Consider the following 143,604-nt stretch of genomic DNA (forward strand, 5'->3'; position numbering starts at 1 on the left):
TCTGCGAGCCCCTGCCAAAGGAAGTGAGGCAGGTGGCTTCCAGGAGCAGGGCCTTCTCTGCTGTGGCACTCCAGCTGTGAAATGAGCTCCCTAAGGAGGTTCGTTTGGCACCTACATTATATGCTTTTAGACGCCTTTTTATTCTCCCAGCATTTTAACAGTCTATAAATACATTTTAACATGGTGTTTTAAATTTGTAATTTTGCATTGCTGCTGTTTTGATCTGGTTGAGTTTTTATATTGTATTTTATATTATGGTTTTATACTGTTGTTTTATACTTTGAAAGTTTTTAATTTTTGTGAAACGCCCAGGGAGCTCCGGCTATTGGGCGGTATAGAAATGAAATAAATAAATAAAAAATAAATAAATGTACTGGACTTCAACTCCCAGAAGCCACCTGATGGCATAGCCAATGGTCAGGAGCACTGGCCTAAAAAATAAAGACGCCAGTCCTCATGGTTCTGAATAAAGGTGGATTTAAACAGAAATACAGGATGCTCTCTTATACAGAGTCAGGGTATTGATTCCTCTCCAGGGATTTAGACGGGAATTTTCCTCAGCCCTTGGGGAGCCTGGGATTTTCTGCTTCAAATGCCGAGGCGCTCAACCACCGACTGTTTAAGAACTGGGTGTGATGCGATCCAAATGATCAGACCCTGAATCCTCCCAGAAGCAGAGATTTTAAACTTCTGGCGGAGAACCCACGCTTGCCTGTTACCGCAAAGGCTTGCAAGAATCCACAAAAGCATCTGCCATAAGCCGCCTTGCCAAAAGATGGGGTTTCAACAGCACTTTGCAGCTGCAAATAAAACTTTGGTCCTGGCCAGGGCCAGTAACTGGGCTCTCTCACCCCTTGACAGAACCTGCCGCTGGCATCTACTCAGGCCTGCTGACATCCTAATTATTTTTTTCCTCTTCCTTCCCCATCGCTTTATCCTTGCGTGTCGTGTCTTTTTAGTTTGTAAAGCTGTGGGGGAGAGGGCAGGAATTGAACTTTTCTTTCTTTCTTTTACTAACTGATCATAAGCCACTCCGGAAGCTTATGTGTGTGTGGAGTTGGGTTAAAAAATACCTTAAATAAATGATTTCCCCACAATTCCCCCAAACAATGCTACCTCGGGGACACTGTAGGAAATTCAGGGGTCCTCCTCCGTGAGCCCCTGCCCAAGGAAGAGAGGCGGGTGGCTACTAGGAAGAGGGCCTTCTCTGTTGTGGCACCCCGGCTGTGGAATGAGCTCCCTAGCTCCTACGTTGTACTTTTCCGGGCGCCAGGTGAAGACCTTTTTATCTCCCCAGTGTTTTAGCATTTGACCATCCCAGTCTTTTAACGCTGCTGCTTTAAATCTGTATTCTAAATCTCCGCCTTGCTGCTCGGTTTTATTCCGGCCATGCTTTTAAATTGTGGCTTTATATTGTGGTTTTAACCTTCCGTATTTTACACCGTAACTTATGGTTTTAATTTGTGCGGACCACTCAGAGGGCTTTGGCTATTCGGCAGAACAGAAATGAAACAAGTAAGCTAAAAAGAAAATAACAAATTCGAACGGCAAGTAAACACAGCCGCCAGGCATGGATCTGGAAAATGTCGCAGTTGCTGCCAGGAACAGAGGAGGGGACCCATCAGAGGGGACTTAACCCAGGGGCCCCCTTAATCCTGGCTCTGGCTCTGTCCTCCTACACCCATGCCACTGGTGGGCTGCAGACCTCCAGTGGGGTCTGGGTGACGTGCCTCTACCACCAAGAGCGTTTTGACTCAAGCCGCTCGTGAGTGTGGAATGCCACAGATTTAACCCACAGGTCCTGCTCTAGATGACATCTTGAGTCTTTGCAAGGCAAATATGGGTAGGTATACAATACGGGAGTCCATTTAGAAAGCTAATGGTCAGGCACACAGGTTTCAGTCCAGGGGAAGGGGGGTTCAGGCTAAGGCAAGAAGGGTCAAGACAGAAGCATAGATGAAAATATGATTAGGCAGTCAGATGCATCATCACACAGTCCAGAAGCAGGGTTCAGAAATAGGTCAGGAACACAGAGCATCAATTGCAGAGCAAGGCGAGGAAGCAGGGACAGGAACTGCTACTGGCCCCTCTCATGTTACCAGTGGGAGCTGATATAACTACAGCCCCACCCAGAGCTCAGCTGCATCACATTAGAGGCTTGTCAGAAGTTCTTCTCCTGACTCATGAGTAGTCCTCTTCAGTACGCAAACACTCCTTTGCCTGGTCCCCATCCTAGAATCATAGAATAATAGAGTTGGAAAGGAAAGGAAAGGAACCTCTCGTGCAAGCACTGAGTCATTACTGACTCTTGGAGGGACGCCAGCTTTCGCTGATGTTTTCTTGGCAGGGCTTATAGCGGGGTGGTTTGCCGTTGCCTTCCCCGGACGTTATTACCTTTCCCCCAGCTAACTGGGTACTCATTTTACCAACCTCGGGAGGATGGAAGGCTGAGTCGACCCGAGCCGGCTGCCTGAAGCCAGCTTCCGCTGGGATCGAACTCAGGCCGTGGGGAGAGTGTAGAGTTGGGAGGGGCCTAAAAGGCCATCGAGTCCAACCCCCTGCTCAATGCAGGAATCCACCCTAAAGCAACCCTGACAGATGGCTGTCCAGCTGCTTCTTGAAGTAGGGTGACCATATGAAAAGGAGGACAGGGCTCCTGTATCTTTAACAGTTGCATAGAAAGGAGAATTTCAGCATGTGTCATTTGTATATATGGAGAACCTGGGGAAATTCCCTCTTCATCATAACAGTTAAAGGTGCAGGAGCTATACTAGAGTGACCAGATTTAAAAGAGGGCAGGGCGCCTGCAGCTTTAACTGCTGCGATGAAGAGGAAATTTCACCAGGTTCTTCATATATACAAATGACACCTGCTGAAAATCCCTTTTTAATACAACTGTTAAAGATAGAGGAGCCCTGTCCTCCTTTTCATATGGTCACCCTATCTTGAAGGCCTCTAGTGTGGGAGAGCCCACAACCTCCCTAGGTAACTGATTCTATTGTTGTACTGCTCTAACAGTCAGGAAGTTTTTCCTGCTGTCCAGCCGGAATCTGGCTTCCTGTCACTTGAGCCCGTTATTCCATGTCCTGCACTCTGGGAGGATCGAGAAGAGATCCTGGCCCTCCTCTGAGTGACAACCTTTTAAGTATTTGAAGAGTGCTATCAGGTCTCCCCTCATTCTTCCATCCCCAAAGAAGCCAGACCCTGGGATTTCTTTCTGCTGGGTGAAGCAGGGCGCACATACTGGACAATGGCCTTTTCCCAGTACCGCTTGGACCAAAAGACACGATACCCTCTTTCCTCCCCCCTTTTACAGTGAATATTAACAAAACAGAACAAAACGGTTAATTGGGGAAAAGAATGACAACAACAAAAACTTTGCATATATAGGAATATCATCATTTTTTCCCATCACGTATACCAGTCATTTTTTTTTTAAAAAAAGGCAGAGAGTTATGCATAGGTTTCAATAAAAGCAGACCACATGGCCATGTATTTATCCGCTTGCAAGTTGCGCCTGTATAACACCCGTTGAAACGTTGCTAACGTGAAGCCCTGAATCCATTGCAGTATGGGCGGTGAGCATTTGCCCTTCCAACATGGCAACGTAAGTCTTTTAGCTGTTGTAAAAGGACTCTGAAAATCCATTTGCGCTGACCGTGTGTTAAGTTCCAAGAAGCCGGTAGGTACTTTAGGAGGACGTGCACATCGTTCCATATTAAAGACTGTTCCAGTACAAAGTTTATCTTTATTAGAAACTCCTCCCGAAAGGAGTGGGCATTGCCAAAACATATGAATTAAAGAAGCATTAAATGCATTACATCTCTAACACTTATGTATGTTAGAAAGACCCTTACTGAAAAGGCGTTGTGGAGTCCAATAAAACAGAAACAATTTTTTTTTTTTGCTGAATATGACGTAGCCTAAGATCCATAGAAGCTTGAAGGGGTTCAGAGCAGAGGCCGCAGTGCTGGGGATTTGGGGACTGTGGGTTCATCCACGCCCTGCCCCGAGCTGGTGGTCCTGTGACCTCTTTATTTGCATCCACCCCGCAGCATCGAAAGCCTCTTTTCATTAGCCGGGAGCCATTGCAGCAAACGGTTTGTTTCTGGGAACAGGTTGGGCCTGATAAAACTAAATCGATTCTAGCACCCTCTCCCGGCGCTGTTCCGACACCGCAGCCATCTGGAGGCCCTAAAGAAACTGGGAATAAAAAGGAAACGGCCCTGCTGCGTCATGTTGGATCTTCAAAGGGAGTAGGCAGAGTTGTTTCAGCTGGGGGCGGGGGAAATTCAGAACAGGGCCTGCACATGGATTTATCCAAGATGAAATGGCTCCCTCTCCAAAGCCCCCAAACAAGTCTATTTGTGCAAGCGTCTGCCACGGTCCGGTTTTAAACGACTCCATAGACACACAGATGCCGGTTTTAATCTGTGGGGTTTCGTAGTTTTGGTGCTGACGCCCTGGGACGTCAGGCCATTTGGTCGTTCCGTGCCACGGGTGCGCCCGTCTTATTTCCTTGCAAACAGATGGGGAGGTGGCGTCTCTGTTTCTGAGCCAGACTACGGCAGATGCCAGAAGGCTCTTTCTCTCTCTCTCTCCACCCCTCCTCTCTCTGTGTATGGAGATTGCGCTAACCCATTGCTGTGGGTGGAATGCCTTCCCAAGGGCCCCTTCTGTCATGCGTTTCAGCAGGGCCCCCTTTTCAGTGGGTTGACGCGGAGTCCAAGAGCGCATCACGCGGTTGGCGCAAGGTCAGTGGGCTACAAAGCGTGCAGGGCTTGCCTGGTTCCAGCAGGGACTAGAATCATAGAGTAGTAGAGTTGGAAGGGGTCTTTAAGGCCATCAAGTCCAACCCCCTGCTCAGTGCAGGAATCCACCCTAAAGCATCCCTGACAGATGGTTGTCCAGCTGCCTCTTGAAGGCCTCTAGTGTGGGAGAGCCCACAACCTCCGTAGATAACTGGTTCCCCTGTCGTACCGCTCTAACAGTCAGGAAGTTTTTCCTGCTGTCCAGCTGGAATCTGGCTTCCTGTAACTTCAGCCCATGATTCTGTGTCCTGCGCTCTGGGAGGATCGAGAAGAGATCCCGGCCCTCCTCTGTGGGACAACCTTTTAAGTAGTTGAAGAGTGCTATCCTGTCTCCCCTCAACCTTCTCTTCTCCAGGCTAAACATGCCCAATTCTTTCAGTCTCTCTTCATAGGGCTTTGTTTCCAGACCCCTGATCATCCTGGTTGCCCTCCTCTGAACACGCTCCAGCTTGTCTGCGCCCTTCTTGAAGTGTGGTGCCCAGAACTGGACGCAATACTCAAGATAAGGCCGAATAGAGGGGAACCAGTACCTCGTGTGATTTGGAAGCTCTACTTCTATTAATGCAGCCCAAAACAGCATTTGCTTTTTTTTGCAGCCACATCACGCTGTTGGCTCATATTCAGCTTGTGATCTACAACAATGCCAAGATCCTTCTCGTTCGTAGTATTGCTGAGCCAAGTATCCCTTTCTATTTGTGACGTGGTTCTTAAAGGCATAGGGAAACACGCAGATGCATTTTTTAAGAGGTGGAGGTCTGGCTCAGGCCCGGCGCAAGTTCAGGGGAGATGCTCCATCAAGAATGCGGGGGTTGTCGTTTTGGGTTGGTGGGAGAGCAGAAAAAGGCACTGGAAACTGAGGATTTCATCTGCACCCCCCTTCTCCTTTGGTTTTAGTGATGTGTACAGGCTGAGGTGAAGTAATCAAGATGTAGTCCCTAGCCCAGGTGGAGATGGCCTCAAGGCCGAACCTAGGCAGACCCCAGATCCCAACATCCACAGAGAACTGCCAAAAGCTTTCCTGGGGAGTCCCCCGAGGATGCAGAAAACAGGGCCTGATTTATGGCTGGCCCCATTCCTCTTCCCCCCAAAATGATAGGCACTCAACCACCCACGTTTGACGTTAGAAGGAGTGACGGTTGATCAAAGCTGGGGAGGCTGTTGAGGTGGATTCCCTTCTCTTTAGCTGGCTCCTGGCTTGAGGAGACCCACAGCCGTGCCAGGGAGCCGTCACCAGCGTAAGAGTGGATCTATGGCACTCCAGGGAGGCCCCTCTTGCACCAGTGCTCTGCATGTGAACAGAGGCCACGGTAAACAGCGGTGCTCCAATAGCCTCCAGGGCGCCCCTCAGAGGGGGTCCGGTTTCATGGAACGATGAATCCGCTCCGGGTTTCAGTCAGAACCAGTTAGCACTCCAAAGGAGCTACCAAGGTGCCGAACCCTCTTTCCCAAATAGATTCAGGCCCCTCGGAGAGCTCTTTGAGAATCCTGACTGGCTCTGACTGAAACCCGGAGCGGATTCCCTGCCACACTGATGCTGGAGCCACCAGCATGCCCCAGAGCATTATGGGAAATGAAGCGGGCAGCTCTGAGACCCAGCTGTCCAGTCAGGTGGCAGCAGTGGGATATGCCGGCATGCCCTCGCCGTTGCGCAAGGATGCCGTTGTTATCGAGTGCGACCCTTGGGATAATACCCGGTAGACAAATGCCAAATTTGACCTTGACTGAGACGGGGACTCCACCCACTGTGTCACTTTATTACAATAAAAAGATGCAATTTCTTCTTGCTGTTTTTAATCATAAAAAAAAAGAGAGAATTATTCTTTTTTCTTCCGATTAAAATTGAGGGGACGTTTACTCTGGGCCACCTTGGTGTGAAAAGGATCTCTTTCGGAGAGAGGCCTCCATACTGGTTTGAAACTCTCCAGGCGGGATGGAAAACCTGTGCTTTCCTTGGGTCAAGAAATACACCCCTTGGGGTGGAGGTGGGGCGGGGCAAGTGAAGGGCAGAAATTCGGTGGGAATGGAAGACTTCCCTCGGCTTGGAGGTGCTGGCGTTTGAGGAGAACAGAACAGCACCGTCTGTCTCCCTGTTGGAAGCCAGCTTGGAAGTTCATTTGGGTTTTTTAGGTGCCATCCTGCGTTGGCTAGACATGGCCTTGTAACCGCGGGAGACCCGGGGTACCGAATCGATCACGTGGTGCTTCATGTTCTCTCGGCCCTTGCTCCAGAGGGAGATGAAGACGAAGCAAATGGCCACGGAGCACAGGAAGGGCACGATACCGAGGGCTAGGATTCCCACCAAAGTCCCAGTGTCCACCAGGAATGGGCGGTGGGCCTGCGTCTCGTTGAGAAAGTCAGGGCCGTCGCCGATGAAGGAGTCATTGAAGACCGCTTCGGAGACCTGGAGGTTGGCCGCCATGGTGTCGTTGCCCGCCACGTTGCTGGCCACGCAACGGTACAGCCCGCTGTCTTCAGGCAAGGCGTACTGGATTCTCAGCGTGCCGTCAGGAAGGACCATGATCCGGCCCTTGCGGCTGGCGTCCAAGGTCTGGTTTTGAGGCGACACCCAGAAAACTATGGGCGGAGGGTCTCCGTCGCTCCTGCAAGTGAAATTTGCCTGGCTGCCTTCCTCGACGCTCACTCCCTGCGGAGATTTGTCCTCAATCGTTGGCTTCCGACAGGTGAAGTGGCCCGGTGGGACGTCTGAGAATTTATGGAAAACTTTCCCTGCTCTTGTGGAGTTGGTAGCACAGATGGGCGGCTGGGCCTCAAAATTCAACCTCCTTCTCCTCCGAATTATCCATAGGAGGCGGCAGTCGCAAGCCAAGGGGTTTCTGTCCAGTCGGAGGACTTCCAGATTCCCCACAGAGTGGAAGACGCCTTCCTCAAGAGTCCGCAAGTCATTGCCCGTGACGTTGAGGACACGGAAGTGGAGGAGACCTCGAAAGGCTTCGGCCTGGATTGTGGACAGCCGGCCGCCTGTGAGGTGGAACTCCCGGAGGCGGGAGAGCTCAACCAACTTCCGACCACGGATCACGGAGATCGGGTTGGAAGAGAGATCGAGGACCCGGAGATGAGCCAAGTGCTTGATGGCTTTGTAAGGAATGTCATGGAGGTTGCATCTGGTGATGGACAAGGAAGTGAGGTTCAAGCCGGAGAGGCTGAGAGGCTCCAGTGTCCTCAAGAAAGGCCACCGGTGGATCTCCAGAACCTTCAGGTGATGGAGTTTCCTGAAGGAGTGGTTGGGAATGATGCTGACGTTCAAGACCTTGAGGTGGAGTTCTACAAGTTGGTGGAGGTGGGAGAGGGCTTCTGTTGGGATGTTGGTCAAGTTGCACTTCTCCAGCGTCAGCTGTTGGAGGTGGTGGAGGCCGCTGAACGCTTGGCCCGAAATGAAGACCAGGTGGTTCTCCCCTGTCTCCAGCCTCCGGAGATTGGACAGGTCCTTGAAGGAGCGGTCGAGGAAGAGGAGGATCTGGTTGGTGCTGATGTCCAGGACAGAGAGGTTGGGCAGCTCCATGAAGACACCCTCTGGCACCATCTTCAACCTGTTCCCCTTCAGCCGGAGGGTCATCAACTTCTGCAGCCGGTTGAAGGCCCCGTGTTCGATGTTGGAGATGACGTTATGGCTCAGGTCCAGCTCTTTAAGGGCCTCGAGGCGGGTGAACATGCCCTGGCGCAACGTGCGGAGAGAGTTCCGGCTCAGGTCCAGGAACTCGGAATCGGGTGGGATCCTGCCCGGCACAGTCGTCAGGTTGCGGCTGTTGCAAAAGACCACTTTCTCCTGGTCTGGGCATTGGCATTTCGAAGGGCAGCTCCATCCAGATCCCATCAGGAGGGCCGCTGGGAGAAGGAAGAGGAGGGACGTCCGCCAACTCGACCAGGAGAAGGGAGAACCCAGCAAGCTTCTGTCTGCCATCTTGCTTATTTGCGGAAAGTGACAGAAAACAACATCATGAGAGCTTTGCAATGAAAAGGAGGGAATTAAACAAGAGCGAAGAGAGACCCCTCGATTGAGGGTGGACCACTGATGGCCCAATGGACGTTTCGGCTTAAAGCTCCCATCATTCCTCTCCATCGTCTATGCTGGTTAAGGCTTATGGGAGTTGTAGGCCCAAACTCCCAGAGGGCCACAAATTGCCCAAATCCTGCCCTAGACGCCGCGCAGCCAAAAGTGGGTCCAGATGGGTCATGGCAAAGCTGTTGCGGCCTCGTTGGGCAATTTTGAAAGTGGGTCTCGTGTTGCAGGTTGGGAGACCGAGGTGGGTCTCGGGACAGGACCAGTTGAAGACCACTGCCCTAGATCATCTGCAAAAGAAGGTTCCCCTCTGATGATAGCGGTGGTAGTTTTGGAAGGCCTGCCGCCATCTTGTTTGTAACGGCGGTAGATTGCTCATGAAGGCGGCGCTTCCATTTAGCTGTCACGGCCACCGTAGCTCACCTTTGACGCAATTTGGCCGTGTTAGCGCTACGGAACATGAAACCGGCCAAACTGAGCTTGTTTTGAAGCTAAATGTGACCCTTTTAGTATCCCAAAAAGGCCATTTGAGTGTATGTGTGAGAGAGATTTCAGTGGATAAGATTCACAGCAAAATATCAATGTTTAGCAGTTGATCGGGTGGCTTTGGGAAGGCCGGGTGAAAGATGGGATTACCTCAGACTGTTTTGCCTATGGCTACAATTCCAGAAGCACAGTCTTAGAATAGTAGAATTGGAAGGGGCCTACAAGGCCATCAAGTCCAACCCCCTGCTCAAGGCAGGAATCCACCCTAAAGCATCCCTGACAGATGGTTGTCCAGCTGCCTCTTGAAGGCCTCTAGTGTGGGAGAGCCCACCACTTCCCTAGGTAACTAGTTCCATTGTCGTACTGCTCTAACAGTCAGGAAGTTTTTCCTGATGTCTTATGTGTGTTTAGACAGGGAAAAAAACTTCAACTCCCAGAATCCCCCACTGGGGAATGCTAGGAGCTGTAGGACTTTTTCCTGTCAAAACCTGCATAGGATTGGATCCTAAGCACCTTAACTTGGGAGTAAGTCCCAATGAACTTTCCATTATTAAAAGCCTTTTCTGGATGTAACCCCACTACGTTGGTATTAATTCATTTAAGGGATGGGTCCTCCCATATCACTGAAAGGGTCTCTAAGTTTCTTACGACCTCAATGCAAATGAGAAAAATAACGTTGCAATCCTCCAGAGAGGATTCACCAAGCTGTATTTTGTTTTTATGTCACTTATTACTTATCCCTTGTATGTTTTATATTGATTTTGCAGCTCTGCGACCGTAAGAAATACTAAATTGATTGATTGAGACACGGGACTTTCCGCTGAGGAAACATGGAACGTATTGCATGGCGGTTTCCCACAAACCTCCCCATCAAAACGAATCGTCTAACCTTGCAGCTGTAAAATGGGTTTAAACCAAATGCATGCAGAGAACGGGGTTGGGCAGCTTGGGCCCCTGTTTGGTGCCGGAGCCCTTGGGAAATGGCGGCGAGGGACTCCACCCTTCGCTCAGCCGCAACAGCGTTGCCGTAAGCTGAGAGTCTGAGGGTTGGTTCGCCTCCCTCCCCTGGGCTTTTCTCCAAAAGGGGAAAATGCCGGGATACTTACCCAACGCAGAGCCGGAAAACTCTCCTTCAACGGGGCCTAACGTTTTGCTCTGGTTACGCCATCCGAGGTCACCTGGCGTCTGCTTATACAACTTTGCTTTACACCCTTTCCTGCGGAGAAAGGAAACACACACCCCACACACGCACACACTTTACTTCAGGTGACACCTAATTGGCGGTGAATCATCATTTATGTAATTACATCCTCATTAAAGGTGGCATTTAACTTGGCTAACCCTTTGGGAGGGAACCGGAGGCCTGGACTGGACCCGGTACATAGCCGCGAAGCGCCCAACCCTTTTAATAGCCCGAAGCGAAATCAAAGCGGAAGGCTGTGACTTTATGCAATCTGTAGTGGAGGGCGGGGGGGGGGGGGAAGCAGGGACGCCTGCTTAATTCTTTCCCTGAGCTGTTTTACCACTCAAAATCTGGCCCGTTCGGGGTCCCAATGTTGCCACGCGCCCTTCCCCTTGATCCCAGATTCTGTGCCGCTTCACCACATTTTACCCGCCCCCCCTTCTAAATGGTTGATTTTTTATTTATTTTAAAAAAATATGTTTATTTATTTATTTACAATATTTATATACCGCTCCCCATTCAGGATTTCGGAGCGGTGGACGTGATAAAACAGATTGACAGCAGAACAAAACCACATGAAAAGGACATTTTTTTAAAAAATAAAATAAACGAAGTGCAAAATAAACTGGTTGTTAGCTTCCTGGAACAACGAAGCATCCAGGAGGCGCTGGAAGGAATGCAAAGTTTAAAGTTGGCACCTGCCTGGCCTCCAGAGGCAGGGAATCAGGGTTCCCCATCGGCTGTGGCCCACTTCCACTTAAAAAAAGTTGGGGTAATTGCCTGACTTTTTTTGAAGCAGAGTTTCGGGAGTTTGCCCCTTCAGTATGCATCATATAGATGACCTGCCGCCACTCCGAATCCACTCCGGGGCAAACCCCTCATTAAGACAGGGTCCTAGTGCTCCAGGGTTTTGGAAAACCTTAGGCAAGCTGCCCTCAGTGAGCCTCCCTCCTCAGCGAGTCCACCTTCTCACCGCCATTTTCACCAGCTGCTCTGGCTTGCCCTCCTCTTCTTCGTCATGGCTCCCACTTGCTTGCTTGGTAGGGTGTGGGCCCTCAACCACGGCCCAAACGTGCCTACCCTTGACACCATCCCAGGACACATCACACAAGTGCCCAACGTTTGGAAATGAAAAGGTGAGCGGTGAATGGATCTGTTCCCCTTTTGGAACAAAGCCACGCAGTTCACCAATCCAAAATTTAGGGAGAAATGCATTTGAAGAGAAATCTAGAAGCATTCCTATTTTATCTAGAAAGCAAGAAGCATTCCTAGATTAAAGGGAGGTAAGGGAAGACATGATAGAACTGTGCAAAACAATACCCGGTGGGGAGAATGTGGACAGGGAGACATTTTTCTCCCTCCCTCAAAATACCAGAACCCCATGAAGCGGATGGCTGGGAGAGACAGGATGGATGAAAGGATCACACAGTGCAGAGTTAAGCTGTGGAACTCACTCCCACAAGATGTAGTGATGGCCACCAATTCGGATGGCTTGAAAAGGGGGTTGGCTACATCCCTGGAGGAGAAGGCTTTCCATGGCGACGAGCCCTGTGTGCTACCTCCAAGATTTGAGGGAGTAAGCCTATATACGTCAGTTGCCGTGGAACATGGGCAGGAGGTTGCTATTGCACTCCTGTCCTGCTTGGGAGCTGGTTGTGTGTGCACAGAGTGCTGGACTCGATGGACTCTTGGTCTGATCCAGAAAATCTCTTCTTATAGAATCATAGAATAGCAGAGTTGGAAGGGACCTACAAGGCCATCCAGTCCAACCCTCTGCTCAATGCAGGAATCCACCCTAAAGCATCCCTGACAGATGGTTGTCCAGCTGCCTCTTGAAGGCCTCTAGTGTGGGAGAGCCCACAACCTCCCTAGGTAGCTGATTCCACCGTCGCACTGCTCTAACAGTCAGGAAGTTTTTTCCTGATGTCCAGCCGGAATCTGGCTTCCTTTAACTTGAGCCCGTTATTCCGTGTCCTGCACTCTGGGAGGATTGAGAAGAGATCCTGGCCCTCCTCTGTGTGACAACCTTTTAAGTATTTGAAGAGTGCTCTCATGTCTCCCCTCAATCTTCTCTTCTCCAGGCTAAACATGCCCAGTTCTTTCAGTCTCTCTTCATAGGGCTTTGTTTCCAGACCTCTGATCACCCTGGTTGCCCTCCTCTGAACACGCTCCAGCTTGTCTGCGTCCTTATCCCTGCCAGGAATGCAGACCCCACACCAGCCTTTAAGTTATAGAGTTACGGCTCAGAAAGGGGACGTACGAACTGACCTGAAGCAGAGATCCCAGGCAGTCACCATTTTCTGCCCCTTTCTAGCTCTTGTAGGAGAACTACCCAGTTTTCTTTCTCTGGCTCTGGAACACAGGTAAAGAAATGGCTCAGTTAGTTCAGGCTGTTTGTGGAAGCAAAGATCTAAACAACAGGTAAAGAAGCGTTACTCAGGCGCAACGGACCTCAGAGGCGGTGTCTCTCTGAGCGAAAAGCCTTTGCCTTATTTCCTAACTGCAACGTGGATTTGTGACTCTGAAGCAAGGGAAAGACCTCTGCACACGGTCAGGCGCACTCTCTACTACTGTTTCACATTTTGCTCGGGTGGGGTTTAAGCATCTCAACAAATATACCCCGGGGGGAAGGTATCAGGGTTCTGTAAGACCCAGAGGAACAGCCAGGACTTAAGAGATGGTTATATGACATAATCATTCATATCACAGAGAATATGAAAAAAAAATCCCTAGCAGAGAAATAACAACCCAGAGAAGCGTGGCTGATTTATTGCTTAGGAATTCTCCTCCAGATTAAGGCAATTGGACTAAGAGTTCTGAGTCCAGATCCATTTATCAAGTATGTCAGTGTCTACACCGGATGTACAGACGCAGAACTCTCAGTCCAAATGGCTTTAATCTGGAGTAGAGTTCCTTATCTGGAGTAGAGTTCCATGACTTTTTTTTAGGGATGTGCACGGACCCCCCCCCGATCCTCTTCGCGCCCGATCCGCAAATTGCGGATCAGGCCCGCTCCGCCCCACCTCGATCTGCCTAGGATCCACTCCGCTGTGGAGCTCCGGCTCTGAATCGGAGCTCCGCAGCGGCGGGGAGTGGCACCAGGTAAGGCCCCCCTCCCTCCTCCCCCTTACCTGTGTCCGTCCCAGCCCAGCCCAGCTTCACTAGAGCCCGCGGCTCAACCAGGAACCGTAGGCCCCGATTGCGGCCTTCACTTCCTGGTTGAGCCGCGGGCTCTAGTGAAGGTGGCGACAGGCCGCGACGGATGCAGGTAAGACCCCCCTCCCCCTTGCCCCCTTACCTGGCTCTGACGCCGTCGCTGCATGGCCAAGTAACCCCCCCTTACCTTTTTTGTGGAGCTCCAGATCGAGGCGAAGGATCCGCCTTCACCTCGATCTGCTCCGCAATGCTCCGCTGCTCCCCCGATCCTCTTCTGCTTCTCCGGTCCGAGGAGAAGCGGAGCACATCCCTACTTTTTTTCTCTCTTAAGGAAAAGTCTCTCTCTCTCTCTCTCTCTCTTTCTCTCTCTCTCTTTCTTTCAGGCAATTCTGTATTTGTAATTAAATTGGAGGAAATGATTAATACACCTCAATTAAAACAAGAACCCCAAATTGTGACTGATTCAGTCTTTTCTTCGATCCAATTATCCGAGAAGCAAAATGCTTTCCACAAGTATAGGAACGGGAATCCACCCGCCTTTTCCCAGAAGGCCATGTGCTGACCTCTGATCATGACCATAGCAGGAACGGATGTGGTTGTGCGGAATTGGATGGTCAAAGGGCCCACAGATTCCAGTTCTTCAGTGGCGCCCGGTCAGTTTTCTGACCCACAAGCTTAATGCTTACTTGCTGTGGAGAGAGAAGGAATAATAATAATAATAATAATAATAATAATAATAATAATAATACAAAAAAGAAAACCACATGTACCTCATTGACATAGCAATCAATCAATCAATCAATCAAGTGTATTACGGTAAAATAACCAGCATAGACATAGCAATACCTAATAACAAAAATATTTTAGGAAAGGAAGAGGAGAAGACAGAAAAATATACACCACTGGCCATAGAAGTTAAAGAACTCTGGCAACAGGGAAAGGTCACAATTATCCAGTTAGTCACATCAGTCACTGGCATTGCATCAAAAAACTACACAGAAAACCTTCAGGAACTGCGCCTTCCAAAATACATCCACACCAATATCCAGAAGCAGTGTGGTGTCGTGGTTAGAGTACTGGGCTGAGTCTCAGTAGATCCGGGTTCTAGTCCCCCCCCTCCACTAGGTCATGAGGCTCACTGGGTGACTTTGGGCCCGTCACTGACTCTCAGCTTAACCTCCCTCGCAGGGTTGTCGTGAGGCTAAAATGGAAAGGAGAAGGATTATCTAAGCTGCTTTGGGTTCCTTGAAGGAAAGGCATGATATAAATATAACCAACCAACCAATAAATAAGATATCCCTCAGCTGAGAATTATCTGTCCCCTGGGACAGAAGCACAGCTCCCAGAATCCCCTGTTGTCAGGTTAAACCAGAGGAGATTTGTAATGCAGATTGGTCCATAGATTTCTTTATGGTCATCACGTTGCTGTCCAGCTCCATCGGCCAGGCATATAATTTCTTCTAAGTGTTCCCTTGGCGTGGCTCCAGGAGATGCATTAAAAAAAAAAATAGAGGCAAGAGAGGATTTAGAAGCAAACTGGAAACAGGACAGAAGCGCAGGGAGGCGGAGGTGCAATTGGAACAGGACGCAGCAATTTGGAGCGGGACACAGAGTCTCCGGCACTTGATGTTGTTGCTAGGGCTGTGCTCCGCTCTGTTTCGGATCCCCGAATCCGAAGCGGAGCGGGCCGATCCGGACCTCCTAAATCCGGTTCCGGAGCGGATCGAGGGAGGCCCGGATCGACCTGAAGCAGTTCGGAACGGTCCGAATCGATTAGGACTGTTCCGAAGCTTCCGAGCCAGGTAAGTGGGGAGGGGGGTTTACCTGGCTCCCCCGTCTGCTGCCACAGTCCGTGCGGTGATGTCAGCGGAGCCAGGTAAGGAGGGAGGGGGCTTACCTGGCTCCCCTGTCTGCCGCAGTCCGTGTGGCGGTGGATGGTGGAGCCAGGTAAGGGGGGCTTATTCGGACGTAATTTTGTCCCTTCTTCCCCACTTACCTGCCTCCGAGCAGGTAAGTGGGGAAGGGGGTGCAAAATGGCATCCGAATATCGATCCGGACCTCTGGATCTCGTTCCAGATCCTGTTCCGGAGCAGGTCAGGGGGACGTCCGGATCGACCCAAACTGGTTTGGGCCCGATCCGGAGGGTCCGGATCAGGATCCAAAGCGGTTTGGGGGGTGCGTGCACAGCCTTAGTTGTTGCTGCAAGAAAAGGCCCAGGGTGCTGAGCGGTGCTCAGTCCTGCTCTTCTCTCCAGAAGAAGGACAGGGGGGTCAAGATGATACATCAGCATCATAAGAGATGTAGGTTACAACCCTATACATGTTTAGACATACTGGCTGGGGAATGCTTTAGGGTGGATTCCTGCGATGGCCTTGTAGGCCCCTTCCAACTCTGCTATTCTATGATTCTATGCTAGGAGTTTAGAACGTTATTTTTCGTCTAAACGTGCATAGGATTGCACCCTTAAGGAATGACTTACCAAAGCATACGTTTCCGTGGATCAACGGTCGAGATGTTGGATGATGGAGTGTGGACTCTAGTGCACAAAAACCGAGGGTATAATAAATCTATTCGCCTTTCATAGAATAGCAGAGTTGGAAGGGGCCTACAAGGCCATCGAGTCCAACCCCCTGCTCAAGGCAGGAATCCACCCTAAAGCATCCCTGACAGATGGTTGTCCAGCTGCCTCTTGAAGGCCTCTAGTGTGGGAGAGCCCACAACCTCACCAGGCAACTGGTTCCATTGTCATACCGCTCTAACAGTCAGGCGTCCCAAGACGTGGCTGTAAGATGGGCAAATGTAGTCCCAGAAACCTTCTCTGAAACGTCGGAGTCAGGGAATTTGCAACAAGGTCCGAGGTTCTTGAATTGAGCTGTGAGCTTTGGTGCTTTGGCACCGCTGTTCTCATCTTAAAAGGGAGATTTAATTAGCTTAATGCAATCGCATTGGGCACGCACACGCGATGTGACTGCAGAATTGGGAGATGCCGGGAAGCTCAGAACAGACGATGCCTGCCAAACAATCTCCGAATGGCCCCTGTTTTTCTGGCCTGCTGTCCCATACCAGCAAAGTTACCGGCATGCAAGGTGAATTTGAATGGGGATGCAGAGAGATGGGCAACGCTGAGTCGTGTCCCCCCTCCCCCCCCAAAAAAGTAATGAAATAATGCATCTGAAATTCTCCACATCCAAATTTCTCCCTGGGTTTTGGAGATCCAAATTACCCGGATTTGTTCCCAAAGTATTTATTTATTTTATTTATTTAAAACATTTATATCCCGCCCTATATCATTAAGATCTCAGGGCGGCGTACAGATAAAAGCATATATAAAACAGTAAATGTACACAGCTAAAAACAAATTAAACCATAAACCAATATATATATATATAGTAAAAGCAGTAAAACAATTAAAACAGTTAAAACCACGTGCCATCTTAGTGAATTTAACCATTCAAAGCTTTGTTAAAAAGGCGTGTTTTCACTTGGCGCCGGAATAAAATCAGCGTTGGTGCCAGTCGGGCCTCCAAGGGGAGGGCATTCCACAGTCGGGGTGCCACCACAGAGAAGGCCCTCTCCCTTGTCCCACCATAGCGTAGGTGGGATGCGGAGAAGGGATCTCAAGTCTCGGGCAGGCATATATAGGGAGAGGCGCTCCCTCAAGTATTGGGGTCCCAAACCGTTTAGGGCTTTAAACGTCATTACCAGCATCTTGAATTCCGATCAGAAGCGTATAGGCAGCCAGTGCAGTTCCTTTAAGACCAGTGTTATGTGGCCTCAGTAGAGCTACTGAGCCGTGTGGAAGAAGCCGTGGAAAGAACTCCACAGGATTCAAGACCTCACTGAGCAACCAGGATTCCAGTTGTCTTGGAAAAAGGCCTAGGATGGTTGGCGAAACACTGCGTAAAAAAGAATGGTGACCTGCCAAGATCGTTCCCAGAATCTCAGGAGTAGGTCAACTCTCGCTCGGTCCTACTTGTGAAGGCATCTGACCTGTCCTGACTTCTGGATGAGGGCTGAAAGTCTAGTGGTAGGGCAGGGTCACCAATTGTAAAGCTGCTCAGCCCAGCCAGGCCTGCAGCAACCTCAAATCGTGCTGTGCTTCCTTGTTGGACATCTCCCCTGTTATCCTGGCTGTGCTTCCTTGCTGCATATCTCCCCTGTTATCCTGGCTGTGCTTCCTTGCTGCATATCTCCCCTGTTATCCTGGCTGTGCTTCCTTGCTGGATATCTCCCCCGTTATCCTGGCTGTGCTTCCTTGTTGGATATCTCTCCTGTTATCTTGGCTGTGCTTCCTTGTTGGATATCTCCCCCGTTATCCTGGCTGTGCTTCCTAGTTGGATATCTCCCCCGTTATCCTGGCTGTGCTTCCTTGCTGGATATCTCCCCTTTTATCCTTGCTGGATATCTCCCCTGTTATCCTGGCTGTGCTTTCTTGCTGGATATCTCCCGTTATCCTGTCTGTGTTTCCTTGTTGGATATCTCCCCTGTTATCCTGGCTGTGCTTCCTTGCTGCATATCTCCCCTGTTATCCTGGCTGTGCTTCCTTGCTGGATATCTCCCCCGTTATCCTGGCTGTGCTTCCTTGTTGGATATCTCTCCTGTTATCTTGGCTGTGCTTCCTTGTTGGATATCTCCCCCGTTATCCTGGCTGTGCTTCCTAGTTGGATATCTCCCCCGTTATCCTGGCTGTGCTTCCTTGCTGGATATCTCCCCTTTTATCCTTGCTGGATATCTCCCCTGTTATCCTGGCTGTGCTTTCTTGCTGGATATCTCCCGTTATCCTGTCTGTGTTTCCTTGTTGGATATCTCCCCTGTTATCCTGGCTGTGCTTCCTTGCTGGATATCTCCCCTTTTATCCTTGTTGGATATCTCCCCTGTTATCCTGGCTGTGCTTCCTTGCTGGATATCTCCCGTTATCCTGTCTGTGTTTCCTTGTTGGATATCTCCCCTGTTATCCTGGCTGTGCTTCCTTGCTGGATATCTCCCCTTTTATCCTTGTTGGATATCTCTCCTGTTATCTTGGCTGTGCTTCCTTGTTGGATATCTCCCCCGTTATCCTGGCTGTGCTTCCTAGTTGGATATCTCCCCCGTTATCCTGGCTGTGCTTCCTTGCTGGATATCTCCCCTTTTATCCTTGCTGGATATCTCCCCTGTTATCCTGGCTGTGCTTCCTTGCTGGATATCTCCCGTTATCCTGTCTGTGTTTCCTTGTTGGATATCTCCCCTGTTATCCTGGCTGTGCTTCCTTGCTGGATATCTCCCCTGTTATCCAGGCTGTGCTTCCTTGCTGGACAGCTCCCCTCTACGCTGAATCTGCTGGACAGCTCCTCCGAAAGCAAGGATTTGAGCCGCATCTCAGGGGCGACCAGAACAAGCCGGTGGGCTGTTGATTGTGGGAGATGATGGACAGGGAAGGTCCTTAGATGTTTGCTCACGACTCCAATCCCTTATGGTGGCTGCACCCTACCGGGTTTAAAAGTGTCTCTGCCCAAAGTTACGAGTCCTCTCAGTGTGCAATGAAATTAGCCTCGTTCAATTTGTCGCCTCATTCACTGGAAGGGGGCGGGGGTATTTTCACCATTTCTGTGTGGGATGGAGTGAGGTAAAAATCCGTGAAAAGCTTATGGGAGGACTTAACGCACGTGGCCTTTTAAAGACCCATCCAAACACCCCCCACCAGTGATCTTTTTCTCTTTTTCTTTTAAAGCTCCAATCACATGGTTGATGGCCAGGGTTCCACACAGATTCAACCAATTCTCCACTGCTGTTTTCCCCTCCCAGAATGCCCCAGACATTGTGTAGTATCGGTGCATTCTGGGGGAAAAATGGCGACCACCACGACAACCGCCATTTTCTCCTCCCAGAATGTCCCAGATATAACACAGTTACAGGGTATTCTGGGGGTGGGGAAATGGTCCCCGGCAAAATCACCACTATTCCCACCTCCCAGAATGGCCCAGACATTGCGTAGCATCGTTGTATTCGGGGGGGGGGGGGAAATGGCGAACACCACGACAACTGCCATTTTCTCCTCACAGAATGTCTTGATATAACATAGTTACAGGGAATTCTGGGGAGGAAAGAGTCACCTCCACAGTTACCACTGTCCCTGCCTCCCAGAATGGCCCAGATATAGCAGCTGAGTTTTTATTTCAAAGGATCACTGTGGTCAACATTGGTTGGTAACATTTTCTGTCCTTTGACTCCTTTTGCAGATGTTAGTTCTTTCAATCTATCTCTCTCTTTGTGTGCGTGTGAGTGAGTGAGAGAGATATGTCTATTTCAAGTTGAATGGTCTCCCTTGAGAAACCTTTGGCTCAGTCATATCACAAGCCTCCTCAAAGCCCGGCCAACAAAAGACAAGGCAGATTGTCCTCAGGAGAGATGCAACAACCTATGTGTAGGGACCCTAAAAGAGTTTTTAAGGTGGGGTAAAGACAGCTGGGCTTGACGAATCCAAGGCTGGAGTTAAAATCGCAGGAAGAAACATTAACAATCTCAGATATGCAGATGACACCACTTTGATGGCTGAAAGCGAGGAGGAGCTGAGGAGCCTTATGACAAAGGTGAAAGAAGAAAGTGCAAAAGCCGGGTTGCAGTTAAACCTCAAAAAAACCAAGATTATGGCAACCAGCTCGATTGATAACTGGCAAATAGAGGGAGAAAACGTGGAGGCAGTGACAGACTTTGTAGTTCTGGGCGCAAAGATTACTGCAGACGCTGACTGCAGCCAGGAAATCAGAAGACGTTTACTTCTCGGGAGGAGAGCAATGACAAATCTTGATAAAATAGTTAAGAGCAGAGACACCACACTGACAACAAAGGTCCGCATAGTTAAAGCAATGGTATTCCCCGTAGTAACCTACGGCTGCGAGAGCTGGACCATAAGGAAGGCTGAGTGAAGGAAGATAGATGCTTTTGAACTGTGGTGTTGGAGGAAAATTCTGAGAGTGCCTTGGACTGCAAGAAGATCAAACCAGTCCATACTCCAGGAAATCAAGCCAGACTGCTCACTTGAGGGAAGGGTATTAAAGGCAAAACTGAAGTACTTTGGCCACATAATGAGAAGACAGGACACCCTGGAGAAGAGGCTGATGCTAGGGAAAGTGGAAGGCAAAAGGAAGAGGGGCCGACCAAGGGCAAGATGGATGGATGATATTCTGGAGGGGACAGACTTGACCTTGGGGGAGCTAGAGGTGGCGACGGCCGACAGAAGGTTCTGGCGTGGGCTGGTCCATGAAGTCACGAAGAGTCGGAAGTGACTGAACGAATAAACAACAAAAAGACAGTTCAAAGTGGTCCAACATTAAATAAAAGGGGGAAAAAAGAACCAGCACACTGGATCAAACTGAAAGGGTCCATTTAGTCTAGCCTTCTGCTCCCAGAATGACAAACCAGCCGCCTCTTGTGACGCCCACAAGCAGAACTTGAGTGCCGTAGCAGCCTTGAGCTCATGCTTCCCCAGTATACTGCCTCTGACACATCATGACTACTAGCCATTGACAGCCTTCATAAATTGGTCTAACCGCCTTTTAAAGCCATCCAAGTTGGTGACCGTTCCCGCTCCATCTTCTGGTAGCAAATCCTATATTTTAACTCTGTGCTGTGTGAAGGAGTCCTTCCGCTTATCTGTCCCGAATCTCCCACCAATCAGTTTCGTTCGTCCTGGGTTTTTGCATTAGAAAAGAGGGCAAAACATTTCTCCAGATCTGGGAAGAAACTTTTTTTTTAAAAAAAATAATAATAATGGGGAAGGTGATGGAATGAGGTTTAACTTAATGCTGCCTGCTCTAGATTTATTTATTTATTTTAAAAAAGAACACAAGCATTTGCGGAAGAGAATGATGCTTAAAAACTCATCTCAAATGTCATGAAAACCTTCCCACGAAGACTGGAATCAACTGAGGCTTGCCAGAAACAGCTAATGAATGAGAGAGAAATACCGTAGGTTTGTAACGCCCTTCAGATGGAAATACGTTTGTCAGAGATGGACATGAAATCCGCTGAGTGGATCAGCGTGTGGGCTTCCGTTTGTGATGAGAGTCAAGGATCACAGTTAATTCTCTTTAAAATAATAATGCTTCTCTCTCTCTCTCTCTCTCTCTCTCTCTCTCTCTCTCTCTCTCTCACACACACACACACACACACACACACACACACACACACACACACCCCTCTGTCTGTCTCCCTCTATCAGGCACCTTTTTGAAAAAGGAAGAAAAAAAACCCTGAGCTGTCTCTAAAGCACTGTGTACTTTGCTTTAGTTACATTTATCCCTTACTTCTCCTCCCTCAAGGGACTCTCTGGGAGTATTGAATGCTAGATTGGGTGCTCCATGGGGGACAGGGACCTATCCTGCTGTTACTCAGTAAAGCACCCTTGCGAGACAGATGGTGCAATGTTATATCAAACAGCGGCATCAATGCATATGTTGCTTGGTGTGTGTGTGTGTGTGAGAGAGAGAGAGAGAGAGAGACAGAGAGAAGTTTTATCCTCCCGAAAGAACGCTCCCCCACCCAATTTTGGTACATTACTTTCCCGCGTTGAATTGAATGAACAGATTGAAATGGATTGAATTGAAACTGAATGGATTTCAGGGGTTGAAGAGGATAGATGGAAAAGCCGGGAAGGGTTGAGAATCTTGGGCACAGAGGCAAAATCTTCCCCTTGACCCTTTTCCCTTCAAATCTTTCCTGGAGGCGAAGACTATCCATGGCTGCTAGCCCTGATGGTTGGGTGCGATCTCCAGTATTGCTGGGGAACATGGGCGGGAGGGTGCTGTTGCACCATGTTCTGCTTTGGTGGTCCCTGGCCGAGGGCTGGTTGGCCACTGTGTGAACAGAGTGCTAGACTAGATGGACCCTTGGTCTGATCCAGCAGGGCTCTTCTGATGCTTTTATGATGATTATCATAGTCCATCAGGTCTATACAGGAGGAGCTGATATTTCAGGCAACCTTGTCCTAAGATGCTTTAGGGCGGATTCCTGCATTGAGCAGGGGGTTGGACTAGATGGCCTTGTAGGCCCCTTCCAACTCTGCTATTCTATGATTCTATGATCCAGCATGGCCCTTCTTATGTTCTCATTCTCCATCCCTCACTTCCCATCCATGCTGCTTCTACCGAAGTAGCCTCAAGTTCTCCTTGTCTCTTTCTGTGCACTGAAATACTGTTTCCAAAGCTTTTCGTCTTCAGAAGCATGTTTTTTTTTTAAACACACACACACTTGAAATTAAACACAGAACTGTACAGGTTCCCCCTAATTCTTGTACTCCATCTGCCCCCAGGTGTAACTATTAGGGTGTACGAGCATAAAAATAAGTCGCTCCACGCTGCTGTGAAAATCGCTGTTCCTGGCTTGCTGCGTAGTGGGAAGGAGCCCCCCGCAACCCCCCCCCCGGTTTATTCTAAGCTCTCTTCCACCAATAATAACCTACACACTTTTTACGCCTCCTTCAAAGGACTTTTCAAGCTGAAACAGGGGGGGCAGGAAAGAGGGAAGATGAAATGAAAGAGAGAAAGAGGAAGGAAATAAAACGGAGACGCCTTATGAAAAAAATGGCGAGTAACTGAAAGCTCTAATATAAGGTTATAAAGACTGAAACAGTACTCTTATTTTTCTATTTCTTTTTATATTCTCCTCCTCCCATCTGTCACCATGTATTACTTTTTTTAAAAAAGAAACAACCACTCATTAAACGCTAAAACACCCAGCTGCAGAAAAACTTGCATTTCCATTTTATGCATATTCTCTCCCCTGCAGCTTAGGATAAACTGAAGAGGCAACCTGAGCGCAAGGCACATGCAGGGAAGCAACGGGGAAACTCTTCTCCACTGTGTATGTCTCAGGAGCTATGGCTCCCATCACAACCGATAGGGACCGGAGTAGGTTGATGGGAAACGGACTAAAAGGAACAGGAACTCACGCAAAGGCACAGTTTCTGGTACGGCAGATCATGCAGAGAGACACTTTGGAGTCTTGAAATAAATTTGTTTCAATCCCCCACATCCACTGCCTTGGGAGCATATGAAGAATCCCTGCTGGATCTGATAAGGAAGTCTCATCTAGCTCAACATAGCCCAATAGGAATCCCCAAGTAGGTCATGAGTGCAACCCGTTGTCCCCAGTACACTGCCTCTGATACTGGAGGTAATATATAGCCCTCATGATTGAAAGCCTGGCTCATTTGCTGTTAAAAACGTCTGTATTCATGTTTTAGGTTCTTATAAATCAGAGGGATTGGCTTGGGAGAATGCAACTGTGGCCACAGCTAGACTTAAGGTTTATCCTGGGATCATCCAGGGTTCACCCCTGCCTGAGCACTGGATCCCCTGTGTGTCACCTAGATGAACAGGTTTGACCCCTGGACGATCCAGGGATAAACCTTAGGTCTAGCTATGGCCTATGTGTCCATAATACTGTGTGTGTGTGTGTGTGTGTGTAGGGGCACCAAAAGGCCATCAAGTCCAACCCCCTCCTCTCTCAAATCAACCCATGCAGTTGTGGCTGCAGCATATCAGTAAGAGGTATGCTGTTGGTCTTGACCTCATGCAACTCAGCCAAAACTTTTGCTGCAGCAGAGATGCGGGGTTGGCAGCAGCAGTCACTCCAAGCTAGAGAAAGGGACAAATCTGTTCCCCCCACTAATGGGGGGTACGGACATGCTAATGGCAAGAAACCCCTTCCCCTGGAGATTTTAAGGGATGCCACCCGCTCCAGTCAAGACATCCTATAGGAACCGCCGCACCTTGTGGTTGTGAGCCGGTATGTTAATGATGTATCGGACCTCGTACTTCCTTGGGGTCTAGGCCAGAACTGACTGCCAAGAAGACTCATTCGATTCTAGCATCATGGAGAGAGATTTCCTTCCCTCCAGTCTCATGGTCCACACTCTCTCTGGGGCCCCCTTAACCCTACCTGGGAACGAGGGCGCCCTTTTACAGGTGGTCCGCCGCTGAATTTCGTCTCTTCCTCCAAAAGTAACGCAAGATTCTAGCCGTGATGCTTCTGAATCAAGGGCTGGTGGAAGCGGCAAGACAGCAAGTGCTCTTACACTGAGTCAGACCAGCTGTCTCCGTTGTCAGCTTCGACGGCACAGAGCGGCGCCTACCTGAAGATGCCAAGGACTGAACCCGGGTCCGCCAGCGTGCAGAACGGGGGCTGTACCACCAAGCTAACGACCCGCCTCTCCCATCCCGCCTCGTAGAAAAAGCCACCTTCGATTCGAAAAGACGATTGGTCCTGCCGCCTCTTTTTTCCGCTTATTCCGCCTGGGGGTGGCTTTCCCGGGGATTTCCCAGTCTTACCGAAGAGTCTCCTTCTCTTTCTCTCTCCCCCCCCTCCAATCTGGAGATGCCCAGGATCGAAGACTGGTCCTCTCCCGATTCACAGTTAATCCTTTTGCAAGCCTGAATCGTCCTGGCTTCACCCTTAAGCCTCGAGTTTAATAAATAATAATAATAATAGTAATAATAATAATAATAATAATAATAATAATAATAATAATAATAATACAAAAGCACAACCCTTCCTCCCTAGAATCAGTACCTTTGTGAAGGATCGGGGAAACCTCACCCCACCCACCTTAAAGAGGGCACGCGGATAAGAAGTATCGCAGAGAACGAAACCCAGCGCTTACCTGGAGTGTGCGGGAGACAGAAAAGGCTTCCGGGCGACTCTGGTGACAGAGCTGTTTGGAATGATGTCTAATTTGTGCCTCTCTGTCTCTCTCTCTCTCTCTCTTTCTCTCTCTCTCTCTGCCAGCCACGTGGATGTCATTTTGCCAAGGGAACGTTCCATGCCTGAGTTTTTGTCATATTTTTTTTTTCTTGGTCGAAAGCCACTCTGTACACACAGCCGCGAGGGAGCAAATGGTTGATTATTGCAAGCAGAAGCAACTGAAGATGCTTCAGTACGAAAGGTTCGCTTGGACCAAGGGGGTACAGACCAGACCAGAGTTTTTTGACTGGGGGGGGGGGTGAGCAAAGGGACACTGCCCCTCCTGCCCCCGGAGAAGCCTGCAATCGCTCCGCAAGGGGTTCAGAAGATCCGTGCTCCGTCCGCGTCCTCTTCAGTGGCGTTGTCAGGTGAGGACTCCAGGGCAATTGTCCGGGAACCCACTCCGCAGGAGGGGCTTGAAGGCAGGGCTAGCGTAACACATTATGAAGTAAGAGAATAGGCAATATTACCAACCCAAAGAGCTCCTCACCTCACCGTGGGAAGGCCGTGAAGTCCAGGCCGGCCCGGCCCAAGCCATTTTGCTGCCTGAGGCCAAGGCCAAGATGGCGACCCCTTCCATGTACTGGACGGGCCTTCAACACTGCCCCCTGGGGCAGTGTCCTCTACCACACCTGAAGGAACCCAGCTAAATGAGTCATCAGATGCAGGCCAGGGGTGCAGAGACTTCTCCTGCAACCTCCGCCTGCCACCTCCCAGCATTTGCCGCCTGAGGCCACCGCCTCACACAGCCTTATGGTAGAGCCGACCCTGAGTCTAAAACCACCCACCTGCACGCACAGGGGGTGTAGGAAGCTGCCTATATATCAGCCCCTTGGACCATCTTGCTCACTATGACATCTGCCACCCCCTGAGGCTTCAGAGAGTTTTCTTTCCCCAGTCATACATGGAGACGCCAGAGATCGAGCGTGGGCCATTCGGCGTCCAAATCAGGTGCTCATTTCCAGTGAGCCAACCCCGCTGCAAGACATAGAAAGCGGCCTTCTAGCCAGCTGGCTCTCTGTCTAGCTCCATCTGGTTTCCACCGGCCAACTTCTCCAACTTGGGGGCCTTCAGAATCGTTGGCTTTAGAGCTCTTGTTCTTCAGAACCTAGGTTTTTCTCCGTCTCCTGCTACTTGATCCTTTTTAGCTGGTGGTGCCTTGGATGGAAGCTGGGACTCTTGGCATGCATTGGGGCAAAATCCAGTGATTTGGGTTCCCCCAATTTGGCCACGCCCCTTTCCCCAAATGACTGCTTGTTTGGCCATCGCCTTGCTCTTGTACCATCCTTTCCTCCGTTCTAAAAGGCCCAACTCTCTCTCCGGAGCCTTTAGCGACTGGCAGAAAGAGCTGAAAATGAAAAAAAAAAAAAAAGCTTTCAGTTTGGGGATTTTGCCTTTGGCCACGCCCATGAGCAGCACGGGGCAGCCTTGAGCATCTCCAAAAGGGAATTAGGTCCTTGGGACAGAAAGAAGTTCAGCGTTCGCAAAACCGCTGGAGGCATGCCTGTGAACGTGAGCTCTAACGAACAGAGAGGCCAGAGACCGAAAGAGAAAATAAAGAGAGTCGTATTAATATGCACCATCATTTAATTAAATTAAAAAGTAGCCTAAAATACTCCTGTTGTACACATTTCAAAGGAGGATTGCCCTAAACTTGCTGTTCCCCCCCTTAAAATTAAACATTTTGAAACAGATATTTACACGACAAAAAAACAAAACCTATTTAAATATTTCAAACAGATTCCTGCCCCCCCCAAACAACAAGAAAAAATAACGAATAGCAACAAAACCAAGGTTTCTTTCCTTAAAAGATGAAGAATGGAACAGAGAAAGAAAGACGACAAGCTAAAGAAAACTTCCAGGGTAAATGCGGCTGGTCTGGGCGCTACAACGTCTCTTTTTGCAGTCTCAAAAGCAGACGGTTTATCCCAACACTGGAAAGCAATTGGTAGAGTAGCCAAAAGTAACCGGTACTTCGGATTTCTGACGTTTAAACACTCGCAGAGTTTAAAAACCAAGGATCTCCAGGTTTTTGTCTGGCTCCGCCCATAATATCTCAGTTTCTCTTCTGGATCCGCCCCTCCAGATTCAAGCTCCTCCTCTTGATCCAGAACATTCCGTCCCAGCTCCGCCCCATTCCCTGGCTCCTCCCAGGAATTTCAACTCTCTGAAACTAAATTTTGCAAGCCTAGCCGTCCGTGCCCCGCCGGCCCAAACTGGAAAACTACGTTTGGCTTAGTAGGTCACTACTTTGCCCTGACCCAAAAATTGGGGGTTCAAGCACCAAAATAGGTTATGGAGACTTTTGGCGCCATTACCAGGAGAGGCATGGGTGGGTATTGGGTTGCCTGAATATTAGTTAAATGCAGATTGTCTCTTGATTCTGTTTGAAAGTTTTAAAGCTGCTTTATGATGGGGAAAATTTGGGGGGATGTCAGGACCACACATGGAACCACTGAAACCATTGATGAGGAACCTTGGGATAGCAGTCCAGATCCGACCCACAAGAGGCGTAATTCTTCCCTTATCGCTGCCTAAAACCACTTGGGGATTGTGTCGGTCCCTGAATTGATTGCCGGTAACCCAATAACGTATGGAGGTCATAGGTGTGCGCAAGGGGTGTGCTTGATGTGTCCAGGCACACCCTAATGACTAGGGTGACCATATTTTGGAAACCAAAAAGGAGGACAACATGGTCGCCATGTTAAAATTATTTTTAAAAAATAATTTTAAAACCTCAAACTTTTTAAAAAAATCCTAAAAATCAATGGTTGGACAGATCTGTTTCAAATTTGGCATCGCTAAAGTCCTTGTTAAGAGCAATCATGGTGCTGTTTCATCTTTTTATCTTTAAAAAAATATATATATTTTAAAAATTAAATCCTCAAATTTTAAAAAATTCCTAAAAATCAATGGATGAACAGATCCGTTTCAAATTTGGTATGGCTAAAGCTCTACCTAAAAGCTTTCATGGTGCCAACTTTCATCTCTTTATCTTTAAAAATGACGATTTTAAAAATAATAATGTTAAAACCTTAATTTTTAAAAGAATCCTCAAAAATCAATGGATGAACGGATCTGTTTCAAATGTGGTATGACTAAAGCCCTTCCTAAGAGCTACCATCGTGCCAAGTTTCATGACTTTATCTTAAAAAAATGATGGAGTTATAAGCATTTTTGTTAATTCCCATTAGAGCTGCTCTTTGGGAAAAAATCCGGATTTCCCCTCCCACTCCTGGATTTGTCATCAAAAACCCGGGCAAATCCGGTCATATGGTCACCCTACTAAAGTCTTGATCAATAAGCACCGAATTAAGGGGGCCATTGAGTAGGGATCCAGAGGGGGATCCAGACACAGTGGGAATGGTTCTCTGTTGCTCTACGGCAGCTCTGCTCCTGGCAGCAGGGGTGAAAAAAGGAATCTCTCTGCCGTGAACCACACCCCCTCAGTCACTAGGCCTCTGCTGGCGCTTATGATACTAACAACTGAGTAATCAATAAAGGTTCACCATTAAAAAAATAATTCCCTGGGTGCACACCCTAATAAATGTGCTGGGCACGCCTACAGTGGAGGTTTTAGCACAAATAGGAAGGTGGCACACTTTCTACGAGGATCAGCTACACATATGCGCACCATGCGCTAGCTGGTACCTCTTTTTTTCCTGGGTGTTTCTCCAAACTCATCCCCTTTAACACTGCAACATTAAGCCGCTTCCACATGCGGGAAGCCGCTGCCTGAATGCAATCTCTGAGCTCCGTTGTTTAGGGGTACACTCCCACTATCTCCAAGCATGCATCCCAAAATGTTCCACACCAAAGGGATGCTTCGGCACACATTGCTTAGAAGGACGTTCATCGGACGTCGTCGAGACCGGCCGCCGTTTCCAGCCGAGCGTAGACGCGGCGATGAAACCCGGGTTTTGTTTTCCTGTGTGGAATGGCCCCAATGTTGCTTTGAGATCTGGGAGATCTTGCAGGCCGTTGGCCTGTCTGAAACTGGGTTGGACGCATCTTTTGCTGCAGCCAAGATGGCGTCCTCAGGTGCAGAAAAGTAAAATGGCGTCCTTGTTTACAGATGGAGTTCAGGTCCAGGATGATGGTCTTTTAATTTAGACTAGACTGGGAAGTGGAGGATGGACGTACAACCTCCACCATCGCCTACCGCCCCTCTCTTTTCTACTTTTACAGGGTTCAGAGCCTCATATCTGTTGCTTGCTGTTAGGCCGAACGTGGCTTGCTGTTGCCTAGCAATGGAAACCATGCTTCTCCCTTCCCTGAGCAAAATGGCGCCTCACTGGAAGCCGCAAGTGGGGTGGCTACCTTGCATTACACAAAGTTTAATACGACGCTAAGCTGTTGTGAAGCCCAAATCACGCGTTATGTTCCAAACCATTCTCCGAAATCACGCAGTCCGGATAAGGCCGTACAAACCGAATTCCAGCGCAGTGCAAAAACGTTCTTGGAGAAGAACTACTCTGAGCTTTATAATCTATTAAAACAATAACTAAAAACGAGGTCCTGTGAAGGCCCCTCCTTGGGTAACCATTAATGGTGGTGGTGGTGGGAGAACAGACTGGTGTGCTAGTTCTGTAGCCAGTTTGCTAAGGTGACCCTATGGAAAGGAGGATTGGGCTCCTATATCTTTCACAGTTGTATTGAAAAGGGAATTTCAGCAGGTGTCCTTTATATGTACGCAGCACCTGGTGAAATCCCCTCTTCATCACAACAGTTAAAGCTGCAGGAGCCCTGCCATCTTGATCAGATACAAAAAAGGGCAGGGCTCCTGCAGCTTTAACTGCTGTGATGAAGAGGGGATTTCACCAGGTGCTGCATGCATTGAAAAGACACTTGCTGAAATCCCCTTTTCTATGCAATAATGGTCACCCTATGGTTTTGCCCAGTCTAGCAATCTTATCTGTCGCTCGGATGCACGTACACAGGCACGCCAGCCCATAATAAGCCTTCCCTGTTCACTTTTCAAGGGAGAGGGCGGCGTGTCAGATGCACTGGGACTCACACCTGTCATTCCCTCCCCAACGAAGTGAACAAAGAAGAACGAGACTTGCCTTCGTGAGGTGAAAAGGTGCAGGCAAAGCATTATGGGAAAAAGATTGCCCATTCAGAACCAGCTTGCTGTAAGCTAATGAGCCCTCGAAAGTGGGTTGCCATTGGGGTGGAGGGGAACTTTCCGCTTCCAAAGAACTCTTGAGTTACATTCAATAAAATAGCTTTGTGCCCCAAAAATAGTGCTATCAATGACCATCTCTCTCTCCCACTCTCACACACAAATATATGCCAAGGATAGAATTTCTCTTTTTCAAAAATAGCCTCCACGTTACCATGACGTCGGTTGCAACAGAGCTTGAAAAACGAAATTCTGAAAAGTTGGGAACAAATCCCAAGACAATAAACGGAACTAAGGCTGCCCGTTCCATGTTCGCGAGAGAATCTACGGGAAACCGTCGCTGGGCTCCATTTCGACTCTTGCTTTTAACCAATGAGCGGAGTTACTGAATTTGTAAAAAACACATGATGTTAAATCTTGTTCCCGATAATTTAGAAAATTTCTATACCATTCTTTTTATATGTATCCCCCCCACTGCAGCCCAAGATATTACATCACCATAAACAGGCCTGCAACACTTAGCTGATTATCCAATTAGATTAAACTATTTTGATCCATTAAAAAATAAATAAATCCTACCCCTGATTAAATTATACAGATTTTTTTTAGAATACAAACATGAGGTGCCTTCTTAGAACGAAATTGAGAACACAAGACTTCTACCAGTCAAATATTCTTACTTGGGAGTTAATCATTATAATAGCAAAACCGTCCATAATGTATGGCCACAATGGACTTAGAAAAATAAGCGTATGGTCTAATGTTAGTCCTACATCATCAGAGCGAATGTGTTAATTCATATGAACGTTTATGGATTTCGTCAAATTTTAAAATGTTTAGATAAATATGTGACTCTGTGTGTGCACGATGTGCTTGTATGCTTGCATGTACATGGTTTTTTTTATACTCTGCATAATGTATATTTTTAATGGCTTCAGCGACTGGGCAGTACAGAAATGTAATGAATGAATGGAGATTTAATCTATTGATTCAGAATCATGGGATTTAGTGAGTTGAATTTCTTTAAACGGAGAGATATCAGCCGTAAAGAAAGATACAATAAAACATCCTTCTCCAAACTGGTTGCTCTCCAGGTGTGGACTTCAAGTCCCATCGGCCCCAACCAGGATGGCAAAGGAATTCTGGGCATTGTAGTCCAAAACATGCAGAGGGTATCAGGGTGGGGAAGGCATAATCAAAGGTGTCCTTGCATCTCTCGCTGGTGGTGGAAGGAGGAAATTCTCACCCACAGCACCCTAAGAAGGAGGGAGATGTATAATTCTCACATGGAGAGAGAGAGATAATTCTCACATTTCACCTCTGCCAACTGCAATTCCCAAGTGACTTTGGCTCAGTTCAGACAACACGTTAAGTCAACGCGGTGTGAAAACTCCACTCAACAGTTGAGTTTTAGGAGGTACGCCCCACACAACATGTTCTAACTCCACCGTTGTGTGACTGTGGGCTACTGCGGAGTTGAGTAAAATCCATTATGATGTTTGGTTGACAGTTCCTCCACCGAGTCTCCTCCCCTGGTCTTTCTGATGGTATCCCATCAGCCATTGCTGCAAAAAAACCACAATACTGGCAGCTCTCCTAGAGCGGCGCTCGCTCCTTTCACCGCTCTTGCCAGGGAACTCTGTAGCCAGTGGGAAAAGTCAACTCAACGGAAAACTCCACGGAGCCCTCCACACAACCGTTGTGCAAGAGCTTTCCTTTGCACAGCATGGATAGTCGGTGTGGAGCGTTTTCCAACCCCCTCCCCACAAAACCCTCCACTGTAGGGTGGTTTTCTCCTGCCAGACAACACATTTCTCAACGGTGGTGTAAAAAACTCCGCTGTGGGGTTCTGAAACCACCGTCGAGAAACGTGTTTTCTGAACTGAGCCTTTGTGCGTGTCGGGAGAGGCCGTGGCAGTTCAATCAATCTAAGATCGATATAGGTTCAGAATTCATGGCTTCCGGGGACGAAGAAGGAATAGGAGGTTGTGTGGGCGAGAAAGGTAGAGAAAAATATCACGGTCGGTTTGTTCAATTCAAGCCATCACCCCCCCCCCTTCTTCCTAACTGCACACACTTGATCTCCAGCCATGTCAAATATTTCCGATGCGTAAGCAGAGCGGTTCCTCAACGTTCTACAGAAGACAGTTCTTCCCCTGTGCTGTTCGCAAGGTCACATCATGACAACCATCAGCACTGATTTCAGAAGATGGGTGTAAACCAGGATTGGGCAGACTTCAAGCTTGGGGGATCCACTCCATATATTTTTTTTTAATTAGAACTCCGAAATCCACCAACCCCAGCCATGAGCACAACAAGGCCCAGGTGGCCGGCCATGCGCCTAGATTTAAGGGCCAGGGTGTCTTGGACACATGCTCAACCCAACGATTTGTCATCAGGACCAGAACATCCATCCCAAAGGCCACAACCTTCTTTTTCAGCAACCTGCTTTACGACGGGCACGCCGATTGCTGCTATCTGGAGTCAGAAACTCTTGCTGACCTGCTGCAAATCATCTAGACACCTACCGGCGCACTTTGATCCACCTCAGCCGACCCCTGTGTAAACAGTTTCATATGGATCCATGCCAGGAATTTCCCTGGGCACACAAGAAGCCGCTGAAGAGAGTTGGATAAATATTATTGTACAATACTTCTCTCTCTGTGTGTGTCTATTAAAATAGTTTTTGTGGTTATAATTTTTTTAAAAACGCTTAAAAGCAAAAACAAAGCGAAAATCAACAGGGTTTGGGGTGGGATTTCTGGTTAGTTGCTGGTTATTAGAATCTAGCTTGAGAAGTTGGCCTGCAGTTGTTTTAGACACCGGGAACAGGGAAAGGAGAAAAAAAGACAGAGAAATGAAGATAGCAACTCCTTCGTTATCAAATACAGAAGCAGATACTGAAAAATAGAGATCTATCTTATAGAACCACATTTGTCCACAATATATATATAATATTATTTCTTAAAAACTTGGTTTCAAGGGGGGGGGGAAACAGCTTGGTTGAGTCTCATGCCTTTAGACAGCAAAATGAGGTATTTCTGGGCTATCCGATTCGGCCATTATCGGCCACGGCGTTGTAACGTGGGCAGCGAATTGGAATCCGTTCCTCCGATGAGACCACGTCATGGCGAAAGCGTCTTCCTTGCAGAAGCACCGTTTGTCCTCAAGACCCTCCGACGCATTCAGACTTGGCGCTTCAACGGGCGGCGAACCTCCGAGTGTTGTCCGAATGTTTCCCGAGCGCTTCGTGAACCTTTGCGGATCCTCTGCAACCCAACCTGGGGCGAGGCAGGGCAGCCATGGGCCCACTCCACTTTTCTTTAGGGGAGACGCGACAGGTTTGAGGTTGCGTACCACAATTGGTGTCAGCGGTGGGATAAGCACAAGAGCCAGTCCTCCACGCCCCGTCCTGCTGCTCCTCAATGCACTTTCCGAGCGGGAATGCACGAGGGTGGACTCTTTAATTTTGGCCTCGGTGTTCTACCGCCCTTCCCGCTCTGGCGTCAGATCCCAGAGGGGAAGTTGGAGAAAAGCAGAGCGCAGCAAGGGACCTCTGGATGCAGTCCTCGCCTCGCTGGGACGGGGGGACCTTACTCCCCTGTTGCTCCCTGGAGTGGGTCGCAGTCTGAACAGAAGAGCTCTTTGTAGAGCGGAGGAAAGACGGCGTGGACAATGATGGGATACATTTGACGGAAAGAACGGAGCTTCTCCATGTGCTGGTAACACAAATTCCGAAGTTTGCCCTTGGGGGGCAGCTGTCAGACACGAAAAGGAAGAGAGAGAGAAATCAAGTTGCGATCGCCCTCGAGGTTCTGGCATTCTTTCGTCCAAAGCAACGCGCCAGGTCTTGAAAGGAAATTTCCAAGGTGCGCCGATGCGCAGGCAACGGGTGATTCTGTCACATTCAATTTTGCTCAGTTTCTCATTCCGCCGCCCCCCCCCCATCCTCCCCTGCTAAGTTCATCCTATCCCATTCTGGCATCGGAGATGGCAGATTCTGGGTTTCGTTTTCATTTTTTTTTCCAGCCTGCGTGAACATCCGTATTTATTTTTGTGCACATTTCCCCCAAATATACATGTTTTGGTGGGGGCTATGCATGGTTTCAAAGGTACGTGTTCTGTGCCTGCACTTTTTCAAAAGCCCACTTGTCCACGTGTGAGCCTGCGTGTGCACCCGCATGTACGCAGGAGCGCACGGAAGGGATGTGTGATTATATATATGTGTGTGTGTGTGTGCACATGAAGATTCATGTTCACGCAGCCTCCAGTCCAACCAGCTTCACATGGGGCCCTTGTGGACAAAACGGTGTGTACCCGAGCCCTGTAGGATTCTAACGTTCAAGTACACACAGGCTCCTTTCAGAAGACACCTTAAACCATGGCTTTAACCATGATGGTTAAGCCGGAAAGCCAGGCCGTGTTCAGAAGAAACCTTAAACCACGGCTTTAACCACAGTGGTTAAGCCAGAAAGCCAGGCCATGTTCAGAAGACACCTATGGCTTTAACCACGGTGAATAAGGCTTTTTGCTTTATTCACCATGGTTAAAGCTGTGTTTTAAGGCGTCTTCTGAACACAGCCTGGCTTCCTGGCTTAACCACCATGGTTAAAGCCATGGTTTTAGGTGTCTTCTGAACAGGACCCACTGTCCCAGGTAGCTCACTAAGCTGTCCCCGTCCCCTCGCTCACAGCCCTCAACTGATGCCCACCTTAGCCAAGATGCCTTCGCGGTGGTTTTTCCGTAACATGTGCTTGAAGGCTAGTTCCAGGTTGGTTTGCAGCCGCTCCACCTTGCTTTTCTCCTGCAACCAGGGGCGATCTGCAAGGGAGAACAAGGAACTGAAAAGAACCATTTGCAACCCGTGACATTTTCACCCTTGCCAACGTGACAACGTGACTTTTTTTACCCTTGCCATTCACCTGGGGCCATAAAAATCATAGAATCATAGAATAGCAGAGTTGGAAGGGGCCTACAAGGCCATCGAGTCCAATCCCCTGCTCAATGCAGGAATCCACCCTAAAGCATCCCTGACAGATGGCTGTCCAGCTGCCTCTTGAAGGCCTCGAGTGTGGGAGAGCCCACAACCTCCCTAGGTAACTCGTTCCATTGTCGTACTGCTCTAACTGTCAGGAAGTTTTTCCTGATGTCCAGCTGGAATCTGGCTTCCTTTATCTTGAGCCCGTTATTCCAGGTCCTGCACTCTGGGAGGATCGAGAAGAGATCCTGGCCCTCCTCTGTGTGACAACCTTTTAAGTCTTTGAAGAGTGCTATCATGTCTCCCCTCAATCTTTTCTTCTCCAGGCTAAACAGGCCCAGTTCTTTCAGTCTCTCCTCCTAGGGCTTTGTTTCCAGACCCCTGATCATCCTGGTTGCCCTCCTCTGAACACACTCCAGCTTGTCTGCGTCCTTCTTGAATTGTGGAGCCCAGAACTGGACGCAGTACTCAAGATGAGGCCTAGAGTATTGTGTCCAGTTCTGGCCTCCTTAAAGTAATGCAGCAACCTTCCCTAGATCTCTTCTTAAGCCAAGGGTGTCTGGCCCTATAGAATTCGGGTCCTTCTCCTGGCCCCCTGATATCTGTATCAATACATACTGCCTGTTTTGGTGATTGAATGAAAGCTGTTCCAGCATGCTTTTTGGGGGGTGGGGTTGAGTAGTGGGAGATGTGTTGGGTTTTGTTTTTGTTTTAAAAAAACTTAAAATAAAACTATTTCAATCGGCTATAAGGACACACACTGAAATTGAAAAATGGATTTTTTTTTTAAAAAAATGATGTTTGTTTTAAAATGCCAGTGCAAAGGGAACACTTTAACACCTGGTGCCAAAAAGAATGCAACTTTGGCGACAGGTGAGGGTATTACTAAGTCGAGGTGCCACCACGGAGAAGATCCTGTCTTTTCGTAGATGTTAAATGTACTTCTCTTGCGGAAGGAGTGCCGAGAAGCCTTCCTCATGTGATCTTAATGCAGGCTGGTATTTTTCATTTACAGTTTCACTGAATATGTGTAAGAGTGGGGTTATAAGAGTTTGTTGGCATAGCACAGAGAAAGAAGCTTTGAGGGGTGGGATCCTTAGAATGGGATTAAGTAGATGTACAAGTGATAAGGGTAATGCTTTAATAGTTAGAGAGCAAGTAGGAATACACACCTAAAACAGTGTATCAAGAGTTAGATGCCTTGGTGTAGATAAGGTCTGATAAAATATGATTTGGAAATATAATTTGTTATTGCTCCAAGACATTAATCGTAAGAACTTGTACCAACTGTATGCATTCCTCTTAAAGAAACTAGGCGAAAAGTCCGGGGTGTTAGAAAGGTAGAGTTGTGGTTTAGAAAATCCGGAAGAACAGAGACGTAAACCAGACAGCTGACCACATGAAAAGCAGAAGTGATGTCCAGTTTTGAGCTAAACATTATACTGTATTTCTTCTATTCTAAGACGCGCTTTCCCCCGCCGCATGTAAACATCTCTAAAAACGGGGCGCGTCTTAGAATCGCGGGTGCGTTTATTATTTCTTAGAATCAAAGCCTTTTTTTCTGTTGGTGGTACTGAAATTAGTGTGCGTCTTAGAATCGAAGAAATACGATAGGTCAGAAGGGATGGAACACTCTGGGAAGAAGAGGATGACCTAAATTGATGACGTGGACCAATAGACTTAGATATTTTAGAGTAAATTAATATGTATTAGGAGGGAGGTCTTTGTCTTTGAGAAGGGTATTTAAGTCTGAACACAGAGGAGTAAGATGCAGAATTTGTGAGTATACAGATATTTTGCTTTCTTCTCTCAAACGATCAAGACTTAAGCTGACTTTTTCAGCACTGGTTTGAGCCTAGTTGCTAGGCCTAAGACCATGGTTTTTCTTGAGCAGGGGGAAGAGTCCAAGAGAAGGCCAGTGTGGTGTAGTGGCTAAAGCGTTGGACTGGGAGTTGGGAGATCCGGGTTCTAATCCCCTCTCAGCCGTGGAAACCCACTTGGGTGACTTTGGGCCAGTCACGGACTCATAGCCCAACCTACCTCACAGGGTTGTTGTTGTGAGGATAAAATGGAAAGGAGGATTATGTTCCTTGCCTTCCTTGGAGGAAAAAAGGTGGGATATAAATGCAATAATAAATTTTAAAAAATGAAAAATAAAATATATACTGGTGTTGTCATTGGGGGTGTGATTGTCTGTGTTTGTCTTAGCAAAGACCTTGTTCTCCAGAAAATAGCCAGACTTGTGAGTATATTCTTTTAATTTGCTTTGCAGAATGGAGGTTCATGTATGGGTTTAACTTCCTTAAATTGTTTTAATAAATGTTTTAAAGGTATAACATTAGAACATCAGAAGAGCCCTGCTGGATCAGACAAAGGGTCTATCTAGTCCAGGACTCTGTTCACACAGTGGCCAGGCAGCCGTCGGCCAGGGACCAACAAGGCAGGACATGGTGCAACAGCACCCTCCCGCCCATGTTCCCCAGCAACTGGTGCACACAGGCTTCCTGCCTTGAATACTGGAGGTAGCACACAACCAACAGGGCTGGAAGCTATGGATAGCCTTCACCTCCAGGAATTTATCCAACCCCCTTTTAAAGCCGTCCAAATTGGGGGCCATCACTACATCTTGTGGTAGCGAGTTCCATAATTTAACTCTGCGCTGTGTGAAGAAGTCCTTCCTTTTATTTGTCCTGGATCTCTCACCAATCAGCTTCATAGGATGACCCCATTGGGTTCTAATATCTTGAGTTTGTGAGTCTGAGTAAAAATTAATCATTGTGTGTGTGTGTGTGTGGGGTCTATCTCTGGTTCTTCCTTTCACCTACGAGTTGGGAATTTAAAAAGTATTGATGGAAGGTACTGCTGGAACTCATGCTTCCAGGCAACCTATGTTCCGAACCTTTTAAAAATGAAGTTCACCTGAAAAATCCCCTACAAAAGACAGGCGTCCTCCTTCCCCACCCCCAGAAACCCTTTCCAGCATTGCACAGTTATAATGCTCCATTCAATGCTGTTCTTTCTTACTCGAGTTAATGAGCACCAGCGCCGTGAACAGGGCAATCTCATTCTCGGAAAAGTGGAGCGAACACAGGCTCTGTGCGAAGTCGAAGATGGAGTTGATCAGTTCGTTGCAGCCTGGGAAATGAACGAGAAAACCCCCTCCAAATCAGCGACAAAGCAGATCACTAGGGTCAGATTTCAGAAACCCGGGGAATGGGGGGGGGGGGGCGCACGTGGAGAATATTCACATGGTAAATAAATGTGCCTTGCCCGGCCCTCTCCAGAAAATCATCACAACCTGCTTGCTTTTCCAGAGACAGGGCACTTACAATGCGTCCCTTTGCAGCCAACGCCTTCCTTGTTGGGGTACGGCACCCACAAAATGCTCCCGGTGGACGGGTCCGGGTAGGGCAAATTTGGTACATTTGAATAAAAACGCAAACTGGACAAATTTCTCCCCCATTCCTAATCATAAAAACATAAGAAGGGCCCTAATGCTGGATCAGACCAAGGGTCCGTCTAGTCCAGCACTCTGTTCACACAGTGGCCAACCAGCCATCGGCCAGGGATAAACAAGCAGGACATGGTGCAACAGCACCCTCCCGCCCATGTTCCCCAGCAACTGGGCCACACAGGCTTACTGCCTCGGATACTGGAGATAGCACACAACCATCAGGGCTAGTAGCCATGGATAGCCTCCTCCTCCAGGAATTTATCCAAGCCCTTTTAAAGCCACCCAGATTGGTGGCCATCACTACATCTTGTGGTAGTGAGTTCCATAATTTAACTCTGCGTTTTGTGAAGAAGTACTTGCCCTTCATGGACAAGATGGCTCTTGGGTTAGCTGGACCCTGGATTTTCCTTCCATGTTTTCATGTTGTTCCCCCGGCCTACTCCAACCACAACCTACTCTCCAAGATGGATTTCCCTTTTTCTCCACCCTCCTTTCGACCTCAGGGCCAATCAGCAGACAAATATTGTCCCGAGACGATCCTCATTCACGTACCGAGGGATTTGAAGAGCTCCGGCCCAGCGTATTTGCCCTCGAAGAAGACCGTCCGGTTCTCGGAATTGAAGGCACGGCACATCCTCACTAACACCACTTCCATGGCACCTAAGAGGTCGGAGGAAGGAAGAAAGGAATGAAAAAGAAAACCCCCAAATGTTTTAAAAAATGAACCTAAATAGGAAGAGAACACAGAGATTCCTTCAAAACCCTCTTAAAAATGAGAGTGGAGCCCAAACGGGGAACCCCGTTGATGGCGGGCAAGTTGGGTGGTCATTTCCTGGGAGGCGGAGATAAAAGGTGATGACGGCGTTCCTTTCGGCAGTCACCCAAATTCACCCCTTCAGCTGTTTTGGACTACAAAACCCATCATCCTTGACCATTGGGCCATGCTGGTGGGGACTGATTGGAATTGTAGCCCAAAATTTCTGGAGCCTAACTGGTTTGTTCCCTCCCCACAAGCCGAAATGAGATTTTCTGAAACAGTCAACATATAGACTGGAAGGTCTTTGTGGGCAGGGAACTCTACTCTCTTCTCTCTCTCTCTGAGCTTATCTTCCACCGAAAATCGCTTCCTACGTGGATGAGGCCCAGTGGTGCGGCAATCATAGAATCATAGAATAGCAGAGTTGGAAGGGGCCTAAAGGCCATCGAGTCCAACCCCCTGCTCAATGCAGGAATCCACCCTAAAGCATCCCTGACAGATGGTTGTCCAGCTGCCTCTTGAAGGCCTCTAGTGTGGGAGACCCCACAACCTCACCAGGCAACTGATTCCATTGTTGTACTGCTCTAACAGTCAGGAAGTTCTCTTCTCTAACATCAGAAGTGCCCTGATGCTGGATCAGACCAAGGGTCCATCTAGTCCAGCACTCTGTTCACACAGTGGCCAACCAGCCATCGGCCAGGGATGGACAAGCAGGACAGGGTGCAACAGCACCTTCCTGCCCATGTTCCCCAGCAACTGGTGCACACAGGCTTACTGCCTCGAATACTGGAGATAGCACACAACCATCAGGGCTAGTAGCCATGGACAGCCTTCGCCTCCAGGAATTTACCCAACCTCCTTTTGAAGCCATCCAAATGGGTGGCCATCACTACATGTTGTGGTCGTGAGTTCCACAATTTATCTCTGCGCTGTGCGAAGAAGGACTTCCTTTTATTTGTCCTGGATCTCCCACCCTTCAGCTTCATGGGACGACCCCTTTGGGTTCTAGTATTTTGAGAGAGGGAGAAAAAGGTCTCCCTTTCCACATTCTCCATACCATGCCTAATTTTGTCCACCTCTATCATGTCTCCCCATAGCCTCCTTTTTTCCAAGCTAAACTATCCCGGTTGATGCAACCTTCCCTCGTAGGGGAGATGCTCCAGTCCCTTAATCATTTGGGTTGCCCCTTTCTGCCCTTTTTCCAGCTCTATAATATCCATTTTTTTAGGTGTGGCGACCAGAACTGTACACAGTATTCTAAGTGTGGTCGCCCCATAGATTTGTATAAAGGCAGTACGATACTGGCCGTTTTATCCTCAATTCCTTTTCTTATCATGCCTAACATGGAGTTTGCCTTCTTTACAGCGGCCGCACGCTGGGCGGGCATTTTCATCGAGCTTTTCCACCACAACCCCGAGATCTCTTTCTTGTTCGGTCAGCGCCAGCTCAGATTCCATCCGGTTATACTTGAGGTTATACGACTCAGATCCCATTAGGTTATACCGTTTGTGTCAAATTCATCCAGTGCAAGTGAGATCAGGCGTTATAAATTTAGGAAGCCACTTTCACGGAGATATCGGGACTAAAACGATGGCACTGTAGGAAGAATACGAGTGGCCAGAATTATCCGGAAACGAGCGCCGCTTTTACCAGCTTTGAGGAGCACAATCTGATCGTTTTGGCATAGGTCCATGAAGCCGCCCATCCGCTTGGCAAACTCCACCACGTACTGGATGGCTTCGGTGATGCGGCACGCACAACGTTCCCACATCTCTTCCACGGACTGGCCGACAGAAAGAGAGAGAGAGGGGGGGGGGGAGAAAGAGGGAAGGGCGGTTAGAGAAGCAGCTGTTTGACGCTGAATCAGACCGTCGGTTCATCTTGGAACCTCGGAACCTGCTTTCTGCAGAATCAGAATCTTGGTCCGTCCATCCAAGTGTTCTTGGCTCTGAACGGCAGCAACGGCTCTCCAAGGATTCAGGCAGGATTGTTCCTGCAGAAGCGGAATCCCCTCTGCAAGATGTCAAGGCACCTCACCTTTTTCTGGTAGCTTCCAACTTCCTCCCTGGCGAATGTTTGCCACCTCAGGAGCTGGAGGTCCTCCAAACGCAGCTGACAGGTCTCCCGATAGGATTTGAGGACATTCTGCGTGAGGTGTTCTGGGGAAGGCAACGAGGAAATGGGTCATGAGACAGCAGGGCTTCCGCTCGCAAGAGAAGCCGAGAACTGAACTGCCAGCTCTCTGCCTTCCCTGTCCTTCTACTATTGCACCACAGAAAGAAGAGTGGGCGTGTGCAAAATTCAAGACTCATTTGTTACCATTGTTTCAAGACAGGGAACTGGACATAGATCAACTTTCGGCATCCAAAGCAAGTCTTCTATAGCTCTTTCCCCCGTTAGCGTGTGGCAGAAGGAGCCTCTCCAATTGGCAGCTGAATATCATAGAATCATAGAATAGCAGAGTTGGAAGGGGCCTAAAGGCCATCCAGTCCAGCCCCCTGCTCAATACAGGAATCCACCTTCAAGCATCCCTGACAGATGGCTGTCCAGCTGCCTCTTGAAGGCCTCTAGTGTGGGAGAGCCCACCACCTCCCTAGGTCACTGGTTCCATCGTCGTACTGCTCTAACAGTCAGGAAGTTTTTCCTGATCATAGAATCGTAGAATAGTAGAGTTGGAAGGGTCCTATAAGGCCATCAAGTCCAACCCCCTGCTCAATGCAGGAATCCACCCTAAAGCATCCCTGAAAGATGGTTGTCCAGCTGCCTCTTGAATGCCTCTAGTGTGGGAGAGCCCACCACCTCCCTAGGTCACTGGTTCCATTGTCGTACTGCTCTAACACTCAGGAAGTTTTTCCTGATGTCCAGCTGGAATCTGGCTTCCTGTCACTTGAGGCTGCCGGCGGGGAGGGAGCATTTTCCCAGAAGGCCCCTCAAAATGCCGCCACGTGATAATGCAGCGTCACACAGAGGGCCTTCTGGGGAGAAAGGACAGCCACTGCCGAAAGAGAAGACCGCTATGTCGCCGGGACAAAATTTGCCAATCTGATAGGGTCTCCCAAACCGTAGACCTTTTCCCCGTTTTGCTGGCCGCGGATGGTAAAAACGTAAAACTCCGCACAAAACCCAAAATAAAATAAAAAAAAAACAGCGGCAGAATTAAGCCAACAGCAGCGCAGTACGATTTAAAAAGCACGAACGGAGTGATTTGAAAACCAAACCAAACCCACACGTGCTAAAGAGCATGGTGGAATAAACAAGTCTTTCCCCAGCCTGAAAAAGACCGTAATCAAGGTGGCCAGAATTGCCGTTTCGCCGACTTGAAGCTAATGAATTCTTAGCCCGGCAAAAGGGAATTCCCGTAGAAGGAAGGTGACGGATAATTAAAAGGAGTTTTGAATTTACTATCTCCAGCCTCACGGCTTATCCTCGTACATGGCGACCCTTAGTGACCGTATATCTGAGGAAGTAGCACGAAACGGGACGCTTATCCGGATTCCTGTTATAGAAATAATTCCGTCTATGGTAATAATTGCATTGTCATAAAAATAATTCAGCCTATCGTAACGACATCAATGTAGGGATGTTAAAAACAGTATTTCTGTTATCCATGTAATGTTTGGGAAGTCATATTGACTCCTTATTCTGTGTTGGTTGATTGAACCGTTTTATAATTGACGTTACTATTAGAGCTGTGATCCGCTTCTCTTCGGGTTGGAGAAGCAATAGCGAGGCGGCCTGATTCGCCACTGGAAAAGGCAGAGGCGAAGAGAGTCCCCCCCCCCCCCCCCGCGGATCGAGGCAAAGAGGATCGCCTCAATCTGGCGCTGCTACCGCCGCTGCAATCCCTGTGGCGACGATGACGGAGCCAGGTAAGGGGGCAGGGAGGAGAGAGGCTTACCTGTGTCCATCGCGGTCCATCGTGGGCTTCAATTGAGGCCCTGGTTGAAGCTGGAAGTGAAGAGGCTTCAAGCCAGGGCCTCAATTGAAGCCCGCGACGACAAACACAGGTAAGGGGGCGGGGTGGGCGTTGGCTTACCTGGCGGAGCGGGGGATGGGTGGAACGGCCCGAAGAGGATCGGGCCTGATCTGGAAGTTCCAGATCGGGCCATGAAGCGGATTGGGGGGTCTGTGCACAGCCCTAGTTACTATTCTGTTTGATTGAACTGCCTTACAATTGTCGTTATTATATAAAATAAGTCACTGTTTTGAAAATTGTTACGAATGTGGTCAGATGCAACTGTTACGCGGTTGTGTGCCTAGGGGCACGCCTTACCATCCACAACCAGAGTGCCACCCCTGAAAAGGCCCTGTCTTTGGTGGCCACCTGCTTCATCTTATTCGGCAGGGGCAATCAGGGGCCCTTAACACATTCACAGCCTGGAGGGGGGGAGTGCATCTCTGTGCCACTCACCGATCTCCGTCAGAGAAGAGTTTGGCGACTCCAAGAGGCTGGTGAAGCTAGGGGTGGTGTAGAAGTCGAGGCTCTGGCTGCCGACTTGCTTTGCCCCGTTGGCGTCCGGGTGCGAGAGTTCTGGCGACGCCTGCATCTCCAGGGAATAATAGCCACTCTTGCCTTCCATCTTGATGCGCTCCGGGCTGTAACCCTTGGAGAACGGGGCCCGTAGATCCTCCCCCAGAAGGCTCTGGGACTTGGCGAAGCCGTTGGAGTAGGCCAAGGCGGCCGTCTCGTCCGGGGACTGGCTGAGGCGGGCCTGCCCGTTCAAGAGGACGGTGGAACAGGCCGAGGCCTCCAGGAGGTCCGATGGGGGAGCCAGCTTCAATTGCCCGTTGGCCACCCCCAAGGAGTAGGCCGGAGCCTCGCCGCCGTGCTGCTGCTGCTGCAGCTGCTTCTGAACTTCGGCGTGGAGGCTGTCCCGCTGCTTCTTGGACATTCGGCCAAATTTGACCGCTGGGAAGAGAAATACATTCAACCAATGATTCTCTGGACAATTGCTAGGAAGTTGTATGCATTTCTTACAAATCCATGTATAGGGTGACCCTATGGAAAGGAGGACAGGGCTCCTGTCCCTTTAACAGTTGCGTAGAAAAGGGAATTTCAGCAGGTGTTAGTTCTATGCATGCAGCACCTGGTGAAAGTCCCTCTTCATCACAGCAGTTAAAGCTGCAAGAGCCCTGCCTTTTTATGTATCTGGTCAAGAGAGCAGGGCTCCTGTAGCTTTAACTGTTGTGATGAAGAGGGACTTTCACCAGGTGCTGCATGCATAGAAATAACACTTGCTGAAATTCCCTTTTCTATGCAACTGTTAGAGACAGGAGCCCTGTCCTCTTTTCCATAGGGTCACCCTATACATGGATTCTTAAGAAATGCATACAACTTTCTAGTAAATATTCATGAGTTTCAACAACAGTGGACCAAATATCCAAATAAGAATCCATTTGAAAGTGGCACCTATCCTCCACCCATTCAAATATTGAAAGCTTTGGAAAGTCCTTAATCCATTGGGTTATGGGAGGTGAGTATTTATCCTTCCAGTGTTGTACCATCAGTCAGAGAACCCATTTATGCTGTTTGTTAATTTCCAGGGAGCAGGTAAATAATTTAAAAGAGCTTGTACATCAGTGAATGTTAAAGACTGTTCCGGTACTACATTTATCGGTGTAATAACCTTTCACATGGTCACCCTATCCATGCATGTATATTAAAAAATGGGAACCCATTTACGCTATTTCTTTATTTCCATGGGGCAGGTAAATAATTTAAAAGAGCTTGTACATCATTGAATACTAAAGACTGTTCCGGTACTAAATTTATCGGTGTAATAACCTCCTCCCAAAGAGAAACAACTAGGGGGCATTGCCAATACATTTGTTCAAAAGAAGCTTTAGCCGTACTGCACCACCAGCAATTGGCCAAATTCAACAACAGAGGCAGCTGAAGGTCCACAGGTGTGACAGGTAGACACCAAAGCAGCGATCCCGTGTTCCGGCCTTTTGCGGTGGCGCCCACAGCACGGTCTCCAATTCCCAAATCTGGCCCCAAGATCTGGGGAACCCTGAACTACCGAGTTTCTTCCCCCACCTGAAAAATCATTTCGGGCCAGTCCGGGAGGGGTTTGGCAGAGGAGCGAGGGCGGAAAACGAGGGCTTCTCCAGAAAACGGAGCGATCTTTTGTTGCGTGGGCCTTACCGTCTCGGGACATGCCGAGGCTGAGGCATTTCTGCAGCCGGCAGTACTGGCACCGGTTCCGGCTGGTGCGGTCTATCTGGCAGTTCTGTTGCCGGGTGCAAGAGTACGTCACATTCCCTTGCTGGCTTCGACGAAAGAACCCCTGGAACGGGAGAACGGGAGGGTCAAAGTGCAGGCGGGACGACGACACCGACACACAGGAAAGAGGGTTCCTCCGGGCCTAAACCCACCTTGGGTCTGCGAGGCCGGATTGCAGCTCAATGGTCTTGCACGGTAGCCCGTGGGCAGGGTGCGCGTGCGTGTGGGGCGTGATGAACCCCCTGGTTTTGCCAACTCCCTGGGAGTGCTGAAACACCTCCCTGTAAAAGTACGGTGCGTGGTGGGGTTCGAAGTGAAAATGGACATTCCAATACTAGAATATTAAACCTGTCCTGGTAGCGAAATTCCTCTCCTAAGGTTTAGTTACTCGCAGTAAGAGCTTTAAGCTAAGATTTGCGGGACTTTTGGGGGTGTTTTGACCTCACTACCATTTGCCTTCAGGCCTGTTAACCCCTGGAATGAGGCTCCCAAGGGATTTGGCGTCTGGTCTTTAGAAGGGAGAGAGAATGATGTTAAGTTGATGGCACGGCTGTCATAGAATCATAGAACAGCAGAGTTGCAAGGGACCTAGAAGGCCATCAAGTCCAGGCAGGAATCCACCTTCGAGCATCCCTGACACGGGGTTGTCCTCTTGAATGCCTCTAGTGTGGGAGAGCCCACAACCTCCCCAGGTAACCGGTTCCATTGTCGTACTGCTCTAACAGTCAGGAAGTTTTTCCTGACGTCCAGCCGGAATCTGGCTTCCTGTCACTTGAGCCCGTTATTCCGTGTCCTGCACTCTGGGAGGATCAAGAAGAGATCCTGGCCCTCCTCTGTGTGACAACCTTTCAAGTCTTTGAAGAGTGCTCTCATGTCTCCCCTCAATCTTCTCTTCCCCAGGCTAAACAGGCCCAGTTCTTTCAGTGTCTCCTCATAGGGCTTTGTTTCCAGACCCCTGATCATCCTGGTTGCCCTCCTCTGAACACGCTCCAGCTTGTCTGCGTCCTTCTTGAATTGTGGAGCCCAGAACTGGACGCAATACTCTAGATGAGGCCTAACCAGGGCCGAATAGAGAGGAACCAGTACCTCACATGATTTGGAAGCTATACTTCTATTAATGCAGCCCAAAATAGCATTTGCCTTTCTTGCAGCCACATCGCACCATTGGCTCATACTCAGCTTGCGATCTACAACAATTCCAAGATCCTTCTCATTTGTAGCATTGCTGATCCAAGTATCCCCCATCGTGTAACGGTGCATTTACAAGAGGGAACTGGTGGCAAGCTCAAAGCGATTTGAGGAGTCGACCTTTACTCACCTTGCAGCCTTCACAAGTGATGACCCCATAGTGAATGCCCGACGACTTGTCTCCACAGATTTTGCAAGGGATCACCTCTATCTGGGCTATGGTGAGAGAGGAAAAAGAGTTGACCGGATCAGCGAGAGACAACATTACCGCATTCAGCTTTGCCCCTCAGACCTCCTCTTGTTTTGTGGTACAATTCATTAAAAGCACATAAGTTTTATTATTCATCAGTCGGACTTACATTTGTTACTCGTATTTTTTTAACCAGCTCTTTTTTATTATTTGCGGACAGGATTGATTTTTGGGCGGACTTGGTTGTTGGCTACCATTTTTTAAATCAAGAACACCCCGACAACAGAGTCATTTTGGAGAACCTACGGGTAAATGGCACCAACGGAAACCATTTCCTCTCCTCCCACCAAATCCCCCAGAGCGATGCGATGGTTGGGGGGTATTCTGGGGAAAAAATGGCAGCCAAAATCAGGTCTCCTGCTTGCGGTGCCGTAAAGAAGTACGCCTGCTCCTTCCTCGGGTGGGAGTTTCAAAATGCATATCCGTTTTCCACCTCAATGTATTCTTTCTGACGAAATGTAAATTGAACTGGATGTCCTCCGTGCCCCCCCCCCCAGGTGCAAAGGGGGTACCGTCACAATTTCATACCCGGCACTTTTAAACCCATTTTGGTCACGATGGATTCGAACGCAGCACCGACGCAGGACAGGTGAGCATTGACAATGAAAACCAGAGGTATGTTCCACCCTTGTACTCAAAAGGACTTTCACGGGGGAGAGGGGAATATGAGTGGCCATTTTGTTGGACCTCATCTACACCAAGCAGGATATTGCAGTATGAAAGCGGTATATAAAAGGCAGGAGCCACACTGCTGCTTTATAGCGGTATTGAAGTGCACTGACAACTGTTGGGGCCCACTGACACATACCATATACCACTTTAATGCCACTTTCATAGTGTTATATCATAGAATCATAGAATAGCAGAGTTGTAAGGGGCCTACAAGGCCATCGAGTCCGACCCCCTGCTCAATGCAGGAATCCACCCTAAAGCATCCCTGACAGATGCTTGTCCAGCTGCCTCTTGAAGGCCTCTAGTGTGGGAGAGCCCACAACCTTCCTAGGTAACTGATTCCATTGTCGCATTGCTCTAACAGTCAGGAAGTTTTTCCTGATGTCCAGCTGGAATCTGGCTTCCTTTAACTTGAGCCTGTTATTCCGTCTCCTGCACTCTGGGAGGATCGAGAAGAGATCCTGGCCCTCCTCTGTGTGACAACCTTTTAAATATTTGAAGAGTGCTATCATGTCTCCCCTCAATCTTCTCTTCTCCAGGCTAAACATGCCCAGTTCTTTCAGTCTCTCTTCCTAGGGCTTTGTTTCCAGACCCCTGATCATCCTGGTTGCCCTCCTCTGAACACACTCCAGCTTGTCTGCGTCCTTGAATTGTGGAGCCCAGAACTGGACACAATACTCTAGATGAGGCCTAACCTGGGCCGAATAGAGAGGAACCAGTACCTCCTGTGATTTGGAAGCTCTACTTCTATTAATGCAGCCCAAAATAGCATTGGCCTTTCTTGCAGCCATTTCGCACTGTTGGCTCATAGTCAGCTTGGGATCTACAACAATTCCAAGATCCTTCTCGTTTGTAGTATTGCTTGAAATATCCTGCTTGGTGAAGATGGGTCATGGGCTCCAACAGTTATTAGTGCACTTCAGTACCACAATAAAGCACTAGCGTAGATCCTGCAGTGCACTTCAATACCACAATAAAGCAGTCGTGCGGCTCCTGCCTTTTATGTACCGCTTTCATACTGCTTTCATAGTGGAATATCCTGCTTGGTGTAGTTGAGCCCCCGGCCTGTGTGTGTGTAGATCAGATGACCGTGGCTGGCTAGGCACACGGACAGGGCCTTCTGTTTTGAACCTGAACTTCGTTTCGGAGAGTATTAGCAGCCATGACTCAGCCTCCACAGTTGGTAGGCTCTGGGCCAAAATCAGCCCTTCCCAAAGGATGCTATCTCCCTATGGCTATTGCCAAATGATAGATAAAACAGATGGAGAAAACAGGGAACGCTCTGTGGGAGCAAACCTATTCCCTCAGCCACATTACCAGCAAGGGTTGAGTTATTGGCCCGTTTCCCTTTTTGCCATTTTTCCGGCCCTTTGGGAACACTAGTTGCCCACCAGAGATTTAGATTCCTCTTAGGGACCAGCATGAGGTGCAATGCGGACTTCAGTCCACTAGGGGGCACCCTTGCACTGCTCTCACTTCCAGCTCGCGGAATACGGACGAATTTCGGGTCGCTACGCGAATTGGTGAAATGTGCCCCCATTTGCATCCCCGAATGAGACCAGGATCGGATTTTCCGGTGTAAATACTTGCACAATGTTCCCGGATTTGTGATTGCGCTTGGAAAATGCATTGGTTTTTTTTTTTTTTTTTTTTTTTAAGTGCATGTTGAAATGTGAATTTCTTTAAAATAATTAAGGAGTGAACATGGGCGTGTGTGTGTGGGGGGGAGTGTGCATTTTTCTTTCGTGTGGTACCTTTGTGTGTTTCCTTCGAGGCGAGAAAAAGAAAACCTGAGAAATTCTCTTAGGAAAAGGGCTTTGGGGGAAAAATTTGGCTCAAACTGGTCCATTGCAATGCAAAAATAAATAAAATAAAAACCAGAGTGGATTTGATTTAAATAAATTTGGTTTAAAATCATGGTTTAAATCACGATTTAAATCACTGCTTAGAAAGACTCGATTTAATCATGTGACCCCCGCCTCTAAGCGCACTCTATTCATTGAATTTTTTGAAACTTAGCACTCAAGAGGTAAAGGGTTGCTTCTGTGTACATAGATTTGCAAAGGCACAATGGGATTATGATCTCTGCAGACAAAAATTCACAGTTTTGAGAACTGTAAAACCAAGCATCTGTGATAATATCTTCTAGATAGAAAAATTGCCCAATCATCTTACAGAAACCTCTGGAAGAGCATGACATGGTGAATGGATTCATGGAATCCATTTACCCCCAAATTTAAACATGGCATGAATTATACAGCCTCATGCTACGTAATTAAAAACGAATCCTTATTTCATGAGGAATAAAGATTTGGATTATAATGTATCTTAAATAGAAAACTCCCTTTAGATAGATTTTTCCTCCAAAAACATTTTATTAAAAAAAAAAATCCGATTTAAATAAAAAAAAATCCGACTTTTTTTTTTAAAAAAAATCATTGATTTTTATCCACCCTGATAAAAACACTTGTTTCTGAAGCACTGCTCCCATATGTAATGAGGAGAACCTACATCTTACCACAAAGAGATGAGAAAACAACTATTATTATTATTATTATTATTATTATTATTATTATTATTATTATTATTATTATCCTTTCCTCACAACAATGCTTTTGAGGTAGTCCAGAATGAGAGATAGGGAATAGCTTTGTGCTGAGCAAAGATTCGAACCCAGACTATTAACTCTTTCCTGGCTGACTCCACCTTTGTGGGAGAAGATCCTCGAGCATTAGGACCATAGTGGCTTGTACCTCTCCTTCGGAGCTATGAATGTTTAACTCCTGGACTGAAGATTTCCTTAAACAATGCCATACAGAAAACAACCACAGCAACACCTCAAAAGGCAGCTTTGCAAGAGCTGAGCAACTCAGGTTGAAACAGAGCGCCTTGCCAGGATTCGGTTGCCCTGCTGTTCAGCAAAGTTCGAGAGGAAACTGTGGATGAAGCCAACTTGCAGAAGGAGATGAGTTCTTGCAAAGAGCTCTGGTTCGGGTCTTCACTGCTCAGCTTCTGTTTCTTTCAACAGGAAGCAAGTAGCACAGCAGAGGGGAAACCATGGATGAAGGTGTCAGGAGAGGCAACAGCCAACTTTGCCGGAGCTGAACTGCTAAGACCACAGCAGACCTCCGGGCAACGGCCGAGCTCCACGGCACTTCCTCCCAAACAATCGCATTTGGCTGTTAAGCGAAGGAAGAGACGGCGTTGCAAAGAGGCACGTTGCTAGAATTGTTATTATTGTTAGCAATCAAAAGTATCGTTCGATCACCACGCCAGCTTTCAGCCTTTAGATGCTCAGGGTAGCGTAAAGAAGTGAAACACATGGCAACCATTACCCAGGGGACCTTCTCTTCTGCTGCTCCCAGACTGTGGAAGAGCCTGACGGAGGAGACGCGTCAACTTAACAGTCTTTTAAAAACAGTCTTTTAAAACTATCAAGACTGATCTCTTCCGGCAGGCCTATCCAGTGGAATTTTAGGATGCTTTTAATATGCTTTTAGGATGTTTTTAGGATGATTTTCAAAGAGTCATAGAATAGTAGAGTTGGAAGGGGCCTACAAGGCCATCGAGTCCAACCCCCTGCTCAGTGCAGGAATCCACCCTAAAGCATCCCTGACAGATGGTTGTCCAGCTGCCTTTTGAATTTCGGAGACATTCAGATTTATGCTGCTTATATATTAAGGCAGCCTTACCCACCCACCCTGGCCTGGTATCCCACAGGTATGATGGACCCCAACCACCATTCACCCCAACCCACATAGCGATGGCTATGGGAATTCGAGGGCGCCAGATTGGAGAAAGGCTGGGTAAGACCTTCTGGAGCACGGATGTTGAACCTCTTTCAGCTAAATTCAGTTTGGGAGAAGATTTCAGCCACCGAAATCCCAGCAAAGGCAGAGCCGAAATCCCAGCAAAATCCCAGAAGGCTGGATTTAGCCTGCAGGCCTGACGTCCAACACCCCTGATTTAAATGCTCCACTTTTGTAAGGGAGTCTGGCAAGAGCTGAGACTAATGGTTACAGCAGGGCTCCTGGGTCCTCAGCCAGGCCTTCTATCAGAAATGTGGATCCTTGTAGTTGCAAGTTGTTGTTTTTAAAAATATTGCAACTCGGCCTCTTGAAAGATGAGCTGTAAACCCTGTGGACAAGAGTGCCTCTAGGCGTGTGCAGAAAGCACTTCCCTCCCGACCCAGCTAAATAGCCATTGCCTGCTCCCACACCTTGTCTGGGGGACGGGGTGGGGTGGAAGCATCGTGAATCAAGAGGCAGCTGTTTTGAGAAAGAGCGGTCCCCCTTGCCCTGCTAGAAACGTTGTTCTATGCCTCGAGAGCCGGGGAAGATCCATCACGCTAAGGCCACCTCTCGAGAGAAGTAAACCGCAAGAAGGGGGGGACAGGAAAGGGGGCGGCGTCATCACTCTGCAGGTGGCCGTGACAAGGAGAGACGCGGAGCCCCCAAGACAGACAGTGAAGTGGAAGAGAATTGAAATACCCAGCTTCCCCGTGGTGGAGAAAGAGGCCCGCTTGATCAGTCCGATGGGCCCATTAATCCCAACATCCCGGTGACCACCGAGGCTAGAACACAGTAGTCCCCCTAGTCAAAGGTCGACTTCCTCTGCATACAGAGGTAGGATCCAGTGATCAAGGCCAGGAGCTACGGAAGGCCTCTCCTCCTCGTGACATTTTTTTTTCCTGGCAGTTTTCACGCAGGATTAGCCCACGCAAAGGACAACTTCCCCCTCGCCTCCCACGGTCTTCATAGAATCATAGAATAGCAGAGTTGGAAGGGGCCTACAAGGCCATCGAGTCCAACCCCCTGCTCAATGCAGGAATCCACCCTAAAGCATCCCTGACAGATGCTTGTCCAGCTGCCTCTTGAATGCCTCTGGCGTGGGAGAGCCCACCACCTCCCTAGGTAACTGATTCCATTGTCGTACTGCTCTAACAGACAGGAAGTTTTTCCTGATGTCCAGCTGGAATCTAGCTTCCTTTAACTTGAGCCCGTTATTCCGTGTCCTGCACTCTGGGAAGATCGAGAAGCGATCCTGGCCCTCCTCTGTGTGACAACCTTTTAAGTATTTGAAGAGTGCTCTCATGTCTCCCCTCAATCTTCTCTTCTCCAGGCTAAACATGCCCAGTTCTTTCAGTCTCTCCTCATAGGGCTTTGTTTCCAGACCCCTGATCCTCCTGGTTGCCCTCCTCTGAACACGCTCCAGCTTGTCTGCGTCCTCCTTGAATTGTGGAGCCCAGAACTGGACGCAATACTCTAGATGAAGCCTAACCAGGGCCGAATAGAGAGGAACCAGTATCTCACGCGATTTGGAAGCTATACTTCTATTAGTGCAGCTCAAAATAGCATTGGCCTTTCTTGCAGCCATATCACACTGTTGGCTCATATTCCGCTTGCGATCTACAACAATTCCAAGATCCTTCTCGTTTGTAGTATTGCTGAGCCAAGTATCCCCCATCTTGTAACTGTGCATTTGGTTTCTATTCCCTAAATGTAGAACTTGGCATTTATCCCTATTAAATTTCATCCTGTTGTTTTCAGCCCAGCGCTCCAGCCTATCAAGATCACTTTGAAGTTTGTTTCTGTCTTCCAGGGTATTAGCTATCCCACCCAATTTTGTGTCATCTGCAAATCTGATAAGCGTTCCCTGCACCTCCTCATCCAAATCATTAATAAAAATGTTGAAGAGCACTGGGCCCAGGACTTCTCCCAACCGGGCACCTTCCAGATGTTGTTGGACCACAACGCCCTAATGTTCCTGACCACTGGTCAGGCTGGCTGGGGCTGATGGCAGCTGAAGTCCGAAATATCTGGAGGGTGCGCCAGGTTGCGGAAAGCTGACCGAGTGCCAAGCAGATCCGCTGAACGACCCCAAGTTGTAACATTACGGGAGGGGAGAATCCTTACCTCACCTTCTCCAAATGTTCCCCGCTCCCTGCTCTCCTCTTGCAGCAACCCGTCTACAGGTTACGCATCCCCCCCTCCCAAATTTGCAGAGGAAGACACAAGCACCCATTTCACATTCCCTTGCAAGTGGGTTACCGTCTCTTCGCCCACCCTGCGGAGTTGTCAGGACGACAAGAACCGGACGGAAGCATCGATTTTACTCATGAAATCGGAGGAGTTCAAGGCGGCACCATTCATGCCTCCTCTCTCTGCTTTTATTTTTTTTACCCTCACAACGACCCTGCGAGGAAGGTTAGGCTGAGAGGTCGTGCGACCGGGCCAAGATCCCCCAGGGAGCGTCATGGCTGAGTGGGGATTTGAACCCCACTCGTTCCTCTCCATGTCCAACACTCCACCCCGGCCTTCCCCAAGCCAGCAGCCTCTAGAAGGGTCAGACTACAATCCCTATCATCCACAGTCATCACGACACCACACAGGCTCAGCCCTGTACACCTCCACCGGTGTATTGACAGGCAGTTGAGAAAAAGAAATAAATCACATCTTGTTTCTGATTCGTGCCATCTACCTAGCTCACCTTTCCCCGTCGACGCAGAATGTCGTACTAATAAATGGAAAGGGGAAAAAATAAATAAACCATAGAGACCAAAGATTTCTTGCCCTAACCTCAAAAGCAGCAGAGTGAGAAGAGAACAGCCGGGCAGAAGAGTTGAGTCAGCCTTTAAATTAGTCAACTGGATCCACCTCGAAAAAGCTGCCAGTAAGTAGCACTCTCACTTTTAAGCTAAAAAGGTGAATGCCAGTAAATTCACTGTCCCAGTGTAAGGTCAACAGGGGCCCAGGCGCCAGCGATTGGGGCGTTCTCAAGGAGACAAACCAGAAAAAAAGCAAACAGAAATAAGATTTTTTTTACAAAAAGAAATAATAAATAGAAAGATATATTTGGTATTTTCAAAGCGATGCGGTCCAGAAACGGGGAGTGTGAAAGCGATAATTCCCAACAGGTCACGTCACGGCTTCCATTGCATCGCAGGAAGCGCCGTTTGCGTCAGCGGAAAAGAAGAGAAAACCAAACCGGCGAGCTTGCTGGGTTTTGCGAAAAGTGCGGTTGGCCCGGCCCACATCGCTTCCTCGGGGCGAGGGAAACAGCGCCCCGGAGTTGGATCCGGTGCTGTAGCAAGCAGCAGCATAGAGGGGAAAAAAAAACCGGATAAATTCGGGGAAAAACGTTTTCCCCGATTTCAACCCCCCCCCTCCCCAGGACTGTTTTCGTTTTTTTCCCCATAAACTGGAAAAATGGAACAGCTTTGGGTTAGGAAATACTTCGTTTTAGAATTTAAGACCAAGTATTTATTTATTGTTACACAGCCTTTACACCCCTTTGCAATGATTTTGAAAATTATGTAATTTTATAGATGGGCTAAAGAGGTAAAACGTCTGGAAATAACGAAGCCAAAGAGAAAAAATGTTTTTTTTTAATCCTTTGAGGATTCTCAACGTAGATATTTTCTTTCATTCCTTCTTAAAATTATTGCTCTAAATTATATGTAACTGACAGACATTTATGCTCAGTTTCCCAACCTGTGAGTAGTGTCACCATAGTGTATTCTTGTGAGTAAATGTGCATTCTGGAGAGTTGGGTGTTGTTCTATAGAGTCCTATGTTTCTGGTGCTGTAGTACTCATTTAATGTCATAGAATCATAGAATAGCAGAGTTGGAAGGGGCCTACAAGGACATCGAGTCCAACCCCCTGCTCAATGCAGGAATCCACCCTAAAGCATCCCTGACAGATGCTTGTCCAGCTGCCTCTTGAAGGCCTCTAGGGTGGGAGAGCCCACAACCTCCCTAGGTCACTGATTTCATTGTTCTCCTGCTCTAACAGTTGGGAAGTTTTTCCTGATGTCCAGCCAGAATCTGGCTTCCTTTAACTTGAGCCCGTTATTCTGTGTCCTGCACTCTGGGAAGATCGAGAAGAGATCCTGGCCCTCCTCTGTGTGACAACCTTTCAAGGACTTGAAGAGTGCTCTCATGTCTCCCCTCAATCTTCTCTTCTCCAGGCTAAACATGCCCAGTTCTTTCAGTCTCTCTTCATAGGGCTTTGTTTCCAGACCCCTGATCATCCTGGTTGCCCTCCTCCTTCTAGCCAGTCAATAATTACCGAATTTATGATTGCGCTTGGAAAATGCGCTTGTCTTTTTGAAAGTGCATGTTGAAATGTGAATTTCTTTAAAAGAATTAATGAGTGTATGTGCGTGGGGAAGAAGGTTGCATTTTTCTTTCGCGTGGTAGCTTTATGTGTTTCCTTCGAAGCGAGAAAAAGAAAATCTGAGAAATTCTCTTAGGAAAAGGTCTTTGGGGAAAGTTTGGCTCAAACCGGTCCGTTGCAATGCAAAGATAAATAATAAATAAAATTAATAAGGGCATAAGAACAGCCTTGCTGGAAAAGACCAAGGGTCCATCTAGTCCAGCACTCTGTTCACACAGTGGCCAACCAGCCATCATCCAGGGATGAACAAGAAGAACATGGTGCAACAGCACCCTCCCGCCCATGCTCCCCAGCAAGTGGTGCACACAGGCTTACTGCCTTGGATACTGGAGGTAGCACATAACCATCAGGGGTAGTAGCCATGGATAGACTTCGTCTCCAGGAATTTATCCCAGACCCTTTTAAAGCCATCCCAATTGGTGGCCTTCACTACATCTTGTGGTAGTGAGTTCCATAGTTTAACTCTGCGCTGTGTGAAGAAGTCCTTCCTTTTATTTGTCCTGGATCTCCCACCTATCAGCTTCATGGGATGACCCCGGGTTCTAGTATTTTGAGAGAGGGAGAAAAATGTCTCCCTAAATGCTTGTTTCTGAAGCACTGCTCCCATATGTAATGAAGAGAACCTACATCTTCCCACAAAGAGATGAGGCTGTTGCTGTTGTTATTGTTATTATTATTATTATTCAGACAGCAATTAGAAATGTGCTGAGTTTACTTTTAAAACACAATGATAATCTCATGAGCAAACTTAAAGTAACTTTGGGAACAGAACAGCTAATTTACGTTTCTAAAGCAGCCGTCCCCAATCTGGTGGCCTCTGGATGTTTGGACTACAGTGCCCAGCATTCCTAACCTTTGGCCATGCTGACTGAGGCTGATGGGAACTGAAGTCCAAAATATCTGGAAGGGACCAGATTGGAGAAGGCGGTCTTAAAGCAATGAAGTGACTTTAGTTTTCTAAAGAGTGTCCTAAAGTAAATAAAGGAAATTATTTTACCAACCAAGTTAAAGTCTTTTTAAGTCTTTAACTTGGGCAACAAGGATGATCAGGGGTCTGGAAACAAAGCCCTATGAAGACAGACTGAAAGAACAGGGCTTTTTTAACCTGGAGAAGAGAAGATTGAGTCGAGACTTGATAGCACTCTTCAAATACTTGAAAGGTTGTCACACAGAGGAGGGCCAGGATCTCTTCCCGATCCTCCCAGAGTGCAGGACACGGAATAATGGGCTCAAGTTACAGGAAGTCAGATTCCGGCTGGACATCAGGAAAAACTTCCTGACTGTTAGAGCTGTACGACAATGGAACCAGTTACCTACGGAGGTGGTGGGCTCTCCCACACTAGAGGCCTTCAAGAGGCAGCTGGACAACCATCTGTCAGGGATGCTTTAGGGTGGATTCCTGCCTTGAGCAGGGGTTTGGACACGATGGCCTCATAGGCCCCTTCCAACTCTACTATTCTATGATTCTATGATTCTAAGTTATCAAAATGTGCCATGGTGGTGTTCTGGATCACAAAGCCATAAATTCCAGCCAACAGAAACTGTGGGCTTGAAATTAAATCCATTTATTCCTTGTATACATCATCTAGGGGCAAGCATCTGTTGACATCTTCATGCAAAGTTCCCTAATTTCACACTTTCAAGCCAAACCGCGAACCAAAACCCAGGTTTCGCAATTCGCGCTTCTCCTAATTTCGGAATGGATTTCTCTAAAGTGGTCATCTCTCTCTCTCTCTCTCTCTCTCTCTCTCTGTGTGTGTGTGTGTGTGTGTCCGCAGTTTCTTTGTTTTGATATCAATGGTTTTGCTTTGCTGGTTAACGTATCCTGAATAGTTCTTGATTTTTGCAAACCGCTCAGAGAGGTTCAGCTACGGGCGGTACAGAAATATAATAAATAAAATGACTTATTTTTTTTTTAAAAAAAAAAGGGAGACAAAATTGTCGCCGTTTGGGAAAGGTCCACCCAAAAATGTGTACGGGATGAGAACGTAATGTTTAGAAAGGCACCTTATTAGGAAAAGGGCTTGTAAAAAGAAACTGGAGAAATTGCACATAACATTGTGTACAAATTTTCATGCGAACTTTAATTTCCTCACTGCCCCAACTTCAGGATAAATGGGAGGTAAGATTGGAAAAATGAGGAATGAAGATAAACCAAAATGGATATAAATTCTTGCTTTTGCAATCCTCAGTGCTGCCCTTAAGTTTTGAAAGAGAGTGAATGTATGAAACCGACACAGGATCTACATAACTGTTTTCATAGAAACATAGAATAGCAGAGTTGGAAGGGGCCTACAAGGCCATCGAGTCCAACCCGCTGCTCAATGCAGGAATCCACCCTAAAGCATCCCTGACAGATGCTTGTCCAGCTGCCTCTTGAAGGCCTCTAGTGTGGGAGAGCCCACAACCTCCCTAGGCAACTGGTTCCATTGTCGTACTGCTCGAACAATCAGGAAGTTTTTCCTGATGTCCAGCCGGAATCTGGCTTCCTGTAACTTGAGCCCGTTATTCTGTGTCCTGCACTCTGGGAGGATCGAGAAGAGATCCTGGCCCTCCTATGTGTTGCAACCTTTCAAGTATTTGAAGAGTGCTCTCATGTCTCCCCTCAACCTTCTCTTCTCCAGGCTAAACATGCCCCGTTCTTTCAGTCTCTCTTCATAGGGCTTTGTTTCCAGACCCCTGATCATCCTGGTTGCCCTCCTCTGAACACGCTCCAGCTTGTCTGCGTCCTTCTTGAATTGTGGAGCCCAGAACTGGACGCAATACTCAAGATGAGGCCTAACCAGGGCTGAATAGAGAGGAACCAGTACCTCAGTTCTAAACGGCAGGTAACGGCAACTAATTTTTCGCATCTAAAGTATACCTCTAAGTGAAAGGTCAAGCACAATTGTTCGATCAAAGGTAAACCCATTTCAGATAGTTCATGGCAGCTGAGCAACTGCTTGGCTCCAACGGGTGCTCGACGTGCAGTGCGGCACATTGCATTCTGGGAAATGTATCATGGTGGCGTTCTTCCTCTGGGAAAGGAGCGGCCACCAGGTGATCCCACTGGAGGGGGGCGGTACAGTCAGTGGTGGCAGCTGTCAGAAGTCCCCTGTGCCAAAGGCACCCTGTGCCAAGGCCCCCCTGTAAAGCCTAATCCCACTACTGCCACCATTTCCCTGTTGTACCTCCAAGGAGTGGAGTGCACTCCTGTGGGAATGTAGCGACCACCAGGTGACCCCACTGGAGTCGGGCATGCAGTCAGTGGGGGCAGCTATCGGACGCCCCCTGTGCGAAGGACCCTCTGTAACGCCTAATCCCACTTCTGCCACCATTTCTCTGTCATACCTCCCAGGAGTGGAGTGCACCCCGCCCTCATAACTGGCTCACACATGCACCTAAGGTCACTCATCCCCCTGATAGTGTGAACTAGCTCCTTTGGGAAAGTCTTCTGCTCGAGCACTGGCAGCTGTGACGGGCCGTTCAGATGTGCAAATCGCCCACCGTGGTTGCAATTACCGTGGGACTGAACCGCATGTGAGAATGGGCCTTGAGCCACCCTCTGCCCTGTCTGCTGATCTTAGCTACCTATAAATACCCACAGGCAGGCTTACGAGGATCAAAAGCTGCCGGATACCGAATCAGACCATGGGCCCATTTAGCTTAGTATTGTCAACACTGACCGGCAGCAGCAGTTCTCCAGAGTTTCTGTCAGGATTCGTTCCCAGCCTTACTTGGGGAAGCCGTGGATCGAACCGGGGACCAACCGCATCCAAATCAGGTGCTCTACCACTGAGCTATGCCCTATTCTGGCGCTTACTAGAGGAAATAGCGAACTATGGTCCATACACTCAGTTCCTGCAACCGTTAGTGCTTACTGCTGTTCCTCTGCCATCCTGCTCAGTCGCCTGCTCCTGCCTGGCTTGTCCCTTCCCTTCTGGCAGCCAACCTTCGCTGGAGAGGGAATCCCACTTCCTCCACCACTTCCTGAAAGTAGCGTGAGCCTTTCATTCACCACTGAAGAACCACAACCTCTATCTGGGAAGTCCAAAGTCACAGCATTCCAGGAAGAACCCTGAACTCTGCTATCTCCTAGTTTGAGGCATTCAAAAGCCCAGGCGAAGTCCTCGGGTCTTCTACGCGGACCGGCAAATGCACGCCTCTGACATAACATCCTACCTTCCTCTCCCTCTCCAAAAATTGCACCTGTTAACACACACACACAAACATAAAACCACATGGCAGGATCAAAAAAATAAAAAAAGCGCCCGAGATGAATGTGGGTTTATTGGCGCCAATTCATGACCCCTCCCTAGGCGACCCCCCCTCGGTCGTTTCCACTCTCGCAGGGAGGGAGGGGGGAGGTGAGTCGTTAACACTTTCCCCACATGAATCAAACCGAAAAGCAGCGTGAGCGTCTGGGATGTGGACCCGCAACTCCCACCCAGGGGTTGGTTGCTGAGCTTCGTCTGGCTGCCGGCAAAACTCCTTCCACCCCACCAATACATGGCTGATGTCAACAAAACCTGACGGTGCCCCACAGCCGGACGGTTACGGAGATTGGGGGAAGCAACAGGGGGTCTTTGGGAACGGCCGATCCTCCCATAATGTTTCGGATCAACAAAGGAGCTTTCGCTCGAGGTGAATCGGTCATGGGAGGGGGGGGGAAGCGAAGCTGATTCATGCACCGGTGGGAAGACAGTCTCGGGGGGGGGGGCGGTCGGAGAGAGGCTGCGTGGGGGAAAAAACACAACCTCTTCAAAACACGTCTCTCTCCGTTCAGAAACTTTTTGTCAAAAACAGTCTGGTCGGCAGAGCAGACCGGGAGCTGCCGAATGGAGAGGGAAGTGCCAGAGTTTGCTTATTTTCCTCTTCCATCCGCTTCCCTCTCTCCTTTTGTGTCGTTTCTTTCAGGTAGTAAGCATTTCTTTACTGCAGGGGTGTATTACCCTCAGGCTTGAGGGGCAAATCCGCCCTCCCCACAATGTTCTCCAGAAGGCCACGTCTCTTGGTTCGGCCCTGGTTAGGCCTCATCTAGAGTATTGCGTCCAGTTCTGGGCTCCACAATTCAAGAAGGACGCAGACAAGCTGGAGCGTGTTCAGAAGAGGGCAACCAGGATGATCAGAGGTCTAGAAACAAAGCCCTATGAAGAGAGACTGAAAGAACTGGGCATGTTTAGCCTGGAGAAGAGAAGATTGAGGGGAGACATGATAGCAGTCTTCAAATACTTAAAAGGTTGTCACACAGAGGAGGGCCAGGATCTCTTCTCGATCCTCCCAGAGTGCAGGACACGGAATAACGGGCTCAAGTTACAGGAAGCCAGATTCCGGCTGGACATCAGGAAAAACTTCCTGACTGTTAGAGCAGTGCGACAATGGAATCAGCTACCTAGGGAGGTGGTGGGCTCTCCCACACTAGAGGCCTTCAAGAGGCAGCTGGACAACCATCTGTCAGGGATGCTTTAGGGTGGATTCCTGCATTGAGCAGGGGGTTGGACTGGATGGCCTTGTAGGCCCCTTCCAACTCTGGTATTCTATGATTCTATGATTCTATGATTCTTCCCAGCTGAAATAGGCTGGGATTTTCAGACCCGCCCCCTTTTTGCCTTTGGCCACGCCCACTCCTGAAAGGCAGCCCCCTAAGCCCATCCGAAATGGAACCCGGCCTTTTCTTGGACCTCCGCCCCCGTACGACAACCCTGTAAAGCCGGCCAGGATAATTGCGCAGAGACTCCAAACCCAAACGCAGCTGCTGCCGTCTTCCGAAAGGAAACCAAGCGTGAAAATACTGCCCTGGCGACGCCTCGGTGGTTCTAATTAACGTTTGCCCTCTGCTCTCCCAGGTATGTCATTGCGAAATGGGGTGGCCAGAAAGGCACGTTGGTTTCCCAAGTGGGGTGGATGGGCCACACCCCAGATTTACAGAATCGTATGATGAGCATGAAGCCTACAGTGAAGGCATGTCGGCTCCCACGCCTCCTCCTCGTTTACTTAAGGGAAAGGGTCCCAGTGCGAACAGTTCTCCCCCTTCCTGCCGCATAGGGGAGCGTCTAAAGGAAGCGCAGGAGTTTCAGAGAATCACTCAAGGAGAAGAGCAGAAAAAAGCAGGCCTGGAACCGATGTGACACCCTTAGGAAGAGCCCTGTAGCGACGGCCATTGCCACCGGCTTGCGCTGCTCCGCTCTCACACCTGTGTTGGGTGGCTGCAGTTTTAAAGTTCCCACGATGCCATGCAGCAATACTGCATCAGGGCATTGTGGGAAATCAAAATAGCAACCGCCCAGTGCTGGCGCCCCCATCCACTACCGGACAGGGCGCTTAAGGGTGCTTTGCCGGTACGCTTCTCAAACTCAATGACGGCAGGTGAGTTCCTCTGGAAGCCATTTTTGTCCCCTGCTACCAATCTCCGCCGAGACGCGTCGACGGAAAGCGACTGCACTCGTGCCAGGTTTGACCGTGTCCCAGAATCCTTTGCAATGGGCGGGGATTCTGGGGCAGGCGCAGTTGCGGAGAGCCGGTTTTCTGAAGGAAGGGCGCGGGGGAAATGAAATAAAAAGGCAGAAACAGTCGAGCAGGGGGGTTGAACTCAACTTTCAGAGGTGCTGTCAGGTGATAGGGCCGAGGCCAAAATAGCAGCGAGCGAGTCGTTCGTCAAAGAGAACGACGACCGCGCAGATCTTTATCCCTCGGGACAGCTGCTGAAGCCGGAGGTTTCACCCTCACACACGCAGCCTTCTTTCTGCCCCTGCCAACGCTCCGAAACAGGGAAGAAGAAAAATTCGCTCGCCCAATAAGCCTCGCCGACTGGAAGGGATAATTATGGGTGTTCATTTCAACGCCACTTGTCACGTCAGCCAGCTGAGCCAGATAGGGATCTGTAGAAACTGCCATCCGCCTGCAAAGGTGGAAGCCGCTTCGGTTTCACTACCGTCGCTTCGCCTAAGGGGCAAGGCTGTTGACGCTCCGGGGAGCCTGGTCGTTTCCAAATCAACCCGTGGTTGTTTGAACATCGGCTTGATGGGTACACACACACAGCATCTAGTGGTTGGACCACTGCTTCTCTAGAAAGAAGAGCAAGGGCCGATAAAGAAGTAGGCTCCCTTAACTGCTAAAGGAAAGAGGGAGAAACCCTCTGAGGTTTTGGAATGATGATCTAGAAAGCCAGAAGCCGGTGTCATGTCTAGCCCTGCTCCCCCTGGGTTGGAAGAAGGTGTTTCAGGTGATCAATCAGAATCAGACTCTGAAGTAGAGGAGTTGGTGCAGAAACAGGCCAGCCTGTACCAGTGGGGGAGAAAGCTCTCACAGGCTCTTCATCAGCTGGGAGTGAACCCTCTCCACAGCTTATCTCTTCAAGGGCAAACAATACACAGTCAGTGGGAAGCTAACATTCTTCCCAGGGGGAGAGCATAGAGAGGTTAGCCGATCCTAGAGTACGCCGCAGACTAAAACGGGCGGAGCTAAAGGACGGCGAGAGAAAGTCTGCCCGGCTGGCGTCCCGTCAGAAGATGCCTCATAACTAGTCTCTCTGAAGTTAACGCGTCTTGGGAAAGGGCTTTCCATTCTTCTTGAAAGGACAATTGTCTCGCTCAGTTTGCATAGTTTTGCCTAGGGGGAAAGTTCCTAGAGATTAGGCTCTCTTCAGGTGGGAAGAGATGTTTATTGCTTGAATAAAGCTTTGTGGATTACTTAGCAGGCCTCGTTATTGTCTCCTGAGAAGGCGGGAGGTTTTGAGAAACACGACAGCCTGCAGGGAAGGTGGCGGAGGAAGAAGCCCGCCACGTTGACATGGAAGCTGCTGGAGAAACCCAAGTAGCCATGCTTTCATTTTTAAGCTGCCAGTCCTCATGAGAAGCTTGATAAAACCGAAACCGAACAAAAATGAAAAATGAGGAGGGCAGGGTGGGAGATAGGTCTTACCAAATGTTGGGGGTTACAGAAGCTGGAGGGTTGGTTTTTTTTGCTTTTTTTTAAGTTTAGGGTGATGGAAGGCATCTAGAATTTGATCATCCCAGAGAGGTTCAGCTATTGGGTGGCACAGAGATGCAATAAAGAAATTCTATGGGTGGGAGAAACACGACAGAGCTTCATACAGGTTTCAGCAGGGTGGAAAGGTGCTCTAACAAGGTCCTCTAACAAGGTTAGATTTTGGGCAGATACCCATGATCTGGGAGAAGGGATGACTGGGAAGTGAGTATGGCTACTGCCCTAGACAGCTTTAAAAAATAAACCCAATGGTTAGGGGGGGGGGAATTGTGGACAACAGCAGATCCACTAATGGCTAATAACCAGGAGACCTATATCAACCTCCCAGATCACTACGACCTTCCGGGGAGGCGTTTCAGGGCCTTCTCTGAAGTGGCACCTGCCCTGTGGATTGCTCTCCCCTCTGAGGGACACCACACCTCAACGTTGGCATAAGAACATCAGAAGTGCCATGCTGGATCAGACCGAGGGTCCATCTAGTCCAGCACTCAGTGGCCAACCAGCTGTCAACCAGGGACCAGCAAAGCAGGACATGGTGCAACACAACACCCTCCCACCCATGTTCCCCAGCAACTGGTACACACAGGCTCACTGCCTCAGATACTGGAGGTAGCACACAACCATCAGGGCTAGTAGTCACGGATGGCCTCCTCCTCCAGGAATTTATCCAACCCCCTTTTCAAGCCATCCAAATGGGTGGCCTTCCCCACATCTTGTGGTAGTGAGTTCCACAGTTTAACTCTGCGCTGTGTGAAGAAGTCCTTCCTTTTATCTGCCCTTCCTTTTTAATTGTACGTTTTAATCTTGTAAACTGCCTTGAATCCCAGTACTAGGAAAAAGGTGGGATAATAATAATAATAATAATAATAATAATAATAATAATAATAATAATAATAATAATAATCTGTCCTGAATCTCCCACCAATCAGCTTCATGAGATGAGCCCTTTGGGTTCTATTATTATGGGAGAGGGAGAAAAATGTCTCCCTGTCCACGTTCTCCACACCAGGCATCATTTTGTCTGCCTCTGTCATGTCTCCCCTCAGCCTCCTTTTCTCCAAGCTAAACAATCCCAGGTATTGTAATCTTCCTTCATAGCAGAGATGCACCAGCCCCTTAATCATTCCAGTTGCCCTTTTCTGCACTTTTAGGGGTTTATCCAAAACACGTCACTTTGGTCCCACTCCAACACTCTAACCACTAAGCCACAAGGCCTCTTCTAACTGGCTCCCTGAGTCTTTCCTCCACCCCCTGAAGTGACCATCTTGTCTTCCCACAAGCCCGTCTCTGGTCCCACGGCTGCAATACACCCTCTTTGCTGCATTTTTGCTCTGCTGTCCTGTCCCCCCAGGGCTGCCCTGCCTTCTGGGACTTTGATTCTAAATTGTTCACACACACCATCCACTGGACCGCTCTTCCCCAACCTAGCGCCCTCCAGATGTCTGTGGCTGCTGGGAGTTGTAGTGCAAAACACCTGGGAGGCCACGGGGCTAGGGCTGTCTCAGCCGTACACAAAAAACCCCCACACGTTTCCATCGGCGCCAGTTCAAATTTAGCAGGTGTGCAAGATCTCTTTCACACGTAACTCTCCCAAACATTTGTATGTGGCACCCTGGTGTGGCACCCCGGTTGTGGAACGAGCTCCCCAAAGAGGTCCGCCTGGCGCCTACACTGTACTGCTTTCGTCGCCAGCTGAAGACCTTTTTATTCACTCAGTATTTTAACACGTAATTTTAACTTAAATTTAAATTTTACTGTTCTAACACTGTATTTTAATCTTATATCAATTTTGCTGTGTGGTTTTATCCTGGTTGCATTTTTTATACTGTATTTCGTAATTGTGTTTTTAACCTGTGGGGTGTTTTATTGTGGTTTTAATTTTTGTGAACCGTCCAGAGAGCTTCGGCTATTGGGCGGTATAAAAATCTAATAAATAAATAAATAAATAAATGTTTGGAGCCATAGAATCATAGAATAGTAGAGTTGGAAGGGGCCTATGAGGCCATCAAGTCCAACCCCCTGCTCAACGCAGGAATCCACCCTAAAGCATCCCTGCCAGATGGCTGCCCAGCTTTGTTAGTTTCGAAACAGATCTTTAAAACTCATGTTTTAAAATGCATTTTATTAAAAGTGTGGCGTTTTAAACTGCTGCTGATTTTAGGGTATATTTTGTTTTGTACTTCAGATTTTTTGGGGGGAGGGGGTATTTGTATTTACAAAAAAGCTTTATGGTTTTAAATCTTACGTAAACTTCCTTGGCATGGCTTCGCCCTGAGAAAGTGACATATAAATAATTAAATAAACCAACCAACCATAAATCAAATTGCTAATTGTGAGAATGGGGCCTCACTCAGTTTTCAGCTTAGCACTGAGAAAGAGAGCTATAGCTTTATTTAGCAACAAAAGAACTTTAGAAAGTGAGATTCCAATACGAAACTGCTGAACTAGAATTTATCAGCACATTTGATTCTATCTGTTCAGGACGCAATCAAAACCAAAGTTCACTCCTCCACCTACTACAAGAATTAAGTTCGCAATGCAGAATGCAGGAAGACTCTATTATCTTCACTAGTTCCTGCTGTTCTGAATGGCCACTGATCTAATCTGGCATATATTTGAGTATTGCATAGAAATTTCACACATTGGTCTTGCATTTCATGGTGTTTGGGCGCCACTTATTATAATCCCTCACTCCAAAACATCTACCTATTTGGCAACAAACCCACAACTTTCTCTGCTATCATAGATACGTCTATCTTTAAGGTGCTACAACAGGAAACCAACCTAGTTTGCACATAACAACAACCCAGATTTTGGGTTGTTGAATCCGGGTTTGCCGTTACGTGTGAACCCGAAACTATGGGTTAACGATGGGTTGCTAACTACGAAAAAACCCAGGAAGAGAATCCAGGGTTTGTTGCTGGGTTGTGAACTCCAGGTTGTTTAAACCATGGGTTGCTGTGACATGCAAACCCAGAACCATGGGTTGTTCATGGATTATTTTGGCAGGTTACAGAGGAGGTGGGCAAAAGTAGTCAAAAAAGTGCCAGTACTGCAAAGGCATTTTGGGATATAGGAAGATAGCGGGCAAAGGAGAAGGTCATCAAACAACCCAGCAAAACCCAACCTGCACTTTGTCCAAGTGGGCTTGTTCAGACAACATGCTAAGTCATGGTTAGGCTGCTAAACCTTTTGTAGCAAATGGTGAGTGAGTGTGTTTAAATTGTGGTTACGTAGCCACCATGATTAGGAAAGCTTCACATGACACGTTAAGGCATGGTTCACACAACATGCTAAGCGGTAATGTTTAGCTCAAAACGATTATTTATTTACTTATTTATTAATATTAACCACCGTGGCTTAATGCGTCATCTGAAAAGGGACACAGTCTGGTAGATAAATCATGGATAATCTCTGGGCAAGGCAACCACTCATAGAATCATAGAATAGTAGAGTTGGAAGGTGCCTATAAGGCCATGGAGTCCAACCCCCTGCTCAATTCAGGAATCCACCCTAAAGCATCCCTGACAGATGGTTGTCCAGCTGCCTCTTGAAGGCCTCTAGTGTGGGAGAGCCCACAACCCCCCTAGGTGACTGGTTCTCTTGTCGTACTGCTCTAACAGTCATGGAGTTTTTCCTGATGTCCAGTCGGAATCTGGCTTCCTGTCACTTGAGCTGAATATTCCGTGTCCTGCACTCTGGGAGGATCGAGAAGAGATCCTGGCCCTCCTCTGTGTGACAACCTTTCAAGTATTTGAAGAGTGCTCTCATGTCTCCCCTCAATCTTCTCTTCTCCAGGCTAAACGTGCCCAGTTGTTTCAGTCTCTCCTCATAGGGCTTTGTTTCCAGACCCCTGATCATCCCTATAGAATCACAGAATAGAAGAGGTGGAAGGGGCCTACAAGGCCATCGAGTCCAACCCCCTGCTCAATGCAGGAATCCACCCTACCTGACAGATGGTTGTCCAGCTGCCTCTTGAATGCCTCTAGTGTGGGGGAGCCCACCACCTCCCTAGGTAACTGGTTTCCATTGTCGTACTGCTCTAACAGTCAGGAAGTTTTTCCTGCTGCCCAGCCGGAACCTGGCTTCCTGTGACTTGAGCCCGTTATTCCATGTCCTGCACTCTGGGAGGATCGAGAAGAGATCCTGGCCCTCCATACTCTGGATTTTCATGACATGGGAACCAGGTCTCTTTCCGTGTGTGTACATCTGTGTCTACAAAAGTTGTTTTGGTGGGCGCATGACAGCAGCGAGAAATGAATAATGGTTGCATGTGAAAGAAAAGCCACAGCAATGAACCTGCGAGGAGGTGCGCGTAGGTTCTCCGCAGGCCAAGAGAACACACACACACACACACACACACACACACACGCAAACAATAAAAACAAACTTAAAATCAGCAATTTCCTCCTGCTGCTGCTTCAACTTCTCAATCTGCTAACGCATCTCTCACAAGGCCACATCCTTCTGGACGCCCTCCCCCCTCCCTAGTTTCGTCGGCTCGTTCTCTGTGCCCCCTTTTCCTTTCAAAAGCAGAAAACTAACCGCAGAAAAAGGGGCAGGTGGTGGATAAGCATTCTCCGAAAGCGGCTGGTTGAGGGACTCCATCAGTCCCGGAGAGGCAGAGACGGCTCAGACCCCAAAGCCGCTGTGCCCCCGTTGTGCGGGATAGCTGTCGACTCGCCCCTTTTTAATTAGCGAGCTAATTTCCCTTACCCACTCTTAATTAGACACACTGTCATTGGGGCGTTCAAAAATCACCGAGCAAAGTATTTCCTGACTTAAAAGAGGACCGTTAAAAACAAAACAAAATACACCCCAACGCTTGGAGGCGGTGAAAGCAAGAGGATCCGTGAAATTTGCACCTATCGCTTCTATTTCTAATTTTAAACATTCGCATTAGAGGTAAAACACTGTTGGAGGCTCATCCGAGCTGTTAGCAGCTGAGTTCTTTAAGTTGGTATGGAAAAAACGTAAGAGGAATGCACAGAGGCGTGTGCAGCACATTTCATCCACGTGTGCACCCTGGGATATATATATATTTTTTAAAGGTGAACATTTATGGAATACTCGATAATAAAGGGCATTATTTTTATTCATTTATTTATGGAACCCTGTAGACACTGATGGCCTACTCCTGGCAGAAAGGCTCCCACCCAGCAGAGAGATTCATGGTGTGGCAGCAGAATAGCTGGAGGGCAGCTGGAGGGCTGCTTCCACTGCGTTTGGATCCCCCTCCGGATTCCTGCTCAATGCCCCCCTTCAATGCAGTGCTTATTGCTTGAGACATTAGGGTGTGCCTGGACACACCCGGCACACCCCTCGCGCAAACCTATGGGAATGCATATTGTCCCCTGCATTCACATGTACTTAAAAGGTTGTCACACAGAGGAGGGCCAGGATCTGTTCTCAATCATCCCAGAGTGCAGGACATGGAATAACGGGCTCAAGTGACAGGAAGCCAGATTCCAGCTGGACATCAGGAAAAACTTCCTTACTGTTAGAGCAGTATGACAATGGAATCAGTTACCTAGGGAGGTGGTGGGCTCTCCCACACTAGTCATTCAAGAGGCAGCTGGACAACCATCTGTCAGGGATGCTTTAGGGTGGATTCCTGCGTTGAGCAGGGGGTTGGACTGGATGGCCTTGTAGGCCCCTTCCAACTCTGCTATTCTATGATTCTATGACAGGACAGGAAGACGGACCATCCACGCAAATTGTGCCACTGTTGCACCTGTTTCGGCACGCGAAGTGCTCTGCCAATCGACCCAGGGTTTCTCCCTCACCTATCACGAGTTGAAACTCAAGGCTGATCCTCCCCATAGGAAGTAGAGCAGTGAAGGGACGAAACGTTGAGTCCCAGATGGAGTTGAACATCACCCACAGGGGAAAAAAAAAAAACCCTCTGGATTTGAGCTGTTTAGCAATATGCAAGCCAGGTTTTTTATTTTTATTTTTTATGCTTAATTAGAAATTGCAAGTGCATGAGTTTATAATGTCGGCTGACAATACAGAAGTGGTGTGTATGTGCGTGTTCAATCTATTATCAGTTGCACCAGCCGCAGAAATATAACAGAGCCGGCAGTCGAAGTTACAAGAGAAAAAAAGAACAGCCGGCAATATAAATTTAAAGCCGCTGAGTGAGACTTGCCCCGAATTTTGCGGCCTTGCACATGTCTGACAGATTACATCAGATTAGGAGATTTTATCTAACACCATGTATTTCTCAGAGCAGAGAAAGAGAAAGAAGATAATAACAGCGAGGATCTTTGATTTCCCCCTCTCCCTTCCCATTTCAGAAAACACAAGAAGTTTGCCCCGACTAATTTTAAGATAACACCCTTTCTAAACTCGGGAGAGAAACTTGCATGTAGAACTGCATTTCAGTGGGTGTTTTTTAGCAAGAGCAGTCAAAATAGATTGCCAGGCGATTCATTCCTAGTTCAGGAATGTCTCTGAATAAAACTTAAGCCGTGGGAAGAAAGAAAGAAAGAAAGGAAGAAATTAAGAATTAACCACCTGGGTATACTGAGGGGAGAAATATTCTCCTGAACTCTCCTCCTGAAGAAATTTTGGATGAAAATTCTTTAAGCCCCATAGGGCAGGGCCCTGCCTTTCGCCTTTGGTTATGCTACTGGGTAAAAGGCAATGGCGTTACGTACACTTACAGGGCTAGAAATTAGACAGTGCGTGGTTTAATCAAAATTAACCATTTTGATGTCCCAATTCGATTCAGCTGGCAGAAAGGTTAAGCTTTCGCATGGACCGCACTGGGTTAATTTATCTGTTTATTTAAAACATTTCTTGGCCGCCTTTCTGGGCAGAAGTCCTCCCAAGGGGGTTTACAATAAAATACATAAAAACCGTTAAAATATTAAACGCAGTAAAAACATAAACACAATAAGGATCTCTTCTCGACCCTCCCAGAGTGCAGGACACGGAATAACGGGCTTAAGTTACAGGAAGCCAGATTCCGGCTGGACATCAGGAAAAACTTCCTGACTGTTAGAGCGGTACGACAATGGAACCAGTGACCTAGGGAGGTTGTGGGCTCTCCCATACTAGAGGCCTTCAAGAGGCAGCTGGACAACCCTCTGTCAGGGATGCTTTAGGGTGGATTCCTGCATTGAGTAGGGGGTTGGACTTGATGGCCTTAGAGGCCCCTTCCAACTCTACGATTCTATGATAAAATAGCGATAAAAGCCAACGATAAAAGCCAGCAGCAACAACATCTGTCACATCAAGGAAGTTTAAAGAATGCTTAACTTTTCCAAGATCATGCCCACTATTGAAATGTTTATCATCATATATCCCTGCCCACAGGAGATGGGACAGAGAACAGGGCCCTTTCACCAGCCCTGCTGACAGCTAACTTCATTTTTTCCTCTCCCCTCCCCATGGCTTTTCCTTGTGTGTCGTGTCTTTTTAAGATTGTAAGCCTCTGTGTGTGTGTGTGTGTGTGGTGGGGTGACCTGATTCATGCTTCCTTGGCTAATATATGGATCAGAGTGATGTTCCTGCCCTTCTCGGAATTTTGCAATGCACTTCCTGGCTCTAAAAATGCCCCGGCATGTCTATGTTCTTTCCTAATTTCTAAGAACATCTTCAGTGGTTCTTCTCTGGATGTTGCCACCCACAACGGTGTGACGGACAGCTAGCAAGATAAGAGTCTTCTCTGTAGTGGCACCCTCGCCTGAAAATATCCTTCCCAAAAAATCCACCTGATGTCTTGTAAACAATTGTGATTAATTATATGCTGCTCCATCTTATTGGTTTTTTGCTCTTATTGGAGTTTGAAATGGATTTTAATAGTGTGTTTTAAACACACTTGTACTATTCTTGTAACTGAAATGGTTTTTAATAAGTGTATTTAAAGAGTGATTTTTAATATTTACCTGCAAACCGCTTAGAGACGTTTTACATTAAGCAGCATATAAGTATTATATAGTCGTATACTGCTTTCTGTATAACACTTACGTAAATACATAAATAAGGACACGATCCCACGTGGAAAGCCTGCTTGGCAGGAGGATTTCAGTTTTAGGGCTACAGGACTTAGCCAGTTTGATTAATCAGTTAAAAGCCCTTTGTTCGTTGAAAAAGATGCCACCAATTAAAATGGGGCAGATTAAAAAAAGAAGAAGCAATTTTCATGTATGTGTGTGTGTGTTTATTTTTGGCAGCCTTTCATCTGCCTCCCATTATGCACAGGGTGAAACACCGCCTCGCAGGTTCATTTCAGAAGAGGCATCCCTTGTCCTTCATGCAGAGAGCCAGTGTGGTGTAGTGGATAAAGTGTTGGACTGGGCTTCACAATTCAAGAAGGACGCAGACAAGCTGGAGCGTGTTCAGACGAGGGCAACCAGGTTGATCAGGGGTCTGGAAACAAAGCCCTATGAAGAGAGACTGAAAGAACTGGGCATGTTTAGCCTGGGGAAAAGAAGATGGAGGGGAGACAGGATAGCACTCTTCAACTACTTAAAAGGTTGTCACACAGAGGAGGGCCGGGATCTCTTCTCGATCCTCCCAGAGTGCAGGACACGGAATCATGGGCTCAAGTTAAAGGAAGCCATTCCGGCTGGACATCAGGAAAAACTTCCTGACTGTTAGAGCAGTACGACAATGGAACCGGTTACCTAGGGAGGTTGTGGGCTCTTCCACACTAGAGGCCTTCAAGAGGCAGCAGGACAACCATCTGTCAGGTATGCTTTAGGGTGGATTCCTGCATTGAGCAGGGGGTTGGACTCGATGGCCTTGTGGGCCCCTTCCAACTCTGCTGTTCTATGATTCTATGATTCTATGAGATCCAGGTTCTAGTCCCCACTCGGCCACGGAAACCCACTTGGGTGACTTTGGGCCAGTCACAGACTCTCAGCCCAGCCTACCTCACAGGGCTGTTGTTACGAGGATAAAAACAGAGAGGAGGAGGATTATGTACACCGCCTTGGGTTCCTAGGAGGAAAAACGGTGGGATACAAATGCAACCAATGCGTTCTCCCAAGATGCCAGTTGCTTCACCAAATCCGTGCCACCTCTAAGAATGTAGAACTGATGTGGTGGATAGTTTTACGCCCCTGCAACAGCCATGCAGATTTGATTAGAGAGATTGAGGCGGTAATCCTATCTGCACCCACCCACGGAGCTCAGCAACGCTTACTTCTGAGCACACACTTACTGCATTGCAAAACGCCAAGCACCCATGGACAAAGATGTCTTCCGCCGAGTGACTGGGTTCCCAAATTTCCAGAGATTATATTATGAAGGCGTCCTTGATTGGATCCAAGACCAGTTTAAAAATAAATGGCGGTGCCCCCGTCTGTGCCCCGGGCTCTCAAATTGGCAGCGTTCCCTCCCAGCGCCAATTCAGAGTTGCCACCACTACCGCTGGCAAAACCGGGGAGAGGAGAGGAATGGGGCAACCGGCTCTCCTCGCTCTGAGCTCGCTCCGGCTACCCTGTTCCTCTCCTCCTCCATTTTTGATTTTTCATCTTTAGATGCAAAGGTTCCTGCTCTCCCGTTCCTCTCTCACCACCCCACCCTGTTTTTCTTTAATTTTTAAAGTTATTTACAGTGTGGAGCCCAGAGCTCCCTATCTGCCCCCTTCCAACAGCCCCTTTAAGAAAAAAAAATTTGTATTTTTTTTCTTTGTAAAAAGGCTCTGCAGAGGTGCGGAGCCTGGCTTCAAGCTAAAAAAGTCTTTGCCCCTGGATCCCTGCATCACCTGCCACCACTCCGAAGCTACCCCGAGGTAAAGCGCCCATGTAGAAGAGCCCTGTGAGAAGATAACACGGACCAGGAGCCTTGAAGATACCAACAGTTAAGCACTGAGTAGTATAGAATCATAGAATAGTAGAGTTGGAAGGGGCCTATAAGGCCATCGAGTCCAACCCCATGCTCAATGCAGGAATCCACCCTAAAGCATCCCTGACAGATGGCTGTCCAGCTGCCTCTTGAAGGCCTCTAGCGTGGGAGAGCCCACAACCTCCCTAGGTAACTGGTTCCATTGTCATACCGCTCTAACAGTCAGGAAGTTTTTCCTGATGTCCATCCGGAATCTGGCTTCCTGTCACTTGAGCCCATTATTCCGTGTCCTGCACTCTGGGAGGATCGAGAAGAGATCCTGGCCCTCCTCTGTGTGACAACGACTTAAGTATTTGAAGAGTGCTCTCATGTCTCCCCTCAATCTTCTCTTCTCCAGGCTAAACATGCCCAGTTCCTTCAGTCTCTCTTCATAGGGCTTTGTTTCCAGACCCCTGATCATCCTGGTTGCCCTCCTCTGAACACGCTCCAGCTTGTCTGCGTCCTTCTTGAATTGTGGAGCCCAGAATTGGATGCAATACTCTAGATGACACCTAACCAGGGCCGAATAGAGAGGAACCAGTATCTCAAGAGATTTATTATTATTATTATTATTATTATTATTATTATTATTATTTATTTATATAGCACCATCAATGTACATGGTGCTGTACAGAGTAAAACAGTAAATAGCAAGACCCTGCCGCATAGGCTTACAATCTAATAAAATCATAGTAAAACAATAAGGAGGGGAAGAGAATGCAAACAGGCACAGGGTAGGGAAAGCAGGCACAGGGTAGGGTAAAACTAACAGTATAGAGTCTGCACAACATCAAGTTTGGAAGCTATACTTCTATTAATGCAGACCAAAATAGCATTTGCCTTTTTTGCAGCCACATCGCACTGTGGGCTCATATTCAGCTTGTGATCTACAGCAATTCCAAGATCCTTCTCGTTTGTAGCATTGTTCTCTCTCCCCACCCCCGGAAGACGTACTGCATTTCTATTTAAATTATAGCCAGCATTTCTAAATTTGCAGCCACGCCGATAAATTAGCACCTCTGCACAAAACCGGCTCCTTTTCCCTCCCCTCGCAATGCAGAAGTGGCTACCTGACATACTTACTCCGTGTAGTACAAATGCAAGCACATTTATTCCTTAAAGCATTCGTATCCCGACCTATATCACTGGCATCTCAAGGCGGCATACCGATAAAATCAGAATAATGTAAGACGGCAAAGATACACAGCTAAAAATGTATTAAATCCTTCGCAAACTAAAACCAGTAGGGAAAGTTTAAAAGCAATAAGGACAATGAAAACAATTCATTTGATGCACAAACTTGGGGAATTTTAGGCTTGAGAATAAAAAGCCGTGTTTTAACTTGGCGCTGAAATGAAGCCAGTTTTGGCACGGGTGCCACAGCAAAGAAGACCCATTTCGCTCTCCAAACCGAATTTACAAAACAGAACCAAAGACATTGTAGCAATAAACAACATTGTTCTTCCTTTGATTTAGATTGCAGCCTCCTTTCCTCTGTTCCACAGTTGCTTCCCTTTTCATCTACTGGGAATGAAAGTTTGGAAAGCACGGCCTAAATATACATTTTCGGAGTGAGTTTTAGCTCCCCCTGAACATGCAGGTTAAAGATTTGGCTTTCACCCTGCTGTAGGGGTAAATCGGCTTGGGCTACGTTTTCTAAACACTGCTTTCTTTGGAGTTTGAGTCCATCCCCTCACGCCACTACACCAGCCACCTTGAGGACTAGCACCGGTTATTTTAAAGATAAAAAAAAGAAGAACTCTTTAAGAATGGATCTTTTGAAGAAGTCAAATTGGGGGGAAAAAAGACCTACAGGGACTAGAGAAATATGTAGAATGAATTGAGGAATATCTATCTATCTATCTATCTATCTATCTATCTATCTATCTATCTAGGCACTTAAAAGGTTCCGTGGCCTAGCCAAACACACATAATTTTTGCATATGTTAATTTATATCTATCTATGCAAATTTAGAAATAATGACGAGGATTTACTCAAATTTCACAGAAGGCAAAGCTGTGTAAATTTTGTTAACCTTTACCTCCCCCACTGCAATTCGCCTTGAAAATTGGCCTCCTGCATTTTGAATAATGCTTTCTGTCATGATGGCTATATGCTACCTCGGAGGCAGTATACTGGGGAACAAGAACAGGAAGGTGCTATTGTGCTCATGTCCTCTTTGCGGGCTGCCATCTGGTAGGCCACTGGAGGGAAAGAATGCTAGACCAAATGGGCTGTCAATCTGATCCAACGCGTTCCGTCGCATTTTCACACCAAAACCCTGGGTCAATCACTGGAGGTGTTTCCCCCCCCCCTCCTTTTTAATCGTTTTGAATTGCGGGTTTATGTGGCGTCACTCATGGTTGAGAACCAGAGCCGGGAAGCATCTCACTCATCAAATCTCGCCTCTGCCGTGAGATCAAAAGCCTGCTCGGATGGGTTGGAGGGTGGAGGGGGGGGGAGAGAAAGGGGCAGCCCCAGATGTTTTAAGATTGTGAGAGGAACTCTTTGCACTGACGCTGGAAAATGTAAATTTGCAGGATCAGTCAAAGCCCCACGCGCTTTGCTTAAGATCTTCCCCAGAGTCTGAGCTGCAGGTTTGAGATTGATTTGTGCAATTTTCCCGTTTGTGCCAAAGTGATTAGCGATTGAAAACCCAAATTGGTTCGGCGCGCCCTAGTGATCTCGCTCATTTGCCCATCCCCAATCAAGGGGGACCCTCCAGATCTTCCTGGACTACAACTCCCATCGTGCCTGCCCCAGGCTTTGGAATACTGATGGGAGTTGCAAGTCCAACAACATCTGGAAGGACACCAGTTTCCTTCCCTTGGATAGGTCCTCAGAGCGGTTTATGATGTTCTTTGCAGGCATTTACTGAGATACTTAGCTTAGACAGAAAAAAAGACTTCTCCCCGTCATGGGATTGCACCCTTATTTATTATTATTTTTTAAAAAACAAGAACTCAAAAGGTGCTAGCTAAGCATTATTAAAAGTTCTCCCTTATCCTAGTTTGGCTTGTACAGTAATTCCAGTGAAACCCAAACACAGCCTACAAGGCCTCTTCCCAACTGGTCTAAACCCGTGCGGGGAATCCGAACCCAGAGCTTCCCAGACACACGGCTGTTCAGGCTCTGCTTGAAACCTCCCACAGAGGGTGCCCCTGTAACAAGGGATGCAGAGATTCATCCATCCACGCAGAGGGTTGTGGATGCCTTAGCGTTTAAAAGTTTCAATCCCAGTGAACTCAGCTATGTTTGCAGTGCTCAATCAGGATTGCAACCTCTCTTTCTTTCTTCTTCTGACGAGATCATCTTTGAGAGCTACCGGGCCGGCAAACATGGACCTCTCCACGCTGCAAATAGCTGTGCCAACTGAATTTGTCTGATGTGGACAGGTGACAATTTTGATTGGCTTGGTTTTGGGTAAAAACATGAGCTGAATTCACAACACCCTCCATAAACGAGAAAGAACATGAGATACGCCCCCCTCCAAATTCACGTCGAGGGAAATTGGAACTCAGAAATTCAGCCAAATCTACCTGTCATCCTCCCTCTAGGTAACTGGTTCCAATGTTCAGAAAAATTCTCCTAATATCCAACCAAAATCTACCTTCCTGTAACTCAAGCTCATTAAATCTAGTCCTTTCCCCTGGGGCAACAAAGAAGAAATATCTGCCATTTTCTAACTGACAGCCGTTCGGGGATTTGGAGAAGTATTCAAAATGGTTTTAGAATGAGATAAGCGAGAGGACCCTCGAATCTCAGCCCTCCGACTAAAATCCATGCACCCCTCCCTTGCTGGTCGTTCCACGACCAACAGAATGTTGCTGTGTAATATCTGAAAGATGGGCTTTCTCAGTGGGCACCCACCTTTCGAAACATCCTCTCCTGCGCAATTTGGGAGGCAGGAAAGTCTGTTTTCAAAACTTCCTGAAAACTCACTTGTTTTATTTATTATCACATTTATATCCTGCTTTTTTATCCTCCAAGGCAGCCTTCCTCAACCTGGGGCGCTCCAGATGTGTTGGACTACAACTCCCAGAATGCCCCAGCCAGCTGGGGCGCTCAACCTGGGGCGCTCCAGATGTGTTGGACTACAACTCCCAGAATGCCCCGCGCCAACGGCCCCCTTCTGAAAATATTACACTGTTTTTCACGGCTACCCATGATGACACCTTCCAGCTTCGTGTCCCATCATTTTACTGGTACCTCCTTTATCAATTCCTGTTTCTCGTGGTCTTTTTAAAAACAGACCAACTTGGGGCCGTGCCGCTTTGGAAATCTGAACACCGCCTAGGACGCCATCCGCCCCAGGCCGTCCCAAGACATTTCTCTGCCTGAAGCGAAGGACAACATGGTGTCTCCTCTTCCTCCTATAAAGAGAAGCCGCCTGGCCGGGCAGTCGAATCTAACTTATGAGGGCATTGTGTTCGCCACCACAGGCTAGCTTCGGAGGCTTAGGGCAGGTGGTGCGGCACACAAAACTCTGTCCTCCAACAGAACGGGAATGACCTGGAGGAACAGCCCCAGGGGGAAGTCATTGCCGCCCCCAAGTATTTGCCGCCCGAGGTGGTCGCTTCGCCCTGACTCACATTAGGGCCAGCACGAAGTAAAAAGATTACGAATTCATCCAAACGTGCCATTTCCACGCTAGGCTTTGCCAAGAACGTGGGTGAGGCAAGAAACGTTAGCCATGCACACAATTTCCATGATTCCATGCAACGCACTCCCGAACCTCGTTTTTTGAGGGCATTCTGAGTTAAGCAGGAATGGGGCATTTCTTGAGGCCCTGTCGAATGCTGGGTTGGGGGCATGCCCCAAAGCCAGGTCAAAACCCACCGGTGGTATACCAAGTAGTGGCCACCATCTTCCCCACATCTCTCCCCCCCTCCACACACGTACCTCGCATGGTAACACCGGCTTGTGAGGCGGAGCTGCCCGTGGTTTGATCCAGCAACACCTGTTCAGCTTTGGGTACCAGCTGCAGCGAACCCGTCGAAGAGGCACCTTTTGGGTTGGGGGAGGGGGGAGTCCAATTTCCTTTTTTAAAATCCGCAGCGTCAACAAGGGCACGTCCAAGTGACACACACGCTCCGAAGAATGGCACCGCCGCCAGCCAATCAGAAACCCCCGGTGTTGTTTTGGGGGGTGGGGAGGCGGAGTGGGGGAGGGGAGGAAAGAAGAAGACGAGAGAAACCGACAACAGTGAGGTGGAAAGTTCCAAACCCACAAAAGACGAAAAAGAGAAAATTAACAAAGCGGCCACAAGAAAGAATGAACGAGAGAGAGAGAGAGAGAAAACAAAAGTTTCCACTTGCATAACGGGGAAGGGGGTAAGAGGGTTTAAATTTGACAAGGAGTTCGCTGGCCATATTGGTGATGTGGGCTGGAAATGCTCTATTTCAAGAAAAAGATACCCAGATCCCAGCGTAGTCCAGCCACCAAGAGAAAACTCCCAAACCAAACGCACCGAAACATCTGGTGGGAATGGAATCCGGGAATCCGAGCTCCAACCAGCCTGAGATCCCAGATTCCCACACAGTTTGGGAGACTCCCTCGAGAACAGAGCCTTCGGCTCTCGAACGCAGATTGGCTCACTGCCTCGAGCACTACAAAGACACTTTTTGCTTCTAGGTCCAAACTGCACGAAACTGAGCCGTGGGGATGTGCTGGGGGTTGGGAGTGAAGAGATGGGGGACCATGTCTTGCGGTGTGCATAGAGTAATTGATCCATGGTCTCCAAGAAGCTGAGTCGCAAAGCTTTTTTTTAAATCAACTGAAACTGTCTAGATGAATCAACTGAAACTGCAGCTGATTAGTCAATGCAACTACACTATCAGTGTGTCTTTTTAAAAACATTCTATGCAGCCTAAGCTGCAAAGAACACAAGGCAACGGAATAATAAACAAAGCATTTGACGATAAACACATTTTAAATCGGTGAGGACATCTTTGGAAAAGGTTGCAGCGAGAGACTGGAGGGGGGTGGGCAATTTCGACTCCTGGATCCCACCCCCCCAGGGACTGTCCTCTCCTGAATTCAGCGTTCGTTTGCTGCCAAATCTCAGTAAGAAACAACCACGGAGGAGTAAAACGAACACATTCAGTTTGTTTTCAAGCTTATTCTGTTGATTTTACCCATCTGGGGCAGTTGGCAGACCACTGATTAGGGATGTTTTGCTTGAGGGTGGAGTGAATGTGTTTTCGTGAGTTTGGCCCCTCCAGATCATAGAATCATAGGATCATAGAATAGTAGAGTTGGAAGGGGCCTCTAAGGCCATCAAGTCCAACCCCCTGCTCAATGCAGGAATCCACCCTAAAGCATCCCTGGCAGATGGTTGTCCTCTTGAATGCCTCTAATGTGGGAAAGCCCACAACCTCCCTAGGTCACTGGTTCTATTGTTGGCCTGTTTTCCGCTAACTGGACCAATTTGGTCTGCAGAGATTCGGGCCGAGTAGTGGATTTCTCCATAGGTGTGTGAAACATATTTCATTAGAGTGTGCACCCTGGGAATTTTATTTTCTATTTTTTTTTTTTAAAAAAAAGGTGAACATTTATTGAATACTCAGTCACAAAGGACATTATTTTTATTCATTAGTGTAGACACTAACGCCCTACTCTGCAGGGGGGGATGAGGAGAAATGCCCCCTCCTCAATTCAGTACTTATTTCTTTGTGATATCATTAGGGTGTGCCTGGGCACATCTGGCACACCTCTTGCGCATGCCTATGGATTTCCCGTTTTTCTTATTTGTGCAAACTCCGACTGAAATTTGCACAAAACTATTTCCAACCTCCCCCCCCCCAAAAAAAACCCTCCAGAGTTCAGGCGCCTGAGTCAGCGAATGCCAGCTGACTCAGGCACCTCCCAGAACTCCATCAAGCCTCAAAAGAGACGGCTTTCCAAGTGGCGGACATCCCTCCCGCTCGGATTTTGCCGCTGCGAATTTCGCCGCCTGTGCTTAATTTCGGGGTTAATGGTAACGATTGATTGACTAATGGCTAAGATGTGTGTATTACTCCACATCTAGACAGATTCTGGAGGGGTGAACAACAAGAGATAAATTGAACAAAAGACAAGAAGAATAAAACATGATATTAAAATTATTCGTTAAAAAAACAGAGCGTAGGGCTGGTCAAGGAAGGAAGGCTTCCTGGAAAAGAGCGGTTTTCAAGAGGCGCCGAAAGCAACGCTGTGTAGGCGCCTGCCTGACCTCCAAAGGCAGGGGATTCCACAGGAAGGGGGCCACCACACTCAAGGCTCTTCTCCCGGTGGACTTCAGTTGGGCCCTAGGTCCAGGTGGAACCACCAGGAGCATGTCCTTTAACAAACTCAGTGACCGGGCAGGTTGGTAAGGGAAAAGGTGGCTCTCTCAGAGACTAAACAGTACAAATCAGGGCAGCACGGTTACTAACAGGGACTGGCCGACGAGACCACATAACGCCAGTCCTTTTCCAGCTTCACTGTCTGCCAGTCCAGGTCTGGGCCCGATTCAAAGTGCTGGTATTAACATTTAAAGCCCTAAACGGCTTGGGGCCAGGCTATCTGAAGGAATGCCTCCTCCCATATGGACCTGCCCAGACCCTAAGGTCATCCTCAGGGGTCCTTCTCCGCGAGCCCCTGCCAAAGGAAGTGAGGCAGGTGGCTACCAGGAGCAGGGCCTTCTCTGCTGTGGCACCCCGGCTGTGGAATGAGCTCCCTAAAGAGGTTCGCCTGGCACCTACATTATACTCTTTCAGACGCCAGGCGAAGACCTTTTTTATTCTCTCAGCATTTTAACAGCCTGGCAACTTAATTTGAACTTGGCTGTTTTCAATTTGGGTTTTAAACCTGTATTCATTTCCGCATCGCTGCTCGTTTTTATCCTGGTTGGGCTTTGATATTTGTATTTTATATTGCGTTTTTATACTGTTGGTTTTATACTTTGAATGGTTTTCAGTTGTGTGAACCCCACAGGGAGCTTCGGCTATTGGGCGGTATAAAAATGCAATAAATAAAAATATAGCACACCCTCGTAAATTCCTTGCAATAATCGAGACATCAGCTGTAGTCCCTTAAACACAGTGATGAAAATGTTTTTAGTTTTTTTTTAAAACACACACACCCAACAACAGTTTATTGGTTCAAAGGCACATGATCTATCCATCTAATTCTATAATCCACAGATGGGCTGCTGGAGAAGTCATAGAATCATAGAATAGCAGAGTTGGAAGGGGCCTATAAGGCCATCCAGTCCAACCCCCTGCTCAATGCAGGAATCCACCCTAAAGCATCCCTGACAGATGTTTATCCAGCTGCCTCTTGTCTGGATAGGTACATAAGAACATCAGAACATCAGAAGTGCCCTGATGCTGGATCAGACCAAGGGTCCATCTAGTCACACACTGGCCAACCAGCCATCAACCAGGGATGAACAAGCAGGAGGACATGGTGCAACAGCACCCTCCCACCCATGTTCCCCAGCAACTGGTACACACAAGCTTGTTGCCTCGAATACTGGAGATAGCACACCACCATCAGGGCCTTGGCAATTTCTCTTTTTGTTGCTGAGAGATCCCGACGGAGTTAAGGTTATACAGGGCAAGACCCAACGTCCCACTTGCGTTTTCGGGGCCGTTCCACCACCGCCAAGCTGTGACGCATGGCGTTTCCATGGGTGGCCCCCCACCGAGCGGCCGGCGATTCCAACCGCAGCGCGTCAAGCGACGGGAGGTGAAAAACACGCTGATCGGCGTGCCGCACGCAGCAGGATGGGGTGGCACCACACACCAAATTGTTCCAGGTACCCAAGAGAGGGGAAATTACCTCTCTCTCCCCCCTTCACCCCTCCGGTGTGCCCCCTCCCCACCCACAGAGGCACCAAACGTGGAAAAAAAGTAGGCGCACGGCTGACAAAAGGAAGGAACTTGATTCAGCACACGACCGTAGAACGTGCAAAGATAAGAGGTCATGGCAGCCGCGCACATATCGGGAAATTATACGGGCGGGGGAGAGGGTCCATTGACGATTATCACGCAAGATCTGTCAATGGAACCTCTACGATGAGGAGCAGTGCACCTCCCAAAACCCGACATAACGGGGCCAAACATTTATTTATCATTTATTTATTGGGCCTTTTCAGTGGTGGCCCCCGAATTATGGAATGATCTCCCCAATGAGGCTCGCCTGGCACCAACCTTGTTATCTTTCCGGCGCCAGGTCAAGACTTTTCTCTTCTCCCAGGCAGTTAACAACATATGCAGAGTTTTTAACTGACCCCAGAATAGTTGTTTTAAATGGATATCGTTGTTTTTACGTTTTTGTTGTTTTTAATTTTTTGTACATTTGCTTTTCATGCTCACTGTTTTCAACCTTTATAAACCGCCCAGAGAGCTTCGGCTATGGGGCGGTATATAAATGTAATAAATAAATAAGTAAATAAATAAATTTATTTCTTGCATTTATATCCCACCTTCTCCTCCAAGGAGTCCAAGATGGCGTGCGTGCGTGACCCCCCTCCTCCTCTCCGTTTTATCTTCGCAACAACCTTGCCAGGTAGGCCAGGAGGAGAGTCGGCCATTGGCCCAAAGTCACCCAGTGAGCTTTGTGGCTGAAAGGGGCCTTGAACCCACATCTCCTGAGTCCCAGTCCAACCAGTATGCCAACCGAGCAGGGATCATGTCTCGGTGATGAAACACAGGCCAGGGATTTGATGCACGGCAACCCAAGAGCGGACCTTCTATCTACTGGCACCCCAACGGTGGGATTTGCTCGCCCTTCAGATACGGTTTATTTATTTTATTATTACTACATTTATTTATCCTGCCTTTCCCACCCCCACCCCCTTGCAAGGAGCCCAAGGTGGCGTACACGGTCCTTCGCCCCTCCGTTTGACCCTCACAACATCCCTGCGAGGTTGGCTAGGCTGAGAGTCAATGACTGGCTCAAAGTCATAGAATCATAGAATCATAGAATAGCAGAGTTGGAAGGGGCCTACAAGGCCATTGAGTTCAACCCCCTGCTCAGTGCAGGAATCCACCCTAAAGCATCCCTGACAGATGGTTGTCCAGCTGCCTCTTGAAGGCCTCTAGGGTGGGAGAGCCCACAACCTCCCTAGATCACTGGTTCCATTGTCGTACTGCTCTTACAGTCAGTAAGTTTTTCCTGATGTCCAGCTGGAATCTGGCTTCCTTTAACTTGAGCCCATTATTCCATGTCCTGCACTCTGGGAGGATCAAGAAGAGATCCTGGCCCTCCTCTGTGTGACAACCTTTCAAGTATTTGAAGAGTGCTATCATGTGTCTACCAGAGTAGACGCGTTCCTAGGCCTGGGTGCAAGGATCGCGGACCCCAAACCTATTTTCCAGGTCCCCTGATCTATTTCCAAGAGTATTTGAAGAGTGCTATCATGTCTCCCCTCCATCTTCTCTTCTCCAGGCTAAACATGCCCAGTTCTTTCATAGGGCTTTGTTTCCAGACCCCTGATCATCCTGGTTGCCCTCCTCTGAACACGCTCCAGCTTGTCTGCATCCTTCTTGAAGTGTGGTGCCCAGAACTGGGCGCAATACTCAAAATGAGTCCTAACCTGGGCTAAACAGAGAGGAACCAGGACCTCACGCGATTTGGAAGCTATACTTCTATTAACGCAACCCAAAATAGCATTTGCTTTTTTTGCAGCCACATCACACTGTTGGCTCATATTCAGCTCGGGGATTCTACCGCAATTCATTCAAACTGGTGATATAATATTCAAGATGTGGCCTAACCAGTACCGAATAAAGGCGAACCAGGACCTCACATGATTTGGAAGCTATACCACCAACACGTCTCACCCTCCAGCTGTAGGATTCTATCACTCCTGCAACTAGATCCGAATTCTGGGTGGGTGGGTGTGCAGAAAGAGACCAGCTGGCCAAGGGGTTGCCCACACCACCAGGCTAAGTCGTGGTTGGGAAAAGAGGTTGCAAGTATCCACAAAGAGATGGGGTTTTTAGGGAGTGGTGGTGGTGTTTAAAGGTGATCCCATTCAAAATAATAACCATCCTTCTCCAAAGTAGACCAAGAAATTGTACTCACACGTATGCGTCTTCTTCATAGCTGCAGAGCCTGCAATCAAGGGAGACGGAGAATTAAAATAAATCCCTTTCTTGGGGAAATAAATAAGTAAAACCAAACGTTAATGACTAGCTTGACAGCTCCCACCCTGTTCCTATTTTCTGTAGGAGCGATCTTACGCCTCGAGAAACCGTTAGCCACGCCCCTGTCCTGCAATTGGCCGAGCTCTGTGACGTCGCGGAACGCACGCCCGCAAACCGAGAAAGAGAAGGCTCGGTCACGGAATGGGAGCGAATGGTCCAACTGCTCCGAGCGATGGGGAAAGGGCAGTTCGGCGGGAAAGAAATTTGCACGGGGGTGCAAGGGAATGAGATGGTGCGGAGGACGGGTGTTGCACAACGGAGTTAAGAGTTGGGGATCTGACATGGCCGGAGAGACCTGCAATGGATTGAAGTAGGTTGGAATTTCTATGACTCCAACTTGCGTATTTCGCAGCAGACCGGGTTCCCCCCCGCCCCGAGTCATGCTGATTCCGCAGATCGGATTGGGAGGGATTTGCGCGAATTCGCACGATGGAATTAGTGTTACAACAGAATCCTGGGGAAAACAACTCAATTTCATCAACGAGCAGAGGACGGAAAGAAAGACGCCTGAGAAACCGCGAAACATTGGCGGAATGGATTGAAGAAAATCCGTGCGTCCTTGGGCAACATTGCTCGAGGGAGTGGGAATGAAATTTGGGGGGGGGGGAAACGAAACTACTGTTTTACTCTGCAAAAAAGCACAGCAAGTTAAAGTGTTGCAGCGAAATCTTTTGGTCACAAGAGGGAGCCAAAGAGAAACCTGAGTTTTGCTTTGCTTTGCCTGGTTTTTGCTTCATGGCGGTAGGGTGGGGGTAGGGTGACCCTGTGGAAAGGAGGACTGTGCTCCTGGATCTTTAACACTTGCATACAAAAGGGAATTTCAGCAGGAGTCATTTGCGTGCATGCAGCACCTGGTGAAATCCCCTCTTCATCACAAGAGTTGAAGCGGCAGGAGCTATACTAAGGTGACCATATGAAAAGGAGGACAGGGCTCCTGTATCTTTACCAGTTGCATAGAAAAGTGAATTTCAGCAGGTGCCATTTGTATATATGGAGAACCTGGTGAAATTCCCTCTTCATCACAGCAGTTAAAGCTGCAGGTGTCCTGCCCTCTTTTAAATCTGGTCACTCTAGTATAGCTCCTGCACTTTAACTGTTGTGATGAAGAGGGAATTTCACCAGGTTCTCCATATATACAAATGACACCTGCTCAAATTCCCTTTTCTATGCAACTTTTAAAGATACAGGAGCCCTGTCCTCCTTTCATAGGGTCACCCTAAGCTATACCAGAGGGACCAGATACAAAAGAGGGCAGGGCTCCTGCAGCTTTGACTGTTGTGATGAAGAGGGGATTTCACCAGGTGCTGCATGAAACCAAATGACACCTTCTGAAATTCCCTTTTCAATACAACTGTGAAAGATACAGGAGCCCTGTCCTCCTTTCCATAGGGCCACCCTCGGCGGAGGGAGAGAAATGAGACAACATAAAACAGCCATGCATTTCTGATCACTCTTAACCAATCAAGCATCCTTTGCTAAAACCCAGCAAGTTCTCACGTCTGCAGTAATAATGGTGTTGTTTTACACTGCTTTTCAACAAGTACGTTTACAAAAGTTCAGAGAACAACATATAAATAAAAACCTAGTAAACATTAAAACGATCCTTGGAAAGAGACAATCTGACCACCCTCCGCCCACTGCGAAACACCGACAGTCCCAATAAACCAGTCTCTCCCCGCGGTTCCCAGTTGAGATGCTTTTTGCTTTTGCATTTATATTTTTAATTCAATACGTTTGCAACCTCCTGTACGTAAGCTATTCACTGACTTGCAACGGAGCGAAGGCCAGGAGCGGGGCAATCCGTCTTCTTCTAGCCTGCCTAACTGGGGGCACTCCAGATGTTACGGGATTCAAATCCCATCAGCCCCAGATAACATGACCAACAGCCAGGAAGCCTGGGAGTTGGAGTCCAAAACGTCGGCAGGGCCCCTGGTTGGAGAAGGCTGAAATTATCACTTTGCCGAATCCAACCGTCACTGATGAACAGTGCGAAAAGCTACTTAAAGACAAGTGTTCATGTGTGTGTGTGTGTGTGTGTGTGTATACACACTCACACACAAGAGAGATCTTGTATGCTGTCCGTTCGCGAGGATTTTGTCTTTGGGAGCTAATTGAAAGCTCCACCATGCTGGCTAAGTCGGGACTAAGCTGATTTTCTATTTCTGCTCTCTGTCTTCACCCCTTTATCCCCAGGGCTATTTATAACCAGGGCCGAATGCTCTCTGCACATCCGTGAGCACAAGGCCCCAGACCACCCCACCAGCTCTCCCGATTTAAAATAAATAAATAAACAAAGCTGCTAGTCCCTAAGGACACAGAGAGGCTTTGCAAACAAGCCATCAAAATCGCATATCCCTGATCCAATGCAGAACCCGGCCTCATAGAATCATAGAATAATAGAACTGGAAGGGGCCTATAAGGCCATCAAGTCCAACCCCCTGCTCAATGCGGGAACCCCCCTTAACGCATCCCTGATAGATGCCTCTTGAACGCCTCTAGTGTGGGAGAGCCCACCACCTCCTGACAACCTCAATCATTTATTTATTTTATTAAAAACAACAAAACCAAACCCACAAGTTTCTGGTCCTCATGGTCACAGGGACTTTGCAAAACAGTAGCTACTGAAACCTCAGAGGTTTGGGAACGGAGAGGATGGTGCAGGCAGGGCTGTCAGCACTAATGACATGGGGGAATGAGGTGTGTGCTTGCTTAAGATCGCTCATTTCATGTATTTATTCATCCTGCTTTTCTGTCCAACAAAAAACACGCAGCCGCTTACAAAATTAAAAACACAAACGATACCCAAACATCCTAAAACCCAAACTGTTTCAAGACAGCGGTAATTAATCCAAAAACAGTCGGCTGAAAGCCATGCACGGCAAATGACAACACAAAACCAAGCCCTTCGAAAAACCAAAGGCTTGCTAAAACAAAAGTAGTTTTCCACCCAACATCTGGATGTTAAAAGAGGAGCTGCTTCTTCTCTCTGGCTGCAGCACCATCATAATTCTCTCACTTCCGTGTCATTTCTTAAGTTACCAAAATACCACCAGTCACACACAAGTGGGAAGTGTCAGCAGGTGTGGGTGAATCCTACATTAGCAGAAGTAACAAACCCACAAAATTGAGGGGGGGGGAAACTTGAGGGAGAAGAACTCCTGCCCCCCACGCCCTACCACAACAGAAGCACCGCGTGCTGCAACATTTTGTTGCAGTGTGCTTGACAGCAACGTAAGCAAAGGTTTGTGTTTTGCAGGGCTCAGGATATTGGATGAGGACTGGGAACAGAGGCCATAGCTAGACCTAAGGTTTATCCCTGGATCGTCCAAATGCTATTTTGGGCTGCATTAATAGAAGTATAGCTTCCAAATCACATGAGGTACTGGTTCCTCTCTATTCGGCCCTGGTTAGGCCTCATCTAGAGTATTGCGTCCAGCTCTGGGCTCCACAATTCAAGAAGGACGCAGACAAGCTGGAGCGTGTTCAGAGGAGGGCAACCAGGATGATCAGGGGTCTGGAAACAAAGCCCTATGAAGAGAGACTGAAAGAGCTGGGCATGTTTAGCCTGGAGAAGAGAAGATGGAGGGGAGACATGATAGCAGTCTTCAAATACTTAAAAGGTTGTCACACAGAGGAGGGCCAGGATCTCTTCTCGATCCTCCCAGAGTGCAGGACACGGAATAACGGGCTCAAGTTAAAGGACGCCAGATTCCAGCTGGACATCAGGAAAAACTTCCTGACTGTTAGAGCAGTACGACAATGGGAACCCATGACCTAGGGAGGTTGTGGGCTCTCCCACCCTAGAGGCCTTCAAGAGGCAGCTGGACAAGCATTTGTCAGGGATGCTTTAGGGTGGATTCCTGCATTGAGCAGGGGGTTGGACTCGATGTCCTTGTAGGCCCCTTCCAACTCTGCTATTCTATGATTCTATGATTCTAAGTCCTTTTTCACACAACACAGAGTTAAACTATGGAATTTGCTACCCCAAGATGTAATGATGGCCAACAATTTGGATGGCTTGAAAAGGGGGTTGGATATATTTCTAGAGAAGAAGGCGATCAACGGCTACTTGTCGTCATCATCATCATCATCATCATCCACATTTATAGACCATCCCTTAGCTGAAGCTCTCTGGACAGTTTACAAAGATTGAAACACGCAACATTAGAAACAAATATACAAAATTTAAAAGCATAAAATGCATAAAAACAGATTACATACAATATCTATCTTTTCTGGCTATACTCTACCTCCAGTACCAGAGGCAATAAGCCTATATACATTAGTTGCTGGGGAACATGGGTGGGAGGGTGCTTTTGCACCCGTGTCCTGCTTGTGGGTTCCTGGTCGACAGCTGGTCAGCTGCTGTGTGAACAGAGTGCTGGACTAGATGGACCCTTGGTCTGATCCAGCATTAGGGATGTTCTTATGTTCTTATGTCATTTGGGAGAGAGTGCTTCTGAGCATGTGGAGAGAACCGGCCCCTCAATCAACTCCTTGCCATATCCTGTCCTGGGGGGGGGAAGCCTCTGAGGCAAAGTAGCAGAGGCACCAAGCGTGAATTCTGCAAGCAGCAGCCCTTGATGCCCCACTTTCAGCCAAATCGTGCCCCCCTCACTTAAAACCGTTTAAAGACAGTAACTAAGTGCCCCCCTTCCCCATAATTCAAGTATTACTCTGAAGGAAAGAGGTGGGTATCCCACGCAGCTTTGAGTCACACCATCTTTGGGGGACAGAGAGGAAAAGAAATGGATGAAAAGGTTATCTTGCGGCCTGCATCCACCTAAATTCAGATGTACACATATTTATTAAGAGCGTTCTAAATACAGCAACCAAATTATTACCAGCTCCTTGTAGGATGACTGTACGCTTGGGTGCTAATTCTGCCTCCGAATCATCGACGGAAGGGTTATTTCTAGAGCGCGGTCAGAGCGCAGAGTGACATAAGAGAGAGAGAGAGAAAATCTCTGCCCTCTAAGGGCTTCCAATCTAAAGGTCGACAGAAAGAGAAAACGAAGAAGGTGGAGAGAGGAGAGAGTGAAGGGCGGACAAGAGAAAACATTTCTGAGCAAACACAGACGCACGTCGGTTAATTTCATTTCGGCACCGGAAGACGAAATTAAGTCACACAGCAGCGGCTTGGATCAGCCTTCTGATAACTGCGAATGGTCCATTGCTAATGACCTTCCCCAAAGTGACTCTCGTATACAGGTACCCAGGTTCCCTCTCATAATATGCAGCAAAGCAGCAGTTTTCTGCAGCTGAAACTCTCCCCACGGTCTGAGTTCGATCTCAGCGGAAGCTGGTTTCAGGCAGCCGGCTCGGGTCGACTCAGCCTTCCACCCTCCCGAGGTCGGTAAAATGAGTACCCAGCTAGCTGGGGGAAAGGTAATCACGGCCGGGGAAGGCAACGGCAAACCACCCCGCTATAAGGCCTGCCAAGAAAACGTCAGCGAAATCTGGCGTCCCTCCAAGAGTCAGCAATGACTCAGTGCTTGCACGAGAGGTTCCTTTCCTTCCTTCCTTTACACAGCACCATCCACATGTGCGGCACTTCAGAAAGCAACAGAAGACAGATCTCAGCCCCAAGGACATTACAAGCTAGAAACTGATGCTAGAGAGACTACAGAGGGAAGGAAACAGAGCCAGGGATAAAACCAGGAAAGAATCGGAGATTATTTCGGTTCTAAGCACTGAAGCTTCGTTACAACGGGGCAGCCAGAAGATAGATTGGGATCAACTGGTAGATCTCTTGGTGATTCGCAATCGATCTCTGACTCCCGAGACTTTGAATGAGAGTGAGTAGATTTGCAAGGGGGAAAATACCTCTGGGCACAGCCGGCCTCACACTACTTGATTATTTTTAAGCCTCAGTGTTCCTCATCTGTAAAATGGGCGTAATAATTGGTTGGTTTGGACCAGATTTTGATTCTGACCCGTTTGAAGGAGCTCTGTTAACATCTCAGATGACTCACAAGTCGAGTTATATGTGTGTTGTGTATGCATATATGTATCTATCTGCATAAACCAGTCTATGGTTCCTGGGGTGCAGGTGGTATCAGACATTGCGCCCCAAGCAACCATTTTGCGCCATCTCTGGTCGCTAGTCCTCAGCATTCTAATAAAAAGCCAAAGTAGATCCCGCAAGCCTGAAACCTGCCCAGCTCTACCGTTGGGTCTGGAGATAAATAGCCGCTGGAAAATTAGCTCCTCCAACTGCAGGAACAAGTTAAATCTGGTCCTAATTTAACTTGTTCCTTTGCCGTGGCAACTTTTTAAACCATTTAAAGGAGACGAGGGATCCCAAGTTTCTATTCTCTCATCTAGTCGGGTCCCAAATGTTCTGTTAACAGCCAAGCCTTCGCCAAGCTGGCACGCCACAGGTTTTGAACTACGGGTTGTACCCAATGTTACTCCTACCTTGAGTAGACTCATTGAAACGAATGGGATTTCAGTTGGTCACAACTAGCTTAAATCCCATTGATTTCAGTGGTTTATTTCATTTATATCCCACCTTTTTTTTTCCCTCTCCAAGGAACCCAAGGCAGCATCCATAATCCTCCTCCTCTCCATGTTATCCTCACAACAACAATCCTGTGAGGTGGGTTGGGCTGAGAGTCTGTGACTGGCCCAAAGTCACCCAGTGGGCTTCCACAGCTGAGTGGGGACTAGAACCCGGATCTCCTGACTAAAAGGAGGAGTAACATGGGATACTACCCCACATACAATCATAGAATAGCAGAGTTGGAAGGGGCCTACAAGGCCATCCAGTCCAACCCCCTGATAAGTGCAGGAATCCACCCTAAAACATCCCTGACAGATAGTTGTCCAGCTGCCTCTTGAAGGCCTCTAGTGTGGGAGAGCCCACAACCTCCCTAGGTAACTGATTCCATTGTCATACTGCTCTAACCATCAGGAAGTTTTTCCTGATGTCCAGACAGAATTTGGCTTCCTGTCACTTGAGTTTGTTATTCCGTGTCCTGCACTCTGGGAGGATCGAGAAGAGATCCTGGCCCTCCTCTGTGTGACAACCTTTTAAGTATTTGAAGAGTGCTCTCATGTCTCCCTTCAATCTTCTCTTCTCCAGGCTAAACAGGCCCAGTTCTTTCAGTCTCTCTTCATAGGGCTTTGTTTCCAGACCCCTGATCATCCTGGTTGCCCTCCTCTGAAATCTCCATCTCCTATGGCCTCCCATTACTGGCTACCCTAGTCGGGTCTGATTGGACTTGTAGTCCCAAATGATAAGGTTGAGGTACCAGATCTGGGCTGTGATGAGTGCTTGGAGAATTGTGGGCAAAATGGCAGTTTTCAACGAGAGAGAGAGAGAGAGAGAGAGAGAGAGAGAGAGAGAGAGAGAGAGAGAGAGATTCAAGTTAGCCAAAGATGAAGCACTCTGGGGGAGCATGATCTCTCCCTGGTGTCAGGAGGAGGGGTAACGGATCGTTGCCTTGCGGGCGCATCCCTTCCCCCTCTTTTTGCTCTGCTCCCCCATCCGATCTATTCCAATACGGCAACGGCATCGCAAGTCACCGGGTCCTCTTCCGTCCAAACGGCGCCCAACCCGTGTCAACGCCCCCCAGAACTTTGCTCCGCTTGGAGAAGTGAAGGACTCGCACCACCAGCTTTTATCGCAGAGGCATGCCCAGCCGATATAATTATCGATTCCTCTGCGCACACACGGGTGAACTGGGTTCCTGTGATAAAGCCTTGTTTTGTTGGTGAGTTTCCAAAAACAGAAAATCCACCCGGGTTGCACCGGAGCAAAAGTCCAGTTTGTCGTTTTCCACAGCAGGACCTTCGGAAGTAGTGATTTATATGTCCCATATGCATGCAAAGAAAGACAGAGGAGCCCTCACCTATATTGTGTAGGTTCAATCTCCTAATTTTAGCACAATAAAAACACTTCCTATTCAAATGCAATTCTCATATACATTGCGTCTTATTGATTTTTATACGTACAACACACAACTTTTAAAATTTCAATACAATTACTGTGTAATTGTGTAATTGTTTTAATACAATTAAAACCAATGAGGTGGTTTTATCCTGGTTGTGCTTTTGATACTGTATTTTGTATTTGTGTTTTTAACCTGTCGGTTGTTTTATTATGGTTTTAATTTTTGTGAACCGCCCAGAGAGCTTCGGCTATTGGGCAGTATAAAAATGTAACAAATAAATAAATAACTGTACTTCTTAACATATATGCAATCAAAAAGATCGGTACGATTCTAACCTATACATATGATCCAAATTTTACAATTGATGAGATACACAACATAAACAACGTAACATAAACAGACGGAAATTCCAGATTATATATTCCTTTTCTGATTATATCTTCATCAGTATTTAGTTGTTTCCATCAAGGAATTGTATTTATCTAAAAAAATATATTCAGCTCCACCAATAAATGGGAGGGTCACTCTAACTGCTGAGGGGAGTTAGGTGGAAGTTGTGTTTTTCTTGTAAATCACAGAATCACAGAATAGCAGAGTTGGAAGGGGCCTACAAGGCCATCGAGTCCAACCCCCTGCTCAATGCAGGAATCCACCCTAAAGTATCCCCGACAGATGCTTGTCCAGCTGCCTCTTGAATGACTCTAGTGTGGGAGAGCCCACCACCTCCCAAGGTAACTGGTTCCATTGTTGTACCACTTTAACAGTCAGGAAGTTTTTCCTGATGTCCAACTGGGATCTGGCTTCCTTTAACTTGTGCCCATTATTCCGTGTCCTGCAATCTGGGAGGATCGAGAAGAGATCCTGGCCCTCGTCTTTGGGGCAACTTTTTAAGTATTTGAAGAGTGCTCTCATGTCTCCCCTCCATCTTCTCTTCTCCAGGCTAAACATGCCCAGTTCTTTCAGTCTCTCTTCATAGGGCTTTGTTTCCAGACCCCTGATCATCCTGGTTGCCCTCCTCTGAACACGCTCCAGCTTGTCTGCATCCTTCTTGAATTGTGGAGCCCAGAACTGGACGCAATATTCTAGATGAGGCCTAACCAGGGCCGAATAGAGAGGAACCAGTACCTCACGTGATTTGGAAGCTATACTTCTATTAATGCAGCCCAAAATCGCATTTGCCTTTCTTGCAGCCATATCGCACTGTTGGCTCGTATTCAGCTTGCAATCTACAACAATTCCAAGATCCTTCTCGTTTGTAGTATTGCTGAGCCAAGTATCCCCCATCTTGTAACTATGCATTTGGTTTCTATTTCCTAGATGTAGAACTTGGCATTTATCCCTAATAAATTTCATTCTGTTGTTTTCAGCCCAGCACTTCAGCCCAGCACTCCAGCCTAGTCTAAATTCTTATTACTTTCAAACATCAACTGTAAAAAATAATTTACAAAATTCAATGTCATCTCTATTACCAACATTTATGTAGAAAAACTTGTACTGAAAACAAACAGAGTATATTAACTTGCCTCAGACGCTTCCAAAGATTAGTGCTCTACTTGTACCATTATATACCTGCCCGGACACTAAGATCATCTTCAGGGGTCCTTCTCCATGAGCCCCTGTCAAAGGAATGAAGCAGCCGTCTACTAAGAGCAGGGCCTTTTCTGCTGTGGCACCCTGCCACCTATATTATACAATTCTCGAAGCCAGGGGAAGACCTTCTTATTCTGCCAGTATTTAAAAATGTTACCATCTTCGTCTTTTAACTTCGCTGTTTTAAGTCTGCACTTTAAAGCTCTGTGTTTCCAACCGCTGCTCGGTTTTATTCGGGTTGCACTTCTATATTGAGTGTCGATGCTGCGGTTTAAGTTTTATATTTTAAATTGTACGTTATGGTTTTAATTTTTGTGGCACGCCCAGAGAGCTTCGTCTATTGGGCGCTATAGAAAGGCAATAAATAAATAAATAAATAAATAAATAAATGAACAAATGTATAAGAAATTCATTCCAGTTCGTTTTTGATCAGGATTTTATCCAGTTTCGCACCTTCTGGCCCTGACCTGGAGCCGGTCGCCATCCGTGGTGGAAGGCCCTACATTTTCGATCCTGCAAAGTGATTACCGGGATGGCGGGAAAATGTCTCCGATGGCATACGTGCCCTTGAAAAACACACAATGAAACGTGCTGGCTGCCGGAAAAGGGCATACAACGATGTTTTGATCCATGGGAAGGTGTGCACGGCGGATGGGTACGTTTGGAAAAATAGGCCTGGGTTCTCGTCTGAAAAAATAAAAATAAAGCTCACATTCCGATGCAGACTTGAGTTGGGACGAGTTTCGCTGATTCTCACACCCCTCAAATGAAGCTAGCAATGGCTCTCCGGGTTGTCAGGCAAGAGATTGAGGGGAGACATGAGAGCACTCTTCAAATACTTGAAAGGTTGCCACACAGAGGAAGGCCAGGATCTCTTCTCGATCCTCCCAGAGTGCAGGACACGGAATAACGGGCGCAAGTTAAAGGAAGCCAGATTCCGGCTGGACATCAGGAAATTTCCTGACTGTTAGAGCAGTACGACAATGGAACCAGTTACCTAGGGAGATGGTGGGCGCTCCCACACTAGAGGCCTTCAAGAGGCAGCTGAACAACCACCTGTAAGGGATGCTTTAGGGTAGATTCCTGCATTGAGCAGGGGGTTGGACTCGATGGCCTTGTAGGCCCCTTCCAACTCTGCTATTTTATGATTCTATGATTCTATATAATTAAAAGAGTCAGAGTCGCCACGAATAAAGCAGTCAGAGGTTTTATGTGCCGACTCCACAGCCCTGGGAAAACGAACCAGAAAGGGAGCACGCCAAACGGCAGTGCGGATTTAGGGGTGACACAGGGGCTTCTTTCTCTGAAGCTGGACTCTCTCCCCTTCAAATCCAACCCCCTTCTGTTCGCCTCTCTCTCTCTCTCTCTCTCTCTCTCTCTCTCTCTCTCTCTCTCTCCATGGAAGAGGTTTAAATAAGGAAGTGCGCTCGTCGCTAGGGGAGCCGCGTCCAGATCCAACAAGGCCTGTCCTCGCCTGAACTCCGCCGTTACATAACTCAGCTACCAGGTCTCGGCGGCACGCCAGTCCTCAGCGGGAGGAAGGCACTCAAGCAAGCTGAACTGAGCCAACACCAGCTGGGGAGTGGTTTCCCCCTCTCCTTTTCCAAAAAGGAGAGGAGGACCAGGGAGGCCAGGGGAGAGGGCTACGAGAAGGCCCAGGGGAACAGCATAATCTCCTCTTGGCTGGTTCTCCGGCTCTCTTTGTTTCCTCCTCCCCTTTCTAAAGGCCCCTGAAATGCCAATTCTCCTCTCCGCGCTCGGAGAGCTACAGACGCCACTGACTCAGCCACGGCTGCCTCCCTTCGGGCGGGCAGGGCAGCTGTCCCAAACTGGAATCGAAGGCTTAGCGTAAGGATGTGGCTGGTGCTGGGGTGGAGCGTCCCAGCCGGTTTCCATTTATATACAAAGCGGTGGTTGGAGGGGAGAGACAGCCATCCATTTGTCACCCGGTGCTAAAATCCAGAGCGCCAGGGAAGACTTGTAAACTTTGAAAGGAAAACAGCGACAACAAAGACTTGCCGGAAAAAAGGGGGAGAGAGGGTGGCCTGGGCCATGCGCAGAGTGCCTCCCTGCCTCGACTGGAATGGAGCATGATTGGGGGATTGAAGAATGGGGATTTCGGAAGAGTGTTCAACCCCTGATGGGGTTCGAACGAGGGCTGGAGCGGGGAGAGAAAGCAGACCTGCGCAGCATCGCGGCAGAAAAGCGAGAGGTGGGGAGAGGGTTAAGCGGAACTTTTCTTCCTGCTCCTCAGTTACAAGAAAGTGGCCTTTTTCTTGCAAGTAGCAGCCGTCCTCGGGGCGAGGGTCAGTCCTGCACGTTTTCGCCGGGATACATCAAGAGGCCCTAGACGTTTCCCGAGATGCTAGATGCCACAGTCCCAATAACTTTGCCTCTTTCCACCCTCGACAGTTCAGAAAATGGCCCCGCCCCATCTCCCAGCCCCCGCCCCCTTTCCCCTGATGGTCAGTCGGTTGGTAGCTTCCTGGCTTTGGTGGGTTTGCTTCACCCACTGCCTCCCCTAAGGCTTTGTTACTGCCAGGAAGACCTCGAAGAGAAAACATGCTGGCCTTTAACCCCCCCCTCCTTTTTCTGGCCAGACCAAAACTCAAATGCAGCACTTCAGAGCTTCGCTGAATCATAGAACAGCAGATTTGGGAGGTACCTACAAGGCCATCGAGTCCAACCCCCTGCTCAGCGCAGGAATCAACCCTGAAGCATCCCTGACAGATGGCTGTCCAGCTGCCTCTTGAAGTCCTCTAGTGTGGGAGAGCCCACAACCTCACCAGGCAACTGATTCCATTGTCGTACTGCTCTAACAGTCAGGAAGTTTTTCCTGATGTCCAGCCGGAATTTGGCTTCCTTTAACTTGAGCCCATTATTCCTTGTCCTGCACTCTGGGAGGATCGAGAAGAGAATTGAATTGAATTCAGCCCGCAGGGCGAAAGAGGTCCATGCACACCTGGTTTGTGGGACCCGGGGGAGATGGGAGACCATGTTTGGGGGATCTGGTGAGCAAAGTGCCTGTGGAGAGGCCACAACGGTATGTACAGGAGACCCCTCTCTTGTGTGGCGACCCTGAATTACACACCTATATAAAAAACACCCCCATAAACAAAGCTCTGTTCGACCAGACTGTAAGACTTTCCTCTCCAACAGTCTGTTTCCCTACGGCGGCCACCCAGATGCCCCAAGGAGAAGGCCATACGCAGGACAGCGTGTTCAGAGGAGGGCAACCAGGATGATCAGGGGTCTGGAAACACAGCCCTATGAAGAGAGACTGAAAGAACTGGGCATGTTTAGCCCGGAGAAGAGAAGATTGAGGGGAGACATGAGAGCACTCTTCAAAGACTTAAAAGGTTGTCACACAGAGGAGGGCCAGGATCTCTTCTCGATCCTCCCAGAGTGCAGGACATGGAATAACGGGCTCAAGTTAAAGGAAGCCAGATTCCAGCTGGACATCAGGAAACACTTCCTGACTGTTAGAGCAGTGCGACAATGGAAGCAGTTACCTAGGGAGGTGGTGGGCTCTCCCACACTAGAGGCCTTCAAGAGGCAGCTGGACAAGCATCTGTCATGGATGCTTTAGGGTGGATTCCTGCATTGAGCAGGGGGTTGGACTGGATGGCCTTGTAGGCCCCTTCCAACTCTGCTATTCTATGATTCTATGACACAATGGTCTCCTCAGTGGTGGCCCCCTAATTCTGGAATGATCTCCCTGACGAGGCCCGCCTGGCACCAGCTTAAGACCTTTCTCTTTTCTCAGGGGCAGCATATGACGGGTTTTAATCAGGTCCTGGGTTTGTCACGTGGCATACGGTTGATTGCTCAACGTAGTTTATACACAGACGTCATTTCTGTTTTTTTTTTTTTAATATAGTTTTTAAACTTTGTAGACTGTGTCTTTTTTTTTTAATATTTTTTCATCTTTTCAAATGATGATTTATAACAACAAGGACCCTCGCCATCCCATTACACCGGGGTGGACGGGTGGACATTTACACACCGCTCATAGAGTAGACCAAACCGGGCACAGATTTTTTCACAGAAGTCGTGACCTGCTCATCGTTACGCCCAGATGAACAAGTGGAAACGATCCATAGACTTTATATGGAAATGCAATACTCTCTGTCCACCTTCAGTCCTGCCCACAACTGGAATGAGACCCTTTTCAAACAGAATCCAGCCCTCCGGTTCTGCATCCCGGCTGAATTGGAAAGGCGTCCCGTAGATTTGGGACCAACCAGGAAGAAGCCTTTTTAGCAGCTGCGATCCGGGTGGGGGTCCTTCCCGAGTGCCCACCATTCTTTGCACGGGGAGGTCTTTTGGGACAAAAATTTCCTCCATCCCTGCCCCGTACGGGCAGGATTGCGTGGGTGACGCCCTTCCTTCGGCTCACCCAGGGCCGGCGCCAGACTATATTGCACCCTAGGCAGGTGCGTTCTGAAGCCGCCCCCCCCGCTCGCTCACTCACCCCTCCTCACTCGCCTGCCCACTCGCTCGCTCACTGCTCCCCCCGCCCGCTCACCGCTCCGGCTGCCCCCTCGCTCACATGCTCTGGCTCCCCCCCATCGCTCGCCCGCTGCCCCCGCTCGCTCGCTCACCGCTACGGCTTCCCCCTTGCTCGCCCACTCACCGCCCGCTCCCTCCCGCTCCCGGCTTTGAAGCCAGGACGCTGGGGTTGGGGGGCGGGGCAGAGGCTTTGAAGCGGCGCGCCTGGAAGTGGCTTCCTGGCGCGCCATACTGAAGCCTCCGCCTCCAACCCCAGCATCCTGGCTTTGAAGGAGCCAGGACGCTGGGGTTGGGCGGAGGCTGGGGCAGCAGCTTTGGAACAGCACACCCGGAAGCCGCTCTAGGAGAGCGGCTTCCAGATACGCTGTTCGGCGTCCTCATTTGCTTGGTGCTCTAGGCGGCCGCCTGAGTTGCCTCTATGGCAGCACCGAGCCTGAGCTCACCCATTCCCAAGCGGTCTGGGCAAGGAGCGGCGGCCAGCGTTCAAGGCAGCTCGGAACCCCCAGCTCCCGTGACATCACAGCAGCCAAGCCAATGACCGCAGGCTGCTCCCAAAGGCCAGAAATAAATAAATAAACAAATAAAACCCACTCGTTATTTATTTAGTTTAGCTCAAAGCTCTCATTCTGCCAACAATCAAACCGGAGGGGAGACACGTCAACCGTTTAGAGTGGCGGATAAATGCAGAAAGGCAGAAACGGATAAAAAACGAGATAGAAAACTGGATACAGTGCTGGACTGAGGCCTACGCAGGGCCGGACCAGGCCTTTCAAGGAAGGCCCGGTTGAAAATATAACAAAATATTAATAATGGGCTATGTTTTAAGGTGGGTAGGGCTCAGGTGAGCCTCGAGTATCTCCTCTTTGACCTGGAGGGCATTTCACAGAATCCTAGATGCGTGTGTGTGTGTGTGTGGAGGGGAGACGAAATTCGGAGAGAAAGATACTGGATTTGCTGTCTTCCATGCTCAGAGGTGTGCGCATAACACTCTCTCTCTCACACACGGCTTCGGCACAGACGCTTTGGGCTTATGCAAAACCCCACCCAGGTTGGCCGACAGCAACCAACACGCCCTCACCTGTGCAAGGAGATTATATAGCGACCCAACGCTTGCGCACGTACACACACACATACACGCCCTGCTAGGGCTGGTTGCCTCATCGGCGGAGGCTCCCTGACCGAGGGAGGGGGTCCCGTCGCGCAGGGGGTAATTACAATCATAGAATAGCAGAGTTGGAAGGGGCCTACAAGGCCATCCAGTCCAACCCCCTGCTCAATGCAGGAATCCACCCTACAGCACACCTGACAGATGGTTGTCCAGCCGGTCTTGAATGCCTCTAGTGTGGGAGAGCTCACCACCTCCCTAGGTCACTGGTTCCATTGCCGTACTGCTCTAACAGTCAGGAAGTTTTTCCTGATGTCCAGCTGGACTCTGGCTTCCTATAACTTGAGCCCGTTAGACGAGCAGCCCTGGGTTCTCCGCCCGCCGGGAGCAGCAAAGGCTGAGCTGGCACGCCGCCGGCCAGCCACCGACAACGCGGCGTAACGTCCACTCTTGCGCCGGAGGGGTAACCAGTTTGGGAGGGGCGGTGGCGCTCCCTAGTGGCGGTTGCTCCAAGTGCGGCACATTTTCATGTGGGGGTGGGCAGGGGTATAATAATAATAATAATAGTAATAATACTATTTCTTACGCGCCTCTCCATTTTGATCGAGGCGGGGAAGAGCGGTAAGTCTACAATATTGATTAAAAACACAGTATACGTTGTTAAAACATCCTAAAAGCATCCTTTAAGGATGCATTCGCACGGTTGACCCTGGGTCGTATTTACTAGCCAAAAGTGCTTCAGTGGCACCGTGGCTGTTGGGGCATGTCCCCCCCCCCAATGCTTCAGCACAAAATGTTCCTTTTCCATACAAGAGCGCACGGCCTTCCCTGAGCATCTAAAAAAGGGTGACACGAATCCCTTGAAGGATTAGCCACAAGGGTGAAATGAAACCTCCTCGCAGAGGGGCGGTCTACCTTTTAAGGGCAGATGTGCCGGACAAACCAGCGAGGATGTCCATTGCTTTCCCTGAGCAGCTGCTCCATATCGGAAACAGGATACTGGGTTCAGTAGGCGTTTGGTCCCTACATTCCTGAGCACGGCCTCTTAGCCCGACCGGGGGCTAAAAGAACCTGTTCCAGGTGACTTCTAACACTTGAGAATCCATCCTGTTCCTATCTGCATAGCTCCACCCATCTATCGGGATAGCTCCGCCCTGCTTTCATTTCATTGGCCGCGCTACAGAGTGGCGGAATGTTGGGAGCTTCTACCCAGGCTTTTCTCTTCAAGGAGTTTGTAGGTAAGCCCCTCCCTCGCCTGAGAGGCGGGGCTTTTACCAAAGGAGGCGTGGCTACCCATTCCAGTGGGCAAGGGGCTTCTTGGGGCCATGGGCAGAGCAAAAAGCCCCTCTGCCCAATAATGAACCCCAAACAGCATTGCTTCTAAAAGGGACTTTTAGTGTGTAAACTAGCAAGTAAATATTACATCAGAGATTAGGTGCCAACGCAAAAAAGGCCCTTTCTCTCCCGCACGCCAGCCCCACGGATCTTAATGGTGAAGAAGACTCGGAAGGCAGATTCTTAGCTACTGAGTTGAGGAAATTACAAGGAGCAAAGCAAGTAAAATGGCTTAGCCTGTATTAACCCCCCCGGCCTAAATTACGTCAACAGAAATCTAAATCTCTCACCTGAAGGAACATTTCTGGGGAGTATGTTTATCTCTTTTCTCACCCCCCCTTCCTCAAATCCGAGTAAACTCCTTTCTCTGGGCTAATTTCTCCCCGCAAAAGCGAGAGGGCCAAAACCAGGAATAGGGTCTTTGTAAGACGCAGCAAATCCGCTCTGAGCGAATAATCCCCCTTTATAAATAGCCACGCTTTCTCCACCGCCTCCATAAGGCCAGATAAGGGGAGGGAGGGACGGCAGCGTGGCCCTTATAATTCCTAACCTCTCTGGCGCGGTGCCACTGACTTCACATTTTGGCCTTGGCGAAGACGCTTTATCTCTTTAAATTACGTGATTATTATTATTATTTTTTTAAAAAAAATGCATCAAGAAAAGCTCAGTTCTGCAACCATCGTAAACTTGATGCCAACGGAACAGCTGACATTTATATGAATTTTCTGGTTCCGGTTTTCCTAGCCTGGAGGAGCAATAGGTACCAGCTCCCACAAAACCGGCCCCAACCGCTGAAAAACTTTTATTTGAATCGTTTATTTCATTCTTTGCTAAGATCTCTGGTTCTTGAGATTTTAGCCGAGATTGCCCACAGTGGGTGGCAAAAGAAGTTACTGCGTAGCAAAGGTGTTTGGTTATCTTTGCATTCATAAGGACTACAGCCTTGGCTTTTAACAAGGAAAGCCGGGATTCTTAAGAAGTCTGCAACAGATACCAAATAATTCGTTTCCACGTGAATTATTTCGCATTCTTCGATAAATCTGCCTAGACTTTATCCCGCCGGGGAACCGGTGTGCACTCTGCACACGCCAAGGAGCACTTCCACGCAGCCTCTCGGGTCAAGTTTTGGCCATGCATTTTTCTACGTTCAATTTCTTTCATCCAAATGGATTGGTTGAACCACATTCAGCCCAAGGCCTGAATTTCATGTCAGAAAAGCTCTCAGGGGTGCGGGTGGGTGGGCGGGGGGGAGAGGATGCCTTCCAGTGGTGGGCGGGACCAAATGCAAAAGGGGGCGTGGTGAAAATACAAAAAATATCAGCGTATTTTAGCTTGAAGCTCTTATAGGCAAGAGCTAAGTAACAGCAAGTCCCGGGGGGGGGGGAGGGCTTCTCAGGCGGCCCCTGCTGGGATATGGAATCTCGACCACTGCCCAAACACGCTGACCCTTGCCACTAGCTCTGGGAATGACCCCTTCCTTTGGTTGATCCCCCATTTCTCATCTGTAATGACAAGGGTACCCCTGACAACGTACAGAGTGCATTTCGACTCCACCTGAGCTGGCGTCCTAGGAAAAGGGTGTTTGAGGATGAGCGGAGCATAGGGTCAAAGACCAGCTCCTCTCGCATTAGAAGTCCCGCGGACTGAGTGCTTTAATGCCATGCGCAAGGTTCTGGGTTCGATTCCTGGTACGTCCAGGCAGGGCTAAGAAAGGATCCTGAAAAGAATCGCAGACAGCTGGGTCGACAAAACTGAGCCAGATGGACCAAGCATCTGAGTGCGTGGAAGGCTGCTTTCTATGTTCCTAAATCTCTGTCCCTGTTGGCTTTTCCAGCTGCTGCAAATCCGTGATCTGAGCTTTCGACAAATAAATAAATAAAAATATAATATAATATCGCTACAGCTTTTCGCCCAGGCCTCTGGAAACGAGGAGCGTTCAACAGCCAAGTTTTCCATGGCAATCGCCTCTGGAATTCCACAGTGCTGAGCTGGCGGATCGGAGCACTCATCTCTCTCTCACACACACACACGGATTATTTTCGCCACTTCCCTCCCAAAGCTGAGGCCCGAGGGACACACCCTGAACCCCAACTTTCTCCCCCTTGAAGTGGCAACTTGTGAATGGCCAAAAAAAGAGGCTGGCAACATCACCCCAAAGCAAAATAGAAATGAAAAGAGGACGCCGATTGGCGTAACACTTTTATGTGCTAATTTATAGATGCAAATCTGGAAAGAATCCTTCTAATTTAAAGAGGAATGCGGTACGCCTCACCATGGCGGGGGAAAGTGGGCCCAGGTGGGCTGTGGGCTTTCAGGGGGCCGTCGATGGGCACCTTTGAAGGCTTTTTGCTCTTTTTGCCTTTATGCCGGACTCGGAGAGGACAGCCATTCAAAGAGAAGACATCTTCAAAACAGATGGTCCTCTGTACAAGTGGACACTCGGCCACCTATCCTAGTGTAAAGCCAATGTGCCACCCCAGAAGTAGCCACATTCCGTGATGGGAAATCTCAGGCTGTCTGAGATGCAACTGACGGACGCATTCCCCGCGGCTAGGAATTCCCTGCCCAGATAGCGACGGGACGCCACCGTCTCCCTTCTGACCCCCACTTTCTTAGTGGCAGCTGGACAACCATCTGTCAGGGATGCTTTAGGGTGGATTCCTGCATTGAGCAGGGGGTTGGACTCGATGGCCTTGTAGGCCCCTTCCAACTCTGCTATTCTATGATTCTATGATTCTATAAAAAGGCTTGGCAATTTCTTTTCCTACATAAACCCGACCATCTGGTGAAATTGACAAGGCAAAGCAAAGTTTTAATCAATGTCATCTGGTGCTGTTTCCTTGAACTCATTTGTGGAGCCTTGGTGAAACTGGCCAGGTCAGGTGAAACTCTGGTCAGTTTCACCAAGAACTCCACTTGCTTGGGTTTGAACAGTGACTACAGTGGTGGCCAAAATGGTGGACACTTTTTGAAATTTTCTTGTTTTGCAAATTTGCACGCTTATAGAAAATGTTCTGTTTCACGAAATTCGAATGTTTATATATCAATTGAAAGAGAATGTAATGCTGAATTCAATACAAAAACCAGAATGCAAATATCTGCAGTGCAAAAAAAAAGTTATGGATACTTTAGTCTAAAAACAAACACTGGTGTGATTGAGTGAAGAAGCAAACCCTACTGGCCAATCACAGTCCTTGTTCTGGGGACCAATCACATGGCAGTAGCTGCGATTACATCATGTTTCAAGTTGGGGAAAGTCAGTTTTACTGTTTGCTCTGTAACTGAAGCGCAATTGGAGATTGTGTGAATATTTGGAGCATTTCTCAAATTAAAAGTGTACGTACATCATAAATAGAGCAATGGTACCCAAGAAAAGAGTTGGTTGGACACCCAGGAAAAGAAACAGGATTGTTGCATTACGCGGATCAGGTCTTTCAATTGATGTAGAAACGTTTGAATTTTGTGAAACAGAACGTTTTCTAAAAGCGTGCAAAGTCGCAAAACTTGAAAATTTCAAAAAGTGTCCACCATTTTGGCCACCACTGTAGATACACTGTTGCATGATCTTTGGAAGAAGAGGGACAACCATCTGTCAGGGATGCTTTAGGGTGGATTCCTGCATTGAGCAGGGGGTTGGATTAGATGGCCTTGTAGGCCCCTTCCAACTCTGCTATTCTATGATTCTATGATTCGGGGGGGGGGGGAAACCAGAGAAACCAGCATGCTCACTGACCTGGTTGTTTCACCACAGACCAGAGGAGACAGAGCTCACGGATGGGAAGTGCTGGGTGTGTGTGTGTGGCCCACAGTCATAGGAAAAAGAGAGCAGGAATTGCATGACGGAACCCTGCTTGCAAATTGTAACTAAAGAGAGCTTCATGTCCAAGGCCTTCAAGAGGCAGCTGGACAACCATCTGTCAGGGATGCTTTAGGTTGGATTCCTGCACTGTGCGGGGGTTTGACTAGATGGCCTTAGAGGCCCCTTCCAGCTCTACTATTCTATGATTCTAAGAAGAGATTCAATGCTCCAGCAACTATTCCAGGTCTGGATTTGGCCACGACCAGCCATGGCCCTTAATGACCTAGGGTGTTTATTTCATTCTAGGCACGGGGAAAGCACAACCGACAGGGGATTGTAGCCTTTACCAACTTACGTTCAAAATATACATTTCTGGCATCTATCCTTTGCTCACGCCGGGCTTCTTTCAGGTGAAAAATTCTTTCACATTTTCACCCCCAAAAGTTAGCGTTTGGGACGCCGGCCAGAAACTGAACCGGCGGACATTTCACCAATGGGAGAGAACAACAGGAGGTCTTTTCCCCAATCGCTGGGGATCTCGCTCTGCTTTCCAGGATGCAAGCAGAGCTTAGAGTGGGAGAAAACCAACAGCTCAGGGTGGGGTGGGGTTGAGATTCGTGGCCGGAAATTTGAGAGCATAGGGATTTTCTAGCTCTCACCCTACAGGGCGGGCCGTTCAATCTATTAAATATTAAATAAATTTACATAGGTGAAGTGGCCAAAACAGGGGTGTAGCTCTGTGTGTGTGTGTGTGTGTAGGGGGCTGTACAGCCCTGAGAATTGGTTGGGAGCTGTGCTGCCTGTTTAGAGAAACCTCTGCCTGGCACAGCTAGCATTTTTAAAATCAAAGCAGATATTGCAAAGACACACAATTCAATGCGATCTCTCATCCAAAGTCTCTGGTGTTGTTCCACGGGACTTCTCCTCGCTTGGGAATGCAAGGAGACCAGAGTAACAGTACTCCTTTCCCTAGTAAATATGCAAGGGGTCAATCAGCTTGCTGTTGTTCAGGAAAATTCAATGCGGTTCGCATGTAATGACAACCCAGAGAATGGGTTGAGCGTGGGTTGACGTTGCGTATGGACCCTACACTACATTTAACTATGGGCTGTTAACAACAAACAATCCAGAGTTCATAACCCCACAACAAACCATGGGCTCTCTTCCTGGGTTGCCCGTGGTTTACCCAAAGTTAAACCACAAGTGCAGGGTTCGCACTTAGCAACAACCCACAATGCAACAACAACCCAGGATTCAATGACAACCCATTGAATTTGTTTTTAACTGTGCTTATTTATTGTTTTACACTGCATGCTTTTATCTGTACACCGCCCTGAGATCTTAATGATATAGGGCGGGATACAAATGTTTTAAATAAATAAATTAATAATAATAATAATAATAACAACAACAACCACCCACACTCAATCTTTACTCTGTCATTATGTGCGAACCAGAACTTCCAAACAGCTGGCTTAGCTTGCACTTCATGGTGCCATTTTAGATTTTGGTAGGGGAGAGGCCACGATTTGGAGAGACGGCAAGCTTCAAGTCTTGCTTTTGGCCATCATCAAGGTGATGACGATGATTTTAAATTAATTCCCAAGCACCTGTCGCGTTTGCATTGTTGCGTCTATCATTTCGTAGTAACCAGAGATCTTGAGCTACAACCACACATGGCCCAAAGAAAACTGAGGGGCCCCTAACTGACACCGTCCCACAGCAGTTCTCGGAAAAACTATGCGAGACTAATTTTCTATTGTGCAGAGTGCTAGGCTATTGCACGGCTCAGTTCCCCATGCAAAGAGCTGTCCAGCTGGCTATTGCACAGAATGCAAAAGGGGGGTGGGGATGTATCATTTCCTGTTTCATGACATTGCCCAAACTCTGCAACGCCTCCTGCCGGTTATTGCTTCCTTTTCTCTTCTATTTCTTGCAGAGATGTGCAATAACTTCCTGGAAGATGGCTGCTTTATTCCAGACACGGAACTGCAACTCTGAGCTGCAGCGCTCACGCCTGAAAAATCGGCGATATCCCTTGTATCCTCGTTGCTTTATGGACTGTTCGTAAGGGGGAGGGGGGGATCCTTCCCTTTGAGGGAAAGGAACGCTACACCCGCTTCGATGCACTCCGTGCACAGTGCCAGAATTCTTATAAACAAGATTTGGCAAAGGCATTTCGCAACAGGCCTAGAGGGTGTGCATGTGTGAATGTTTCAGGCAACCTCCAAATCCTGGCTGTGTATAAGCTGATTACTGATACAGTCCTGCCAAAATTATGCCCCCTTTGGCTGGTATCACATGCCCACTCTCCGGAGGGGGGGGGAAATTTTGAGAAAATGCAGGATCTGGGTGAGGCACCTTATCAGCGCCCGTTGTCACAGGGTGTGATAAACAGGTCTGATGGGAACACATTACAACCCGGGAATGGGGGCGTCACCCAATCAAAGAAATCTTGGACGGCTGAGGTTTAGTCGTTTCAACTCACGTGTGAGTTAAAAGAAAAGGCTCTGAGGTCGACAGCGTTTTGGTCTTCGTTTTTAAATGATGGAAATATGGGCCACAGCAGGCGCTGTCACAAGGGAGGCGTTCCATCCTGACGCGAGTGCGAGAGACGGCTGGAATGCCGGACAGCAAGGCACTCTACGTGGGGCTTCCCTTGAAGACGATTCGGAAGTTGCAGCTGGTGCAAAATGTGGCCGCTAGACTGCTCACCAGAACAACCTATAAAGACCATACAACACCTGTCTGCCTATGCTTTTGGTCAGAATTCAAGGAGTTTGCAATGACGTTTAAAGCCCTAAACGGCTTGGGACCTTGAGGAAGCGCCTCTCTTGATAAGCCTACCCAAGATTTGAGATCTGCGGGAGGAGCCCTCCGCCGCGTTCCACCAACACGAGACAGACATTATGGTGGGACATGGGACGGGGCCTTCTCTGTGGTGGCACCCCGGCTGTGGAATGCCCTTGACTGGCGCCGATGCCGGCTTCGTTTAAAACATGGCTTTCTCAAAGCCTTTGAGGGCTAAACGCTCCATCCTTCCACGTCGTTTAAATTGTTTTTCTATCTTTCAACAACGTTCTACTGGCTTTTAATTTGTTAATGGTTTAATACGGTTTTAGCTGCGTACATGATTTAAGTTTACATTGTTTTGATGTTATCTGTACACCGCTCTGAGATCTCCGTGATATAGGCGGGATACAATTGTTTTAATAAATAAATAATTAAATAAATAAATAAATAAATAATAAATCTTGCTGATGGCTCCGCTTGGCTTATCCCTATTGTGCACGGATATTAAAAGCAGACACACATGAAAGACCAAACCAGGGGTCCCCAGGATGGCGCCTGTGAGGACCTCCAAAGATGTTGCAAAGTTCTCTATTTCCTGCCACTCATCTCTTTATCTTGCAGTTTCTCTGCATTCTCAGCCTCTAGTCTCGCTCTTTCTCTCCCCTCTCCCCACTTTGCCTGGCTATTTCCTCCCTCCCAGGCAGACGTCATGATCAGGCCTGTTTCCCTTAGTGTGGGGGAAGGAGTTCCAGACTATCAATCTGAATCAGATTCTGAACCAGAAGAGACGGGATTAGAAACGTACCAGCCTCTACAGGAGGCGGGGGGCGGAGATTCTCCCAGGCTCTTCAGCAGCCAGGGATGAATCTTCGCTGGACTTTTATCAGCGAAAACGTTGTGGGAACTCAGCAATACTCAGAGGTGGAAGGGACTTCAGAGCTGGCTGATCCCAGAGTCCGCCACAGATTCAAATGGGCGGAGCTAAAAAAAGGCGAGAGGCGATCAGCTCAGCTAGTTTCTCACCAAAGGCTTCTTCAGAGGAATCCTCCTTCAAGTTAAAGGGACTCGGAGAAAAGACCTTCCCTTTTGTTGAAAGGACAACGGTCTCGCTTAGTTAGCCGGGTTTTAGCCTAGAAGAAAGTTCCTAGCGTTTCCACTCTCTGCAGGTGCAAAGAGATGTTTATTGGCCAAATAAAGTTTAGAGGATTACTTGGCAGAGGTCTTTATTGTCTGGCAGTGCAGCGGGGAGGGCTTAGAAACACCACACGTCCGTTTCTCAAATCCCCAAATATGGCCACCGGTCATAGAATCATAGGATCATCCAAAGTGCTGCGTACAGCTTTGAGACAATACCCCTCCTACAGCCTAGCATACCTCAAAGGGTTAGCATGAAGATGAAGTGGGGCGTATCATGTATATTCAAGAAGGATGCAGATAAGTTTGAGGGGGTTCAGAGGAGGGCAACCAGGATGATTAGGGCCTTGGAAACAAAGCCCTATGAGGAGAGACTGGAAGAACTGGGCCTGTTTAGCCTGGAGAAGAGAAGATGGAGGGGAGACATGATAGCACTCTTCAAATACTTAAAAGGTTGTCACACAGAGGAGGGCCAGGATCTCTTCTCGATCCTCACAGAATGCAGGACACGGAATAATGGGCTCAAGTGACAGGAAGCCAGATTCCGGCTGGACCTCAGGAAAAACTTCCTGACTGTTAGAGCAGTACGACAATGGAACCCATGACCTAGGGAGGTTGTGGGCTCTCCCACACTGGAGGCCTTCAAGAGGCAGCTGGACAGCCATCTGTCAGGAATGCTTTTAGGTGGATTCCTGCACTGAGCAGGGGGTTGGACTTGATGGCCTTCTAGGTCCCTTCGAACTCTACTATTCTATGATTTTACCTTGGCTCTTTGGAGGGAGAGCTGGGGGAAATGTAACTGAAAAGCCCTTATTACCATTCTTCCTCCAGAATTTCCCTGATTATTTTGTGGGATGTTTCATGACAATTGCTATTTTAATTATTTAATTATTTAGTTTTCAATTTACCTGCTTCTGCAGATTAAGTGGGGGCTGGGCACCGGCTGAAAAGCGCTTATAGAAATTTTGTAAATGCACAAATAAATAAAATCCAACTTGAAGCCTTTACGAAGCTTAAGACGACAAAGCAAACAACCGTAAGCTGGAATAATTGTCCTCGATATGGCAGAGATGTAAGAAGGAGAGGAAGAAATGGAGCCTGGAGATATTGCCCAGGATCAGTTATCCATGCTCTGGCAAACTCTCATCTGGACTACTGCAATGCGTTACATGTGGGGCTGCCCTTGGAAACAGTCCGGGAACTTCAGCTTGTCCCAAATAAGGCAGCAAGATCGCTAACGGGGACCAGCCAATATGATCCAAAGGCATAATAATAAATTTATTTATATGATCCAAAGGCAAATGCTATTTGGGGCTGCATTCATAGAAGTATAGCTTCCAAATCACGTGAGGTACTGGTTCCTCTCTATTCGGCCCTGGTTAGGCCTCATCTAGAGTATTGCGTCCAGTTCTGGGCTCCACGATTCAAGAAGGACGCAGACAAGCTGGAGCGTGTTCAGGGGAGGGCAACCAGGATGATCAGGGGTCTGGAAACAAAGCCCTATGAAGAGAAACTGAAACAACTGGGCATGTTTAGCCTGGAGAAGAGAAGATGGAGGGGAGACATGAGAGCACTCTTCGAAGACTTAAAAGGTTGTCACACAGAGGAGGGCCAGGATCTCTTCTCGATCCTCCTAGAGTGCAGGACACGGAATAATGGGCTCAAGTTAAAGGAAGCCAGATTCCAGCTGGACATCAGGAAAAACTTCCTGACTGTTAGAGCAGTACAACAATGGAATCAGTTACCTAGGGAGGTTGTGGGCTCTCCCACACTAGAGGCCTTCAAGAGGCAGCTGGACAAGCATCTGTTGGGGATGCTTTAGGGTGGATTCCTGCATTGAGCAGGGGGTTGGACTAGATGGCCTTGTAGGCCCCTTCCAAATCTGCTATTCTATGATTCTATGATTGTATTGTGCTTGTTGTTGTTACCTGCCTCGATCAGAACGGACAGGTGGGTAAGAAATAAATTTATTATTATTACTATGGTCTGCACAGACTATAGTTTGCTCCCTGGCCCAATTCAAAGTGCTGGTATTAATTTCCAAAGCCCTAAATGACTCAGGGCCAGGTTGCCCGAAGGGCTGTCTCCTCCAGTGGAGGCTGGTGGCCCCAATGTCAGTGGGGCGTTGAATTCGCCCCAACACCTTGGACAGCGCCTTTAGAGTTCTGACTGGTTTTGGCGGAAACCAGAGCGGATCCGCCGTCCCATTGACATCGGAGCTGCCAGCCTCCGCAGGTCTCCTCCTCCCATATAGATCTGCTCGGTCCTGAGCATTGTCTCCAGAGGTTGTCCTCTGGGTGCTCCCACCAAATGAGCTAGGTGGCTACTAAGAACAGGGCCTTTTCAGCGTTGGCACCCCAGCTGTGCAACACCATCCTCAGAAAGGCCTTCGTTATCACCTTTTCAGCACCAGGTGAAGGCCTTTTGATTTCCCCAAATAAATAGAAGGCAGTAGTTTTTAAACGACTAATATATAAGGTGCCTGATAGCATGCAACTACCCAACACACTAGTGAAGAGAGATGATCCACAAGAAACCCATTTATTTACAATTATACAAAAGTTATAAAAAGGCTGATGTATCCCATAGTAGTTTAACAATAGTGGTGCTGGGTACTATAATACAATAACACAATAATTGGAATGATATTCCTACTTAAAGACTACACAAGTCTATAATATAGCTCTCTCTTCACTAGTGTGTTGGATAGTTGCGTGCTTTCAGGCACCTTATATAGTAGTCTTTTGATTTCCCCAGGCATTTTAGTTTCTCAGTTTCAGTTGTTTTTTAATCCATTTAAAAATCCACTGCTGCTGTTTTATTTTATTTTATTTTAACTTCGGTTTTCTACTGTGGTTTTACACTTTTAAAAGCATTATCATAGACTAGTAGAGTTGGAAGGGGCCCATAAGGCCATCGAGTCCAACCCCCTGCTCAATGCAGGAATCCACCCTAAAGCATCCCTGACAGATGGTTGTCCAGCTGCCTGTTGAAGGCCTCTAGTGTGGGAGAGCCCACAACCTCCCTAGGTCACTGGTTCCATTGTCGTACTGCTCTAACAATCAGGAAGTTTTTCCTGATGTCCAGCTGGAATCTGGCTTCCTTTAACTTGAGCCCGTTATTCCGTGTCCTGCACTCTGGGAGGATCGAGAAGAGATCCTGGCCCTCCTCTGTGTGACAACCTTTTAAATATTTGAAGAGTGCTATCATGTCTCCCCTCAATCTCCTCTTCTCCAGACTAAACATGCCCAGTTCTTTCAGTCTCTCATTATAGGGCTTTGTTTCCAGAGCCCATTCAAATTCTAACAGGCCATGAGGCTGACTGTGTGAGCCCAGGCCATCTCTCCGCCTATCCTACCTCGCAGGGCTGCTGTGAGGATGAATTGAGCAGAGAGAGGGGGAAAGAGACTTGCCCAGTCTGCTTTGATCTCTTGGGAGAAGGAGGAGGAGACAGGAGAAAATCACAGCAAGGCAACGATTTCTTTTTTTAAAAAAAGCCCTGCAGCGTCCTACGCACACTTTTTGGATTGGCGCGTTTGAAATAAAGAGGGCCTCCAGCCTGAAAGGTGGCCAACAAACCTTCGAAAGAAAATAAAAATGAATGATGAGGACAGCGAAAGGGGCGGAGGGAGAGGAAACGGAAGACCCTCCATTCCTGAGCACCGAGGCCAAAAGCCTCGGGCCGCTTGCTGTCGCAGGTGGAAATAAACGCTCCTCTCCTCTCAAGGGTTTAAGGACATCAGAAGCTGCCAGCCCCTGGTTCACTTAGAATCATAGAATAGTAGAGTTGGATGGGGCCTATAAGGCCATCGAGTCCAACCCCCTGCTCAATGCAGGAATGCACTTAGGCCAGTATTGCCGACACTGGCCGGCAGCATTCTGCCAGGGTTCCAGGCTGGGATTTCCCCAGCGCTACCTGGAGATGCCGGCAATCGAAGCTGGGACCTCCTGTATGAAAATCAGCGGCTCAATCTCTGAGCTCTCTCTTTCCCCCACACATGCCTCCAAGAACCTCAGAAGAGCCCTGCTGGATCAGACCGAGGGTCCACCTAGCTCCAGCACTCTGTTCACACAGCGGCCAACCAGTTGTCATAAGCAGGACACGATGAAACAACACCCTCACACCCATGTTCCCCAGCAACTGGTGCATATAGGCTTGCTGAATCTAGAGGCAGCACATAGCCATCAGGGCTAGTAGCCATGGATAGCCTTCTCCTCTTCCAGGAATTTATCCAACCCCCTTTTCAAGCCATCCAAATGGGTGGCCATCACCACATCTTGTGGTGGTGAGTTCCAGAGTTTAACTCTGCGCTGTGTGAAGAAGGCCTTCCTTTGAAACTGTCCTGAATCTCCCACCCATCGGCTGCATGGGACGACCCTGTTGGGTTCTAGTATTATGGGAGAGGGAGAAAAAGGTCCACACTAGGCATCATTTTGTCCACTCTATCATGTCTCCTCTTAGCCTCCTTTTTTCCAAGCTGAACAATCCCAGCTGTTGTAACCTTCCCTCCTAGGAGAGATGCTCTTTGATTATACATAGGACCGAAGAAACTTTCCTGCCAAGACCGGTGGCAACTGGCAAGCAGGTTTCAGCCAGCCCTGGGTGCGCTAAACCCACCCACTGGCTTTTGCCAAGGGGGTGCCCTGTCAACACAGGAGAAAGAGATTGGGGGTGAGTTGGGAAAAGATTACCGGACGCTTAAGAAGCAATGCTGAGATCAACCGGCTACGCAAAGCCCAGGTTGCGGCATTAACACATTAGCTCCAATCCTAAGCGATTAAAAATAAAGCATTCGTTGGCCGGGGAAGGCCGCCTGCCCCCTCAACGGAGCGGTTGGTTCAGGTGCCAGATCAGCCGGGAACAGGACGAGTAGCACCACCAAGGTGGGGCGATACACAAGACCGGATAACTGTCCCGGGTAATGGCGCGAAACCGGCTTTAAAGATTCCCAGAACTCTATTAGTGGTTATCCGAGGAGATCACGATTTTCTGTCCAGCGTTTGCTTTCAAGTTTGTAAATGAAAGACGGAGGGGGAGAGAGATTGCAGTGTGCACGGAGGCTTACAAAGGGCAGCTCACCAGGCAGGGAGCTGCCATTACTGATCGCCCCTGCCCCTTAACATGCTTGTGTGTTTCCAGCCACTGGTCTAATATGTCACTCATGGTGGTGGCGAGGACAGAGGAACGCAACGTTGTGCATCAAAGCCGCAAGGTTTTGGGCGTTTGCAAAGCTGCTACAAAGAAGGGCAGTCTACCTCAGATGAGAAAATTTGGGGTTTCAGAGGCAACCACTTGATTTAGTGTAGGAGGGAGAGGAGGAGGGGGGCAGAGTAGCGGGGGAGGGGGGATAGTGGAGTAACATTAGAAATCTACCCCAGAGTACTGAAATGACATTAGGACATTTGAGACAAGTCTAAACACACTTATCTAACTTGGTTTCGCAATCTGGAACCTCAGACGGATGGATAAAAGATTCCAAATGTGCAGAACAGACTCCCCCAGGCCGCTACCCTGGGACTACAACCCCCATTATTCCCAGCCGGCATGACCACTGGTCATGCAGTCAAGCACAGCCGGAGGGCACCAGGCTGGGAAAGGCAAGGGCAGAAGGCTTGCGGAAGCGATTCAATGGTGGAAGGTGGGCATTCTGTGCATGGTCAGAGGCATTCGACCACGCACATAATCTGGAGCTAACTGCAGTAGGATCAGATTTTTTTAAAAAAAATGAAGGGAAAAGGGGACTCCGATGTAACACTGAATTATCTTCAAGAATATTAATGGAGAGAGTGCCTCTGAGCACATGCAGAGTTCAGCTTCTCATCTAGGAGAGGGAGGAGGATTCCAGTTTACAAAACGCGCTCATGATGTGGCAACACAGTCCAAGTATTATCATCATTATTATTACCCCATAATCGTATTAGCAGTGTGTGAGAGTTAAAACACTCACCACATGAAGAGGTTGTTTTTCAGACATGCTTCTGCCAGCCATTGGGGCAGTTGGGATTAGCAGGTCAGTCTTCAGTACAGCTGGGATCTGGTCCTCTGAAACCAGTAAAAGCTATTCTCTTTCCAGACTTGCAAATGAGCCAGCCTGCTCTGCTCTAACCCTTAGGCGTCACTTCTCTGACTTGAGGGGAGAGAGTTATGTAGTGATGGCCACCAATCAGGATAGCTTCAAAAGGGGGTTGGATAAATTCCTGGAGGAGAAGGCTATCCATGGCTACTAGCCCTGATGGTTGTGTGCCACCTCTAGTATCCGAGGCAGTAAGCCTGTGTGCCCCAGTTGCTGGGGAACATGGGCGGGAAGGTGCTGTTGCACCGTGTCCTGCTTGTTCATCCCTGGCCGATGGCTGGTTGGCCCCTGTGAGAACAGAGTGCTGGACTAGATGGACCCTTGGCCTGATCCAGCATCAGGGCACTTCTGATGTTAAGTTGAGCAGGGGGTTGGACTAGATGGCCTTGTAGGCCCCTTCCAACTCTGCTATTCTATGATTCAGCTCCTTTGCATGAGCATGCAAAACCTCTCCACGTTCCTAGTCCTCATGGGTGTAAATCAGGGATTGCGTCTGCTATCGAAGGCAGGAACCAACGCTGACTAAAGGCTGCGTCTCTTTGCATCTCCTCTCTCGGCACGGAGGCACTGGACACTTAGCAGAAATAATCCAGGAAAAGAAATGGGTGAATACTGAGAAACAGCGGAGAACTACTATTCAAGAAAGGAGGCAATAAACATTTTGCAGAAGTCACCTGGGGTATAAACGTTTGCTAGAGGTCACCTGGGAGAAGAAACCCAGAACTTTATTTATTTACTTATTTATTACACTTATATACCGCTCCCATCGCCAGGGCTCTCTGAGCGGCTTACAGAAATTCTAAAATTGAGGTAAAAACAAGTATACAAAATTTAAAACTCTAAAACACAGAACATACACACATAAAGCATTAAAAACCGATTAAAAACTAAACATGTGGGTAATTAGGATGTGCCGCCATATGCCTGGGCAAAGAGGAAAGTCTTAACCTGGCGCCGGAAAGATAGCAGCGTTGGTGCCAGGCGAACCTCATCAGGGAGATCATTCCACAATCTGGGGGCCACCACCGAAAAGGCCCTGTCCCTCTTTGCCACACTCCGAGCCTCTCTCGGAGTAGGCACAAGGAGGAGGACCTTAGATGTTGAGCGTAGTGTATGGGTAGATTCATGTTGGGAGAGACGTTCCGTCAGGTATTGTGGTCCCAAGCCGTGTAACGCTTTATAGGTCAAAACCAGCACCTTGAATTGGGCTCGGAAACCGTGGGAAACTACTGGGAAACTGTGGAGGAGAAGGGCTCCCGTTTGAAAAACCAAACACCTGGTGGAAAAATATTCCGGATAAGGGAATACTCTGCGCAAGGCCGAGGCCTTAAATTTATTTCGCTAGAAAAAAGGGTCGGTTAAGAGGTCAGAAGAAACGACGCAGCTATTCCAGAGGCCAGCCGTGATGCCCCAGAACAAACTTCTCCCAGCTTGAAGAGAAAACGGAAGCAGGTTCTGAGTTCAGGTAGTGACGAGGACCTCCAGGAACCGTGCCCGGCTTCTCGGAGGCGAGGGGCGAAAGGGGTCCCGCACCCCCCTTTTTTCTTCGGGATCCGAGAGGCGCTAGCCACCCCGAGAGGCTCGTCTCCCGTGGCTCAGGGTGCTGACATGAGCGAAGGTGCTCATTAGAGAATAGAGACGCCAGCAACGAAACCCACAGTCAGTCAGAAACTGGCCGGGCTGCGTTCGTGCGCTGCCTCCTTCTCTCCGCCTCAGAGAGAGAGAAAGAGAGATACGATCGCTCTCCACAGAGAGCAAAGGACCCGAAATTGCCTCCTCACCGTAACCGCCATGCGAATGACTTAATTGGGGCTTTCGGCAGATGGAGGCGGTTTGTCAACAACCCCGAAGGGGGCAAATATAAAAATATAGCAGCAAAAGAAAAAGGGAAGAAGAAAAAAAAGAGGGCAAAAGCTAAGCAGGCGTCGCCGTGCCACCTTTGTGGGTGGGAAGACTTCGGATATCATTCCCTCTGGGCCCACCGGTAAGGATTGTGGGAGATCAGGCCATTCTTTTTACCGGCTGCCCTCTAGGCTATAGGTTGGGGAGACATAATCGCAACAATTTCCCCCCCCCTTCCATGTAAGAGGGAGTCCAAGAGACCCGTCCCGCCCTCGGTTCTGCCACCGCGAATCATCAACGTCGTTTGACAAGGACACTGGGACCAAGGAAGGCCGTGGGCAGTCAGGTCTCTGCCCGTGAGGGGCTTGCAAAGGCAATGTCAACGGGAGCAGGACACACAGGGACGTGGGAAGGCTGTTACCAAATCAGACTAGAGAGGTGAAGGCCTGGGAAAACCCCAGATGAAATAAGGGGGAAGGAAAAACAAAACAAAACACGTTTCTCCGCCAGGGATTTTTTTTTGGGGGGGGGGGAATTCCTCCCCTCTGAATTTTTCTCTATTTCCCCTCTGTCCCCAAGTTCGTCCCCTCCAATCCGTCACAGGATTGGTTTGTCTAACTCAGTATCGTCTACATCGGAGGCGGGCAACTCCAGATGTTTCGTCCTACAACTCCCATCATGCCTCTCCATTACTTATCCTGGCGAAGGCTGAACCCGGGCAAAGCGAAAGCTGTAGCATGGAGTTATGGCCTTCCTCCCTATCCAGGGATGGAGTTTATACATATTTAGGATTAAAAGTTTGGGGCGACTGGTTTCTCATGCCTCCCACAGTGAACGTCCAGCACAGCCTTGGGGGGGGGGAAGGGCAACGGGACAAAGATGCAGGGGGAAGGGAGGGTGCCCTGTGGCTACGGGACCCTGCAGAGAGATGGCCACTCGGGGGGGGGGGGGACGGGACGATGACCCAGGGTGCCATTACAGGAGAGGCAGTGTGGTATGATGGACTGGGCCTCGGGGGATCTGGGTTCTAGTCCCCATTCGGTTATGAAACTCACTGGAGAGCTTTGGGCCAGCCACTCACTCTCCGCCTAGCCTACCTCACAGGGCTGTTGTGAAGATAAAATGAGAGGAGGAGAATTATGTATGCCACCTTAGGTTCCTCAGAGGGAAAAAAGTTAAGATAGAATTGTAATAAATGAAATGGAATGGAATAAAAAGGTAGCAGACACAGTTGGCTCCTGGTGCACCATTCACCAGGAATGTTATCCACGCAAGTCCCACGTAGAAGCAACCGGGGGAGTCACAACTGCCCTATATAGGCTCTGCCTCACATTTACACCATACACTCAATCCACTTCCGCTCCACTTCAGTCCGCGCTCACATCCGGACCGCCTTGCTTCTCTTTATTGCAGGATAACCCAGCCCCGCTACTGTTTGGGGGGTGGGGGTCTGCGTTACCAGACGGAGCAAATGACCCCACATAAAACGGAGCAAGCAACCTCCGATTAACCCCTGGCGTGGCCAACGGCGAGGGCCGCATGTCTCCCACACTTGCTAGAAAGGAAACTGAGGCAGAAATAGGACTCCCTCCTAATTTTATTCCTGGAGAGAAGATAATTGTGCAACACCCCCCCCCCCCACACACACAAAATGGGGTGAGTGAAGTAGTTCAACCCCAAGAGGTCTCAGAAACTGTCCCTCCGTAAGCGTAGTTCTGGGCTTCTCCAGGTGAGGGCAACGGCGAGTGGCACAAACAGGTATAACCCACCACCACCTGGGGGACAAGATTGGCTGGGGGGGGGGGGTCAGGATCACACTCCCCCCCCCGGCCCCACAATATAACAATAATAAATAAAACAGAACCAGAGATACTTTGCAAAGCAAAACTGGCGTAATAAAAGAACACAATCAGCAGCCGAAAATCAAACAGGACCAGAGGTGCAGAATCGGCGGAATGGTGATGACAGAGGCGCAAAACGTAAAAGGCAGGAAAGGAAAATCAAAAATGGACCAGGTGGGGCGACACACAGATGTTCACCTTATCTAATTGTGTTTTTTTGGGTGGGAGTTTAAACTGCTCCTCTGGCTCAAACCCCCTCCCAATCCAGAGAAAGGCTATTAATAGAACGATTGCTTGCAATGGGCACTTTGGGATGGAGAGGAACGTGCCTGCTTTGAGACACACACACACAGAGTACCCTTGGGACCCACTGAGGGCATCAGGCCGGATACGGCGCCAACGTTTCTCAGCCGCCACCCCCGCAAGAGGCTGCTCCATTACCCCCCTGTTACCCCCCTTGTAAATTACCCTCTGCACCGGCCCCCCAAACTACCCCAGGGGTCACCTGCCCCCTTTCTAATTTATCCCCTTCTCCTTCTGCACCCCACCCCACCGCCAGAACACCCCCCCTTTAGCCTTCCCTCTCTTCTGCCCACCTCGCTTCCTGCAGCCTAATCTTCCGGCTACCCCACCTCCGTCGCCAAAGCGTGTCCCACGCTAACCTCCCACCCCCCCTTTGCTCCCCTTACCCCCCTTTCCTAACCTCGCTTCCTTGCGCGCCTTAACCCGCCTCGCGTCCACCACGCCTCCCCTCGGCGCGCTCTCCCGGCCGGCCGCTTTCGCCACTCCGGACCGCCGACGCTCGCCCGGGCAGGGGCGAGAAACTAACCAGCCCCCACCCTTACCTCGGAAGCTACCCCGCAAGTCGCCAGCCGCCCTTCCTGGGTCCCCGGCGCCGCTGGCCTGGCGGCTGTTTGCGCGCGCGCGGGGTGGGTGGAGGGGAGGCCAACCGCGGAGTTGCCCCGCTGCTGCTGCTGCTGCTGGTGCGCTCGCTTACCTCGGGCGCTGTCCCGGCCGCGCTTGGCGGCTGCTGCGGGGCTGGCGGCGCTGGCGTTGGGCTCCATGGGCAGGGCGGCGCGCCACCCTCCCTCCGCCTCTCCAGCGGGCTCCGGGCGGACGCGGGGCAGCCGGCGGAGCTCCAGCGGCACCCAGTCGGGCTGGCGGCTCGCAGGGGACGCGGCGGCGGCGGCGGAGCAGGCGAGAGCAGTGGCGCTCCGAACCCGCGGCGCTTGCACAGGCCCCGCGCGGCCGGCAGGGGCGCACCGGCTCTGGCTCTGGCTCTGGCTCTGCCCCGCGCCCGCCCGCCCGCCAGCCTTCCGCCCTCCGCGCCCTGCCTGCGCAACAGGCAGCAATTACACCGGGCACGCGTCCCCCCTCCCCCTTCAAAGGCTTCGCCCGCGTTGGAAAATGCTCATCACCTGTTGGGTGTCTGCCTGCCACGCACGCCCTGCCCACGCCCAACTGGGAGGGCTTTAAAATGAAATAAAAAATAAAATAAGGTGACCCTATGGAAAGGAGGACAGGGCTCCTGTATCTCCGAGAAAAGAGAATTTCAGCAGGTGTCCTTTGTATATATGCAGCACCTGGTGAAAGGCCCTCTTCAGCACAGCACTTCAACTTGTAGTAGCAGTAGCAGTAACAATAATAATAATAATTTACTAATTACTAATTTACTAATAATAATAATCAACGATAATATATATATATATATTTTAATAAGGTGACCCTATGGAAAGGAGGATCTCCTAGAAAAGAGAATTTCAGCAGGTGTCCTTTGTATATACAAATGGGGAAATGCCCTCTTCGGCACAGCACTTCAACCAATAATAATAATACAAAATAATAAATTTATTTCTGGCCCGCCTCTCCATTTTGATCAAGGCGGGGAACAGCAATCAACGATAAAATACATAATATTCAATTAAAACATAATATACATTGTTACTCTGTACAGCACCATGTACATTGATGGTGCTATATAAATTAATAATAATAATAATAATAATAATAATAATAATAATTAAAAACATCCTAAAATTCCACTGGATAGGCCTGCCGGAAGACATCAGTCTTGATAGCTTTCTTGAATGCTAAAAGACTGTTAAGTTGACGAGTCTCCTCCGGCAGGCCGTACCACTGTCTGAGAGCAGCAGAAGAGAAGGTCCTCTGGGTAACAGTTTTTGTCCTTTTTTGAATCTGGTCATGAGGGCAGGGCTCCTGCAGCTTTAACTGTTGTAATGAAGAGGGAATTTCAGCAGGTGCTGCATGCATACAAATGACACCTGCTGAAATTCCCTTTTCTCTACAACTGTTAAAGATACAGGAGCACCGTCCTCCTTTTCATATGGTCGGCCTAGTTTTTAATGCCCCTCCAAACAGGCTGTCATTAAACCGGTGAAGTTCTCCCCCAAACAATCTGCTCGAAGTCAGAAAAAACATCTCCTGTTACATTTCTGCCTGTAATACAAACATTTGCCTAGTCGCCACTCATTCTTAGCTTCTGTATCTAATGGAAGGGGTTTTTGCGGGTTTTTTTTACCCCTCCCTGTGTTCCCCTTCTTGGGGTGGAAGTGCGGATGACCTTTCGCATTCCTGTCTGTTATGTGGCACTAGTTTCCCACCCTTTTAAAAGAAAGGGTTTCTGTGCATTTAACAAGTGTACAACAGGTTGTAATTAAACAGGCAAAGCTTCCCAGGCATGCATCTCCCTGGTTGGAAATTGCGCATCACCATTTGGGTTTCTGCCTGTCATGCAAACTCTGCCCCTAGCTCTACGGTTTCTATGCTTAATAGCTCCAAAATCGGTTGCCTTTAAACAGGTGAAGCTTCCCCGAAACAATCCGCTCTAAGTCGGAAAAACATCACCTGTTTCATTTCTGCCTGTAACACAAATATTTCTGCCTACTCCCCACTCATTCTTAGCTTCTGTATCTAATGGAGTGGGGGGGGGAGTTTGACCCCTCTCTGATAAGATGTCTGTACTTTTAACAACTCCACAATGTGCTGTAATTAAACAGGTGAGGCTTTCACTCATCAGTGCATCAATCCTGCTTGGAAAACATCACCAGTTGTATTTCTGCCTGTCATGCCACCATTTGCCCCGCCTGCCCCCTCCTACCTACATTATATCAGAGTGCCAATCCTCCATAAGGCTTCTATGCATAAGAACAGCACAGCGGTAATTAAGCACCTGCCTTGCCTGGGGAAAATACATAACCAGTTGCATTTCTGCCTGTCATGTTGCACGTGCTTTGCTCATGCTTCTAATCCAAAATAAGACCATTTTAACTACTGCCCAGATAAGGCTTTGATGTGCTTTAACAACTGCAGCACAGGTATTAATTAAACCGGTGAAGCTTTTCTGTACTCCCTGCATGGAAAAACCATCACTTGGCGTGCCCCAGGCTCTCCTGATGCCCCTCTGCCTGTCCTTTAACCTTTCAGTCTCTTCTAGAGAAGCTGCTTATGCCTTGTAATAGCTGCACAGACAGTAATTAATCAGGTGAAGCTTCCCCCAGTGCACCTGTCTGTAGAGAAAGCCTTGCCCCCGCAAAACAGGCTTGCTAATTATTGTTTCCATGTACCAAGAACAGCTGCAGTCAACGTGGAAAAATTCAACAGGTGGAGTTTTTAGAGCAGCATACAAGTGGAGAGGCAGAGGAAAAGCTCCACCTGATGGGTTTCTGCCTTACATGCCAAACGGCTGCTTGAAAAACCTATTATTACCTCTCTTTTTTCACTCGTGGTGGTTTTTCTAGGCGGACGTGACGGGCTTTGCCAAGTCATGCTGTCTTTTACTGGTTCAGAAATTTCCTGACTATTGAACATGTTTTAATAATATAATAATAATAATAATAATAATAATAATAATAATAATGATAATGATAATGATGAGTAAAGAAGGAGTAATTATCTTCTGTACCTGGAGATTAAGTGATGGCAAAAAGCCTGAACTACTTAATTTCCTTTTTTTTTTTTTCCATACAAGCATTAAAGGCTTATGTGTGCCAACTGATGAGGAAAACCCCAGCCGAGCCTGCTTCTGCATCTTTCACATCTGCAAAATGTTTAGAAATCGGCGGAGGTGGCTGTGTGTGGTTGAACTCAACATCCCCCCTCTCATGCTGATGCCATCTGACAAGCAGCAGGCGATAAAATCTGGCAACTCTATTAAAGGCAAAGGAGCCTTTAGGTGGGAAAAAGTTGGCAACCCTTATTTCTAACTTCTTCCCTCTTCTTTCAGAAGGGAGCGAACAAATGCAACAAAACCCCATTTAACGAAATAACAGGCAATCCTGTGCCTGTTTAGACGGGAAAGAAGTACTACAAATCCCAGCATTTCCCAGCCAGGCATGCTGGGAGTTGTAGGACTTTTTTCTTTCTTTCTTAACTTACATAGGATTGCACCCTAATTACACATAAAAGTTGGGACCGGTGGTCAGGACTTTTAATTCTGTATGTCGTCTTCGATTTGGTACTTTGATGTTACATCCTGTTATAATATAGATTCTATTTATGGAGTTATTTATCTATTTTGCAAGAGATACTCTTTTTTTGGAAAGGGGGGTAAAGTTTTGGATTAGAAGCATTTGGTTTATACACACACACACACACATATGCTGGAACTCTCCAAAAAGTTGCTATGGTCCCATTTCTCTTTCCTTTAATGATTGCATGACAGACAGAAACTCAACTGGTCTTGTTTCCCCAGCATCCCCCCCCCCCAAACACGTTTTCTACCTAACACTAGAGTTGCTGTCTTTTTTTTATAGATTAATTAATTCTTCTGGCGCAGGTGTGGTGCTTTCAGAAACTGCCTAACAGGCAGAATAACAACAGGTGTATCTCTCTGGGCATGCAACGCCCTCTTTCCAAGTATTTTTGAATCCGCGCTTGGGTTCCCACTGCTCCTGCCTGCAGCGAGACCAGTAAGAGTCCAGGTCCTTTAATATTTGCATTGACAGGCAGTAGTACAACAGGTGCAGCTCTTAGGCTTACAAACCCCACCCCATGAAGAATTTTCCCAACAGATGCCACTAGCTCTGCTTCCCTACCTTTTGTTCCTTTAGCAATTACACCGACAGGCAGAAATGCAACTGGTGCACGCCTGCAAGCATGCAAGCCCTTTACCCCGCCTGCCTCTCCCTTAAGAACTTTCGAACCGTAGCTGGGTTGCAATCACAGCCCCTCCCCCCAAACTCCCAAGACGTCGCAATACTTTTTAACAGCTGCCTCGACAGGCAGAAATGCAACCGGTGCAGATCCACCGACCATGCAATTCCCCTTCCGCAGCACCACATATGCAACCCCTTCCCCTCCATATTCCTGCAAATAACTTCCCGGTGGATGCCACTGTCACTTCGGCTCCCTGCTCCCCTTTCGGCCGTTCTGCTTCGACAGGCGGAAATGCAACCGGTGCAGTTCCACCGATCATGCAATTCCCCTTCCGCGTCACCACATATGTATTTCTGATGGGCGCCCCTTTTGTCTTCCGAGGCGGACCTTCCGTTCCTTTAACAGCTGCCTCGACAGGCAGAAATGCACCCGGTGTAGCCCCCCCCCCCCGGGGAGGGGAACGCATGCAACCCCTTCCCCTCCATATTCCTGCAAATGCCTTCCCGGTGGATGCCACTGTCACTTCGGCTCCCCTCTCCCTTCTCGGCCGTTCTGCTTCGACAGGCAGAAATGCAACCGGTGCACCTCCCCCGGCATAGCAAAGGCTTGGGGCGTTTTTTATTCTGTGCTGAACAGCTGGGCAGCCAGCAGCTCCGGCGAGCAGCTTTCGATTAGCCGGGACTGGAGCTTCGCCTGCTACATTACACAACAGCTTTTGCTGCTCGGTGTCATTCCAGCCCAGGCGCTGGATCGGGGCCAGCAGCTTTGCCTGTCCCGGGCGGTAAACACAGCCGCGCAGGCAGCCACGCGGAGGCCGCGTGACTCGCCCTGTCCATCATCTTGCGCAGCCCCCGCCCACTCACCCCCCCCCGGGCTCTTCAAGCTCCGCCCCCTTCCCCGCTTGTCACGTGCAACTGGGCATGGGGTATTTTTTTAGAAAGGGAAAGAATGACATTTTAATCGTTTTTATGCTTCTGTTACAGCCTGGGCTAAACTGGAGCCCTTCATGTGTTTGGGACTACAATTCCCATCCTCCCTGGCTGTTAGTCGTGTCCTTTCCCCGCGCTGGGTCCCAGACCAGACCTAAGTGCAGCCATGCTTGCTCTTGGAGCTGCACCAGTTGTATTTCTGCCTGTCGTGGGTAAAAAAAAAACTCCACATGGCAACTGGCCCACGAACTTCTCTTTCTGGGAGATCTTTTAACCCGAGATGCCCAGAATTTCAGCTGAAACCTTCGACATGCAAAGGAGGAGCTCTAACCACTAGGCAGCCTTCCCTATTCTGGTGTCCTTCAACTTCCATCAGCCAGAATTTATGGCCAGTGGTCCTGAATGCTGGGGGTTGTAGTGCAGCTCATCTTGAGGGCTCCAGGTTGAGGGAAGGCGGCAATAAACACATGAAAATAAAGTTAAAATAAAAACCTGGATTTCTTTTGCTTTTTGTGAATATCCCATTTAGATTTTCCATTTCTGGAATTCGATATTCAGCAATAAATGAATTCAGCTGAAATCTATGCAGACTTACTTGGGAATAAGTCCCTGGAACGCAACAGGACTTACTTCAGAGTAGACAATAGGATCGCACTGTTCATTTTTTGCTTCCCTTTTCAAATGCACATAAAAGGCAGATCCTGTAGAATAGATTTAAGGAGCTATTAGAATACATGTTTCCTTGAAAGTAACTTCCATTAAGTTCTATTGGACTTACTCCCAGAATGTAGGCGGTGGGTAAAATACTTTTATTTTATTTTGGAAAACGTTTTGCCCCATATTTGACACAACGATCAAGTTTCAAAGAATGGATATTTTATTCTCGGCTATTTTAAACTGTGTTTGTCTGTGTTCTTTTAAAATGTAACTGTATTGATTTTATTTAAATCGTATTTAATTTTATTTACATTGCATTTCACTGGAGTTCGCTGCATTTTATTTGGTATTGATGCCCGTCTCTTGGAGAGATTTGGCTGCATGGTGACTTATGACACAAAAGGAAACTGAGGCTGGAGGTAGCATGTAGCCATCAGGACTCGTAGCCACTGATAGCCTTCTTCTCCAGGATTTCGTCAAGTCAGTGAACAACACTGAAATATCCATTAAAACTGAGGCCTGGTTCGCAGGTAACGCCAACCCAGAGTATGGGTTGAATTGTGGGTTATCGTTGAATTGTAGGATGTTGATTCGTGCGAACCCTGCACTGAGATTTACGGGCTGCTAAGCACGAGCAACCTAGGAAAAGAACCCATGGTTTGCTGTTGGGTTGTGAATTCTGGGTTGTTCGTGGTTAACAACCCAGTGCAGGGTTTGCACGTAATGACAGCTCACGACACAACGTCAACCCCGTATTCTGGGTTGTTGTTACTTGTGAGCCAGTTATAAGTTGGAGTAAGGCAACCTGGTTCCTCCTAGATGTGTTGGAGCACAATTCCCATCATCCCCAGGCCGTATGGCCAGAGGTTGATGGGAGGGGGAGTCCAAAACTTTTAGAGGGGAACCAGGGTTGGCTACCCCTGAAGTAAGGGGTGAAAGACAGTGAACCTTAAAATCAAAGCAGCATCTAACCAAAACCTCTCTAGGGAAAGGCAGCCTACCTGTGAACTACTGTCCCTGCAAAACCAAGAACTGGGTGAAGGATTGAGTTCAGACATTACGAGAGGGGGAGGCGTACAGGCCGAAGAAGCTAAAGAAGGTGTGTGTGCGCCCTTTGGAAATGGGACTGGGCAGTTCCCAGATGTTCCAGAATCTCGGAAGGATGGAAACAGGAGCCAGCAAGGCCGATGGGGAAACTGAGGCCGACACCCCAGAAGTCAAGCCTTCCCTGTAGGGTGATGCGATGGCTCCATTCCATTCCCAACCCCCCCTTTTTCGATTGGGCACACCCATTCTTTCCCCCGGGGGTAATTGCTGTTTACTTGGGATTATTTTCGGGGCACATGGATCCTTGCCCGAGGCTGGGGGCGTTGGGACGGGACGGGACACGGGGCAGCACGTGGTGAGGGCGATTGTGCAGCTGAGGCAGGGCCGGGCCGGGTTGGCTTGTCTTGCCACCTCCTCCAGCTTTGTGCCTGTGATTTGCTCGCTCTCGGTGCCAAGCTCTTGATTGAATTCCTTCCTAGGGAAGGTGCCACCCATCTTTCCCCGCCTAGGAGGGCTCCTGTGCTTTCCACGGCTGTGTGATATAACACCGTAATTACACAGGTGCAGCTTTCCTGTGGCCTTGCTGATGTAAGGCCTGAGAGGAAGTTTTCAGGAAGTTCCCCTGTTCATATTTCACCATTCTTTCGGGCGCCCCCACCCCTTCCAGAATTCTCAATGCAAGGATCATAATCACCCCAGCCAACCTCGCAGGGTTGTGGTCGCTGTTATAAGGATTGCAAGGAGAGACGTTTGGAACCTGCTTGGGTGCTTCAGGAAGTGCTCAGGGTTTATCAGGGTAGAGTGTGGATAAGTAGCATTTCCGAGGGACTACAAAAACTCACCTGGACGGCTAAGCCACATTTAACCACAGTTGGAAGCCAGCTGGTGGAGTCTTTCATGGCGTGGACAGACCTGTGGACAGACCTGTGTGATCGTATCTGGAGATGAAAGCAGCTGTGAAAGGCAGAAGAGGAGGAGCTGTTAAAAAACAAAAGGAATAAAAAACCAAAACTATCTATGCAGAGTGGTTTTAATCGGCACTGCCAGCCCGGCCTACTCCTCCACCTTGAACCCCACTGTGAAGCGCAGACATCAACAAATGGAAGTTTTTCACTGCACGGTAACCAGCGTGCTCAGCCCGCAGCTTCGACCTGTTCTTAAAAGCGGAGGAGCAGGGACTGGTAACAATAAAATAAAATTGGCAGCTCAGGCTGTGAGATGAGAATCCCCCGCCTGGATTCTAATTTCACCTTGGCCACAAACAACACTGTAAGGGATTTCAGTCAAAGTGTGGTTATCTCAGCAGTCACACCTGCAAAATGGGGATAAGAATAAATCTGGCTTTCATTAAAGGTTTGCTGTGAAGATTGTTTGTTTATTTATTTATACAGTATAAAAACATGGTATAAAATACACATTAAAAACTGATTAAAAAAACATACCATACGTGCTTAAAACACCTTTAAAACTTCCTAAAAACATTCTAAAATTTCACTGGATAGGCCTGCCGGAATAGATCAGTCTTTATTGCTTTTTTAAATTCTAAAAGACTGTCAAGTTGACAAATCTCCTCCGGCAGGCCATTCCACAGCCTGGGAGCAGCAGAAGAGAAGGTCCTCTGGGTAACAGTTGTTAATCTAGTTTTTGCTAGCTGAAGTGGATTCTTCCCAGAGGACCTGAGTGTGCGGGGCGGATTGTATGGGAGAAGGCGATCCCGCAGGTAGCCTGGACTCAATCCATGTAGGGCTTTAAAGGTGATAACCAACCCGGAAACTAATCGGCAGCCAGTGAAGAGATTTTAAAACTGGTGTGATGTGGTCACCCCTACGTGTACCGGTGACCAGCCTGGCTGCCGTATTTTGGACTAATTGAAGTTTCCAGACTAGGCACAGAGGTAGCCCCATGTAGAGCGCATTGCAGAAGTCGAGCCTCGAAGTTACCAGTGTGTGCACGACCGTCTTTGGGTCTTCCGACTCTAGGAAGGGGAGCAGCTGTCATATCAGCCGAAGCTGATAGTAGGCACTCCTGGCTGTCGCATCTATCTGGGCTGTCATTTGGAGCGACGGATCTAGAAGCACCCCCAAGCTGCGAATGCAGTCTTTCAGGGGGAGTGTAACCCCATCCAGAACCGGTTGACACACTTCCAAACCCAGGTTGCGGCCTTTGACAGCGAGCACCTCCGTCTTGTCTGGATTCAGCTTCAGTTTGCTTTTCCTCATCCAGCCCATTACCGCCTCCAAGCATTCATTCAGAGGAAACACACTATCCTTAGCTGACGCTCTTGAGATGAATATAAGTGAAAAGGCTCTGAACGCTCAAAGTAACAAACACACTCTATCTCCGGAGGTTCCACCAGGCCTGTGTACTTCCTCGCCTATCTTAAAAGGTCTCAGACGCAATCCCAGTTTATCTTGCCAGCCATGAAACAACTGCATTTGTTACTGGTCCATTTCTGGGCACAATTTAAGGTGTTGCTTCCATTTGGATGGCCGGATAACCCGCCTCTTTCATCAGCCTCCCCGAATCTAATGTTCATCCATGGAGGCCCTTCTCCAAATCCCTTCGAAAGTCTACGCCCAAGTCCATCTTAAGGACTAGAAACATGATTAGGGTGACCCTATGAAAAGGAGGACAGGGCTCCTGTATCTTTAACAGTTGCATAGAAAAGGGAATTTCAGCAGGTGTCATTTGTACGCATGTCACACCTGGTGAAATTTCCTCTTCATCACAACAGTTAAAGCTGCAGGAGCTATACTGCAGCTATACTGTGACCAGATTTAAAAGAGGGCAGGGCACCTGCACCTTTAACTGTTGTGAAGAAGAGGTAATTTTAACAGGTTCTCCATATATACAAATGACACCTGCTGAAATTCCCTTTTCAATACAACTGTTAAAGATACAGGAGCCCTGTCCTCCTTTTCATAGGGTCACCCTAAACATGATTGGATTTGATGCCTAGGGAAAGGCCTTCTCTGCTGTGGCACCTTGAACGATCTTCACAAGGGTATGGCTTGGCACTGAACCGTTTATGTCGGAATGTTATTTGCTTTATTCAGATTGCGCTGATAAAGCTCTTTTAAATTTACTAATATTTTTTTGTTTTAAAAAAGGCTTTAAAATGGACTCTGGATTGAAGAGAGGGGTAGAGATATTTGCAAATAAACTCCATCCAGATGTGGTTGTGGCAGCCTGATGGCATGTGAGCTCTCTTTTGCCATTACCTGTCTGCCCTCAACTCTGCTGCCCAACTGCATTCTTTTTCACTGCCCTCCTTCTGTGGTGAAACTGACATGGTTAGGCCAGAGAAACTTGGTCAATTTCACAGGCTTGCAGAGAAGTTGGGGGGGGGGAAATGTCCATGAAATTGACATGGAGTTCTTTCCTCCCCTTCTTAATTTTCATAATTCACCCCCCACCTTCCTATAAAAAATATCCAAGGTAGTACCAGTGTTTCATTGGAGAGCGGAGCAGACTCACTCCACTACAATGGCCTGGTTCAGAAGACACCTTAAACCATGGCTTTAACCTTTATTCACCATGGTTAAAGCCATGGTTTAAGGTGTCTTCTGAACACAGCCCAGCTTTCTGTTCAGAAGACACCTTAAACCATGGCTTTAACCTTTATTCACCATGGTTAAAGCCATGGTTTAAGGTGTCTTCTGAACACAGCCCAGCTTTCTGTTCAGAAGACACCGTAAACCATGGCTTTAACCTTTATTCATCATGGTTAAAGCCATGGTTTAAGGTGTCTTCTGAACACAGCCCAGCTTTCTGTTCAGAAGACACCTTAAACCATGGCTTTAACCTTTATTCCCCATGGTTAAAGCCATGGTTTAAGGTGTCTTCTGAACACAGCCCAGCTTTCTGTTCAGAAGACACCTTAAACCATGGCTTTAACCTTTATTCCCCATGGTTAAAGCCATAGTTTAAGGTGTCTTCTGAACGGAGCCAATGTCAGTTTCAATACCTGTGTCAGTTTCACCAAGCAGTGAGTTGGGGAAGGAAATTTGCAAAAAAACTGTGAAATTGGCTAGGTTTCCCATGGTATTTCTGCACTGACCCAAGAGCGCAACACGTCAAAGAACTGTTCCCAACTTGTATAAAACATGATGGAAAAAATGCCGGGTGGAAGATTTAAAAATAAAAAGAGGAGATGTAAGAAAAAAAAAAAAGGTGACATAAAAAAGCTGGAAGGCTGAAATGTGTCTATAAAAATCTACCAACAAGCACGGGCATTCTTTGATTAAAAACCTGAATAATTTTAAAACTCCATTTTTCACTTTTGCAATAATGGCGGAAGACGCATAAACTGCCTTAAGGCTTTGATGGTGAGGAAACACCATAGAACTCAATGGGCCTTCCTTTGGAGCAGACACGTACGGGTAAGGTGTTTACCCAGCGTGTGTGCCAATGTGAAGCGCCTTGCAGCTGAAACTGAGAGCGCTCCCACTCTTCATGGGAGGCACCTGGTTCAAAGGTGGAGGCTCTCTGCCCCTCCCCCTGTGAGTTTGAAGCTTAATTTCCCAACATGGGCCAGCTTCACCCTCAACAAAGCTTTCTTGGCAAGCCATGGACGCATCCTGAGATGAATATGCAGAAGGTGAGATATCTATCACCTGGTTATCAATTCCTCCATCTCTTGATTCTGTCTTTTGATGCAATGCAAATGTCCATCAGGGGTGAGAAGACCGCAGGTTAAACCGATCCATATTTATTGCTTGTGATCTGATGGCCTTCGGTTCCAACCCAGGCGGCTAGCTCAAAGCACAGGGAAATAACCAGGCCCTGAAATGGTTCTCTGTGTGTATCCCGAGACCTGCATCTCTGGGTTGAAAGAACAAATATTCTCTTTCGGCCTCATTCCCTCACCGTACAAATGCCCCATTCCATTTCACTTGGGGCCACGGGCTGATTCCCGTAGCCACACTGCCTCCTGGTGGCGACCTGCGTCACCCCAGCTAGAACCGCCCCGCTACCGATTCATCACGCCAACCTGCACGTGTGCTACTGCCAAGTGGTTATATAACCAGGGCATTGACTCATATAATTTTGATCACAGGTTTTCTCTTGGGCGGGGTGCATATATGCGGATTCCAGGAAAGTTGTGAGGAGCCGGCTCTCAAGGGCTTCATGCCTGGAGAAGCTGACTGCCGAATGCGAGCTTGGGAAAACGTGCCAGGATGAAATCGATGCTGCTGATTGTTGGGGTGGGAGTCAAAAAGGGGGGGAACGACAGAAGATCCATAGGTAGGGTGACCGTATGGAAGCTCACGTATCTTTAACAGCTGCATAGAAAAGGGAGTATCAGCAGGTGTTATTGGTATGCCTGCAGCACCCGGTGAAATCCCCTCTTTGTCCCAACGGGGAAAGCTGCAAGAGCCCTGCCCTCTGTTGTAGCTGGTCGCTCTAGCATAGCTCCTGCCACTTTCACTGTTTTGATGAAGAGGGGGATTTCACCCGGTGCTGCATGCCTACAAAGAACACCCGCTGAAACCCCCCTTTTCTGTACAGCTGTTGGAGCCCTGCCCTCATAGAATCATAGAATAGCAGCGTTGAAAGGGGCCTACAAGGCCATCGAATCCAACCCCCTGCTCAATGCAGGAATCTACCCTAAAGCATCCCTGACAGATTGGTTGTCCAGCTGCCTCTTGAATGACTAGTGTGGGAGAGCCCACCACCTCCCTAGGTAACTGATTCCATTGTCGTACTGCTCTAACAGTAAGGAAGTTTTTCCTGATGTCCATCTGGAATCTGGCTTCCTGTCACTTGAGCCGCTTATTCCATGTCCTGCACTCTGGGAGGATCGAGAAGAGATCCTGGCCCTCCTCTGTGTGACAACCTTTTAAGTATTTGAAGAGTGCTATCATCAAGGGTTTGAAGAATGCTATCGTGTCTCCCCTCAGACTCTTCTCCAGGCTAAACAGGCCCAGTTCTTTCAGTCTCTCTTCATAGGGCTTTGTTTCCAGACCCCTGATCCTCCTGGTTGCCCTCCTCTGAACACGCTCCAGCTTGGTAGCATCCTTCTTGAATTGTGGAGCCCAGAACTGGACGCAATACTCAAGATAAGGCTGAATAGAGGGGAACCAGTACTTCACGTGATTTGGAAGCTGTACTTCTATTAATGCAGCCCCAAATAGCATTTGCCTTTCTTGCAGCTATATCGCACTGTTGGCTCATATTCAGCTTGCGATCTACAACAATTCCAAGATCCTCCTCGTTTGGGTCACCCTATTCATAGGGGCTGCCCCTTTTGCTCAGCTCAATCTCCAAATTCACAGCTAGTCCAAAGCTGGGAGATAAAAAGGGACGCTTTAGAACAGGAGCATTTCTGGCCCAAATAGAGGAGTATTTCATGAGCATTTCTGGACCAGCAAATGTTTTGGATTACAGCTCCCATGATGCCTGACATTGGCTGGTCTGGCTAGCCCTGGCTTAGAGCTACATCCATTTCAATCTCCTCCAGCAGATGTCTGGTTTATTTTTGACAGGCCCAAAGATGGGGGACTTAGAACATTTATACCAGTAATAATAGGTACGTCGACAGCAAGGAGGGTTGGGGGTTTTTTTGGGGGGGGGAGCCCCCTCCTAATACAAGGTAGGACTTAATTTGAGCCTGACAGAAACAGTTCCAAGAGGAAGGAACCCTTGAGCGGAGCTGGGAATAGGGTGACCGCATACGCCTTGCTCCAAAAGAAGAAATACATCCCCCCCCCGCCCCAAAAGACACACGTACAAAATGGGGAAAAGAGCGCGCCAGTTTGCCGGCATGGCCCAAGGCGTTTTGCTGGTGAGGCACAGAACAAGATGGCTGCCTTTTTTGTTCCATGTACAGAAGCCAAATGGACAGCCGTTCAAAGGGAAGCCGTCTTCAAGATAGAGGACGGTCCTCTGTAAAAGAGGACACGTGGCCACCCAGGCCGTGGGGCGGAGGTGGAGCCTGCCGGAATCCGGCCTCTCCTCGCTTTTGGATGCTGTTACAGTGCAACCGTGGCGGATCGACGCCACGATACACCCAATGGATTGAAAGAAGCACCGTGTCCAAATTCACCTGGGGAAACGCTCTGGCGTTCCCACGGGAGACGTGAAGCGGGTGGATGGGATGGAGTTGGGGGGGGGGGCGGAAATAAGGCGTGGGGGGGCCAAACCCTTTCAGAAGGCGCAACGCCTCTCCCGAATGCCAGATCCACCCTGGGCTAGCACGTTTATTTCCACATCTGTGGAGGCTTCCTGGAAAAGAAGAGGGTTTGTCCCGACAAACACGTTCCAAGAAAATCCTGGCCCGAGCGCGATACCTTCCAGAAAGGCCCGAGGTGTGCTGGGAGGCCTGCCAGCGGGAGCTGCTCACACCTTGCATGTCACGGAGGCTGTCGGCGCGGCCCCTGCCCCGCGAGTGTTTCAAAACACCGTACCCCGGAGTGTTGGCAAAGGCTCTGAAAGCAGCCTGGCAAAGATCCTGTTGGCCCGCGAACAATCTTAGCCGGCTAGCTTGGAAGGCCCGCGGGCGAGACACCTGCAATGCGCCCCCTCCCGCAGTGAGACAACCTTTTGCACTGGCATTAGCTGCGTTACAACAACACAGTTCCCAATGGCTGAGTTCAGACGACACGGTGATCAACCGGGGGGAAGGGAGTTAATAGGAACAGAACGGGAAATGTCTGTGGATTAGCGTGTCATCTGAACTCAGCCAATGGTGGGTTAATAGTCAACTCACAGTTGACTATTAACTCTGGCACTCTGTGAACAGAGTGCCAGACTAGATGGATCATTGGTCTGATCCAGGGCTCGTCTTATGGTCTACTGGTTTTATTGTCTTAATTGCTATTTTATTCTGAACATGTTTTTACGGCTTTTAATACTTCGTTTTTAAGATTTTATGTATTTTATTGTTGTAAGCCACCTTGTGAGGGCCTCTGCCCTGGCATCCAAGAAAGGTGTTAAAGAACAAACGAACTAGTGATATTACCAAACTTCATAATTAGCTGGCATGAGTTGAAACCCGGGCATTTGCAATGCTCACTTTTGTACTGAGCTCGGATTGCAGGTGTACAAATTCATTATTAAATTCAGAATAGGTTGCAGACTTTGGGGCATATACTTGGATGGACTCATTTCTTTCCGGAGGAAATGTGAGGATCTCAATCAGTTTGGCTGTCGTCTCATAGAATCATGGAATAGTCGAGTTGGAAGGGTCCTCTAAGGCCATCTAGTCCAACCCCCTGCTCAGTGCAGGAATCCACCTTAAAGCATCATTGACAGATGACTGTCAAGCTGCCTCCTGAAGGCCTCTTGGGTGGGAGAGCCCACCACCTCCCTAGGTCACTGGTTCCATTGTCATATTGCTCTAACAGTCAGGAAGTTTTTCCTGATGTCTTTCCTCCATATGTCAATCAGTGGCGGCAAAGCCTACATGGAAACAACCCAACTGGGAGGTGGTGACACACAACGTCATGATGCAGTACGGAATCTCAAGTTCAAGAAGGACCTGTGCCCCAGATAACACAGGTGGATTCGTGGCTTTTCGAGGAAAGAACGAATTCATTTGGGGTCAGTTTGCTCGTCATTAGGATGGACTTCTTCACGTGAAGTGTAATTGATGGCTAAAATTCGGAGCCATTCAACGTTGTGACCGCCACAGAGGCCTTGCGTCAGTTCCAGCAGAGCTCACCTGATGTTCTTAACCTGCAAAATGACCTGATCCTGATGCTAGCTACCTGATAGACTTGGAGCTGCAGCCACTACCAGGAAATCAAACTCGGGGCTTCCTGTATGCAGAGCAGGTGTTCATAGGATCATAGAATCGTAGAGTTGGAAGGGGCTTATAAGGCCATTGGGTCCAACCTCCTGCTCAATGCAGGAATCCACCCTAAAGCATCCCCGACAGATGGCTGTCCAGCTGCCTCTTGAAGGCCTCTAGGGTGGGAGAGCCCACCACCTCCCTAGGTAACTGGTTCCATTGTCGTACTGCTTTAACAGTCAGGACGTTTTTGCCTGATGTCCAGCTGGAATCTGGCTTCCTTTAACTTGAGCCCGTTATTCCATGTCCTGCACTCTGGGAGGATCAAGAAGAGATCCTGGCCCTCCTCTGTGTGACAACCTTTCAAGGACTAGAGGCCTTCAAGAGGCAGCTGGACAACCATCTGTCAGGGATGCTTTAGGGTGGATTCCTGCATTGAGCAGGGGGTTGGACTCGATGGCCTTGTAGGCCCCTTCCAACTCTGCTATTCTATGATTCTATGACTTGAAGAGTGCTATCATGTCTCCCCTCAATCTTCTCTTCTCCAGGCTAAACATGCCCAGTTGTTTCAGTCTCTCCTCATAGGGTTTTATTTCTAGACCCCTGATCATCCTGGTTGCCCTCCTCTGAACACGCTCCAGTTTGTCTGCGTCCTTCTTGAAGTGTGGAGCCCAGAACTGGATGCAATACTCTAGATTAGGCCTAACCAGGGCCGAATAGAGAGGAACCAGTACCTCACGTGATTTGGAAGATGTACTTCTATTAATGCAGTCCAAAATAGCATTTTGTGTTTTTTTGCAGCCACATCACACTGTTGAGAAGAGAAATAAGCATGGATGTAGTCACCATGAGTCCCAACGGAACATCAGCTCATGGCCCTAGCCTCCTAATAGGAGCTTCTGCTAGGTTCAAATCAAACCAAATTCTATTTGTATCAAGCCAAGGACCGTTGCAATTTAGAACAGTGTCCTTACAGGTATACGTCATCAAACCCCAAACTGTCCAATATCCAAAGGAATCCTTAACACAGATATACTCCATATGACCAAAGGATCTACCAAGCGAATAAAAACACTGAATTCAGTTAGGACTAAAATAATACAATTTAAAATTCAGGATGCAATTGAAGTTGCAAAAAATAAATAAAAATAAGCAGAGTTTTGCTGTGACCAAGCTGTCACAGTCCTCAAGAAGAAAATACACATAATAGTCAGGTGGATGCCCTGGATAAGGGAGTAATAAGGGGGAAATTCATGGAAGATTCTGTAGGTTGCCAACTGACCAGAAAAGGTTGCCAACTGACGAGTTTGAGCCAAAGGGAAGCTACTAGGGATGGATGGATTTTGTTAACTCCGTTCTGTCTGTGTTTGGCAGATCAAGTGTCCTTATTTTGCCGTCCGTTCATTGGCGAATTTGGACATTTTAAAGCAGAAAATTCCGTTCTAGTTGTGCTAACATTAGCTCTCATGCACCAGTGCGTAGCTGTGCTAATCCGCCTTAGTTAATTTGCATTAGTGCTATGCAAATTAACACAAATACACCCCCACATCCCAAAGTGAAAACCTGGTCCGCAAACCTGCACCATTCAGAAAAGGTCAGCCTGTCGCGGAATTCCCAGGCTGGATTCATAGAAACGTAATCCATTGTGGATTTCTTCGACACCTCTAACAGACTCAAGCAGTATTATTCCCAAAGGAATACCTATCCAAGGTGTCGCTTTTGCTAGGTTGCCAACTGACCAGGAAATGACCTGCTCCTGCACCTTAAATGTGAAGTGTAGCAATCAGAAAGGGAAACTCTTCACAGCACATGGAAAAGCAGTAGCTTTTCAGCGGCTTATGTTTGCAAACGAAGCCTCTTTTTTTTTTTTAAAAAAAAAAAATGGCACAGGAGCTGTAGCTGATTAAATAGTTGGCAACCTTACCTTTGGCAAGCCAGAAACCCTTTAGCAATCTTCTCCAGCCAGTTCCAAATGCTCAGACTTTTGCTTCTTCTTCTAATGACGTATGCTTTTCAGTATAAAAATAGTATCAGCTGAAGTTGCTATGCAGGATGAATAGGTTCTAGTGACTTGTTTCTCTCTCTGACCTTAACAATTAATGTAAAGTTATGTGTCTAATTCCTATGATTATATTACTGTGGTCAGAATCACTCCTTTGAAGTCCAACCAGTTTTGCCCCATAAACATGGGTGAATGGCTGTCCTGCCCAAAATTTGCCAAGTTAAAAGTTGGCACGCCTCCTTGGGTACAGGGCGGAAAGTGAGAAGGCATCAAGATTTGCCAAGAACAGCGAAACAACACCTGCTTTTGCCAGGAATTAAATAAATTGAGATTTGAACGGCTCTGCTCCTGGTACAAGGCTTCCCTCTGGTGGCGCACACAGATATGACGCCTTCCCGGCATACTCTCTGAATTTTTTTCTCTCTGGGATGAATTGGGATGTAGGTACTGCAGCTGGGTAATTTTAGACGCTGGGTTTAATTATCTAAATGGGGCTGGGGGCACTGAATCTTTGCATCCCTTCCTTCAAAATGTCCTTAATCCAGCCCTGTTGACTGTTTTGCTGTCCTGTTTCCCCAAAGCCCTACCCAGGTGGAGTCTCTAACTAAATGCCAAATGCTTTGTTTTTAAGATTTGCAAGTCGCATCAGCAGGCATGGAGGAGAAATTTAACTCAGTCCTCTCCCTGGCAAGGTCCTGTGGAAAACTCCTTCCCTGAAGCCAGTATTCTGCATTGTGAGGGAAATCCCCCACTGATCTTACTGGGAGACTGCCCACCCCATCCTGACATGCAAATTGCAAAGGTGCATTTCACGTCACAAATAGTTTTATTCTTAGCAGGCAACTTGCGGCACTCCTAACATTTCGGACTACAGCTCCCACGATTCCTCACCATTTATTTTTATTTATTACTTTTATATCCCGCCTGTTTTCCTCCAAGCGGCGTACATAATCCTTCTTCTCCTCTCCAGGTTATCCTCACAACAACAACCCTGTGAGGTAGGCTGGGCTGAGAGTCTGTGACTGGCCCAAAGTCACCCAGTGGGTTTCCATGGCCGAGGGGGGGGGACTAGAACCCGGATCTCCCGACACCCAGACTAACATTGTAGCCACTATACTACACTACATGTGCTATGTTGGCTAGGAATTATGGGAGTTGTGACCCCCCGTCTGATATTTTGGCCAACAAGTTGTCCGAAGTTGCAACAAAGGAATGAAACTTGGGAAACTAAAAAAGAAATCCTTTCAAGTGAAAATTGACAGAAAAAGAAAGACTTAAAAACAAATAAAATAGCCACCAATAGAGCCAGCCATATTTCTTTTGGGAGGGAGTTAACTGGATTAATAGCACCTTAACTGGCCGGAGGTTATAAAGCAGAGGGAGGCAACCATTTCAGGCGGCAAATGCAGTGTATGGGTGGCAGCAGCGAGGTGTTGGGAGGTTGACCACCTTCAGGTGCCTCAGCGGATGCTTCCTCATTGCTGGTGTTGACGTGAGATTCTACTATCACTCTCGTTGACTTCTACACACGGCATTTGGTCATTCGCCTCAGGTGCCTTTTGCTGCGTCATCAGCTCACTGGCGGAATCGGATTTTCTACTTCCCCAAATATGCGCAAATTCGCACTTGCGAAAACGCGCAACACCCAAATACGCAATGCGCATTTTCATGCTTTCATCTATGGGGAAAAGACAACATTCGGGGTGGCATTTTTTAAAATTTTGCGTATTTTTTCTACAACTAAATTTGCGTAAAATTCCAAAAAGTTTATTATTATTTAAAAAAAAAAAACCAGCCTGCAAGTCCGCGCAACTCTGGAAAAGATGTTCCCAGAACTAATAGAAAACTGAACTCAGTTGAAAATTCCTCTGACATCTCTTAGACACTCTACCCTACAAAGTCCTTGTCCTTATGTAGAGGGGAAGGGGGTTAAATGTGAGGTGGGTAATACGAAGGCAGCAGAAAGAGATCCTGTCTCATCCTCAACTCTCTTAATAGCCGGCTCCTGGTCTGTTCGTGGCTGGTGGATGACGCAGAAGGACGTTGATGGATATTAAATTCCAGCTGTGCCCCCCAAAAGGTGGCCACTTTGGCTTCCAGGGCCGGCTATAAACACACACAACAGCTGATGCTGTCTCCGTCAACAGTGGACAGAGGATCAGGAAGCCGGCGTGAGGTGAGGCAGAGATTCTCTCCTTTATAGACGGAGAAGGTCAAAGTAGGCGTGGGTGCCGTTGACCACGTCACTCAGCCCTTGAGCAATTGAAACTGATGAAATCAATACCGGCTGTGTGTGGAGGGTGAGTGTGTGTGTGTGTGTGTGTGTGTGTGTGTAAGAACTGGATCAGGGCCATGGCAGGGGAGGAGGGGGCATTCACTTGCAATGAACCTGATCCGAAATGGGGACAGTTGTGGCTTTCCCCACTGATGCCAGGGAAAGCGGTCCTCCCTCCCCAAGGGAAAAGCATCCAAATCGCGTGAGGTCCTGGTTCCTCTCTATTCAGCCCTGGTTAGGCCTCATCTAGAGTATTGCATCCAGTTCTGGGCTTCACAATTCAAGAAGGACGCAGACAAGCTGGAGCGTGTTCAGAGGTGGGCAACCAGGAGGATCAGGTGTCTGGAAACAAAGCCCTATGAAGAGAGACTGAAAGAACTGGGCCTGTTTAGCCTGGAGAAGAGAAGATTGAGGGGAGACAGGATAGCACTCTTCAAATACTTGAAAGGTTGTCACACATCTGCGATCAAGATCCCCTCCCCAAATCATAGAATAGTAGAGTTGGAAGGGGCCTATAAGGCCATCGAGTCCAAACCCCTGCTCAACGCAGGAATCCACCTTAAAGCATCCCTGAAAGATGGCTGTCCAACTGCCTCTTGAATGCCTCTAGCGTGGAAGAGCCCACAACCTCCCTAGGTAACTGGTTCCATTGTTGTACCACTCTAACAGTCAGGAAGTTTTTCCTGATCATAGAATTGTAGAATAGTAGAGTTGGAAGGGGCCTACAAGGCCATCGAGTCCAACCCCCTGCTCAAGGCAGGAATCCACCCTACAGCATACCTGACAGATGGTTGTCCAGCTGCCTCTTGAAGGCTTCTACTGTGGGAGAGCCCACCACTTCCCTAGGTAACCGGTTCCATTGTCGTACTGCTCTAACAGTCCGGAAGTTTTTCCTGATGTCCAGATGGAATCTGGCTTCCTGTAACTTCAGCCCGTTATTCAGTGTCCTGCACTCTGGGAGGATCGAGAAGAGATCCTGGAATTGCATTACAAGAAAGAACTACATATTGTTTCTGGTTTTTTTTTAAAAAAAATCCCCTCTAACCCAACCCGCAAAGCTACTGGGAGGATTGCAGCTCAGTTCAGAGAGAGCAGGGAAATCCAGGAGGTGGCAAACGATCTCAGTGTCTCTGCTCATAAAGAGATCACGGCACTTTGACCCAGCAAGCTCACCTACCGCTATGCCACTGGTTTACGCCCCTCTCCTCCATACAATGGTCCTGATTCCAGTTCCCCCCTCCACCTGCTATTGGTTTTATAAAAAACCGACACAAAGTCTAATGAAGTAATTGATGCCCCATCTCACATGGCCGTGGATCTCTTGCGTCCAACGGACAGGAAGACAACATCTCTATCCTACGGGACACATTTTACCCATTGAGGGAGTTTTCGCAGGGCTGCAATTGCAGGAGAGAAAGCATTCCATTGCCCCATCCCTTCCAAGCCTGCTCCAAATCCCAATAATGGCCACCAGGAGCAGGGCCTTCTCTGCTGTGGCACCCCGGCTGTGGAATGAGCTCCCTAAAGAGGTTCGCCTGGCACCTACACTATACTCTTTTATACGCCAGGTGAAGACCTTTTTTTCTTTTCTCAGCTCTTTAACAGTATCAAATTAATTGTAACTTTGCGGTTTTAAATTTGGATTTTAAACCTGCGTTAATTTCTGCATTGCTGCTTGGTTTCATCCTGGGTGTGTTTTTATATTTCATTTTATACCACGCTTTTATACTGTTTATTTTTAATGGTTTTCATGGTTTTCATTTTTGTGAACCGCCCAGAGAGCTTCGGCTATTGGGGGGTATAAAAAAGCAATCCATCCATCCATCAAATTCACCCCTCCCAAACCTGACCAGCTCCCGCTAAATGCATTGAAAACGGCCCTGTGCAGCCCACGATAAAAGCAAAGGCACATTATGTGCCACCTGGATCTTGCCCCCAAAGTCTTGCTGTCCCTGTTACTTTAAAAGAAATCAGATCTAAAAGAGAAACCGGAGGAGAAATTATGCCCCCGTCACCCCCTACCATGCCGTGGAAAACCGGGTTGGACAGATGGTTGAATAAACCTACTTAAATATTGATTCTGTGTCAGGTAGGCTTTGGACGTAGGTAAGTTTCCATTGTGCATGCAAAACTGTGTTAATGGGTCGAGGAGGGAGGGCTGGGAGAGACGGAAAAAGAATTAAACCCAGAGGCGCGTTAAAACAAGTTACTGTGGAAGCGTTATTACATGCACATGGGGCGTTGTGCGTATGGAGGATTCGGCGTGGCCCAGAAACGGCATGGAATGTAGTGCTAGGCAGAGAATGGGGTCCTTGACAGCTGCAGCTTTAAATGTGTATATATATATATATCAAGTTTCTAGCCATCATGATGGAGAAGATTTTGAAACTTCGTGGGGGTAAGGCCTGCTAGAAACGGAGAAAGAAGAGAAGGGGTGGAACAAAGTTTCTCCTGCTAGAGGCACGGACGCCGGGAAAAATTGGGCAAAGGTGTAAAAATACATCCATAAAAACTGCAGCGGTAAGAAAAATCCTGCATACACACACACACACACACACAGAATTGATATCAAGTCCACTGGTGCATTTTAATACGGCAACATTTTCTGCGTCCTGCTATGAATAGCTTCACACGCATACATTTCAGATGCATGGAGACCGACGGAGATGGTGAATGAGAAGCAGCGATGGACAAGCGGGACCCGCCACAAAATAGGGCAGTGCATCTGCCCACCTGAAAGCAATTACGGAGTTGGAAGGGCACCCCAGAGGTCATCAAACCCAACCCTCGACTCAGTTGCAAGGTCTACAACACAGGATTGCAAAAGTAGCCGGGTTGGAGAAGCTGGTGCCTTCCGGATTTTGTTGGACTACAACTCCTATCATCTATGGGTTGGGGCTGATGGGGTTTGGAGTTCAACAACATCTGGCCAGCCCCAGGTGGAAAGCCCACCGCTTCCCAAAAAAGTCTGCCCCCGTGGGCGAAGAAGTCGTGTCGCCAGGACGTTTCTCCTCGGATTTAGCCAAAATCTGATTCCTTGCAATTTCCACCTGTCAGTTCTAGTCCTGCTCTGTGAAGCAGGAGTAAAACAAGCCTGCTCCGTCTTCTGTCCATCAGATATTGGATGGCCGCTGTCTTGTCTATAGGATCCAAACTCCCTCCATGTTCCGTTCTTCCTTCCCTACTATCACTCGGGGTTCCGTGGTTCTGAGTAGGCCCAGTGTCCGTCGGGCTGTGGTTTTCTGCCACCCCCACCCCCCAGCTTGATTTATTTTTGAACATCTGAAAACTTCAGAAACCCCCCAAAGCAAGTTGATACTTCGCTCTTGTTTTTCAGTGGCTCCATTCCGGTTACAACCCTGGGGCTCTCATCTCCGGCATTTGCTTTCAGAAGGAACGACAGGAGAAGAAGTTGTCCCAGATATGAACATCAATAGCGTATAAATGGGGAGGATTCCAGGGACAAGTGGTTCATATTGAAAGTAGGCTGGAGTCAGAGGCTTTAGAGGATCAGGTGGAACCCTATTGGTCCCCTGGTGTCACCTGACCATGGCTGAAAGAGAAGGTTGCAGTACCACCTTTCAGCCTGCAGCATCGGCGGTGCCCAAGTGCAGCTCACAGCAGCTCCCCCTGCTGGCCACAAGTCACTGTAGCATCGAGAGTGAAGAGCTTAGATCTGGTCAGCAGAATATCCTGTTTTGAGACCCTTAAATATTTGTGCTGTGTGGCGGTCAAACA

General features: G+C 48.3%; 2 protein-coding genes across 2 annotated transcripts; both read right to left on the reverse strand.

Moving 5' to 3' along the window:
* Positions 1-6,661: 6,661 nt before the first annotated feature.
* On the reverse strand, positions 6,662-8,730 carry LINGO4 (leucine rich repeat and Ig domain containing 4). Its single transcript, XM_063145811.1, has one exon. The coding sequence runs from the start codon at positions 8,728-8,730 to the stop codon at positions 6,922-6,924; it is 1,809 nt and encodes a 602-aa protein (XP_063001881.1). The 3' UTR covers positions 6,662-6,921.
* A 24,426-nt stretch (positions 8,731-33,156) lies between these two features.
* Positions 33,157-85,088, reverse strand: RORC (RAR related orphan receptor C). The gene is made up of 10 exons (XM_063146026.1): positions 85,063-85,088; positions 47,231-47,316; positions 45,835-45,976; positions 44,098-44,595; positions 41,724-41,845; positions 41,337-41,469; positions 39,482-39,589; positions 38,500-38,610; positions 35,209-35,318; positions 33,157-34,255 (listed from the first exon to the last, which is right to left on the reverse strand). Exons 1-10 carry the CDS (start codon positions 85,079-85,081, stop codon positions 34,091-34,093), a joined length of 1,494 nt encoding a protein of 497 aa, XP_063002096.1. The 5' UTR covers positions 85,082-85,088; the 3' UTR covers positions 33,157-34,090.
* Positions 85,089-143,604: the final 58,516 nt, after the last annotated feature.

This window comes from Elgaria multicarinata, chromosome 21, assembly GCF_023053635.1.
Source record: "Elgaria multicarinata webbii isolate HBS135686 ecotype San Diego chromosome 21, rElgMul1.1.pri, whole genome shotgun sequence".
Lineage (NCBI taxonomy): Eukaryota > Metazoa > Chordata > Lepidosauria > Squamata > Anguidae > Elgaria > Elgaria multicarinata.

What these genes read in the sequence shown, in the direction of transcription:
- RORC (XM_063146026.1), bottom strand. An exon ending in TTGGAAGCTACCAGAAAAAG is followed by an intron (nt 41,470 to 41,723) that starts GTGAGGTGCCTT and finishes TCTGTCGGCCAG; the next exon opens with TCCGTGGAAGAGATGTGGGA. An exon ending in GCTGGTGCTCATTAACTCGA is followed by an intron (nt 35,319 to 38,499) that starts GTAAGAAAGAAC and finishes TCTCCCTTGCAG; the next exon opens with ATCGCCCCTGGTTGCAGGAG.
- LINGO4 (XM_063145811.1), bottom strand. Translation starts at nt 8,730, where the DNA reads ATGGCAGACAGAAGCTTGCTGGGTTCTCCCTTCTCCTGGTCGAGTTGG.